This window comes from Rana temporaria, chromosome 1, assembly GCF_905171775.1.
Source record: "Rana temporaria chromosome 1, aRanTem1.1, whole genome shotgun sequence".
NCBI classification, from domain to species: domain Eukaryota; kingdom Metazoa; phylum Chordata; class Amphibia; order Anura; family Ranidae; genus Rana; species Rana temporaria.
This window is the reverse complement of record NC_053489.1, coordinates 60,591,340-60,735,518: the sequence shown is the minus strand read 5'-3', so window position 1 is coordinate 60,735,518 and position 144,179 is coordinate 60,591,340. Positions and strand designations below refer to the sequence as shown.

Sequence of the window (144,179 nt, the reverse complement as noted above, 5' to 3'; positions counted from 1 at the left end):
TTTGAAGGTTCTGTCTTCTTGCAGACAGTTTTTACTGTAATCAGTATTAGTAAGGCAGGCCAGGCCCAGGCGCAGCAGCAGGCTCCTCGTGACCGTGAGTCACAACTTGTTCTCTGACTGGCGCCGACAGTCACTCTCGCTCCCTCCTCCCTCTCTCACCTCCGGCCGCCGGCGTGACGTCACGCGGCGCACGGCGGTGGAACTGGAATGAACCAAATCAATCCTCCATGGGGGGGGGAGACGCACAGGAGGAAAGGGAGCCAGCCAGGAGCGCACGCGGCAGCCAGTGAGTCGGCGCCAGCGGGCACACAGTTTAGTGAGCGCAGTCACATCTGGGGGGGGATTTTACCATACATGTCCCCCCCGCATTATTTCCTGGGGGTGATGCTTCCCCCCCGTCCCCCCGGTTCCTACGCCCGTGGTGGCAGTCTCACCCCTTGAACACCCCTGGGTGTGTTGACATACTCAATCTTTTCTTCTTGCTCCCATTGCTACTCCAGCAAGATTCCTAGTCAAACAGTGATGCTAAAAGGATCTTCCTAAGCCAGCCCATGCCCAGCTTGGAGAAAAAGATTCCCCTAGACCTAGGGGACCCCTCCTAGGCCACCAACAGCCTCCTCAGCACTCCATATTCCACCCGACTCCCCTGCTAGCATGACTAATCTATATTTAAGGGCTGACCTAGCTACCCTGCCAGGACAGTACACCAGGGGATGGTCCAAATTCCCTCAAGTATGCAGAGGAACCCTCTTGGCCTCCACTCACTAACTTTCAGAAGTTTCTCCAAAGACTTGTCTCTGTGAGCCATGCAGCCTGACCTACAGTAAACCCTGACCCAGAATCAAACACACTTTACCAGGAGCTAATACATTTGCCTGCACTATTGTGGCACCACTAGATGGTGCGATAGATAGATAAATAGATAGATAGATAGATAGATAGATAGATAGATAGATAGATAGATAGATAGATAGATAGATAGATAGATAGATAGATAGATAGATAGAAAAAGGTGCTGATCTATGTGACTACTACCGACTCCAGTTTGGTATATCTCGCTTCTTTTTTGACACATGTATCAGATTGCAGTCTATATTCCATAAATATGTACGGTTTGATTTTTTATTAAAAATGTTGCAATACTTTCAGAAGATAGATAGATAGACAGATAGATAGATAGATAGATAGATAGATAGATAGATAGATAGATAGATAGATAGATAGATAGATAGATAGATAGATAGATAGTCATTGTGCCATATCTTGGTTTCCATGGACCTCAAAATTTGTTCATCTGTTCTTTATACTCTTCGGTGGCAAACGGAAATTTAATCAGTGTAGATTGCTGTGTTCCACCATTAGAATTTCATAAGATAGGTCTTGAATATTAGGAATGTTATCGGGATATATGATGTGCATTTCAGCGGTTGTGTCTTGTCTGCCTGGAGGGGCACAGCTGACAGGTGTACAGGCACATATTTACATATTGCATTAGACATGGTAATTTATTCTCTAATTGCTCCTGTTCTGCATGCAGTGTGTCTAACAAACTTATCTAAAACAATCTACCTTGCTTAGGCACAGCACCTGAATCATCCTCCAAGCTGGGGAAAATGCATTGCGCACTCCTGAACTGGCCTTTTTCTCATTATGGTTTGTCTACTTCTTTCTTAAAAGTATAGATACATCTCTGAAGATTTTCCTTTCAAATTAGATGAGAATGTTATTCAGGACAAACGTGGCCACCTACACCATAACCAATAATACCAAGTGTACAACTGACTCTTCATCCTTCTATGGTCCTGGGGTTCTCATCCCCTCTATGGGTCTGCTGGACCTCCTATGATTCTTCGGATCCACCAACGTAGATTGTATGCACCTGCTGTGCCTGGCATGGGTGTGGTGTTCGGAAAGGTAAAATAGTTATCACTTATGTCTTGCAGCACTGTCTTTGAATCGCAACCAGGGCACTACCTGCATGGAGATTGCATGTTATACCTGTGGAAAAAATAGGCTGCGCTGACTACAATACGTCAGCGCAGCCTATTTTTTCCACTTTTGTTCACTGTTTGTTTATCAGCAGGTTTGCAGCTTTCTCATCTTCATAGATACAGTTATTTATATTGGGATTTTATTTCTCAATTAGTATTTTCTTACAAGTGTTCAGCGCAGTTTCTTCCCTATTTTTTCCATGTTATACCTGTGCGTGCGTGGGTTTCCGTCTGGTGCGGCAAAATGCACCTTCGCCTGTGTGGACAAAAATCCCTGAACTGGCCCTGTACCAGCGTTGCTGGCTTCTGCCCTCCCCTCTCCCGTTGGCTTCTACAGGGGATGCTTTTAGGATAGGGAGCAGGGGAAAGAGACAGTACTGTAAATATGTAATTTACCGGCCCCTTCCTTTTCGCTACCGATCACTCACTGTGTCCATTCATAACTGACGCATAGTAAACTGTGTTTGTGAATGAATGGGAAGCTCTGTACAGAGCTATTCCTGTCCATTAATTCTGTGCAGCTGAGGGTACAGGGATGGAGATTGAGGGCTGTGTACTCAATCTCCTTTCTCTGTCTCAAACGTGAAACATTAGATGTTAAGTTCTATTCTATTCTGCTATTTTTTCTATAATATTCTGTAATTTTCTTTTCTATTCTAATCTTTTCAAATTTGAATTGATTCTATTTGAACTTTGGGAAATGGTTATATTCTTTCTATTCTCTTCTATTGTTTTTCTTAATTATATTCTTTTGTATTCTATTATTTTCTATTCAAATTTCAGAGTATGGTTATTTCTTTCTATTTTATTATTTTTTAAATTCTATTCTTTTAATTTCTGTTCTATTCTATTATTTTATTTTCTATTCTATTTTGTTCTGTTTTACTCTATTATATTATATTATTTAATTTTCTTATTATATTTTTTCTATTTTATTATTTTATCTTCTTTTCTATTTTATTCTCTTTGGAAATTGGAAAACAAATCGAAAACTTTTCTAATTCGAATTTGAAAACTTTTCTAATTCGAATTTGAAAACTATTCAAATTCAAAAACTATTCGAATTCAGAAAATTCTAATCGATTTGAATACGAATAAACCAAACAATTTCTGAAAACAAATTTGACAGATTAAACAAATTTAACTAAATTCATTTATGCAAATAACAAATCAAAATGATACAAAACAATTTTTTTAATTCTGCACACGTCTAATTAGAGGTCTGTTTAGACCCCTGATACCCCTCAATAATTTTAAAAGAATAACAAAAAATAAAATGACAAAAAAAATAGTAATTGTCTAGTGGTGACCCCATAGTCAGGGAATACTGACATTCCTCCTTGGGGGGAGGGTTACTAGGCATGGTGGGTGTAGTGCAAGGTGGAAAGATGGTCGCCTCTCACTTTTACACATGAACAAAGAGAGATTTATTTTTCTTAACAGGGACAGGGGGAGAGAGGGGTAGGGCACATGACACTCTTAGGCAAATACAATAGCAACTTGGCAGACTCCTTGGACAAAAATAGAACCAAGCAGACAGCAATACAGAAACAGGGCCTTTAGCTTGGGTTCACACTAGTGCGATCCCTGACAGGTGCTGATCACATGCGATGTCTGAGCAATGCGAGTTCAGCCATACAGTTGTTATCCCACTGTAGATCCTCAAGCTCAGCTTACAGCTACCTGCTGGACTCTTCAAGCTTAACTCACAGCTACCCACTGTATTCTTCAAGCTTCACCCACAGCTACCCACAGGGTTCCTCAGACTCACAGCTACCCACTGGATCCCTCAAGCTTTACTCACAGCTACCTGCTGTACTTTGTAGATGAGTTCTCTCCTGAAGCTTTCCCAGCTATTCACAGTCCCCGGCTGATGAACAGTCTCCTCTGGTACTCCTTCAGAACACCATCTCTTTACACCTGAATGGGGCAACAAGAGTGGTTGACCCTCTGGCAACTTCTTCCCCCTGCCTCGAGGCAGTGATCAGGCTTCCCTCAGGCAGAGCCCCTTTACACATGGTTAGTCCCCAGACTTAAGGCCTACACTTCGACTGCTGCTCAATACACACCACTCTGCGGCCCAAAGAATCTCCTGCTGATTGACTGAGAAAAGCATATTCACTCATAACCTTAAAGGAGTTGTAAAGGAAAATGTTTTTTCACCTTAATGCAATCTATGCATTAAGGTGAAAAAACTTCAGTGTATACTGCCCCCCCCCCCCCCGAGCCCCCGTTTTACTTACCTGACCCGTCGAAAGTCCTGCGCGTGGTCCCGATACCCTCTTCGCCACTCAGCCTGCCCGCTGATTGGCTAGAGCGGATGGATTGAGAGCCATTGGCTGGCGCTGCTCTCAATCACATCCAGTGACGTGGCGCGCCGAGAGGCGGGGTCGAGTGATACAGTGAGCGGCTACGGTCACTCGCTGTATCACGGGAGCGCGCCCGCATTTACTCACCACCATGCGAGCGCTCTCGCATGACTGTGGTCAGTACTTGTGGGGAGGACCAGAGACAGCCGCCGAGGGACCCCAGAAGACGTGGATCGGGGCCACACTGTGCAAAACGAACTGCACAGTGGAGGTAAATATAACATGTTTGTTATTTTAAATTAAAAATTTATTTTCCTTTACTAACACTTTAATTCATTGTAATCTATCATACTAATGCCAAAGATAACAGTGCCACCTATTGACAAAAGAGAGCAATCACATTTAAACCCAAACTTAGGAAAAACCCCATTTGATCAAACACTTCAAATTAGCAAGGCTAGTTACCACCTAGCACCACTAAATTTACTAGCAGCCCTGTTTAGGACAAGGGTGCTACATAATAATTTGTAAAAAAGCTAAGAAATAATAAAAAATAAAGTAACAAAAATTGAATACTACTGATACCGTCCACTGCCCTACTGACCATGCCCACTGCATTACTGACAAAGTCTACTGCTCTACTGACGGACACTATTCACAGTCCTACTGACACCAGTGGCGGATCTACTAGTTCCACTGCAGAACATGTAAAAGGGATTTACTGCATGACCATAATAAAGGGCCCTGCGATGAGAGTAAAGGGGGAAGGGCCCCCAGACACAGAGGGAAGGACCACAGGGACCCTTCATGGTTTCTTGCATCGGGGCCCTGAAGGTTCTAGTCACGCCTCTGATTAAAAGTATATATACATCTTAAATGAGCTGAGAATATTATTTAAGACAAATGTGACCACCTATACTATACACTGAATGTACAACTGACTCGGTACACATTTATGATCCCAGTTTACCCTAGTACTCCTCTCCTCTTTGAGTCTGCTGGACCTCTTCTGGGCCTACTATGGTCTTTCCATACCACCAATGTAGCTCATATATGCCTGCTGTGTTTTTGCTGCACCTGCTGTGGGTCTGCTGTAAATTGAGCTATTGAGGAAATTACTTAACCACTTAAGGACCCGCTCACGACTATATACGTCCTGTTTTTAAAGATGGATATCTCGGTAATGGCAGCAGCTGCTGCCACAACCGAGATATCCATCTTTTCCTTGAGCAGTCCTGTAAACGATAATGGTGGTCTCCGTGGTGGATTCGCCGCAAGATCACCGTTATCTGTGGCGGGAGAGGACCCCCCTCCCGCGCCCTCTGCCACTTACCGGAGCCGTCGGCAGCGGCGGAGGCGATCGGGTGCTGTCTCCTGCTTGCTGTGGATGCGAGTGAGGGCAAGATGGCCCCCACCCGTCCCCATAGCATAACAGAAGCGAACGCATATGTGAGTAGCGCCCGCATATGAAAACGGTGTTCAAACCACACAAGTGAGGTATTGTTAGAACAGGAGCAATAATTCTAGCCCTAGACCTCCTCTGTAGCTCAAAAGATGCAACCTATAGAATTTTTTAAACGTCGCCTATGGAGATTTTTAAGGGTAAAAGTTCGACGCCATTCCACGAGCAGGGGGCAATTTTGAAGAGTGAAATGTTGGGTATCATTTTACTCGGCGTAACATTATCTTTCACAATATATTAAAAAATTGGGCTAACTTTACTGTTGTCTTATTTTTTAATTCAAAAAAGTGTTTTTTTTTCAAGAAAAGTGCGCTTGTAAAACCGCTGCACAAATACGGTGTGACAAAAAGTATTGCAATGACCGCCATTTTATTCTCTATGGTGTTAGAAAAAAATTATATAATGTTTGGGGGGTTTTAAGTAATTTTCTAGCAAAAAAAAAAGTGTTATAGTCTTGTAAACGCCAACGTCCTTAAGTGGTTAAGTGACTTCCGAGATTATGCTTTGAACATTAAGAATGAATTGCTCCACAGTACTTTTAGCTAAAGAGAGATCAGTAGGAGCTTATTTTTAAACTCATTTACTGCTTGTCAATTATGTAAATACTTCCATAGTCTGGCAACGGGTTTATTTTAATTGTTTCTAATGGTCCTTTCACTGGACTATTTTCTCTGTTTCTGCTCTATGCCTCCTATAGCCCCGTTTTTTTTACTTTTGCTATAAATTCTATACTCCTGATTTTTTTTTCTTCTGAATCCCCTTAGTTCCACCTTCCGCTCCTGTCCATTCTTTAGCCATAATTCTCCTCCTCTTCACCTCCAAAGGCCAACCTCTTCCTCTCTGTATTTCTATTGGCCTGCTAAATAACTAAGCCAACTTGTCTGGAAACAATTGCTCTCCTAATATTTACCATACTACAAGTTTATTAATCATGTTTGCTCTAGTACAAGGTCACATTTGTTTTAGCTTTCCTTTGATTTTGAGTACCAGTAGCCATCTGTAATATCCAAGAAGGATGCTCGGGTAATAAGAACAGATAATTGATCATCTGTTGTTTGTTTTTTAATCTGTAAACACTTGGCTGATTACTTGGCTTGGGGAATAAAGCCCCAACACTTGCTGACAATGTTCTGGAAGATAGTCAGCAAACAAGTTAAAATATGAAACGGCTCTGGTTGTGAAACATTGACAAAAACACATGTTTTGGTAGAATCAGAAGTAAATCCGAAATAGAGACACTCTGGGGAATATATTCAATTACTGGTGCAAATCAGACGCCCCACCCAACGCGACTTGGCCTGCAATTTATTTATTTAATAATGAATTTGTCCTTTTTTGTTCTTATATTTGACTTTGAATGGTATATTTCTCCTTTTTCACCGACATTTTTATCAATGTTGTCTCTGTATGGTTTTATTTTTAAACAGGTGCACATCTTAGACCTGGTCCAAGGCGCATTTTAAACTGCATTTTAAACTGTTGCAGCACTACTTATCACCACTAGAGGGCGGTATTTACAAGAAAAACCTGTTAGCTAAAATTGTCCCAATGCACAGACTGCGCCTTTTCTGCGCTGGATATCCCCCCTTGGCCTTTATGTTGAATATAGCACTGCATTAATGTGCAGCAGCACAGGCATCCCTCCAGTTTTTAGCACCTTAGTTCATAGACATTAACACACTTACTGCGCAAGCATGAACGTCTACTGTACGTAAAGACAACCCTGACTTATCCCAAATCTAAAATAATTTATATGTAGTAAATGCACATGCATCGAAATATCGTTACACCATATTAGAATACCAGTATTCCGCAAATATTTGTATACCACAAAATATATATATATATATATATATATATATATATATGTATGTATATATATATATATATATATATATATATATATATATATATATATACAGTGAGGAAAATAAGTATTTGAACACCCTGCTATTTTGCAAGTTCTCCCACTTGGAAATCATGGAGGGGTCTGAAATTGTCATTGTAGGTGCATGTCCACTGTGAGAGACATAATCCAAAAAAAAAAATCCAGAAATCACAATTTATGATTTTTTAACTATTTATTTGTATGATACAGCTGCAAATAAGTATTTGAACACCTTTCTATCAGCTAGAATTCTGACCCTCAAAGACCTGTTAGTCTGCCTTTAAAATGTCCACCTCCACTCCATTTATTATCCTAAATTAGATGCACCTGTTTGAGGTCATTAGCTGCATAAAGACACCTGTCCACCCCATACAATCAGTAAGAATCCAACTACTAACATGGCCAAGACCAAAGAGCTGTCCAAAGACACTAGAGACAAAATTGTACACCTCCACAAGGCTGGAAAGGGCTACGGGGAAATTGCCAAGCAGCTTGGTGAAAAAAGGTCCACTGTTGGAGCAATCATTAGAAAATGGAAGAAGCTAAACATGACTGTCAATCTCCCTCGGACTGGGGCTCCATGCAAAATCTCACCTCGTGGGGTCTCAATGATCCTAAGAAAGGTGAGAAATCAGCCCAGGACTATACGGGAGGAGCTGGTCAATGACCTGAAAAGAGCTGGGACCACCGTTTCCAAGGTTACTGTTGGTAATACACTAAGACGTCATGGTTTGAAATCATGCATGGCACGGAAGGTTCCCCTGCTTAAACCAGCACATGTCAAGGCCCGTCTTAAGTTTGCCAATGACCATTTGGATGATCCAGAGGAGTCATGGGAGAAAGTCATGTGGTCAGATGAGACCAAAATAGAACTTTCTGATCATAATTCCACTAACCGTGTTTGGAGGAAGAAGAATGATGAGTACCATCCCAAGAACACCATCCCTACTGTGAAGCATGGGGGTGGTAGCATCATGCGTTGGGGGTGTTTTTCTGCACATGGGACAGGGCGACTGCACTGTATTAAGGAGAGGATGACCGGGGCCATGTATTGCGAGATTTTGGGCAACAACCTCCTTCCCTCAGTTACAGCTTTGAAGATGGGTCGAGGCTGGGTCTTCCAACATGACAATGACCCGAAGCACACAGCCAGGATAACCAAGGAGTGGCTCTGTAAGAAGCATATCAAGGTTCTGGCGTGGCCTAGCCAGTCTCCAGACCTAAACCCAATAGAGAATCTTTGGAGGGAGCTCAAACTCCGTGTTTCTCAGCGACAGCCCAGAAACCTGACTGATCTAGAGAAGATCTGTGTGGAGGAGTGGGCCAAAATCCCTCCTCCAGTGTGTGCAAACCTGGTGAAAAACTACAAGAAACGTTTGACCTCTGTAATTGCAAACAAAGGCTACTGTACCAAATATTAACATTGATTTTCTCAGGTGTTCAAATACTTATTTGCAGCTGTATCATACAAATAAATAGTTAAAAAAATCATAAATTGTTATTTCTGGAATTTTTTTTTTTTATTATGTCTCTCACAGTGGACATGCACCTACGATAACAATTTCAGACCCCTCCATGATTTCCAAGTGGGAGAACTTGCAAAATAGCAGGGTGTTCAAATACTTATTTTCCTCACTGTATATATATATATATATATATAGGACTTTCTAGGTATCAATGTCACAAGATCACAGATGCCATTCTTAAAACTGTTTTTTTTTTTTTTTTCATTAACAATCTATTCAGATTGTATTAAAGAAGAAGACTGCAATCACTATATATAAAAGTACCTCCCTATTAACCTGATCACTAACATATGATATAAAGATCAATAGGTTTCATATTGCAGGGGGATTGATTACCGATTGGAGTACAGTTCTCAATGTGTTTTGTGAACCAAAGGTTTACTTCTTCAGTGGAACATGAAGTATAGGGATCTACAATGTACAAATATATTATTAGAAATATGTATTAACTCAACACAACATTTCTATGTATTCCCATAGAAACATTGTCATGCAATATACTGTATATACAGTGGATATAAAAAGGCTACACACCCCTGTTAAAATGCCAGGTTTCTGTGATGTAAACAAATAAGACAAAGATAAATAATTTCAGAACTTTTTCCACCTTTAATGTGACCTATAAACTGTGACCTATAAACTGTGTTCCTCGCCACGCGCCGTCATATACAGCCCCTCCCCCTTGTCCGGGGAACTTTGATAGACAGATCACCTGTTCAATCCTGATCTGTCTATCAAAGTGTCCAGACAAGGGGGAATTGAAATTAAAGCTGTTATGTTCCCCGACGCTCTGATCAACCAGGCAGCGGCGGCTCTCCTCTTCTCTCTCTTCCCCTACGATCACACCCACACCCAAAAATCCAAAATCCACTCGCAAAATGTGAGCAGGCGAGTGGAATTTTTGAGGGCTGGTCTAGGCAGCGGGATTCGCATGTTTATCCTACACAAACTCACCAACTGAAATTACTACCACTTCACACCAATACCGCCTTTACGAGCGCAGGAGAAATATACTTTCTGTTCATACCTACGGTGGCAGCATAATGCTTTGGGGCTGTTAGAGTGGGGACTGCGAGCCAGGCCTTCTCTTCCAACATCAGTGCCTGACCTCATAAATGCGCTTCTGGAAGAATGATCAAACATTCCCATAAACACACTCCTAGACCTTTGAACAGCCTTCCCAGAAGAGTTGAAGCTGTCAGGCCTCGTACACACGACCGTGTTTCTCGTCAAAAACCAGCAAGAAACTTGCTGGGATTTTTTTTTTGCTGAGGAAACCGGTCGTGTGTACATTTTTCGACGAGGAAACTGTCGAGGATCCCGTCGAGCCAAAAAGAGAGCATGTCTTCTTTTTCCTCGACGGGAATGGAGAAAATTGGCTTGTCGAGTTCCTCGACAGCCTAACAAGGAACTCGATGAGGAAAACGATGTGTTTCGCCCGTCGAGTTCCTCGGTCGTGTGTACGAGGCTTTATAGCTGCAAAGGGTGGACCAACTCAATATTGACCCCTACGGACTAAGACTGGGATGCCATTCAAGTTCATGTGCGTGCAATGGCAGGTGTCACAATATTTTTGACAATATAGTGTATATACAGTACAGATAGATAAATAGATAGATAATAAATTGATAATTTGATAGATAGATGAATACAGGTAGATAGATAGATGAATCGATCTTATGCAGTGTTTATTTCCACGTAGATAGAAGATCTGTTTATATTGCTGTGATACATACAATGGTGTCACAGCCGGGCTTACCCTTTTCCGGCAACCCCTTCAAGCTTGATTTATGAAATAGCATTTGCTAATCAAACAAGTTACCATGAGTGCAGAGTATCACTTACTTAAACAAACAGTGGCCTCCCGGTAGAGAATTGGACATGGACATGAAGTGAATGAGCAATTTCTGAGCTTCTCATCCTCATTGTCCATTCAGGAAACACAAACCACACAATGTATATCACTAACTACCAGCCATTGTTCTCACATCAGCTCCATGAATGTCCTTTTTGTTTCCTGACAGTCAATAAATGAGATATCACTGGCTGCTTTGATAGTGCACAGATCTCTTTTAATACATCTGGTCTCTCATTTCATTATCATTTTGGATTAACAGAATGACATTAAAGACGCACTCCTCTGGAAGATTGAAACGTTGTATTGCCACAGAAACCCTATTGTATTTTTACAGCACACATTTCTGCTATAACATGCACCTGAAAGAGTTATTATTATTATATATTTTTTTCCGATTTTAATAACTTTCCTGCTGATATACAGATTTCCAATGTTGTCTTTATTGATCATGTGCAGTAAAGAGAAAAACTGAGTTTTAATATTCCCAAAATTGTGGCAAAAAAATTGTGAGTGTATGCTAGAAGTCTCCTCCGCTCTCAAGCTAGATTCCTCTCGCTTCGTCTTCTGCGCCAGGTGCAAGGGACTAATGCAGCCTTCCACACAGATTCCTCCCAGAGATGGGTACCAGCAGTGGAGGCCCGTCCGTTCATAGGGGGAGCCCGCTGATGGGGACACTGATGTAAGGAGGGACTATGCTAAAGGGGACACTGATGTAAGGAGGGACTCCGCTGAAGGGGACACAGATGTAAGGAGGGGCTACACTGATGGGGACACAGATGTAAGGAGGACTCCGCTGATGGGGACACAGATGTAAGGAGGACTCCGCTGATGGGGAAACAGATGTAAGGAGGACTCCGCTGATGGGGACACAGATGTAAGGAGGACTCCGCTGATGGGGACACAGATGTAAGGAGGACTCCGCTGATGGGGACACAGATGTAAGGAGGACTCCGCTGATGGGGACACAGATGTAAGGAGGACTCCGCTGATGGGGACACAGATGTAAGGAGGGGCTACACTGATGGAGACACAGATGTGAGGAGGACTCCGCTGCTGGTTGACAAAGATATGAATAGGGCTCTGCTGCTGGGGGCACCTTATGTAAGGAGGGACTCTATAGGGGGCACCTGATGTAAGGGGAGACTCTGCTGGGTGGACCTGATATAAGGACAGACTCAGCTTGGGGCACCTGATGTAAGGAGGAACTCCGCTGGGGGCACCTGATGTAAGGAGGAACTCCGCTGGGGGCACCTGATGTAAGGACAGACTCCGCTGGGGGCACCTGATGTAAGGAGGGACTCCGCTGGAGGCACCTGATGTAAGGACAGACTCCGCTGGGGGCACCTGATGGCAATCTGGTGGCAGGCGACGTGGCAGGTGACATGCTCAAGGCTCCCACTGATTCTGCATTACGGTGAGTTGAATGATTTCATTTTAAATTACAATGTAATAATAGAAATAATGCGCTTCAATCATCCTGACACCATAACAACCATGGTGCCGGGATAATTGAAGCGCTAACACCTGGTGTTTGGAGAATCTTTATCTGTTGATTGTTAAACTTTCTGGAATACACATATTTCTATTGTGGTGTAGGATCTGGGCCTGCTGTCCCCCCATCTCTCTCTCCCTCCATCCCTCGTTTATATCAGATGCTAACCACACCCCCTTAGAGCCACACCTCTTTAAGTGACACCCTCTATTTTGCCAAAAAAACATGCCCATGTGTGCCAAGTGGGAGGGGTCAAAAAGGAAGGGTGGGGTCTGGCCCCCCATCCTAAAACTGCACCAGCCGCCACTGGGTTCCAAACTTGGGTGCTGTACCCTCTTTGGCCAGGCAGGGTAGCTTGAGGGTTCTGAGATAAGTCCTTACCAGGCTCTGGTCTACTCAGCACAAACCACTGCAAACACCTCCTCAGGTTGCATCCCGGGGAGATGAGAGCTCACCAGGCCACTTCCCAAACATTTACAGGGGTGGCAAAATGCACCTTCACCTAAGTAGACATACATCCTTGCACCGACCCTGTCCAGCAAAACGAAATTTACTAGGCGCCTACAAATGTTTTTTTAATTTAGAATGTATGGGGAAAACTTTATTAACTAGAGATGTGGAGAACATATACGGTTGGGTGCCTCGAGGAGCCCAGCACCAGAAGTTCATGTAATGTGCCTCTGTTTTATAAATGTATAGAAAGAAAAGTAATTGAATCTATCACTGTATAGAATTTCTACAGCTTGGAGCGTGTTCTTTTGAAACCAACACAAACACTGTAGTAAACATTTGAATCTTCTCTTCAAATACAGTCCATTGAAATGAACCGCAATAGCTGGAATGTATATCGTGTATAAAAGTATTTATAAACTGGTACATTAACAGGAAAAACACAAGCATGCTGAGATTCACGGCTGTGTTTATTCTGTTCAGTATATACGGAGTCCTCATTACAGACCTTCTACATACAAAGTGCATGCAGAGAAATAAATATAGACATGTAACCTAATACTATTTACATACGCTGTCCTCCATTTAGTACAACAGGTCATGAAGACGAGATCATTTGTATAGAGGCAGCTTCCATTCATCCTGCCAATCAGTCATAGGAAGCTGACTATCCCACGGAACTCCCACAATGACACCAGACCTCTCTACAGATGAACCGCTGGCAATCACTGTCCTGTCCTACATGATGCAAAGTATTGTGACATATATCTACCTTCAGGTAGACACACAATGACAAATTTGTTAAGGCAGGGCAGGGTAATTATTGCAATGTCATAGCTGTCATTTGTCCATAACTTCCTAGCAGGGCCGATCCGCCCTATAGGCTCACTATGCAAGCCGCTTAGGGCCCCGAAAAGCTGCGGAGGGCCCCCCAAATTAATAGAGGCCCGCCTGGTGAGAAGTCATTTTCGGCCCCTCACCCTACTTCTCAACTCGCTGGCTGCATGGGAGAAGAGGTAAGCAGTCAGCACCCCCTGCTTCTCACTTTAATGTAAGATGTCATATCCGACAGCAGAACAACCCCTCCCCCGCTTTTCATCTTTAATGTGACATGTCATTTTTGGCAGCCCCTCCACCTCTCAACTTTAATGTGACATGTCAGTTTGCTTAGGGCCCCAGGGAGGTCAGGATCAGCACTGCTTCCTTGGTCAGTTCCAGGTTCCTGGTTTTTAGCATTGACAAAATGCAGACTGTACCCGTGAGAAAGGGAACCCTTGTGCCCCTGATAGATTGCTGGCTTTCAGTAATGCCTCGTACACACGGCCGGATTTTCCGAGAACAAAAGTCAGACAGGCTTTTTTTCTAGAAAAGTCCGGCCAAGTGTAGCCTCCATCTGACTTTTTTTTTCAGAAGTCCAACGGACCTAAGGTAGAGAACCTGTTCTCTTTCTTTCTGTCGGACTTCCGACAGACTCACAGCGGACATTTGCGCGGTCAAAAGTCCGACCGTGTGTACGAGGCATTAATTCTGTATTATCATCGCTGGCCGTTCTGGTCACCTTCTGTATTTTGGTATACTTGGTGTCACCATACGCCATGCAAATTTCTCTTAGGTAATTGAGGTATCAATGTGGGATGGGTTGATTATTATTATTGTAACGCTCACCCCCGAAGGAGCCGCTGGTTGATTTTGGGATCGGCCTACTGAGTTACCCTGGCGGTGTCTAGGGGTGCAGTTGTGAGAACAGCGGTAGTGAGCGAATGTCCAGACATCCAATAAAGAGTTTTCAATGCTTTATTGTCCAGGCCAAACACGGCCAACATCAACATAAATTGGGAAGGTCAAGGTTGATGAAGGAAAGAAAGAGAACCTTGCGGTATCAGGCCTGGATATTGGATGGAGCAGTCAGTATTGCTCTGTATAGTACCAATTTCTGTAACTCGTCGCCACTCTACTTGGAGTGGGTAAAGTGCCCCCGGACAGACCCCTATGATAGGCCTGGCAGCCAAAGTGTCACTCTGAACTAGCTGGGAGGAACAGGTCACTCTCACAGGCCTGGCTCTCTGCCACAGGCCAATTTCAATAAAGGACTTAGGTGAATAAAGAGAGCGAATCCTCCCAGTAGACTTTTCCTATATGGGCCCCCGGATGACAGCAATCATGCCTGTCAGTGGTCCGGACACCCGATCCCAGATTGGGATTTTCTCAACAGGTCCTGGAACCCAGTGAAACACTGGGGTCCCTTTTCTCCTCAGGATGAGGTTCGGTAAGGTCTGCATCTTTGGCCAGGTGGACCGCGCCGGGGGATTAATGGATGCGCGTACCCTGAAGGTGGGTACCGCACTTGGAACGGGGACCCCGCAAAGATTTCTTAACACATGACCCCTGTCACAGATATACTCTCCGCCAGCATGCCCCGCGAGGGAAAACTCCTCCAATTGGCTGCTGGGGTAAACCTGCTCTGCCAGAAACCCCTCTGGTGCCAACTGCCGGCCAGGGGTGGCATTGCACCCCTTGACCACAGACTGACCCAGTGGACATTCCTGGGATGACAGAAGTCCCAAATTTGGACAAACACCGAATGGGAGCAAAGTAACTCTCCCATTCCCACTAACTGTAGTGTAGTGCCCATGCTGAAAGCAAGGGGACGCTACATTATTATTATTATACAGGATTTATATAGCGCCAACAGTTTGCACAGCACTTTGAGGGTAGACAGTACAGTTACAATTCAATTCAATACAGTAGGAATCAGAGGCAGTGGCGGCTGGTGTTTTTTTATTTATTTTTTTGGGCAGGGGGTGGCAAACAACCACCCATCCTCCCCAAGTGGTTGTTGTAACACACCTGGCTGGGCTCGAAGCGCACTCTCTGCGACCCAAGCCCACCCTATATTGAAGCCTTTTAGAGCAGGCATGTCCAAAGTCTGGCCCGCGGGCCATTTGCAGCCCGCTTTCCGGTTTGATGTGGCCCCCATTTGGGATTTACATATACATTCTAATGTGGCCCCCCAAGTATATCCACGTGTTATTTTTTATTTATTTTTTGATACATCTTCAGCATGACAAATCCCGGGCGCTGCTTTTATTGTTAGAATGTGTAGCTGGGCGTGTTCACAAGTCTATTTGCCAGAGCCGCTATGAAGCTGACAGCGTGCAAAGCCAATCACAGGCACTGTGCAATAAACTTAGTATAAAATATTTAATTTGCATTTCATTTTAATGGTTCAAAGAAAGTTAGGTAAAATAGTCGGCCCTCACGCATGTTCACTTCATGAAATCTGGCCCTCTTTGAAAAAACTTTGGACACCCTGTATTAGAGCCTCTGGCTCTAATCGGTGTTTAAAAAAAAAAAAGCCTCTCCGCTTTGGAATTAATGCGCCAGTGTCCTGAAAGGGACTGGACACATGGATAGTGGAGGCGGCGATGGACGTGGGGGGGCCCTGCTCGTTTTGGCTTACAATCTAGGAGGGAGAGTCAAGCAGAGCAAACAGAGTAGAAGATAATCGGACAGATTGGGATAGGGAGCTCCATAGGATAGGTGAGGCTCATGAAAAGTCCTGGAGGTGAGAATGGGAGGAGGTGACAAGGGAGCTAGAGATCAGGAGCTCTTGGGAGAAACGAAGAGAACGATTACATTGGTATTTTGAGACCAGGTTAGTGATGTGGATGGCTTTGTAAGTTATTGTTAGTATTTTTTTTTTTTAACAAGAAATATCGTTAGTATTTTGAATTAAATTTGTTGGGTGAGTGGCAGTCAGTGAAGGGATTGGCAGAGAGGGGTAGCAGACACTGAGCGGTTAGTAAGGTGGATGAGCCTTGCAGCAGCAGGGGGGTAGCCTGTTTAAAGGTAAGGCAATGAGAAGGGAGTTGACATATTGTATTGTATATTGTATTGCTGTCTGGAGGTGTTTGGTGACCATTGTCTCTGAGACAAAAAGTTATGTGAATCCCCAAAATTTTTATTATCACTGAAATAGGAATGGAGGTGAAATCTTCCAATGTGAAGGCAATTCTCCCCAATGGGTCACAGACATCACAGGGGTTTTAACCATTACCTTATCGAGCCAAAACTAGAAAAAAATATGCTTTCAGACATACAGTAAAACCTTGGTTTGCAAGCATAATTCATTCCAGAAACATGCTTGTAATCCAAAGCACTTGTATATCAAAGCATTTTTTTACAGGGTATATAATAGAAGAGAGGCACCTCTAAGTGTAGCAATAAGTTGCTAAATGTTGTACCTTCATTAAATATAACCATATTGCTACACTTTTTTCTTTTTTATACTCAGTTGTGATATGATGCTACTCTTATATCAAGACATCGCTTGTATATCAAGGCAAAATTTAATAAAACATTTTGCTTGTCTTGCAAAACGCTCTCAAACCAAGTTACTCTCAAACCAAGGTTTTACTGTACTTTAACCTCCCTGGCGGTATGATTCTTTCAGATTTTTGGTGCTGAAAGCGGTACAATTATTTTGCATGGAAATTTGGCGTTTTATATTGTAGGCCTGTAGGGCCAGACTCACAAAAGAGATACGACGGCGTATCTCCTGATACGCCATCGTATCTCTGTTTTAGGGGCTTCCTAACTATGCGACTGATTCATAGAATCAGTTACGCATAGATAGCTCTAAGATCCGACAGGTGTAATTGTTTTACACTGTCGGATCTTAGGATGCAATACCTCGGCCGCTGCTGGGGGGAGTTTGTGTCGTAAACCAGCGTCGGGTATGCAAATTAGTAGTTACGGCGATCCACAACGGTTTTTCGCGTTCGCTACGTCGCTGCTAGTCTAGTTTCCCGTCGCAAAGTTAGTCGTTTTAGCTGACCTAACTTTACACAGCCCATGTTAAAGTATGGCCGTCGTTCCCGCGTCGAAATTCAAAAAAAAAATTCTTGCGTAAGACGTCCGGGAATACGAAAGTACGCTACGCACGTCGCCGTTCGAAAAAATGACGTCACTTCGCGCAAAGCACGGCGGGAAATTCAAAAGTGCGCATGCGCAGTAGGTCCGGCGCGGGAGCGCGCCTAATTTAAATTAGGCAGGCTTATCATTGCAAGTGCTCTGTGAATTAGGCACTTGCGATGAAAACTTGCGGCGGTGTAACGTATCTACGATACGTTACGCCGCCGTACTTCTACGTGAATCTGGCCCGTAATTCTTAGGAATAACTCACTTAAATCTGTCCAAACAAGAGTCTAGTAGACATCCCGGGTATGATAAAGTTTGAAACACAAAATGATAAATTATAATATAATAAATAACTATAAATAATTATAACAAATAATAATGTAATTATAATAAAAATTATTCAATAATGTAATCAAATCAAAAACACTGAAATTTGCTCAGTTGCAGAATTGTCGCTGTCATTACTTTCAGTGTTTGATGACGAATTTCCCCACAAATCGCTATCGCTGAATTCTGCAAGTGATTATAATTTATTATCGCTGTTCTAATACCACTTTTGACATAAAGGGACACTTTTGGTTGCTATGGACAATCTACAGTTTGCAGGCAGAAAGAACAGTTTTTATTATATAAAACTGCATGCAGGGCACTGGACAGACCCCTAGGGACAAGGGGGTGTGTAATTATTTGATACAGTACTGTAATCTATAAGATTATAGTGTACTGTATCTATACTGTGTTTTTACTTTTTTTAATTTGTCGCCAAACTCGGCCCCCGTGTTTTGCGCTGCTCGGGAACGGAGCTCGGCGGCACTCGGCCGTCAAAAGTGTGTGAATCGAGCGAGATGACACCTCGCACACACAGCGAGGACACATCGCAGGATCCAGGGACAAGGTAAGTAATTTCCCCTGTATCCTGCAATGCGATCCCGAATGGGGTTACCGCTTTTGGTATGTAAAATTCACCCCGAGCCAGACTCTGGGATTATCGCTAGGCAGGTTAACCACTTCAGCCCGGACCATATTGCTGGTCAAAGACCAGGCCACTATTTGCCATTCGGCACTGCGTCGCTTTAACTGACAATTGCGCGGTCGTGCGATGTGGCTCCCAAACAAAATTGGCGTCCTTTTTTTCCAACAAATAGAGATTACTTTTGGTGGTATTTAATCACCTCTGCGGTTTTTAGTTTTTGCGCTATAAACAAAAATAGAGCAACAATTTTGAAAACAAATAATATTTTTTACTTTTTGCTATAATAAATATCCCCCAAAAATATATAAAAAAACTTTTTTTCCCTCAGTTTAGGCCGATACGTATTCTTCTACATATTTTTCGTTAAAAAAAATCGCCATAAGCGTTTATTGATTGGTTATAGCGTTTACAAAAAATGGGATAGTTTTATGGCATTTTTATTAATATTTTTTTTTTACTAGTAATGGCGGCGATCAGCAATTTTTATCGGTACTGCGACATTATGGCGGACACTTCGGACACTTTTGACACATTTTTGGGACCATTGGCATTTTTATAGCGATCAGTGCTATAAAAATGCATTGGATTACTATAAAAATGCCACTGGCAGTGAAGGGGTTAACACTAGGGGGCGGGGAAGGGGTTAAGTATGTTCCCTGGGTGTGTTCTAACTGTAGGGGGGGTGGACTGACTTGGGGAAATGACTGATCGCTGTTCATACATTGTAGGAACAGACAATCAGGCATTTCACCCCCTGACAGGATCGGGAGCTGTGTGTTTACACACACAGCTCCTGGTTCTCGCTCTGTAACGAGCGATCGCGGGTGCCCGACGGTGATCGCGCCCGCCGGGCACGCGCGTTGGCGTCAGGGGCGAGCTGGGGGCGCCCCTATTGGCTGCTGGGCGAGATGACGTAGATCTACGTGATCTCGCCGAGCAGAGCCGACCTGCCGCCGTATAACTGCTGCAGTTGTCGGCAAGCAGTTAAGGTGGAGGTCCACACAGAAAGTGAACCTCCACTTTTCGGGACTCGCCCCCCCCCCCCCTCCGGTGTCTCATTTGGCACCTTTCAGGGGGAAGGGGGTGCAGATACCTGTATAATACAGGTATTTGCACCCACTTCCGGGCATAGACTCCCGCAGGAGTCACGCCCCTTCCCCCAGCTGTCTTCTGGGAAACGCACTGGTCCCAGAAGACAGCGGGACCAGTAAGGACGCGCTGCGCGACTCGCGCATGTGCAGTAGGGAACTGGGAAGTGAAGCCGCAACGCTTTACTTCCTGATTCCCTCACCGAGTATGGCGGCGGGGACAGCCGAGAGCCGAACGATTGCTCGGCTTCGGCTACCGACATCGCGGGCACCCTGGACAGGTAAGTGTTCATGTATTAATAGTCAGCAGCTGCTGTATTTGTAGCTGTTGGCTTTTAATATTTTATTTTTTAGGCAGACATCTGCTTTAAAGAGATAAGGGAAGACAATCTATCCATCTAACACTGATGCCATGTTCAGAAATCCTCAGAAAGAAGAAACATTTGCCCAAATTATATTTCTGCCTGGGTTCAGTTCAGTTGCGTTATATTCGGGTAGAAAATGAGCCTTCTTCTTGTCAGGCAGTCATAATAAAGCCAAGGAACTATCTGTAAAAGCCTGATTCAGTATGAAGGTCTGAGGCCTCGTACACACGACCGTTTTCCTCGACAGAATCCATCAAGAAACTTGGTGGCATAGCTTTTTTGCAGAGGAAAACGGTCGTGTGTATGCTTTTCATCAAGAAAACTATCGAGGAACTCGAGGAAAAAAGAGAACAAGTTCTCTTTTTCCTCAACGGGAGTCTCAATTTCCTTGTCGTGTTCCTCGTCGGGCTGGTTTTCGATGAGAAACACGTTCGTGTGTATGTTTAGAAACCCGCGCATGCTTAGAATAAAGTATGAGACGGGAGCGCACCTTCGGTAAAAGTAGCGTTCGTAATAAAGATAGCACATTTGTCACGCTGTAACAGACTGAAAAGCGTGAATCGTCTCTCACCAAACTTTTACTTAACACGCAGTAACATGAAATTAGTGTAGCATTACCCCCGAAGGAGCCGCTGGTTTGTTTTGGGATCTACTCTGTTTGACTTGGCTCACCCCTATTTAATTTACTCGAACCCTCCCTTGACACATCAGTATGCATAGCATTTTATTATCCACGCGGAGGTAAGAGTCCCGGGAGCCCGGGGAGGGATTACTACACCCGTCTGGCAACATTTTTATTGGACTGTTTTGAGAACACATTAGTGACATCTCTCTGGCAGCTTATATGAACATTAGCACTTGATTTTTATTATTCACACATATTTTTCATACCACTTTGGTCATCTATCACGGTTATATCTTGGTGACCCTTATTGGATTGTCATTTATTTTACCTTGAAGTTTGAACATTTTATGTATTTTAATTTTTTGTATTTGATATTTTGAGCCTATTTGTGCTCTCTTTCACGTCTTTACAGACTGGTACTTTTATATATTTATTTTTCATTTTCTTTCACCGCGTCTACGTGTTAGAGTGCGCAGAACTCCACTTTATTGCATTTACTTATTTTGTGTACTGTAAACACTTTAGGTTTTGCAGCACCTATTGTTACACAATTTTGTTTAGGGTTTTTTACATTGAAGATCTTTAGTAGCGCAAAAGCACTGTCACTTTATGCATAGCATACTAGCTCATTATGAATTACTTACCTTACATCGAAGCCCCCACAGCGGTCCTCATTCCCCCTCTGGCGGCTACGTCTCTCCCGGGGGTTACTTACGAGTATCGCGGCTCCGTCGCTGTGATTGGCTGGAGCCGCGATGACGTCACCGCCAGGTAATGGCACGGTCACTGAAGCCGTTGCTTCAGTTTTCCCCAGTGCGCATGTGCCGATGAAATCGGCACATGCAGGGGACAGAGGATATCTCCTAAACTGTACAGGTTTAGGAGATATCCTGGGTAGCTACAGGTAAGCCTTATTATAGGCTTACCTGTAGTATAAAGTGATCTGTAAGGGTTTACAACCACTTTAATGCACACTGCTAACTGCAGTAGAACGGCACTATTTACATGGAACATCAGTAAATAATCTGGTAAGTAGGTTCAGGAACCAAAAACAGTATGTGCATGTACATTCATGCATGCACATGTGTATACCATGACAATTAGGGGGAGATTTACTAAAACTGGTTCACACATAATTTGGTGCAGCTGTGCATAGTAATCTATCAGCTTCGATGTTTTATTGTCAAAGCATATTTAACATAGGTGTGTGCAGCTTATTGCATTAGGGTGTGCACCCCAAAGCTCAATCACACATGTATGTGTGTATATATATATATAGCGGTAGGGCAATGGACGATGGCAGTGTCAATAGAGCAGTAGACAATTCCAGTAGGGCAGAAGTTGGAGCCAGTAGAGCAGTGGACGGTGTCAGTAGGGTAGAGATCGGTGTCAGTAGTTTATTTTTATTATTTTTACATTTTTATTTTTTATTGTTTTTTACAATAATTTTCATTTTATTTTTTTACAGTATTTTTAGGAGCCCCATTGAGGGTCTTTGGTTAAATATCAGGGGTCTAAACAGACCCCTGATGTTTCACTTTTGAGACAGAAAAAGGAACTGAGGACTGAGATTCCATTTCTCTGCAGCCAAAAAGCAGGGGGAATCTGCACAGGGTAATTAGGGTGTGCCCAGGCACACCTGGCACACCCTGTGCGCACACCTATGAAATTTAAACAAGCTAAAGTTCGAAGCCAATTGGCTACAATGCACAGCTGCACCAGATTCTGTGTGCACCAGTTCTTAAGTCTCCCCCCTTATCTCTTCTCTTGGTCATTTGGTTTAGTAAATCCAAATTTCGGGTATTTCTCAGCGGATAGGCCCCTCTCACCTGGCCTAGCAGCCGGGATAATGCACGGACAAGAATAATCTCTGCCACAGACTGGTTGCAAGTTCAGATGAGGGATTCCGGAATCCTCTGCCACAGGATTTGGTACCCGGAGATCCAGCCTTACAGTTATAGAACCGTTAAGCCGACACGGGACACTGTAAGGTATTGTAGGCTACGGTGCATCCTTCAATAGGTTACCAGGCCTCTCCCAAAGTACCAGCTTTACGCTCGGTCCTTTCCGGGACAGGTCCTTCCCTGGCTTCCTCCATTGAGTGGCTTCCTCCCGCAGGACAGACAGCACAGGATCACCTCCATGGTGTAGGCCCTAGTCAGGGTAACTGGGCCTACCAGGCCGAAATGCAGCCTCGGGCCAGCATGGTCCCGAGGCTAAAAATCACACGACACGTACCTCGCGCCAGGAGGGCCACGAGGTGGAAGAGCCCCGAAAAAATGGTATCTGCCCCTTAAGTATGCATCCCCAGCATGCCCAGAGGGGAGACCACTCCCACTGGGCTGTTCCCGAGGAAAGACACCCAATACACCAAGGCTTGCCTTAGTTCCAACATTGGCCTGTGGTGGTACTGCCACCTACAGGCAAACAAAGGGAAATCCCTCCAGGCACAGCCATAGCCGGAACAGAGGCTGATTTAGCCCCAATTAACCACTTCAATACCGGGCTTTAATACCCACCTCCATACCGGGCCTATTCTAGCACTTCTCTCCTACATGTACAAACCATCATTCTTTTGCTAGAAAATTACTCAGAACCCCCAAAAATTATATATGTTTTTTTAGCAGACACCCTAGGGAATAAAATGGCGGTCATTGCAACTTTTTATCTTGCCCGGTATTTGCGCAATAATTTTTCAAACGCCTTTTTTTTGGAAAAAAAAATGGTTTCATGAACTAAAAAATAACAAAACAGTAAAGTTAGCCCAATTTTTTTGTAAAATATGAAAGATGATGTTACTCCGAGTAAATAGAAACCTAACATGTCACGCTTTAAAATTGCGCACACTCATGGAATGGCGCCAAACTTCGTTACTTAAAAATCTCCATAGGCGACGCTTTAAATTTTTTACAGGTTACCAGTTTAGAGTTACAGAGGAGGTCTAGTGCTAGAATTGTTGCACACACTCTAACGCACGCGGGGACATCTCACATGTGTGGTTTGAATGACGTTTACAAACGTGGGCGGGACTTACGTGTGCGTTCGCTTCTGAGCGTGAGCTACCGGGGACAGGGGCGTTTTAATTTTTTTATTATTATTTATTTATTTTTTATTTTACTTATTTATTTATTTTTCACACTTTTTTTTAAAAAAAAATTTCAATCGCTTTTATTCCTATTACAAGGAATATAAACATCCCTTGTAATAGGAATAGTGTGTGACAGGTCCTATTTAAGGAGAGATATGTGGTCAATAAGACCCCACATCTCACCTCCAGGCTGGAAAGAATAAGATTGTGAAAAAAAATTCACAGATCTCATTCTTACTAGCCGCAATTGCGGTTTGTTTACTCACAGGTACCCGGGTGTGACGTCATCACATCGCGCCCGGGCCTCCGACGGTCATAGAGATGACAGGATAAGAAAAAGTTTCTCGCGCATAATCTATACACGCATAAATGGTAGTGCAATGAAGTGAATCAAACAATAACAGTGATAAGTAATGAAACAAAATGTGTAAAACACCAAAAAAATAGTCCATATATATAAAAGGCAGTGTACTGCCAAAGAGGAGAACAGAAAAAATTGAAAAAATATAGGAAAAATAGAAAAAATATTTTACTAAATGTCCATCGATCTGTGTGCAAAAATGAATGAATAAGTGGTCTGATCACCAGCGTGTCTGGTCTCTCAGAACTCTCACCTCATATATGTATAAATTCAGCAACAAGGAAATCCATAAAGAGCTTCACCTCCATAAACCAAACGGTATTCCCACTTTATACACTTCCACTGGTATCTTTCTGACTTCCTGCCGACTGCTGACAAGGCGTATTGCTTGCTGGACCGCGGACGTGATCTGATGGCCGCAGGGAAGATGCTGCTGTGACCTGCTGCTTGCTGAACCGATCTGGTGGAGTTCTGAAGACAGCTTCTCTTCTTCCTCTCTGGAAGAGTATAAAGTGGGAATACCGTTTGGTTTATGGAGGTGAAGCTCTTTATGGATTTCCTTGTTGCTGAATTTATACATATATGAGGTGAGAGTTCTGAGAGACCAGACACGCTGGGGATCAGACCACTTATTCATTCATTTTTGTACACAGATCGATGGGCATTTAGTAAAATATTTTTTCAATTTTTTCTATATTTTTTCTATTTTTTCTGTTCTTCTCTTTGGCAGTACACTGCCTTTTATATATATGGACTATTTTTTTGGTGTTTTACACATTTTGTATCATTACTTATCACTGTTATTGTTTGATTCACTTCATTGCAGTACCATTTATGCGTGTATAGATTATGCACAAGAACCTTTTTCTTATATATTCTATTTTGGTGTATTGTAAACACTGCTAGTTTTTGCTGCATTTTCACTTTTTGTATTTGAGATATTCACTTATTACTCACAATAGCGCGAAGGACATTATCTATCATAGAGATGACTGGTGACCATCTGGTCACTAGTCATCTCTATGCCTCCCATCCGGCGCATGGCGATCATCTCCATAGGGGGAGGGGACTGACTGGGGGAGGTGACCGATCTGTGTCCCTATGTAGAAGGGACACAGCATCGGTCTCCTCTCTCCCTGACAGGACGTGGATCTCTGTGTTTACACACACAGATACATAGGGACACAGATGTGTGTTTACACACACAGATCCACGTCCTGTCAGGGAGAGAGGAGACTGATCTGTGTCTCTTGTACATAGGGACACAGATCGGTCACCTCCCCCAGTCACCCCCCTTCCCCCACAGTTAGAACACTCACTAGGCTACACATTTACCCCTTCCTCACCCCCTAGTGTTAACCCCTTCCCTGCCAGTCACATTTATACAGTAATTAGTGCATATTTATAGCACTGATCGCTGTATAAATGTGAATGGTGCCAAAAATGTGTCAAAAGTGTCCGATGTGTCCGCCATAATGTCGCAGTCCCAATAAAAATCGCAGATCGCCGCCATTACTAGTAAAACAAATAATTCTGTCCCCTGTTTTGTAGGCGCTATAACTTTTGCACAAACCAGTCGATTATTGCAATTTTTTTATTTTTTTTACCAAAAATATGTAGAAGAATACGTATCGGCCTAAACTGAGAAAAAAAATGAATTTTCTTTTTTAAAAAATGGGATATTTATTATAGCAACAAGTAAAAAATATTGAATCGCTCTTTTTTTGTTTATAGCGCAAAAACTAAAAACCGCAGAGGTGATCAAATACCACCAAAAGAAAGTTCTATTTGTGGGGGAAAAAGGACGTCAATTTTGTTTGGGAGCCACGTCGCACGACCGCGCAATTGTCATTTAAAGCGACGCAGTGCCGGAAACTGAAATTTTGCCTGGGCAGAAGGGGGGTATATGTGCCCAGTAAGCAAGTGGTTATACACATTGACATGGTTAGCCAAGCACAGGAAAGCGAGAGTTAAAAATCAGAAAGCAGACAGGTAATTGCGCAGTACACAGGGCGCCCCATCACTTGTACAGCCAAGGCATTTTCTGTGCAAACAGGCTGATTTGCATTGTGTCAGGGAAAATATTTATTTTATCATTGCTATTGCAGGAAGCATTAGTGCTTGTCAGAAATACAGCAGCACTCTATGAAAATGAGCCGCATCCACAAACTCACCCAACCATTAACCCTATAGCTCTGAGAAACTATTTCATAGCTGATGACAATTGGAAATATCCAAGCTTAACATTCACTGTAAAGAGAACCTGGGAACACTACAAACCCACATAAAAAGAATCCAATATAATCAATTTGTTAGTATTCTAAGGGCCAGATCCACGAAGCGTTTACGCTGGCGTATCTATTGATACGCAGCGTAACTTCTAGTTTGCTCGGGCGTATCTTTGTTTTGTATCCACAAAACAAGATACGCCTAAAGCTGGGCTAGATCCGACTGGCGTACGTCGATTTCCGCGTCGAGTATGCAAATTAGCTAGATACGGCGATCCACGAACGTACGTCCGGCCGGCGCATTTTTTTACGTAATTTCCGTAAGGCTTTTTTCGGCATAGTTACCCCTGCTATATGAGGCGTATCCTATGTTAAGTATGGACGTCGTTCCCGCGTCGAATTTTGAAAATTTTAAGTCGTTCGTGAATAGTGCTTTGCGTAGAATGACGTTCACGTCGTAAGCATTGGCTTGTTGTGGGTTAATTTTGAGCATGCGCACTGGGATACCCCCACGGACGGCGCATGCGCCGTTCAGAAAAACTTAATTTACGTCGGGTCAAGACGTATTACCATAAAACACGCCCCCATCTCATCCATTTGAATTGCGCGCCCTTACGCCGACACAGTTACACTACGCCGCCGTAACTTATGGCGCAAATTCTTTGAAAATACGGGAAATACGCTGTAAGTTACTGCGGCGTAGTGTAACTGAGATACACTACGCCGGCCGTAAAGAAGCGTCGCGCTTCGTGGATCTGGCCCTAAATGTTTAACTTCAGGCAGATAAGAAATACACAAACAAATGCCCCTCTATATTCATTACATAGCTAATCTAGAAAAAAAGACACATCCAGTTCAACCCACAGAGGGAAAAAAAACACACACAAATAGAAAACCTCCATACAGTATATACAATCCTATTCCCACAGATGATCCAGAGGAAGGCAAAAAAAAACTATAAAGCATGACCCAATTTGCTCCAGAGGGGAAAAATTCCTTCCTGATCCCCCGAGAAGCAATCGGATATTCCCTGGATCAACTTTAAGGTTGAATATATTTTTATTACCAAAATTAGAAAATGACAGACCGTCACTCATAATAAATGAGTGCAATTGCACATAAACAAGATAAAAATGAAACATTGTACAAAGTATAAAGCCGCGTACACACGGCCGTTTTTCATGACGTGAAAAATGTAATTTTTTAAATTGGTCATTAAAAACGATCGTGTGTGGGCTCCAGAGCATTTTTAGCGACGAGAAAAATGGGCGTTAAAAATTTAGAACCTGCTCTATTTTTTCTCTGCGTTTTTCCCGTCGTGAAAAACAGATGTGTGTACGCTTTAACGACGGGAAAAAAACGTGCATGCTCAGAAGCAAGTTATGAGACGGGAGCGCTCGTTCTGGTAAAACTACCGTTCGTAATGGAGATAGCACATTCGTCACGCTGTAACAGACTGAAAAACACGAAGAGTGAAAAGCGCGAATCGTCTCTCACCAAACTTTTACTAACACGCGGTAACACAAAATCAGCAAAAGCAGGTGGTGCCATTCGAATGGAACTTCCCCTTTATAGTGCCGTTGTACGTCACCGCGCTTTGCTCGAGCATTTTTTTTCACGATCGTGTGTAGGCAAGGCAGGCTTGAGAGGAATCACGTCGAGAAAAACGTTTTTTTTTTTCCATGACATGAAAAACGGTTGTGTGTAATAAGAATAGACATACAAAGAAATGGAGAAAGATATCGCCCTTATGCCCCGTACACACGGTGCGAATATCGTACGACTTATTCCGCTTAATAGTCGCAAATAGAAATTCAATAGGTTATTAAAGTCACGAAAATTCACGTACGACAGAAAAAAGTAATCGGAAGCGATGTCATGTGTTGTAATGTATTTGTATTGTATTTTCGGACGACAACGATCTGGCATCGCACAAGGAAAATTTTCGTGCTTGTCCGATCTAATAATATCAGATAAACTGTCGTGATCGACTCTCGAAAGTAGTGTACACACGATCCGAAAATCGCACGTTTCTTCATCAGACGATCGTTTTCGTCCGATATTCGGATCGTGTGTACGGGCCATTAGAGCAGTGTATACAGGCATACCCCATTTTTAAGTACACAATGGGGTTTATTTACTAAAGCTGGAAAATGCTAAATCAGGTGGTTCACTTCTGCATAGAAACCAATGAGCTTCCAGGTTTTATTACCAAAGCTTAATTGAACAAGCTGGGGTTCGAAGCGCATTGGTTTCTATGCAGAAGTGATTTTGCACTTTCCTTCTTTAGTAAATAAACCCCATTGCGTACTTAAAGTTACAGTTACATTTTGTGAAGAATCCAGTTATTTTTTAAAACAATCTACTGAGCTGAACAGAACCACCTCTGGAGGGAGTCTATTGCACATTTTCACAGCTCTTACTGTGAAGAAACCTTTCCGTATTTGGAGATTAAAGTGGAGTTCCACCCATTTTTTTATGTTTGTCTGTGCTGCATGCCCTAATCTCATAGGCCCCGTACACACGTCCGAGGAACTCGACGGGGCCATAGTGTTCAGAATGGACAATTTTTATTTATTTTGTTGCTTGTAAATACCTTTATTTTGTAGTCTTTCATTACTTCCTCCTCCTTATTAGCCTAGGCTATTAAGTCACAAGGCTATTCGCAAGGGTTTCTGGGATAGGCATCATGTATCCCAGTAGTCCTTGCAAATAGCCTATTTGCATAGAGAAGGGGCGGCAACTTCCTCTGACACTCCCGTTGCTATGGAAACCTGACTGAAACCCATTACATCGCTTGTGCAGCACTGAGCATGTGCGAGATCTGCAAGGCTGAAATCCAGGAAGTCATACAGTCTGGCTTCATGATGCCCACACTTAAGATGGCCACGATCTATTTCTAGATTATAAAACTAACTAAATGCTCTAACAACCGAACAAAACGGACCTTAGTTTACAGTCTAACTTTACTAGACTACATTAAGCTTGTGCATTACAGGGGTATTTATATTTAAAAAGTGAAATTGTGGGTGGAACTCCCCTTTAAATCTCTTTTTCTCCAGATGTAAAGAGTGCCCCCTAGTCCTCTGGGATGACTTTAAACTGAATAACTCAACACTAGAGTTGAGCGGACACCTGCATGTTCGGGTCCGAACCCGAACTTTAAAAAAAAAGTTTGGGTTCGGGAACCCGAACTCCGAACCCCATTGTAGTCAATGGGACACGGACTTTTAAAAAAAAAAAATGCGCGGAGGTATGGATATTAAGGGGAACCCCGCCGTCAATTTAAAAAAAAAATTATGTGCGGTTCCCCCTAAATATCCATAACCAGACCCTTCAGGTCTGGTGTGGATTTTAAGGGGAACTCCACCCCGAATTAAAAAAAAAAATGGCGTGGATTTCCCCCTAAAATCCACACCAGACCCCTTATCCGAGCACGTTAGCCTGGCCAGCCGTAGAAAAGAGGGGGGGACAGAGTACGCCCCCCCCCTCTCCTGAACCGCACCAGGCCACATGCCCTCAACATTGGGAGGATGCTTTGGGGTGCCCCCCAAAGCACCTTGTCCCCATGTTGATGGGGACAAGGGTCTCATCCCCACAACCCTTGCCCGGTGGTTTTGGGGGTATGCGGGCGGGAGGCTTATCAGAATCTGGAAGACCCCTTTAACAAAGGGGACCCCCAGATCCTGACCCCCCCCCTGTGTGAAATGGTAATGGGGTACACTGTACCCCTACCATTTCACGAAGGAAGTGAAAATAGTTGTCTGGAAAAAAAAACACACACACACCGTTGAACAAAATACTTTATTAATTAAACCAAATAAAAATCCAGCAGTGAAAATAGACGATCCATGCTGCTCCCTGATCCCTCGTTGTCTTGTATCCCGCGGCGGATGAGTTCTCCAACGACGGGTGTACGGGTGTTCTCGCCCACGATTGGTCCAGCGATGAGCAGATCCGTCCATTCAGAGCACAGCTCCGCGAATGACGCTCAGGAGCTTGACGTTTCTTTTATAGGGGAGGCGGGCCACGCGTCACGTGACCCCGTCCCCCTCTGACGCACACTGTGCTACGTCACTGGGAAAGCCTTATTCCTTACTAAGGCCGCACTCTGTCCCCCCCTCTTTTCTGCGGCCGGCCAGGTCAACGTGCTCGGATAAGGGGTCTGGTGTGGATTTTAGGGGGAACTCCACGCCATTTTTTTTTTACATTTGGGGTGGAGTTCCCCTTAAAATCCACACCAGACCTGAAGGGTCTGGTTATTGAATTTGCGGGGACCTCCGCGCATTTTTTTTTCCCGAACTCCGAACCCGGACCCGAACTTTTTCCAATTATTCGGGTTCGGGTCCGGGTTCGGGAAAAACCCAAAGTCCGTACCGAAACCGAACTTTACAGTTCGGTTTCGCTCAACTCTACTCAACACCAAGTTTACTATATGGACTCCTCATGCATTTGAACATGTTGATCATATCCCCCCCTAGAACCCTTTCACACTGCTAACCGCTGTTATAGCAACGCTTTTCAGCCGCTAGCAAGGCGCTTTAACCCCACTAGCGTCAGCGGGAAGGGTTAAATTTGACCACAAAGAACCGCTGCCGAAGCGCTTTGTAGGCTCTTCGGAAGCGCTGCCCAGTTTTTTCAATGGCAGGGGCGGATTAGGAGCAGTGTATACACCGCTCCCGCACCACCATAAAGACGATGCTTGCAGAACTTTTTTTTCCCGTCCTGCAGGTACACCTCCCCAGTGTAAAAAGCACTCAGGTTTTTACACTTGGGAGGCTCGAGATGAGCTTTTCAGGCACTTTACAAGTGCTGTGTTTACCGCTAAAACACCTGAAAAGCGCCTTCAGTGTGAAACTTGTGTTGCTTTTGGAGTATCTGCCTTCAAGCTACAGGCGCTCATACTGTATGTGAACGGCTCCCATTTCATTTTGTTTGTTGAGAATTTTTCAAATTGGAGTTACAAAATACTCTTTGTATCCCCAACTCATTAGTACCCCTGTTCAGCAGAACCCCAGCTCATTAGTACCCCCGTTCAGCAGATCCCCAGCATATTAGTATCCTAATTCAGCAGATTCCCTGCTCAGTAATTCTCCCAGCTCTCCTGATCCCCCCGCTCAGTTTTAACCCCAGCTCTGATGATCCTCCGCTCAGTAGTAACCCCAAGCTCTGCTGATCCTCCACTCAGTAATAACCCCCAGCTCTGCTGATCACCCGCTCAGCAGTAACCTCCAGCTCTGCTGTTCCCCCTCTCAGTAGTACCCCCAGCTCTGCTGATCCCCTGCTCAAAAAGAAACAAATGTTCCTGCGCTCAAAAGATTGTTGTAGGGTAAATTAGAGAAGAAGATGTTCACACATCACACCACTGCATCAGCTGTGTTGCCACTCTCAGGTCAGGGGAAACCCAGAGGAAACTCTCAAAGAAGACAGGGACAGAGGGCGCACCAGCCTTCTGAAGAAGAGGGGACACCCTTCGAAACGCGTTAGTTTTCTTTGGACATTCATCCCATCTAAGTTTACTGGCCAGCAGATCTTGCTGGATGATGCAAACAATGGACTTTTTATTATCTGTCTAATGTTATCACTCCTTTGTAAAAATGCAATTTTACTTTTAAAAAAATTTGCAAGGCTGGTGTGCCCCTCTGTCCCTGTTTTCTTTTAGAGTTATCCCCTGCTCACTAGTAACCCCCAGCTCTGCTGATCCCCTGCTCAGTAGTAACCCCTAGCTCTACTGATACACCGCTCAGTAGTACCCCCAGCTCTGCTTGTCTCCTGCTCTGTAGTAACCCCCAGCTCTGCTGATTCCCTGCTCAGTAGTAACCCCCAACTGATCCCCCTTTCTCTTTAGTCCTCACTCACCTCCCACTATGTTGCTCCTACACTGTGAACCCCATGTGACATTTGCTAATTTCTACTGCTCCAGTCCCCCAGCTTGCTGATCCAATCTGATGTGATTAACATCCACCAGCTCTGTGATGTCATGATGGAGGAGTGGAAGAGGATTCCAGTGGCAACCTGTGAAGCTCTGTTGAACTCCATTCCCAAGAGGGTTAAGGCAGTGCCGGAAAATAATGCTGGCCACACAAAATATAGACACTTTGGGCACAATTTGGACATTTTCACTTAGGGGTGTACTCACTTTTGTTGCCAGCGGTTTAGACATTCATGGCTGTGTGTTGAGTTATTTTGAAGGGACGGCAAATGTACACTGTTATACAAGCTGTACACTCACTACTTACATTGTAGCAAAGTGTCATTTGAGGGGTGTACTCACTTTTGTGAGATACTGCATATAAATGTATGTTTATGAATGCATTAAAATATGGATGTTGTCAGTAGGGCAGTGGACGGTGCCAATCGCTCACTATGTACATTCAGAAAAGGAAGGGGATTGTAAATGGAATATTTACCAGCCCTCTCGCCGCTCTCCATCCCAAAAGGACTTACCATAGCAGCCAGTGGGAAAGGAGAGGAGTGGAGGGAAAGACAGCAGAGCTGGGGGGGGGGGGGCAGGGGAGAAGAGGAGCGGAGTAAAGAGGGGTGGTGGGGGCAGCATATACTGGTACCAATCCCTTGTATTTTCCTCCTGTAATAGGTGAATGCTGGTGGGAGGGGGAGAAGGAGAAGCGTAATTCCAGCTGCTCCGGAGGAATATACATGATGCTTCCAGTAAATGCCACCCCCGCTGCCCCTCATGTCTAGGTTCTGGGGGTTGGCAAGAAAAGATCACGGTCCACCCATCACCTGTATACGATCGACAGGTAGGTCACGATTGACAGTTTGCTGACCCTGGATTAGGGTGTGCCCAGGCACATCCCGTACACCTTGTGCGTGCACCCATGAGAAGCAACTAACGTTATCCTATGTGTCCATGCACATTAGGTAGTCTAGAGGCGTTTTTAAAGCTCAGCATTTAGAGGCAGAAAAAAACCTTTGTCTCACATTTTTGAGAGCATTTTTTCTGGCAGAAAAAACAGTAAACGCTCCTATCCTGTCCCTAGTATATAAATAAATTGAGTGACCACCCAATCCAGGCCCCCTGAGGAAGTCACGTGACGTGGCGTAATGCGTAGTGATGTGAGAAGCGGAAAACGCCAATGTTTTTATCAATTTGAGCGATTTTTACTGTAATTTTCATGTAAGCAGATGTTATCTTTTAATAAATGGTCTGTGGTACGTTAATACACTATTGGAGGCTTGTTTGTCTACTTCACCCCCACACATGAGATGTGATCTTTAACTGAGAAATTGCAGAGGGGACCCCGGGAGGAAGGATCAGTTTACCCCTATTGGATTGGTCCCAAGGCTCATGTTTTGTGGTTATGAGGTGAGAGTTTTGTGAGCACTGAGGTGTTGGTGGCAGTGTATAGACTCTCTGGGAGCTATCTATCTAAGGACTATCACCGATTATATTGGAACACTTACCTTTCTACAATCATTGGACTTTTTATATATAATATATTTTTACTCAGCACTATTATTGTTTATTTATTATGGTCATTGTTATGAATGGCATCTATGTATAGGTTAAACGGGTTGTAAAGGTAAAAATTGTTTCCTAAATAGCTTCCTTTGCCTTAGTGCAGTCCTCCTTCACTTACCTCATCCTTCCATTTTGCTTTTAAATGTCCTTATTTCTTCTGAGAAATCCTCACTTCCTGTTCTTCTGTCTGTAACTCCACACAGTAATGCAAGGCTTTCTTCCTGGTGTGGAGTGTCGTGCTTGCCCCCTGCCTTGGACTGCAGGAAAGTCAGGACGCTCTCTACGTTGCCGATAGAGAAAGGAGCTGTGTGTAAGTGGGCGTCCTGACTCTCCTGTAGTCCAAGGGAGGGGGCGAGCATGACACTCCACACCAGGGAGGAAGTCTCACATTACTGTGTGGAGCTACAGACAGAAGAACAGGAAGTGAGGATTTCTCAGAAGAAATAAGGACATTTAAAAGCAAAATGGAAGGATGAGGTAAGTGAAGGAGGACTGCACTAAGGTAAAGGAAGATATTTAGGAGAACACATTGTTTACCTTTAAAACCCTTTAAAGTGGTTGTAAACCCTCCCTCCTGACTTATACCTATAGGTAAGCCCAGAATAAGGCTTATCTATAAGTAGTGAAATATCTCCTAAATGTGCGCCGTTTAGGAGATATTTCACTTGTGCGCCGATGATGTAATCGGCGCATGCGCTGTGAAGAAACTGACCTCTGTGCCGTTTCTTCCCTAGCGCATACCAATACTGACAGCTCCCGCGTGCATGCTCCGACAAGTCACAGAGCCGGAGTCTGCGTCCCCCGGGAGGAAGAGGGGCGAGAAGATGGACGCAGCCTGCACAGGGGACATCGCTGGATTTGTTTGCAGGTAAGTGTCACATAATGGGCTAGTATGCGATGCATACTAGCCCATTATGCTTTTAATTTGGAGGGAGCAAAAGAGGAAGTAAAACGATTAGGGTTTACTTCCTCTTTAACCACTTCCATACCAGGCACTTACGCACCTTCCTGCCCAAGCCAATTTTCAGCTTTCAGCGCTGTCGCAATTTGAATGACAATTGCGCGATCATGCTACACTGTACCCAAATGAAATTTTTAGCATTTTTTCCCCACAAATAGAGCGTTCTTTTGGTGGTATTTGATCACCTCTACGATTTTTATTTTTTGAGCAACAACTAAAAAAAGACCGACATTTTTGAAAAAAAAATGTTTTTTATTTTTTTCTGTTATTTTTTTTGTAAATAAGTAAGTTTTCTTCTTCAATTATGGGCACTGATATGGCAGCACTGATGGGCACCGATGAGGTGGCACTGATGGGCACTGATAGGCGGCACTGATGGCACTGATAGGCGGCGCTGGTATGCTGCACTGATGGGCACTCATAGGCGGCACTGATGGGCAATCATAGGTGGCACTGATGGGCACTCATGGGTGGCACTGATGGGTACTTATGGGTGGCACAGATGGAACCTGATATGTGGGCACTGGGCATAGATGGGCACTAAGAGGAGGTACTGATGGACACTGAGGGCGGGCACTCATGGCATTGCTGGGCATCATTCCAGCCAGTGCCCATGTTGCCAGTCAGTGCCCATTTGTGGGCACTGATTGGCATTGATTGTGTTTATTTATTTTTTTTGGTGTTTTTTTTTTTTTTGCTCTATTGAGCATCGGTGAGTACTCCCTGGTGGTCCAGTGTTGGCATCCGAGGGGGGGAGGCTGCGCTGATAAACAATCAGCGCAAACCCCCCCTGTCAGGAGAGCCACCGATCAACGGCTCTTCCTGTTTACATCCTGATCAGCCGTGGTTGGACACGGCTGATCACGTGGTAAAGAGCCTCCGCCTCTGAGATCGGAGTTGCAGGGTGTCAGACTGACACCCCGCATCACCGATTGCTGCGCTGTGCGCCCCCACGGGCGCGCGCCAGCATGAAATCCTGCAGGACGTCAATAGACGTCCAGTCAGGATTTCACAACCACTTCCCGGACGTCAATTGACTATTGACCGGGCGGGAAGTGGTTAAGGAATAGTTGCAAGATCACATACATTATTCAACTAAACGCTCCTAAATGCCAGTACAAAAAAAAAATCTCTAAATTTGTGCTTTTTTTTCTCCCAGGAGCACTGTATTTTTTTAAGCTAGTGAGCATGGAGCCATAAACCTAAAGGCAAACATTTATTATATTGCAGCTTACCAATTCTTAGTTGTGTTGGTTACATTTGTTCTCTTTCTTTTTTTGGCTTTCTTTCCTTTATTTTAACCTTCAGTTTATAGTCCATATAAAAAGATTATAGGAATGTGATTGGTTGTGTAACCATAAAATGTTCATCCACAAATGGAAAACTCCAAGGGGATTAGAAGCAAAATCCAGCAGGAGATAGTGGGCCAGATTCAGATAGGTCAGCGGAACTTTAGATCCGCGTAACCTATCAGATTTACGTTACGCCGCCGCAAGTTTTTGAGGCAAGTGCTTTATTCAGAAAGCACTTGCCTCTAAAGTTGCGGCGGCGTATCGTAAATTCCCTGGCGGATTTCACATTCCGCGGCTAGGGGGTGTGTAAAATTTAAATCAGCCGCCCCCCCCGCGCCGAACGGACGGCACATGCGCTGTCCGTAAACTTTCCCAGCGTGCATTGCTCCAAATGACGTCGCAAGGACGTCATTGGTTTCGACATGAGCGTAACTTACGTCCAGCTCTTTTCTGAATCGACTTTCGCAAACGACGTAAAATTTCAAAACTCGGCGCGGGAACGACGGCCATACTTAACATAGGATACCCCTCACAAAGCAGGGGTAACTATACGCCGAAAAAAGCCGAACGCAAACGACGTAAAAAAAATGCGCCGGGCAGTCGTTCGTTCGTTTCTGAATCGGCGGAAATCCTCATTTGCATATTCGTTGCGTAAAAAAAACGAAACGCCACCTAGCGGCCGGCCTGGAATTGCAGCCTAAGATCCGACGGTGTAAGTCACTTACACCTGTCGGATCTTAGGGATATCTATGCGTAACCTGATTCTATGAATCAGGCGCATAGATACGACCGACGGGAATCTGGCCCACAGAGTATAAAAGAGAAGAGAGGCGCCTCTAAGTGTAGCAATAATTTGCTAAATGTTGTACCTTCATTAAATGTAATCATATTGCTACACTAAGACCTGGTTCACACTGGGGCGACACGACAGGCGGCTCAGCCGCCTGACGTGTCGCGTCCCATTCAATGCAATGGAACCGTTCTAATAGGAGCGACGCAAGTCGCTCCGACTTAGAAATAGGTTCCTGTAGGACTTCGGGGGCGACTTGGGGCGACCTGCATTGACTTCTATACAGAAGTCGTTTTGCAAATCGCCTCTGAAGTCGTCCTCAGGACGACTTGCAGAGTCGCCCCCGAAGTCGTGCCGCTGCTGTGTGAACCGACTCTTAGAGGCTCCTCTCTTCTCTTTATATTCAGTTGTGACATGACGCTACTCTTATATCAAGACATCACTTGTATATCAAGGCAATTTTTTTTTTAGTTGTTGCTTGTCTTACAAAACGCTCTCAAACCAAGTTACTCTCAAACCAAGGTTTTACTGTATATCACATTTTTGGTTTGGGATTTATTAATAAATACTTGAATACACTTTTTTGTAAAGAGTGTGATGCCACCTTAAAGTCCCAATCCAACAGAGACATTTATAGCTGGATTCAGGTAGGGCGGCTCACTTTTGAGGCGGCGTAGCGTATCGCATATACGCTACGCCGCCGTAAGTCAGAAAGGCAAGTGCTGTATTCACAAAGCACTTGCCTCCTAAGTTAAGGCGGCGTAGCGTAAATGGTCCGGCGTAAGCACGCCTAATTCAAATGAGGATGAGGGGGGCGTGTTTTATGTAAATTACTCGTGACCCGACGTGATTGACGTTTTTTTTACGAACGGCGCATGCGCCGTCCGTGGACATATCCCAGTGTGCATTGCTCCAAAGTACGCCGTTCCGACGTGAACGTAAATTACGTCCAGCCCTATTCGCGTACGACTTACGCAAACAACGTAAAAAGATAGGCCTGTTCCGACGTCCATACCTTGCATGGGCTGCGCCACCTAGGGAACATCTTTATCTTTACGCCGGCGTATCTCTAACGTAAATGGCGTTACTAATTGTGACGGACGCACGTATATTCCTGAATCGGCGTATCTAGTCATTTGCATATTCTACGCCGAACTCAACGGAAGCGCCACCTAGCGGCCAGCGTAAATATGCACCCTAAGATACGACGGCGTAGGAGACTTACGCCGCTCGTATCTTAGCCTAATTTAAGCGTATCTGGTTTCCAGAATACGCTTAAATTTGCGACGGCGTAGATTTAGAGTTACGACGGCGTATCTACTGATACGCCGGCGTAACTCTCTGTGAATCTAGGTATTATAGTAGATCCTCCAGCCCATTCTATTAGTTCCTATAGGGTGACTTTAACCCTTTAGTACTTGATAAAGAATGTGAGTCCATAGAGTGGAGGAGGGTTGATGTGCCTCTTCCCTATGGAAATGCTGGGACTGTCCCTGGAAGCAGACTGAGGGGTCAGGGAGGGGAATCCTTTGCAGCATCCACAGCAAAGTGATATTAGATCTGACTTCACCTAAGAGATATTCCGAAGTGTGCTCAGCCAATCAGCGCAGGCGGGCCCCCCTTCTGGAGCACGTGACGTGCAGGGAGACTATAAATCCATCCCCACCGCTCTGTGCCTTGGCACTCAGTGTTCTTCATGTGGATCGGAGCACATCTGTCCTCCAGGCTGTGTGTGTACTGAGGAGGATTACATCGGAAGGAGTGCGCCCCTTGGATGTGTATGTGTGGACAGAGGTGACCCCAACAGCTCTCTGCACCCCCCCTCAGCTGTGTCCCCCCCACCCCCTGGACCAGCTGCTGTCACAGGAGCCCCCATGTCTTCATCTGACTCTCCGCAGTTGTTGATGGTGTGTGTTCCTTGGATTCCTCAGCCGGATCTTTATCCTCAACATTATTCCCACTGCTGATCGGGACACTCGGGGCTACTGCTACTGCTGGCGACATTCTTCAGTTGTATAGGAGGAGGACACCTGGACAGGTCACTTATTGTCGGGAGATCGGATTCATGTCCCTCAAGGAGAGGCCACACAAACGGTAAGACCCCCCTGAACTCTGCAACATTGGAACTACAAATTGCAACCATGTAACAAACTAGAAACTGCAATATTGTAATATAAACTGCAATATTGTAATAGAAACTGCAATATTGTAATAGAAACTTCAATATTGTAATAGAAACTGCAATATTGTAATAGAAACTGCAATAATGTAACTAGAAACTGCAATATTGTAATAGAAACTGCAATATTGTAATAGAAACTGCAATATTGTAACTACACATTATAATAATCTAAAACCCGCAATATTGTAACTAGAAACTTAAATATTTTAACAACAAACTTTAATATTGTAACTATAAACTGCAACATTGTAACTACAAACTGTAATGTTGTAATAAACTAGAAACTGCAATATTATGAAGAAAAAAAAAAAGAAACTGCAATATTATAACTACAAACGTCAACATTGTAACCAACTAGACCCCGCAACGTTCCATTCTTAAAGTGACACTCCACTTTTTTTGTGTTACTCTGATACAGGGCATCCAGATCATCAATTCCGTCAATAGAATGTATTAGCGCTGTTAAAGCGACCCTGTCCAATAATTCAAACCGATCTAAACCCAAACAGCAAATTTGATTTAATTGCAGCTCACTAATCCCTATGCCGCGTACACACGATCGTTTTTCGGCATGAAAAAAAACAACGTTTTTAAAAACTTCATTTAAAATGATCGTGTGTGGGCTTCGCATTGTTTTTCGGCTTCTGAAAAACGAAAAAAAAAAAATATTCGAGCGTGCTGCATTTTTTCACGTCGTTTTTTAAAATGTCGTTTTTCGGGTTGTAAAAAATGATCGTGTGTGGGCAAAAATGACGTTTTAAACCCGCACATGCCCAGAAGCGAGTTTTGAGACGGGAGCGCTCGTTCAGGTAAAACTACCGTTCATAATGGAGTAAGCACATTCATCACGCTGTAACAGGCAAAAAAGCGTGAATCGTCTTTTACTAACATGGAATCAGCTAAAAGCAGCCCAAAGGCGAATAGAACTTCCCCTTTAGAGTGCCGTCGTACATCACCGCGCTTTGTTCATCATTTTTCAAAAACGATGGTTTGTGGGCAACATCGTTTTTAATGATGAAGTTGGAAAAACGTTGTTTTTTTGGACATGCTGAAAAACTTCGTTTTTTTCCATGCCGAAAAACGATCGTGTGTACGCGGCATTAGGCTGCTTTCACACTAAGTAATTTTTGGAGCACTTTTGCGTTAAAAAAAAAAAAAAGCACCAGAAAAACTCAAGAAAAATGTTTCACTTCAAACCATGGGGGTTATTTACGAAAGGCAAATCCACTTTGCACTACAAGTGCATTTGAGATTGCACTGAAAGTGCACTTGGAAGTGCAGTCGCTGTAGATCTGAGGGGTAGATCTGAAATGAGGGGGAAGCTCTGCTGGTTTTATCATCCAATCATGTGCAAGCTAAAATGCTGTTTTTTATTTTCCTTGCATGTCCCCCTCGGATCTACAGCGACTGCACTTCCAAGTGAACTTTTAGTGCAAATTCAAGTGCACTTTGCACTTGTAGATTGCACTTGTAGTGCAAAGTGGATTTGCCTTTAGTAAACATTGCATATGTCCCCCTTAGATCTACAGCGACTGCACTTCCAAAGTGGATTTGCCTTTAGTAAATAGCCCCCTATGTATGTGTTCACACTGGGATGTTGTGCTTCCATTGCGGTGTAAAAAAAAAATCTTGCTTGCCACGTTTTTGGAGCATGTTTAAAAAAAATGTAACTCATTGAAATAAATGAAAAATGCGGCAAAAACATCTAAATAGCTTCAAAAATGTACCTGCGATGCATTTTTGGTGCAGTCTCCCTATTTATTATTGCAAGGTTTGCTAGAAAGGGTTTATAGTAGCGTGCAGAGTGTTCATCCATTATTTTCAGTGTAGTTTCAGTCACATATCCTAAAAAAAAATGCAATGCAAACGTGCCATTTTGAATAAAACAATCGAATCTGCAAAAAATCAAATAGACTTCTCTAGACTCAATTTAGAGTCAATTTATATTGGAGATGATCAGATAATATTGACCGTTTTGTATCAGTTAACAGCGCCGAGAATCTTCGTGAATATGATCGCATTTCGATTGATCAGATTACGAGATTACAACGGGGTCAAACAGAGATGCGATTGTTAACGTACGGTTTGCAAGTAACGATCGTATCTTCACTAGTGATCAAGATCCACTTGCCTATGTGTGGCGTATGGATCAAATGGGTTCATTTATTTATTTATGTACTTATATAGCGCCGTGGAAAAAAGAAATGTTCCTGGACTGCCGCACTCTGATAGGTGATTTATTGAAACAAAATAAACAAAGGATAAAATCCAAAGCTGTATAACATCCAAAAATTCATGCAACACTGCAATCAATGGTAGAAAGTGGACATAGGGGACAAAAAAGCTAACATGTTTCACATCATTGATAGATGCTTAGTCATACTTGTATAGCGCCGTCATTTTATGCAGCATTTTACATATATTTTATACAGTCACATCAGTCCCTGTCCTCAAGGAGCTTACAATCTAAGGGCCAGATTCACAAAGGGGATACGCCGTCGTATCTCTGTTTCTATCTATGCGACTGATTCATAGAATCAGTTACGCATAGATAGCCAGAAGATCCGACAGGTGTAATTGTTTTACACTGTCGGATCTTAGGATGCAGTACCGCGGCCGCCGCTGGGGGGAGTTGCGTCGCAAACCAGCGTCGGGTATGCAAATTAGGAGTTACGGCGATCCACGACGGATTTTCGCGTTCGCTACGTCGCCGCTAGTCTAGTTTCCCGTCGCAAATTTAGTCGTCGTTTTGGGTGCCCTAACTTTAGTCAGCAATCGTATTGCTGTTTAAAGTATGGCCGTCGATCCCGCGTCGAAATTTAAAATTTAACGTCGTTTGCGTAACACGTCCGGGAATACGGAAGTACGCTACGCGCGTCGCCGTTCGAAAAAATGACGTCTTGGCGCGCAAAGCATGACGGGAATTGCGAAACGGAGCATGCGCAGTAGGTCCGGCGCGGGAGCGCGCCTAATTTAAATGGCACACGCCCATTTGAATTGGTCCGCCTTGCGCCGGAGGCCGCCGGCGTAGTTTTCATCGCAAGTGCTTTGTGAATCAGGCACTTGCGATGAAAACTTGCGGCGGTGTAACGTATCTACGATACGTTACGCCGCCGCGATTCTACGTGAATCTGGCCCTTAGGTTCCTAACTCATATTCCTATATACACATACTGGGGTCAATGTATACAGGAGCCAATTACCCTACCAGCATGTCTTTGGAGTGTGGGAGGAAACCGGAGTACCCAGAGGAAACACACACAGGCACAGGGAGAACATGCAAACTCCAGGCAGGTAGTGCCGTGGTTGGGAGTCGAAGGTGGTTGTGGACTCTCAATAGATTATTCCTATCAGAAGAGATCGATCATAACTGAAACTGATTGTTTATGGAAACGTTTATGGCCACCATTAATTTTCACCAGCCAGTAACACATTTCCTGTCCATTCACACCTAAGAGGTGCGTTTTTTAGGCGTTTTTTAAGGGTTTTGAAAGCGCTTTTGCATGTGTATTCTGGCTCATGGGTGGAAGGAGAGGATGAGAGCAGAGGAGAACACTTGTTCAGACACAAATATGTGAGAAAACCCTTGTGTCGCTTGTTTTCAGGTGCATTTGCTGAGGCCCGTGAGGCTAAAAACACGCAATGCCACTTCGAAAAAAAAAAAAGTTCCAGTACCTTTCAGAGTTTCAGCCACTGAGCATAGACATGTGAGCAGCCATAATAAAAAAAATATTCGTCGCGTGTAGGGAAATGTGCAACAAAATGTTTATGTGTGAAAGGGGGCTACACTCACTCTTCCACTGCATCTATGGAGGAGCAATGGAGCCACCCTTGGACAGCAGCATTGTTATCCAGTGCAGGGGTTAGTGATAGGTGTAGTAGATTAGCATGGACTTTACATAAGTGACTAACATCACTTTTTATGCAGCTTATTTTCTTCCTTTTGGGATAAAGATTTGATTTTACATTATAAATGTTGACCCCTGTCAGTGGTAATTGGTTTGTCTCAACCCTCTAACTGCCACTTTTACTGGACAGCTTGATCTGTTAAAGAAGTTGAAAAATAAGACTCACATCTAAGGATATGTAAGATGCAATATATAATATTTCTGTTACTGGGTTTAGATATGTTTTAAAGGAGTTGTAAAGGTAAAAGTTTTTTTACCTTAATGCATCCTATGCATTAAGGTAAAAAAACATCTGACAGCACCGCCCCCCCCCCCCCCCCCGAGCCCCCGTTTTACTTACCTCACCGTTCGAAAGTCCCGGGCGCGTGCTTGTCATCCTGCTCGGTTCCCAGCCTGGCCGTTGATTGGCTAGGCTGGGCGGATTGATAGCAGCGCAGCCATTGGCTGGCGCTGCTGTCAATCACAGCGGATGACGCGGCGCGCCGGGGGGCGGGGCCGAGTGATACAGTCGGCGGCTATGGCCGCTGCTGTATCACGGGAGCGCGCTCGCAAAAGCTTTCCACCATGCGAGGGAGCTCGCATGAACGTGGAAAGCTTTTGCGAGGAGGAGCCGAGACAGCCGCCGAGGGACCCCAGAAGACACGGATCCGGGTCACTCTGTGCAAAACGATCTGCACAGTGGAGGTAAGTATAACATGTATGTTATTTAAAAAAAAAATAATTGTACCTTTAGTGTTCCTTTAAATATGATTAGTTATACTTACCTATCTGGTAGATGGCCACCTCTTCAATCGGTACCCTCTCAGAGCTATGACTACCCCTATCTGAGAAAAGAGTTGCCTGGTCCCCCAGGGCGCACTGTGGTTTCATCCATCATTATAAGACACAATAGAGACATAGTGGTCAATAGATGAAACCACAACATGCAGAGGGGGAGGGGGGCAGGTTATCACTTGGAAGTGTTGGATACTACCAGAACATGCAGAGGGGGGCAGGTTATCATTTGAAAGTGTTGGATACTACCACAATGTGCAGAGGGGAACAGGTTATCACTTGAAAGTGTTGGATACTACCACAATGTGCGGGGGGGGGGGGCAGGTTATCACTTGGAAGTGTTGGATACTACAACAATGTGCAGAGGGGGGCAGGTTATCACTTGGAAGTGTTGAATACTACCACAACGTGCAGAGGGGAACAGGTTATCACTTGGAAGTGTTGGATAATACCACAACGTGCAGAGGGGGGCAGGTTATCACCTGGAAGTGTTGGATACTAATGTGCGGGGGGGGCAGGTTATCACTTGGAAGTGTTGGATACTACCACAATGTGCGGGGGGGGGGGCAGGTTATCACTTGGAAGTGTTGGATACTACCACAACGTGCAGAGGGGGGCAGGTAATCACCTGGAAGTGTTGGATACTACCACAACGTGCAGAGGGGGGCAGGTTATCACCTGGAAGTGTTGGATACTACCACAACGTGCAGTGGGGGACAGGTTATCACTTGGAAGTGTTGGATACTACCACAATGTGCAGGGGGGGGGGCAGGTTATCACTTTGATGTGTTGGATACTACCACAGTGTGCAGGGGGGGCAGGTTATAACTTGGAAGTGTTGGATACTACCACAACGTGCAGAGGGGGGCATGTTATCACTTCGAAGCATTGGATACTACCACAATTTGCAGTGGGGGGAAGGTTATCACTTGGCAATGTTGGATACTACCACAATGTTCAGGGGGGGGCAGGTTATCACCTGGAAGTGTTGGATACTACCACAATGTGCAGAGGGGGGAAGCTTATCACTTGGAAGTGTTGGATACTACCACAATGTTCGGGGGGGGGGGGGCACGTTAAGAAGTGTTGGATACTGCCAGGGGCTGTAGCTGGGCTGGCTGCCTGCTAGATCAGTGAGTGTACCTAGTGTAAGGTAGCAACAAGGTCACTTTAGAGGAAACTTTTCCTGAGACATGGATATTGCCATTGATACTTCTCTTTCTGAAAATACTTGGCTTTCCTGGCTGTCATATTTACCCTCTTGGACCCCTTAACTTGCATTCAAATAAGAATGCCTGACTTTAACAGATATGCATACTAGTTTCAGGTAATTTACTCAGACCGTACTGAACCTTGATGGTCAATGGACTAGCATCTTCAGAAGGGGGTTTCTGAAGCCTCGTACACACGACCGAGGAACTCGATGGGCGAAACACATCGTTTTTCTCGTCAAGTTCCTTGTTAGGCTGTCGAGGAACTCGACAAGGCAAGTTTCTTCATTCCCATCGAGGAAAAAGAGGACATGCTCTCTTTTTGGCTCGACGGGATCCTCGACAGTTTCCTCGTCAAATTGTACAAACGACCGGTTTACTCGGCAAAAAAAAACAATCACAGCAAGTTTCTTGCTGGTTTTTGCCGAGAAAGTCTACTTAAGGTACTACTAGCGATAGAGAAATGTTCCAGTTTTGCACAGGGCCAGCAGCAATCTACAATTATCTATGGAAGGTTCAGGTTGATGGATAGTAGCATAAATGTGGCTGTTGTCTACAGAATGCACATTGATATTTGTGTACGGAATGCTTACATACACACAGGACTCCATGGTTATACAAGGGAGCTGTGGGAAGAGTGATTCTTCTTTTGGTGATTACAGTGGTAAGGTATCCATTTCCCTGCTGGCCTGGAACACTGCAAAACCTCACTCGCTAGCTAGGGAGCGACATCTCGCTGGTTCAGGCGGAGAGGGAGCAACTCCACAAGAAAAGGTCTTGTAGGCGACATTACACTGTAGCCTTCTGTGTTTGGTTTACTTAAATGCAGGAGAAAGTTTATACTTCGTATGCCTCCCAGATCATGTTCCCCTGCATTGAAATGTACTCGTGTTTACATGCATTTACACGCATTCAGAGTACGGCAATTGCCATGTACACACAGAATTCCATATGCTTTAAATGCACCTGAATGCATATACTGTATGGCCCAGATTCACAAAGCACTTACGCCAACATATAACAAGTTACGCAGACGTAAGTGCAAATGCGCGCCGTCATATCTGTGCGCCAGACCCACAAACAGATATGCGCCTAAAACCAGGCTACACCCCACCGACGTAGCTTGCTTACGCCGGCGTAGGGTGGGCACACATTTAGGCTGGGTGCATGGTGGCGCTCCCATTGATTAGCCATTCAAACATGCAAATGAGGGAAATACGGCGATTCCCGAACCTACGTGCGCCCGACGTGCGCGCAAGTTGTACGTCCGGCGTAAAGTTATTCCCCATAAAGGAGGTGCAACCCAGCAGCAGACATGCAAAGGTCTGCACCAGGGAACATAAGCTGGCGTATTTTACGCTGGACGTGTGTCTGGCTGGGCGTAGGTTACGTTCACGCCGTATGCAGTGATCCGGCGTAGTTTAGGCAGTTCTTCCGACATGGTTGTGAGCAGGCGCAGAGGGATGCGTCCACGTCACGGCGCACGTGCAGTTCGTGATACGTATCTGTCTGGCGCTCGGCCCATCATTTGCATGGGGTCACGCCTCATTTGCATGGGTCACGCCCACTTCCGACTACGCCGGCCTACGCCTTCAAATCCCACGCCACGCTGGCGCAGCGTTGGGAGCACTGGCCTGCTGAATGCATTGCTTGCCTCTCTGCGCTGCATTGGCGTAGCGTACATTGGTTACTCTACGGCGGCGTAATGTGCGCCTGCTCTCTGTGAATCTGGGCCTATGTGTTTAGAAATGTCCTATAGAAGAGTTACCAGAACTCACTTGTGGCCTTTAGGAAGGGATCCTGCAAGGTCCCGAAACGTTGGCTATATTTGATGTACGTTGTGATGTGACACAAATAAAACCATGAAAATCTTTGATCTTTGGAACAAGTGAGTGCTGGCGACTCTTCTGTTGCACAGCTCCATCCCCTGGTGTCATTGTGAGCTCCATCTAATCCTACTGATCACAGCATTGTATGGAGTGCAGCCTTGACCTATAATACTTTATAGAACTGTCGTATAAACGCTGGGATGTCATTCTTGGTGTAAATGAGGCTTTTGTGATTTAGTTGCAGGTTAATTGTTGCCAGCAAAAGGCTTGCTTATCAGGTGTAGCGCCAAAGGTCATGTATACATGTCTGTGGGTACATGTCCTCAAAGAAAGGCCATCAAAAACTGGATGTCTCCCACAAAGCACTATGGATATTACATACTGGCTAAAAAAGTGGTGATTTACCCTTCCTACCTAAAAGTTCAACTTCAGAAATGAGTCAAAATCTATCCTTACAGTGACCTCCCCCCCTCCCCCTCCAAGGGTAAATACTTGTTAGGTCTAGGTAGATCTGAAGAAGCTGTATTGCTTACCTTACACCCTACTCTAGCTGGTTTTGGCACTGTTCTCCCTTCCCTCCTGTGCTCTGAGTTGTGGGGGGAACCTCAAAAATCATCATCACAATGTAGGACTTTTAACCGTAGAGGCAGACATGCGACCCCCAACCAGGGGCACTTCATAGAGGAGGTGTAGTTGGAGTGGTCTCAAAGATGGAGGGAGTTTACAGGAGCGAGGAGTTTGGTAAATTTTTCTCCTTATTCCTGCAACACTGGACCTAACTTTAGAGCACTTTTTGTTGCAGCCATTCTCAAACAGGATTCCATAAAAACCTAGGGTTCCTCCAAAGTTTGCTGGCAGTTCCTTGAGCTATGGCTTATTGACCTCCCATCTGATGGTGCCTTCAGCTTGGGGACCAAAGCCACTTGAAAGAGACGGCAACGCTACACCAATTATCTTTTAAGATGCCCGTAAGTGTGACACTCTGGCCACCAATGTAAAGGAGCACTTTTCCCACTGACCACCGGTGTAAAGTGCATTCTTCCCATTGACTCAATGTGAAGCCTCGTACACGCGACCAAGGAACTCGACGGGCGAAACACATCGTTTTGCTCGTCGAGTTCCTTGTTAGGCTGTCGAGGAACTCAACAAGGCACGTTTCTCCATTGCCGTCGAGGAAAAAGAAAACATGCTCTCTTTTTGGCTCGACGGGATCCTTGACAGTTTCCTCGACGAAAAATGTACACACGACCGGTTTCCTCGGCAAAAAAAATCCCAGCAAGTTTCTTGTGTACGAGGCCTAAGGGGCATTCTTCCCAGTGATCACCAATGTAAGGGATATTCTTCCCTCTGACGACTAATGTAAGGGATATTCTTCCCACTGATGACTCATGTAAGGGATATGCTTCCCACTAATGACTCGTGTAAGGGACGTTCTTCCCACTGACGACTAATGTAAGGGACATGCTTCCCACTGACGAGTAATGTAAGGGACATGCTTCCCACTGACGAGTAATGTAAGGGACATTCTTCCCATTGACGACTCGTGTAAGGGACATTCTTCCCACTGATGACTCGTGTAAAGAACATGCTTCCCATTGACGACTCGTGTAAGGAACATTCTTTCCACTGGCAACTTGTGTAGGGGACATGCTACCCACTGGCAACTCGTGTAAGGGACATGCTTCCCACTGATGACTCATGTAAGGGACATGCTTCCCACTGGTGACTTGTGTAAGGGACATGCTTCCCACTGATGAGTAATGTAAGGGACATGCTTCCCACTGACGAGTAATGTAAGGGACATGCTTCCCACTGACGACTCGTGTAAGGAACATTCTTTCCACTGGCGATTTGTGTAGGGGACATGCTACCCACTGGCGACTCATGTAAGGGACATTCTTCCCACTGACGAATCATGTAAGGAACATGCTTCCCACTGGTGACTCGTGTAAGGGACATGCTTCCCACTGACGACTCGTGTAAGGAACATGCTTCCCACTGACGACTCGTGTAAGGCACATTCTTCCCACTGACTCGTGTAAGGCACATTCTTCCCACTGACGACTTGTGTAAGGCACATTCTTCCCACTGACGACTTGTGTAAGGCACATTCTTCCCACTGACGACTCGTGTAAGGCACATTTTTCCCACTGATGACTCATGTAAGGCACATTCTTCCCACTGGTGACTCGTGTAAGGCCCATTCTTCCCACTGACGAATCATGTAAGGTACATTCTTCCCACTGATTACTCGTGTAAGGGACATGCTTCCCACTGGCGACTTGTGTAAGGCACATGTTTCCCACTGATGACTCGTGTAAGAGACATGCTTCCCACTGGCGACTCGTGTAAGGGACATTCTTTCCACTGGCGACTAATGTATGGGACATGCTTCCCACTGACGACTCGTGTAAGGGACATTCTTTCCAGTGATCACCAATGTAAGGGGCATTCTTTCCAGTGATCACCAATGTAAGGGGCATTCTTTCCAGTGATCACCAATGTAAGGGGCTTTCTTTCCAGTGATCACCAATGTAAGGGGCTTTCTTTCCAGTGATCACCAATGTAATGGGCATTCTTTCCATGAACCTCCAATGTAAGGGGAATTTTTCCCACTCACCACCAATGTAAGAGGACATTCTTTCCACTTAGCACTGATGTAAGGGTCATTCTTCCCATGGAACCCCCAATGTAAGAGACATTTATCGCACTTACCACCAATGTAAGGAGCATTCTTCTCACTGTCCACCACTATAAAGGGCATTCTTCCAACTGACCTTTGATTAATTGGTATTAGCAGGGGTTCCCTTAGGCTTGAAAATCAAATCAAGGGTTCGTCTAGAGTAAAAGATTGAGAAAGACTGCTCTAAAGAATAAAATATAAACCTCAGCTGTAGCGCTAAGTTTCCTTTGCACAGACCACTCTTTTCGATATACGAAGCATTTTTAGTTCATATGCTCTACACCCACAACAGACAATTGCCACCCCAAACACAGACAAAAGTTGCAAACACGTCAAGAAGCTGCGTTATAATTACCCAGTGGGCAGAGAAATATTTTGCCTGAGGTTAAAGTGAAAGCAAGCCATGCATTGCTAATAGATTAACAAATCCTGCAGCTCGCAATGTCAGACAAAGCCCCCTGTTGGCTCTGCAGCTGCTTTAGAACTGCAACTCCCAGCATGGTTACAAGGACTTCTAGGTGGGAACAGGCGGGGATCCAAAGGTTGCCTATTATCTCCCCCATGAAGACTTAATGTATACATGAGGAGGGTTGTCACTCATAGCTACACCCCTGTCAAGATGTAATCAGGTATTGTGGATGCCTCGGGCTGCTCGCTGCATGATGTTCCCAGTGGAAGAATCAATGTGTGGTCTCCTCTCATTGGTATGAGTCCATCTCTGTATGCATTACTGGCCTCTGCAATGACAAACACATGCCTGATTAAACAAACGCACATTGCCTGTTTGAATCAACACATCACTATGCATTAATCTCTCATCCTCACTTGTTTGTAGCCCAGTGTTCATATTTTCACTAGCTGTGCCACATTCTGCCTATTGTATTTAATGGACTGGTTTCTAGGTTTTCCCTCTAGTGGTTATTAGTATCCGACAGTGCAGTCAACATTGTTGCTGAACACCTGCTGAGCTAAAAGGAGTAACAGGATAAGCCAGACAGTGTAGCAACCAGGACCCACACCAAAGATTCGCAATACGATAAGATACATAAAAAGAATAAGTACTTTGCTGGGCTACTAAGCAGGAAGATGAGCTTGTATTATGAAACAAGAGGCTTTCCCATGTAGATATATCATTGAAAACTATTCACAGAGCCAGAAGTAAGATAATGCACTTTAATATTTTGATATAATGCTGATATTACTCACCTGTTTCTAAACTCGATACATTTTATTTAGGGCTGTTACTGGTCAAAAAAATTTTTAATCGATTAATCGACTTATTTCGATTAATTACAACGCACATACAGATCCAACTACTTTTAGCTGATCTCCTTGCAGGCTGATTCCCAGTGCAGCTACCAACAACTGGGAAAATGGATAGCAGGATACAAAAAACACACAAAGGCAGCGCTCAATGGGAATAGCATTTAACTTTTATAGTCTTCAAGTAGGTAACAAAATAAATATTGCACTGGAGATAAAATCGATGTAGCTACATAAACTGTAAAAATGGTGCGAGTATTACCAAACGGTACCAAAAGCAGTCATAAAAACATGTAGCTAAGTATGATACTGGTATAAAAATGTGTACAACGATACCACTGCTGAATTCAGATGAGGAGAGGTTAACATCAGTCCATCGGCATGTAGATGTCCCATGAAGGGAACTATCACAACTCCCAGTGGATAGTTGTAGAATCCCAGGGTGATAGAGGGAAGTGTAACAGCCCTTGCGTGTGGGAGATAGTAAGGTCCCGCCGGCATGCAGATATGAAGGCACAGCAAAGGAGCCCTTCAGATGGACACGGCAAGCCCCGCCGGTGTCCGTGACATTACTGGATCTCCGACGGAACTCCCTGAAGGCCCAGAAGCCGGCGGAGAGGTGAGTACCAATCAAAAGAATTTTAATCGATCAAAAAAATAAAGATTTATCGATTAATTAAAAGCTAATTTGCACAGCCCTAATTTTATTATTTTAGAGCAGGCTTTCTTAATCAGGGTTCCATGGAAACTTAAAGTGGATGTAAACCCGATTCATGAAATTTGAGCTGAGCACATATATCTGCAGTATTTTGTTATCTCTCTTAAATGAGCGATAAAAAAGTCCCATAGCTCTCTCCTGACCCGTTCCTCTGTTATCAGCCTGATAACTCCTGACAAATTCTCGGACACTTTAGACAAAAGCAGCCTGAATCTTCAGTCCAGGGATTAGCAGGGAGCAGGTCCTATTACAAAACACCTCTGAGAGTCTCTGCCTATAATGAGAGGGGGTGTGTGCCTTTCCTCCAATCAGCAATGTTAGCTATCTTGGCTGTATGCCCAAACATCACACTCTGTGTTAACCAGGAAGAGAAAAATCTTCTAACACGCTCTCAACTTTCTAAACAGTATATAAAGGTGAAGACAGCAGATATACATGTCAAAATTATGTAGGGAGATTTGGTTCATCCCTGTGTATGATCTGAGGCTGTTCACTTCACTGGGTGTAGGGGGGGTTTACATTCACTTTAAGGTTTCTCCAGAGCAGCCTTTCTCAACATTTTCAACACAGAGGAACCTTTAAAATAACTATCTGGTCCCAGGGAACCCCTGCTAGAAATGACTACATCTACAACTCACGTTACATTATTGTGATGGTCAGTGGGAAGGATGCTCCTTATGCCGCGTACACACGATCATTTTTCGGTTTGTAAAAAAATAAGTTTTTCAGCCTCTAGAAAAAAACGATGTTTTTTCCAACTTCATCATTAAAACGACGTTGCCCACACACGATCGTTAATAAAAAATGCTCTAGCAAAGCGCGGTGACGTACAACACGTACGACGGCACCTTAAAGGGGAAGTTCCATGCGGATGACGCCACCCTTGGGGCTGATTTAGCTGATTCCTCGTTGGTAAAAGACGATTCGCGCTTTTCTGTCTGTTACAGCGTGATGAATGTGCTTACTCCATTATGAATGGTAGTTTTACCAGAACGAGCGCTCCCGTCTCATAACTTGCTTCTAAGCATGCACAGGTTTTTAACGTCGTTTAAGCCCAAACACGATAATTTTTTACAACCCGAAAAACTACATCGTTTAAAACTTCGTTAAAAAATGCAGCATGTTTGAATTTTTTTTTTGTCGTTTTTTAGAACCTGAAAAATGATGTGAAGCCCACACACGATCATTTTAAATGACATTTTTTTAAAACGTCGTTTTTTACATGCCGAAAAATGATCGTGTGTACGCGGCATTACATTTGTGGTCATTGAGAAAAATGACCTCTTTACAGATAGCTAAATGGATCAGTGGTGTTGGTGGGAACTTATCTGAAAGGCAGAAAATGATCCTTGCTCGAGGAACCCCTAGCAACCTCCTGAGGAACTCTAAAGTTCCATGGAATCCTGGTTGAGAAACCCTGCTCCAGACATCCCTGAACAAGGAGCAGTTTCTGTCTCTTAGATAAGTTCCCAGTGACATTGATTATTTTAGTCATCTGGAAGAGGAGCATTCTTGCCATTGACCACCAATGTAAGGAACATTCTTGCCATTGACCACCAATGTAAGGAACATTCTTGCCATTGACCACCAATGTAAGGAACATTCTTGCCATTGACCACCAATGTAGGGAACATTCTTGCCATTGACCACCAATGTAGGGAACATTCTTGCCATTGACCACCAATGTAGGGAACATTCTTGCCATTGACCACCAATGTAAGGAACATTCTTGCCGCTGACCACCAATGTAAGGAACATTCTTGCCATTGACCACCAATGTAGGGAACATTCTTGCCATTGACCACCAATGTAGGGAACATTCTTGCCATTGACCACCAATGTAAGGAACATTCTTGCCATTGACATCACACCTTGTGCTTTTACAACCACTTTAATTATCTTTTGTACTCAGAAGCTACTGAAACCTGAAGGGGCGCAATGACACCAGCAGGCACGCATTAAGGTTTGAATAATACCCACATGCTGGTTTGCCTTGTGCTGTAATTTGTTGTTAAAATACATAGCAGTGCTTGGTTTTTCTTTCGTTTTTTTCTTAAAGTAGTAAAAACTTTAGTCAGAATATTAAGTCCTGCTAGATAACTTGGAGCTGGCTCCTTTTGCAGGTAATGTACAACATTAAAAATAAGTGTCTATACTGTATAAAATTCAGTAATACAATGTCTAACCCTGCTCTGCACATGCTCAGTTGCTCTCCATCTTTAGTTGCTCTCAGTTGCTGCACATGCTCAGTTGCTCTCATTGCCGAGTTTGTAGAGGTCGATCTGTTGACAGCCTTAAACCCTCCTATCCTTTACAGCCAAGGAAGTTGCTTCTGTTTGATCTGCAACTGACATGTTGCTGCACATGTGATCAGTTATGACATCAGCCATTTAATGGTTTCACAGTTTGGCTGAGGAAGCAAATGTGACAGTTAGCAATCCCAGCATTCCAGGAATGTAATTGTTTTTTGAAACAGTAAAATTTTTTGGGCAATTTACAGAACATTTTGGTAGCATAATTATTAATGTGGAATGTATGTTCCTTTCTAAAGAACATTAAGTTGTTATGGGTAAAGTACTGCTTTAATTCAATGCATTGGAATGTGTTGTAACCAGTTACAGCACTCGCAAAAGTGCAACATCCTTTCTTTTTCAGCATACACCAACACAGTTGATATCTGGGTATATGTATTGGGACTGCACTGGGCAACGCAGTCCAGCGGGCTGATGTGAACAAGCATGAAAATCCATAACATTTATAACAAAATGACATCAGCCAACTAAACATGTTTAGTGAACAACCACAATAGTAAAATTAGGGGACGCACACCACATGGATCAGCCACATCCGCTGGTAAACTAGTAGAGGCTTCAGCTACAGTCTCTGCAGCTTGGCCAAGATGCGGGAACGGTTGCCTAATTTTGCCAGCGAATGTGGTTGACCTATGTGGTGTGCCTTCCTAATTTTACTATTGTGGTTGTTCCATGGAGTAGGAGGAGAATATTTTTTACTGATGTTTAGTGACCCGACCACTGAAAAATATTAAAGTATTTCTTCTTTGCTGTCTGAAATGCCCTTTTTTTTGCAGCAATGGCAGGAAAAAACAGTCTCTGGCTGTCTCTTTTCAGACTTAGGTTGCAAAGAATATAAAAGAATATAAACCTTCCCATAACTTCTACAGAAATTCAAAGTAACAATCCCCTGAAAGTAACAAAACTCTGAGGCCCCCGTACACACGACCGAGTTTCTCGGCAGAATTCAGCCAGAAACTCGATGGGAGACGTATTCTGCCGAGAAACTCGGTCGTGTGTACACTTTTCGCAGAGAAACCCGTTGAGCCAAAAAGAGAGCAGGTTCTCTATTTTCTCGACAGGAGTCTGATTTGGCTCGTCGAGTTTCTGGTCGGGCTGGTTTTCAACGAGAAACTCGGACGTCTGTATGCTAAGAAACCCGCGCTTGCTCAGATTAAAGTATTAGACGGGAGTAAAAGTAGCATTTGTAATGGAGATAACACATTTTTCAAGCTGTAACAGACTGAAAAGTGCAAATGTCTCTTACCAAACTTTTATTTAACACACAAACACATGAAGTTAGCAAAAGCAGCCCCAAGAGTTTAGCCAGTGGAATCGAACTTCCCCTGCCGTTGTATGTGTTGTATGTCACCGCGCTTGAGAACGAGGAGTTTTTGGCTTGACTGTGTGTACGCAAAGCAAGCTTGTCGAGTTCCTCGACAAGCCTAACAAGGAACTCGACGAGGAACTCGATGTGTTTGGCCCGTCGAGTTACTCAGTCGTGTGTACGGGGCCTCAAAGTAACAATCCCCTGAAAGTAACAAAACACTAAAAGTAACAATCCCCTGAAAGTAACAATCCCCTGAAAATAACAATCCCCTGAAAGTAATAAAACTCTGAAAGTAACAAAACTCTGTTCTCTGCAGAATTTCACAGTTCAATAAACTACAAACTTTATTATCTTGGTTGGAAGAAACTGCTTGAATTTCATTACAAGCCCCTTTCAAGTTGGTTAGGGCTGCTGCCTGTCAGACCCCGTACACACGACCGAGTTTCTCGGCAGAATTCAGCCAGAAACTCGATCGGAGCCGTATTCTGCCGAGAAACCCGGTCATGTGTACACTTTTGGCCGAGGAAACCGACGAGGATCTCGTCGGGCCAAATAGAGAACATGTTCTCTATTTCCTCGTTAGTCAATGAGGAAACTTGGCTCGCCGAGATGCTCGGCGGGTTCACAAGGAACTCGACGAGCAAAACTATGTGTTTTGCTCGTCGAGTTTCTCGGACGTGTGTACGGGGCCTTAGTCTGTGGATAAATTCTTAGCCACGGACAGACCACTAATTTAAGCACCACATCCCTTAATTTCGAATAGATACAAGAGGATTTGTGGGATTTTTTATATGATACAGTGATACAGAAATAATATGAAATTATTTTATTGAACAGAGATAAATTGTCTAAACAATTATAACAAGTACACAAAACATGGTTCCATCTAAAGTGCTGTATCCATAAGAACCACGTTTTGTATGCTTGCTATAATTGTTTTTAGACAATTTTTTTTTATCTCTGTTCGATAAAATAATTTTATATTATTCCTCTGGATCACTGTATCATATTTGCACCGTAAAAATACCACAACTCCTCTTGTATCATGTCAGTCTTTGATTGAAAAGGGGTCACAACATCTCCATGTTTCTGCTGATCACATATTCCTGTGATCCGGGGGGAGACTGATAAAAAGATATTTAGTGTATGATCATTGATGATACAGGATGACATTGTTCTCTCCTGACCTCTAGTGTTCAGATTGTAACAGTGCAATATTCTGCCAGAGTAAGGAAATCATACTATGCTGTGATGCCTGCTGCACCATCAAGTGTCAGATTCTACATTGATCATTGAAATAAGTACTATGACAATGCTGCTGGAGTCGTCTGAAATATAGAAACTCCCGGGGTATAGACTGACTACATACACCCACCTTCCATTTCCGTAACATCTGGCCACAGCACTGTTAGTAGGGGAATTAATGTAACCGTGTAATGGTCAATGCACTATGGGGGCTGGCAGGTTGAATAATTATTTGCAGTTCCTAACTACATAGGCTTCAAAAAAGGTGGTCTGCAAGCACAGAGCATTGCGCTCCCAGTCCACCCAAGTGTGTTATAAAAGTAAATTAATATTTGCTTTTCTAAAACTGAACAGCCTCTCCGCCAATCAGGAGGTGCGGGTCTAATACCCGTCACCTGATTGGCGGAAGGCAGAGGTGATCTGATTGGCCAGCTACGAGAAGGCAAGAGAGACGTACGGAGGACACAGGAGCCGTCGCCTGACCTGCGCTACCCGTCCTACAGCTCGCCGCTGTCACCCGCTGCCTGACCCACCACCACGATGGGGTAAGTGCCGGTTAGACAGCGGGAAAGTGGGCGGGCGTTGTAACAGTGGCTGCATTTGCTGGGCACAGTTGGCTGCATTTGCTGGGCACAGTTGGCTGCATTTGCTGGGCACAGTTGGCTGCATTTGCTGGGCACAGTTGGCTGCATTTGCTGGCCATAGTTGGCTGCATTTGTTGGCACAGTGAGGCTGCATTTGACGGACACAGTGAGGCTACATTTGACGGGCACAGTGAGGCTGCATTTGATGGGCACAGAGAGGCTGCATTTGATGGGCACAGAGAGGCTGCATTTGATGGGCACAGAGAGGCTGCATTTGATGGGCACAGAGAGGCTGCATTTGATGGGCACAGAGAGGCTGCATTTGATGGGCACAGAGAGGCTGCATTTGATGGGCACAGAGAGGCTGCATTTGATGGGCACAGAGAGGCTGCATTTGATGGGCACAGTGAGGCTGCATTTGATGGCACAGTGAGGCTGCATTTAATGTTTATTGTTTCAACATTTTGTATTTGTTTTTTTGTCTGCTTTTGGTAATGACGGTCACCAGGACAGATATAGAAGGCAAATCTCTGTGGTCACATGCACCAATAAAAACCTCACAGGTTTTCTAATCATTCTTCATCCTATCATTTATAGAAAACTACCTGCAGTTGCACTTTAATAAACTTTAGCATTAATTACTACTAATTAATTACTACAATAGTTGAGCTGATAACACCCCTGCCAATGTAATATAGTGTGGCCCAACTTTGTTACTGTCAAGTTTGTTGTAGTGTTTTGCCTGTTGCAATCGGTAATAAAATGGAGTGTAAGTAACGATGCTAAAATTGATGATGCAAATTGTTCATCTTACGTGAAGTAGCATTGCGTGATGTCTCAGCCCTCTGCACAAGGTTGTGATCTCACCTTACAAATGACAGATTAGCTTTAACGATTTCATGGCAAAAAGATGAATTGACTTCTGAGCAATGTCGTTCCAGTTGAGTAGTCGTTGGGTCATTGTATTAGTGACTGGTAGGTGTTCCTCTTGTTTATATTCAGGCAACATGTGGCTCTGCTGTAAGTGTGGAATTTAAGCCTGGCAGCAATTTTGGCATTTGTAACTAAACAAGACTGGCGTGCTTCATCCTGAAAGTGCAGCACAGAGCTGCTGGATGAACATACACTGGAGATGGATATTAAAAGGCAAAATAACGTTTCTGCTAAAGCGGTAAAAAGAGGGCCAACCCCTGGAAGCTGATTGGATACACATTTACATCTTGTATGTCAAGTGATTTTTTTTTTTTTTTTTTCATTTTGAATAGGCTAGGGCAGGGGGTCGTACACGGTCCAAGCTATGAATGTGGCCGGATTTGCTCTCCCTGCGGCCCCAAGGCCAGGTTCCAAAATGCACCCCCCCCCCTCCAACCAAACCCCCCCAAAATCAACAGAGAATGTGCGGCACGGTTCGTTCAAATATGTTTTGTTTGTTTTTTTACTTTTTTATCACTTTTTTTTTTTTTATTGCTTGCCGCTTACTTTTTTTATTTTTGTATCATTTTCTTATTATTTATTTATTTTTCATACATTTTTTTTCACTTAAAGCGGATCTCCTCTCTAAAGTGAAGTCGCGCTGATCGGCACCCTCCCCCCTCACATTTGACACCTTTCAGGGGGAGGGGGGTGCAGATACCTGTCTACAGACAGGTATCTGCACCCACTTCCGGCCCTACGATACGGGCAAAAGACGGGTTTTTTCCTTGCTTCCCGTCCGTCCCCCGTTGTATGCTGGGAACACTCGGCTCCCAGCACACAGCGGGAGCCAATCGGCGGGCGCAGCGCGACTCGCGCATGCGCCGTAGGGAACCGGGCAGTGAAGCCGGAGCGCTTCACTTCCTGGTTCCCTCAGCGTGGATGGAGGGGGGAGCAGCAGGGTGACGAGCGATCGCTCGTCATCTGCTGCGGACGGCGCTGGACTCCAGGACAGGTAAGTGTCCTTATATTAAAAGTCAGCAGCTGCAGTATTTGTAGCTGCTGGCTTTTAATATATTTTTTTAGTGGCACATCCGCTTTAACTTTTTTGCTATCACACAGGAGAAAACAATTTCCTGTGTGATAGCAATTGGAGGTGACGTGTTCTCTTTATTGACCCTGTCATCACCAAAACAGGAGTCCTAGCACTGTGCTAGAACTCCTGTCACAGCTTAGATGGAAAGAGCACAGCTCTCCCCTCTCACTGTGTACATCGGCAGCAGGGACAGGGGACAGACTCGGTGGCCGGGGGAGGACGGAGTCCCGAAGACAGAGCCAGCAGAGAGAGGTATGTGGGGTGGGGGGGAGAGGAGAGGACAGACGGGAGCACATATTTTACAAGTGATTTCGGCGACATCGTCGCAATCACTTGTTAACGAGCGAGCGGATTCCCCCATAACTTATCGCCCTTAACTATATGTTCCGGGCGCCGGGGGAATCCATGCCACTGCCGCCCCTTGGAGCCCTGCTGCCCCAAGGCCTGGCCTCAGTGGCCTTGTGGGAAATCCGGGCCTGGGCCCACCACAAAATCGTAAACTTACTTTGAAATGTGTTTTTTTGGCGTAGGGGGAGATTTTTTGTAAAAGGGCTTTTACACTTCTGCCTGGTACACACCGTGGGCCGGATTCAGATATAATAGTGTATTTATCGGCGGGCGTAACGTATCTCAGATACGTTACGCCGCCGTAAATTAGGGCGCAAGTTCCGTATTCAGAAAGAACTTGCGCCCTAAGTTAAGGCGGCATAACGTATGTGGTCCGGCGTAAGCCCGCGGAATTCAAATTCTCCATACAGTGGGCGTGCTGTATGGTAATGATGGCTGGCCCCACGTAAATGAAGTTTTTGGCTAACGGCGCATGCACCGTCCGTGAACGTATCCCAGTGTGCATGCTTCAAATTAACCCGCAAAAAGCCAATGCTTTCGACGTGAACATAAATTACGCCCAGCCCTATTCGCGAACGACTTACGCAAACAACTTAATCGGCGCTGGCCCAACGTCCATACTTAACATAGGATATGCCTCATATAGCAGGGGTAACTTTACGCCGGAAAAAGCCTAACGTAAACGACATAAAAAATGCGCCGGGCGGACGTACGTTTCTGAATCGGCGTATCTACCTAATTTGCATATTCCTCACGTAAATCAATGGAAGCGCCACCTAGCGGCCAGCGTAAATATGCAGCCTAAAAAACGACGGTGTAAGACTTACGCCGGTCGGATCTTAGGGAAATCTATGCGTAACTGATTCTATGAATCAGGCGCATAGATACGACCCCGCAACTCAGAGTTACGACGGCGTATCCGGAGATACGCCGTCGTAACTGCTATCTGAATCCGGGCCCATCTGTTTTTTTTTTTTTTTTTTTGTATGCTAGTCTCTTATTAAATATGGAGAGTTTACAAAGCTACGAAAATTTGTGTATGACCGAATAGAACATCGGAAGTGATATGTGTTGTAGTGTATTTGTATTTTTGAATGACCACTGTGTGGATTAAAGGGAAATCTTACGATCTGGTATCGTACAGGACAAGTTTTCATGCTTGTCCCATTGGAAAATTTTGCATGAATTGCTGTGATCGGCCCTCAAAAGCTGTGGACTAACGATCGATTCTAAAACAATATTTTTTATACGATTTTCTTATCGTGTGTACGGGCCATTCGTGAACACGTGACAATGGGGGTTATTTACTTAACAATAATCGGGTTGAAAAAAACATCGTTTTTTCTAGACCATTAAAAATGGTCGTGTATTTTAATCGTAGTTTTTCACGTTGTTAAAAACGGTTGTGTGTAGGCTTTAACAATGGGAAAAAAAACATGCATGCTCTGAAGCAAGTTATGAGACGTGAGCTCTCGTTCTGGTAAAACTAGCATTTGTGGAGTTTGTAACAGACTGAAAAGCACAAAGACTAAAAAGCGCGATTCGTCTCTCACCAAACTTTTACTAACACAAAATCAGCAAAAGCAGCCCAAAGGGTGGCGCCATCTGAATGGAACTTCCCCTTTATAGTGCCGTCGTACGTGTTGTACGTCATCGCGCTTTGCTCGAGCATTTTTTTTTTCACGATCGTGTGTATGCAAGGCGGGCTTGACAAGAATCGCGTTGAAAAAACTGTTTTTTTTCCATGACAATAAAAATGGTCGTGTGTACGCGGCATTACTCTACCATGACCTGGATAAATTAGAACCTTTAGATTGATAATAGGCTGTCATAGAACATTACAGTTTAGAAATCAAAGTAAATACAGAATATTTGTCGCACCTAGTGCACAGGTGTGAAACACAAGGCCCGCGGGCCGAATCCGGCCCTCCAGGCCATTTCATGTGACCCTCGCACCTCTCCTGCAGCTGCAGGAGTGCTCCAGCCTTCCTCCAGACCCTTACTTTCTGCTTTCGAGCAATGCATCCAGCTTCTTCCCAGCAGAAGCGTAAGGAAAGGGGGGTGCACTGTGATGTAAGGGAGAGTGGGGGACTCAACTTCTGATGGTGGGGTGGCTCTTGACATCTAATGAAAGGGGAGGGGATGCGCTGGACATCTAATCTAAGGCCTAGTACACACGAGAGGATCGATCCGCGGGGGACCGTTTCCGCGGATAAATCCTCTGGCGGATTTTGATCTGCGGTGACGTGTCGCGCCGTCGCCGCAATGATGACGTGGCGACGTGCGCGACGCTGTCATATAAGGAATTCCACGCATGCGTCGAATCATTACGACGCATGCGAGAGATGGAATCGGACGGATTGATCCGCTGAGTCTGTACAGACCAGCGGATCAATCCGCTGGACTGGATTCCAGCGGATAGATTTCTTAGGCCCCGTACACACGACCAGTTTCCTCGGCAGAATTCAGCTTCCGACCGAGTTTCTGGCTGAATTCTGCCGAGAAACCCGGCCGTGTGTACACTTTCGGCCGAGGAAGCCGACGAGGAGCTCGGCGAGGAAATAGAGAACATGTTCTCTATTTCCTCGTTGTTCTATGGGAGCTCTCGTCCCGCCGAGCTCCTCGGCGGCTTCAGGGCTGAACTGGTCGAGGAACTCGATGTGTTTGGCACGTCGAGTTCCTCGGCCGTGTGTACGAGGCTTTAGCATGCTAAGAAATCTTGATCCGCTGGAAATCCATCCCCGGGGGAAAAAATCCGCGGAAAAATATCCACTGGATTGTACACACCAGGGGATCTATCCGCTGAAACCGGTCCTCTTTCAGCGGATCGATCCTCTCGTGTGTACGGGGCCTTACAGATACAACCGGCCCCTTTGAGGGCAATCATAATACTGATGCGGCCCACAATGATATTGAGTTTGACACCCCTGACCTAGTAGCTTCTGGATTAAAAGGATGGAAAATCTGTAGCATTTATAGAGCGTGAAAGAGCTCATTATGTGGCCACTGGCCAGTTGGATTGTCCTATCCAGACCACAAGCAGCTGAAGCTCAGGCCTGTGAGGTAAGAGGAGTGTGCGCTTCATTTCACATTAGCGGAGGTTATACACAACGAGTCTTGCCACACAGCTAGTACAGCAGCCAAAGAAAATGTGTAACAAGTGCCGAATCCTAATCTGGAGCCCTGACTGGAGGATTGCTTTGTCAATGAAGCAGTGTGAGTGGTTTTCATTAACATATTCTGTTTCAAAACAGAAAACATACACACCCGAGTCCCGCCCTGACCCCTTTTTCAACCTGCCCGCTTTTTTTTTTCTTTTCGTAATAAACAGGAATAAATAACATAAGCTGAAAGCGAAGCAAGCTACAATGGATCCTTCTTTCTATCACCTTTCTGTGTAACTTTTCATGCATTTTCTATCACCATCAATCTTTTATGCCGCGTACACACGAGAGGAATTTCCGTCGGAAAAAAGTTGGATGTTTTTTCCGACGAAATTCCACTCATGCTTGGCTTGCATACACACGGCCACACAAAAGTCCTCTGAACTTTCGAGCGTTAGGAACGCGGTGACGTACAACACTACGACGAGGCAAGAAAAAGAAGAAAAAGAAGTTCAATGCTTCCAATTGTTTCTGAGCATGCGTGTTTTTTTCCCGTCGGAATTCCATACAGACGAACGGATTTTGCGATAGGAATTTTTGCCGTCAGAAAAATTGAGATCCGGCTCTCAAACTTTTGCTGGCGGAAATTCCGACAGCAAAAGTCTGAGGCCTCGAACACATGACCGAGGAACTCGTCGTAAATAAAACAGTTTTCCTCGACGAGTTCCTTGGCAAGCCTCGTACACACGTCCGAGGAACTCGACGGGCGAAACACATCGTTTTGCTCGTCGAGTTCCTTGTGAAGCCGCCCAGGATCTCGGCGAGCCAAATTTTCCCATTCCCGTAGAGGGAAAAAAAGACATGCTTTCTTTTTGGCCCGACAAGATCCTCGACGGTTTCCTCATCGAAAAGTGTACACACAACCAGTTTCCTCGGGAAAAAAAACAACCCAGCAAGCTTCTTGCTGGTTTTTGCCGAGAAACTCGGTCGTGTGTACGAGGCCTCAGGCTTGTCGAGAATCTTGTCAAGCTTTCTTTGCGTACACACTGTCAAGACAAAATCTCGTCGTTCTCAAACGCGGTGACGTACAACACGTACGACGGCACTAAAAAGGGGAAGTTCGATTCCACTGGCACAACCCTTGTGGCTTCTTTTGCTAATATCATGTTACTGCGTGTTAAAGCGAGGGTTCTGCGGTCCAGACGTTTTTTTTTTTTTCTTAATTTAACTCTTGCTATGTAATTAAAATTCTACTCACATATTTCAAGTTTCTACTGCCCCTCATTAACCCTCGGCATGAAACCTGTATTTATGAAAAGTTCTTCTTGCCGTTTGCATTTTGCTTGTGGGCAGTGTAAAGCCCATAAGCAAATGCTTCCGGGAATTCGATCCGCAATCATCACGTGAACTGCTTCATGGGTCACGTGATGAGTAAAATCCTGCGATATTTAGTGAATCTGCCTTATGACTTGTCTCCTGGGAAGCGTGACGCTGTGCTCCCAGGAGACACTGGGTGCTTGGAAATTAAATGACACGCCCACTCCTGCAGGAGGGATACCCAGAAGTGCCTATATTGTCTTCTAAATGAAGGTATTTTAATCATTTAAAAAATTTACGATAGCGGACTTTACATTTACTTATTATGCCGGTCTCAATAAGCTGCAGTTTCTATTGAGGGTGAACCTCCGCTTTAAGTAAAAGTTTGGTAAGAGATGATTCACGCTTTTCAGTCTGTTACAGAGTGACGATTGTGCTATCTCCATTACGAACGCTACTTTTACCAAAGGTGCGCTCCCATCTCATACTTTATTCTGAGCATGCGCGGGTTTCTAAGCATACACACAAACGTTTTGATGCACTAAGGTGGGTTGTGGAGCTGCACGATTCTGGCTAAAAGGAGAATCACGTTTTTTTTGCTTAGAAGATAGATCCCGATTCTCTCACAATTCTTGCGGCGTAACATCATCTTTCACATTAAAACAAAAAGAATTGGGCTAACTTTACTGTATCTTTTTTTTTTATTCATTGAAGTGTATTTTTCCCCCAAAAATTGCATTTGAAAGACCGCTGGGCAAATACAGCATGACATAAAATATTGCAGCAATTGCCATTTTATTCCCTAGGGTCTCTGCTAAAATATATATAATGTTTGGGGGCTCCAAGTAATTCTTTTTTTTTTCTTTTTTTTTTTACTGTTAAACGCCACTGCCCAAAACTGATGATAACAGCCTATGTGTGCATGATGGACACATAGGATAACATAATGGGGAGTTTAATGACTGTAGAAAAAAAATGTCTACTGCCAAAAACAGCTGCTGTAAAAACTTCAAAAAACTTCAAGTGTGCATGAGGCCTTACTCTTACAAGACACTATACTTCACACTGACACCAACAATGGGGCACTATTCCTCCCACAGACACCAACGATGGGGCACTATTCCTCCCACTGACACCAACAATGAGGCACTATTCCTCCCTCTGACACCAATGATGGGGCACTATTCCCCCCCATTGATTCCAACAATGGGGCACTATTCCTCCCACAGACACCAACGATGGGGCACTATTCCTCCCACTGACACCAACAATGAGGCACTATTCCTCCCACTGACACCAATGATGGGGCACTATTTCTCCCACTGAATCCAACGATGGGGTACTACTACTCCTCCCACTCACACCAAGCCAGGCCCCCTAAAGTCTGAAGGACAGTAAACTGGCCCTTTGTTTAGAAAGTTTGGAGACTCCTGATCTAAATCAATATCCTGGAACAGTGGTCTCCAAACTGTGGCCCAGGGGTTTGAAGTGGCCCATTGCTTGGTTTTATCTGTTCCTTTGGGGCACTTTTCCTCCCACTGACACCAAGAATGTGGCACGATTTTTTCCACCAACAAACGGTCACTTTTCCTCCCACTGGCACCAGCTATGGGGCACTATTCCTGCCACTGGCACCAACAATCGGAGACATCGGAGAACTGGAGAAAGTGCAGAGAAGGGCAACCAAACTGATAAGAGGCATGGAGGAGCTCAGCTATGAGGAAAGATTAGAGGAACTGAATTTATTCACTCTTGAGAAGAGGAGAATAAGGGGGGATATGATCAACATGTATAAATACATAAGCGGTCCATATAGTGAACTTGGTGTTGAGTTATTCACTTTACGGTCAACACTGAGGACAAGGGGGCACTCTTTACGTCTAGAGGAAAAGAGATTTCACCTCCAAATACGGAAAGGTTTCTTCACAGTAAGAGCTGTGAAAATGTGGAACAGACTCCCTCCAGAGGTGGTTCTGGCCAGCTCAGTAGATTGCTTTAAGAAGGGCCTGGATTCTTTCCTAAATGTACAGAATATAACTTGAGTATTAAGATTTGTAGGTAAAGTTGATCCAGGGAAAATCCGATTGCCTCTCGGGGGATCAGGAAGGAATTTTTTCCCCTGCTGTAGCAAATTCGATCATGCTCTGCTGGGGTTTTTTGCCTTCCTCTGGATCAACTGTGGGAATGGAGTTGGGTGTATAGGATTTTACTGTGTTTTTTATTTTTGTTTTTTTATTTTTTGTGGTTGAACTGGATGGACTTGTGTCTTTTTTCAACCTGACTAACTATGTAACTATGTAACAATGGGGTACCATTCCTCTTTCTGACACCAACGATGGGGCAATATCCCCACAATACCAAACATTGGGCATTGTTTACTCACACTGATGTCAGGACATTTTCTAACTTTTGCTAACCATCCCCCTAAAGTCTGAAGGACAGTAAGCTTGGCCCTCTGTTTAAAACGTTTGGAGACCCCTGTTCTATATGCACTCTCTGATCTCTACTCCTATCAGCACACTTGGATTCAGCACACCTGATTGGCTCAGAGTCCTTCCTTCTAGTCCAGATGCTCCTGTATAGGGCATTGTAGAGGGCTGATACCAGTTCAGCTACTTACTCTAGCGACAGTAAAAGAAAATAAAGATAATTGTTTAACCACTTAACCCCCGGACCATATTGCTGGTCAAAGACCAGAGCACTTTTTGCAAAAAGGCACTGCGTCGCTTTAACTGACAATTGTGCGGTCGTGCGACGTGGCTCCCAAACAAAATTGGCGTCCTTTTTTTCCCACAAATAGAGCTTTCTTTTGGTGGTAATTTGATCACCTCTGCGGTTTTTAGTTTTTGCGCTATAAACAAAAATAAAGCGACAATTTTGAAAAAAGAAAATTTTTTTACTTTTTGCTATAATAAATATCCCCCAAAAATATATATATATATATATATATATATATATAAAAAAAAAAATCCTCAGTTTAGGCCGATACGTATTCTTCTACATATTTTTCGTAAAAAAAAAATTGCAATAAATGTTTATTGATTGGTTTGCGCAAAAGTTATAGCGTTTACAAAATAGGGGTAGTTTTATGGCATTTTTATTACTATTTTTTTTTTTTACTAGTAACGGTGGCGATCAGCGATTTTTTTTCGGTACTGTGACATTATAGCGGACACTTCGGACACTTTTGACACATTTTTGGGACCATTGGCACGCGCCCCTAGTGGCCGCTTCGAGAGCCGACGTAGAGCTATGGGCTCTCATGCAGGGGAGCCGACCTGCCGCAGTAGAACTGCGGCAGCTGGTCGGCAAGTAGTTAATAATTAACCACTTGCCCCCCGCCAATGACATATTGACATTGACAAAGTGGTTGTAGAATCCTGACTGGACGTCATATGACGTCCTCAGGATTCTGAGCCGCTGCGCGCCCCCGGGGGCGCGCATCGCTGCGATCGTTGTTGCAGGGTGTCAGTCTGACACCCCGCAACACCGATCAAGGTAAAGAGTCTCTCACGGAGACTCTTTACCACGTGATCAGCCGTGTCCAATCACGGCTGATCACGATGTAAACAGGAAAAGCCGGTAATCGGCTTTTCCTCACTCGCGTCTGTCAGACGCGAGTAGAGGAGAGCCGATCGGCTGCTCCTGTGACAGGGGGGGTTTGTGCTGATCGATTATCAGCACAGCCCCCCCCGAGGATGCCCACTGGACCACCAGGGATGCCCACTAGACACCAGGGATTAAAAAAATAAAGGTATGCCACCCTAGACCACCAGGGATGAGGACACAAAAAATGGATGCCAATCAGTGCCGCAATGGATGCCAATCAGTGCCCACAATGGGCATCACTGATTGGCAGACATTGTTTGGCACTGATTGGCATCCATTAGTACAAGACATACAATAGTGCCCATCTATGCCCATCCGTGCCACCTATCAGTGCCCATCCATGCCGCCTATCAGTGCCCATCCATGCCGCCTATCTGTGCCGCCTATCCGTGCCCATCTGTGCCACCTACCTGTGCCCATCTGTGCCACCTATCCAAGCCCATCCATGCCGCCTATCAGTGCCCATCCATTCCGCCCATCAGTACCGCATATTAGTGCCCATCAATGCCACTACATCAGTGCCACCTCATCGGTGCCCATCAGTGCCGCCTTATCAGTGCCGGTCAGTGCAGTACCATCAGTGCCCATCAGTGAAGGAGAAAACATACTTATTTACAATGTTTTATAACAGAAACCAACCATTTTTTCGAAATTTTCGGTATTTTTTTTATTTTTTTTGCAGAAAATAAATATCCCAGAGGTGATCAAATACCACCAAAAGAAAGCTCTATTTGTGGGTACAAAATGAAAAAAATTTAGTTTGGGTACAGTTTAGCATAACCGCGCAATTGTCATTCAAAGTGCAACAGCGCTGAAAGCTAAAAATTGGTCTGGGCGGGAAGGTGTATAAGTGCCCAGTATGGAAGTGGTTAAAGTTTCATTCATTTGTCTTTTATATCTGCCTGGAGTTGAGCTTTAATAGTCTCTGTTGTGGGAGGACAGACTTTCTCACTTACATCCAGGTATATTAACAAGCAGCCACTTAATGTGCAATTGATGGGGAAGCCAAGCCAAGGGCCACACATCTGGATCTCCCCCAGTCTAGGTATGTGTGGTCAGCCCATCAGTGACCGCCATACCACACGCAGTCCATTATACAAACTGACAGCCATGTCACAGGGGCCAAGAAAAGAGCAACGGGTATTTTTTCATCATGACGGGTAATGAATGCTATCGAATTCAGATAAATTGCCTCAATAATGCTTTTCAACATATATTACTTGGAAAGGAATTTGCGGCCTCAGGGAGGCCATTTCTTATGTCTGAATTAGGTGCTGGCCGGGCTTATGGAATTCTATTTGGTGTTTATACAATTCTTTTGACATTAACAAAGAAATTTCCAACAATTTCCTATTCTTCTATCACTGTGAGCACCAGTAACACAAGTATATTGCTTCCAATTAAAAACAAAAAATAATAGTTTTCGTTAATGGGTACATTCCATTCCGTGGATAAGATGATGAAGAAATTCCATGGAAATAGTTGTGGCACCAGAAATGATCCATTTCAAAAACAGGAATTTGGCCTGAATTTGTGTGTCGTTGCAAAACGACTTGCGCGGCTAAATCTACCCTGTCCACAGGGTGACAACCTGGCTGCGCGATTTTTTTTTACTGCAAAACCAACAGTGTTTCCATCCTGTTAAGGAAGTAGAAAAAAAAAAAGTAAAACGGTAACAGAGGGGGCAAAAAAAACCCCTGTTCACAAATTACATTATACACCGTATTTATCGGCGTATAACGCGCGCCGGTGTATAACGCGCACCCCAATTTTAAGAAAAAAATTCTGCAAAAAACGATTTTTTTAAATAAACAGCTTTGAAGCAATCTAAGGGTCTCACACACATACCTCAGAGGGGAAGGAGGGGGACGAGCGCCCGCCGGAATCACGTCATCATCGCCTGTCTACTCACACACATACCTCGGATGGGAAGGAGGGGGACGAGCGCCCGCCGGAATCACGCCGTCAGCGCCTTTCTCCTCGGCTCTCACACACATACCTCAGAGGGGAAGGAGGGGGACGAGCGCCCGCCGGAAAAATCACAGAGCCGTCATCTCCTCTCCACTCGGCTGTCACGTCACACATGCACAGTCCCGCCTCCGCCATCGGCATTGGACCATCTCCTGTGATAGACAGAACACTGGTCCAATGCTGGTGGCGGAGGCGGGACTGTGAGTGTGTGACGTGAGAGCCGAGAGGAGATGACGGCTCGTGATTTCCGGCGGGCGTTCTTCCCCCTTCTTCCCCTCCAGAGGTATGCTATCGGCATATAACGCGCACCCACGATTTCCCCCTGATTTTATGGGGAAAAAAGTGCGCGGTAAACGCCGATAAATACGTCATGTTGTTCAAGAGTTTTTAAAGTGTTTATGGACCTCGGCTTTAAATCTGCCTATGAGTATACAGCGTGTTCGGAATACTATAGGTTAAGCCTACATGGCCGGCAGCGTGATTAAAATAGTAGCAGGGAATTGAAGCGTGTGCTCGTTCGTCATGTGTTGGAAAGGTATATAACTTGTTTAAACACTCTTGTGTTTAATTTTTCTGTCGGCGACATGCTCAGCTGAGATTAACTCAACATCTCCTCTTACAAACCACAAGCCGGGCCATCCTGTACAAGCCTCTCGAATGCCAGCAGGATGCAAGACTGGTGAAACTGAGACCTTGAGCATTAAAGATGAACTCCAGGCAAACAGCTAAATGCACACATGAAATACATATGACGGGTAGTGTTGAGCAGAATACGCCATATTCGATTTCGCGATATATCACGAATATATAGCCGAATATTTGAGAAATATTCGCTAAATTCGAATATTCGTGATATTTTATCGAAATGAAATGATTGCGAAATTTCGCTATTGCGAATGCGAACATAATTGCGAAATTTCGGTAGGAGCACTCTGATTGGCTCAGAATATTCTTGATATTTTATCAAAATTTCGCAGAATGCGATATTTATTGCGGAATTTCGACAAATGCTGTAGGAGCACTCTGATTGGCTCAGAATATTCGTGATATTTTATCGAAATTTCGCAAAATGCGAATGCGATATTTATTGCGGAATTTCGACAAATGCTGTAGGAGCACTCTGATTGGCTCTGATGCAGAAGAAGGGCGAAGAAAATAATTGCGCGATATTCCTATTGCCGAATAATCGCATTGCGATTTTTCGGCAATATAAAATGATCGCTTCAGCTACTCGGCCCAAGGTCTCTAATCATACCAGCAATGCTTTTAGACGTCGATGGAGATCTCTAGGATGTGATCTGTTCTAAAAATAAAATTGAAAAAATCCGAATATTCGGAATAGCGAATATTGACCGCGAAATTCGAAATATTCGCGAATACTCGAATATGCCATATTCGAGCCGAATATTCGCAATACGAATATTCGTGAGCAACACTAATGACGGGGCTGCTATCTGCTACAGGATTTTTACTTTGGTCCATCCAGTCCTGAGATGTACACAGTTCTGTCTGAAAGGCAGGAGACTTGATTCTTCTTTAAAGCGGAGTTCCGCCAATTTTTTTTTTTAAGTCAGCAGCTACAAATACTGCAGCTGCTGACTTTTAAAATAAGGACACTTACTTTTCCAGGGCGCCCGCGATGTCGGCACCCAAAGCCGATCTATCGTTCGGCTCTCAGTTGCTGCTGCCGCCATCTTCGGTAAGGGAATCGGTAAGTAAAGCCTTGCGGCTTCACTTCCTGGTTCCCTACTGAGCATGCGCGACTCATGCTGCATGATCCCACTGGTCCCTGCTGTCTTCTGGGACCTGTGTGGTAATACCCTAATTCAGGTTAGCTGTTGCTGACTTCGGTTTCTTAGTCGCTGACCAGTCTGTTAAACTGCAAAAATTCAAGGCTGAAGTCAGACCTTGCGATTGTCACTAGTCACAGATTATCATATTTTTATTGCACAAAAATCGCATTAGTTTTAGCTAGTTTGTTTTTGCCATTTGTCTAAATAAATATGATAAATTCCAAATTGTCATTCTTTCTAGCTATTTATAAAACCAAGTATTCTGCATATATTAGTAGCACTATCCCCCGAAGGTGCCGCTTGGTAATTTGGGTTTTCGGGTCTGCGCCTTGAAGCCAAGAACAACCTCAGCCCCTCTCACACACCTGGTTTAGTAAAAGTTACTGCAAGGACTTATGAGAACACAAGCATATATCCTTTACCTTGCTGGTGAATTGGCACCAGGAAATGGTGGTTTGAGCATAAATGAACACACAGAAGGTAGGTTCAGACAGTCTGCTAGACAGCGCAATCACTATGCCAAAGTAACTTGGCATAAGGTTTTGTACCACTAGACTAGGATTAACTCATGAATCAGCAAAGTCAGCAATAAACAGTGCATATAAGCATTAAGTGCAATGTGAATAATAATACTATACCTAGTGTAGACTGCACTCTGGGAGGCTGGCTGGCTAAGATATGGTCCAAGAGGTACCTCTTAGCATAAGTAATAGATGAATGTCTGTGTGTGGCAGCTGTAAAGGTAAAGCTGTAAAGCTGTCTTTAGTCATAACTCTTTAGCCGGCTAGCATTGGGGCACAGTTGTACCATTGGCACACATGAGTACAGTCAAGTCACACCTGCTGGCAGTAACCAAGGCTACTAGATGGCTTTATGGTCAGTTCCTAAAAGGGCTCAGTCTCTCTAGCAGCAGATAGTAAATTCCTACAGCAGCAGCTCACCAGCTCCATTGATATTGCAGCTCACCATCTGGTCACACACACAGCAAATTATCAACTCTCTGCTCTGGACTACAACTTCCACTGTGCAATGCTACCTGACTCAGTCTATTGAATTCTTTCTGCTTAGCAGCTCCCTTCTTTTGCTGATATAGCTGTTACTAGTTCAGCACTGCAGGACAGCAACTACAGAGAGCAGCTGTGGCCAGTGTTTCTTTCACACTTTATTCTTAGCCAAGTACCTGGCTACAAAAGTTATGATGGTAACAAAAAGGATTGTATATGGTGAGTTTGACGTTCTGGTGAAGAGAGTATGGGGACATTTTGGGCTCATTACAATAGCATATGAAAATCTGTGGGATATATTAGGCAGCAAGTGAACATGTTGTCCCTTAAATTGTTTTGTTGAAAGCAGAAAAAATGGGCAAGTATAAGGATTTCAGCAGCTTTGCAAGGGCCTAATTGGAATGGTTAGATGACTGGGTCAGAGCAACTCCAAAACTACAACTCTTGTTGGATGTTTCCAGTCTGCAGCGGTCGTAGTCAGGACCTATCAAAAATTGTCTAAGGAAGGAAAACCAGTGACCTGGCAATGGGGTCATGGGGCAACCAAGACTCACCAATGCACATGGGTAGTGAAGGCTGGCCCATGTAGTCTGATCCAGTAGATGAACTATTGTAGCTCAAACTGCTGAAAAAGTTAATGTTGGTTCTGATAGAAAGGTGTTATAACACACAGGGGTTGATTTACTAAAACTGGATTGTGCAAAATCTGGTGCAGCTGTGCACGGCAGCCAATCAGCTTCTAACTTCAGCTTGTTCAATTAAGCTTTGACAAAATGAAAACTGGAAGCTGATTGGTTTCTATGCAAAGATGCACCAGATTTTTCAGTCTCCAGTTTTAGTAAACCAACCCCACGTGTATCACAGCTTGTCGTGAATGGGGCTGCGTAGCTGCAATCCAGCCAGGGTGCCCATGCTGACCTGTGTCCACAGCTAAAAGCACCTACAATAGGTATGTGAGCATTAGAACTGGGCCACGGAGTAATGGAAAATGGTGGCTTGGTCTGATAAATCCAAGAATGGTTTGAGGAACCCAAGTTTGAAGTGCTGACTTGGCCTCCAAGTTATCCAGATCTGAGTCCAATTGAGCATCTGTGGGATGTGCTAGAAAAACAAGTCTGATCCATGTAGGCCCCACCTTGCAACTTAGGCCTCGCACATACGACCGCTTGCCGAGAAAAACGGTCGTGTGTATGTTTTTCGTCGAGAAAACTGTCGTGGATCTCGACGATAAAAAAAGAGAACATGTTCTCTTTTTTTCTCGTCGGGAGTCTCAATTTCCTCATCATGTTTCTCGTCGGGCTGGTTTACGACGAGAAACACATTCGTGTGTATGCTTAGAAACCTGCGCATGCAGTAAAAGTAGCGTTCGTAATGGAGATAGCACATTCGTCACACTGTAAAAATTATTGCATCGTTTAAATGCTGCGCATTTAAATCATCTTTAGAATGGTACAAAAATTAACAATAATGAACTTCTTTTGCTGCTGAGTTCTGACTAACTTTTTGTAACATTTTTCATGCTGATCTCATGAATATTTTTGATTAATTTATATAGCAAGATAATATATATATTTTTTTTTAAATACAGATCTGCATTTTAAATTATTATTTAATTTCTAGTCATCTCCATGATTTATTTTTTAATTTTGTTGTGTCAAGTTACCACAATTTTGACATTATTGTTTGGTCTTATCTGATCTGTCCCTTTATAATTAGACCTTTTGTATTTTTTTTAAATTAACCTGCCTACTCACAAGCTAAATGTTTGGGTTGATTAAAAACACATAGGCAAGTATGAACTGTAATCAAATACGACCTGACCACACGCCCTGAAAGACAAGATACGAACCCACAAGCACAAACTGAACCGCAGAAAACGATCTGAAAGCACAAAGACTAAAAAGCGTGAATCGTCACTTACCAAACTTTTACTAACACGCGGTAACACGAGATTAGCAAAAGCAGCCCCAAGGGTGGCGCCAATGGAATGGAACTTCCCCTTTAAAGTGCCGTTGTACGTCACCGCGTTTGAGAACGACGAGATTTTGTCTTGACAGTGTGTACGCAAAGAAAGCTTGACAAGATTCTCGACAAGCCTGTCAAGAAACTCGTCGAGGAAAACGTTTCTTTTACGACGAGATTCTTGGTCGTGTGTATGAGGCCTTACAGGATGTAAAGTATCTGCTACTGACAGCTTGGTGCCAGATACCAAAGAAAACCTTTAGAAGTCCAGTGGCTTCCATGCCTCGACGAGTTATAGTGGGTGGTCATTATGTTAGTACTGATCGGTGTATAAACTAATAATATAGAGTCATTTACTCCAAACTGCATAAAGATATTCCAGGCTTTTTCGATCACCATTGCAGTGTACATCGGAAACCTTGGTTTTCATGGAGTAGGGTTTCGTTTTTTTTTTAATCTTGACCATATTAAAGAGAAAATTCATTTAAAAAAAGTTTTCATTACCTTCAAGCACTGCAGCGCTGTACAGAGGCGGAAAGGGTTAACCAAGCGAGAGAGATGACAGACTATTTTAGCTTTGCATATACTTGGCTCTTGCGTTTCCCACACAGAGTATTTTTGCAGTGTAAACTTTGCTTTTACTGCATTCTTCCAGACATGCAATCACTCCGCGGACCGTCCTATGTACAAATCTTAGCTGATTTTCCAAACCTGAAACACCCAGGCAAGTTCACACACATGTAGAGAGTGGGGCCCATTGTCAGGTGATTGTTTTATTTTAAGACGGAGACAACAGCAGTTGAAATGCAAAGATCTTGGTGAAGGTAAAGCCTTTGTTCAAGTGAATAAGGCAACATTACAAATATCGTGGAGGTCTTTTCAAATAAAATATGAAAAAAAAACTGCTAATAATCCATTAATCTGTGTAAACATGACTATCTTCAAAGGGTTGATGATGTTGTATGTAAGTTTAAAGTACATTTCCTGCCGCCAACTGTACGGGTGTTAAAGGATAAGTTCACCTTTAAAGAAAAAAAAATGCACATTTTTTGCAGGTAAACTAATGTGCATTTTGTTTTCTTAGGAGCCTGCAGAGCATTGCACCTGCAATCAGCAGATGGTGAGTAAATGTCAGGGTCCTGCAGAATCTCAGTATAGATGTCTGCCCATACCTCTCACACGGGCGGACAGTTACTGAAGACCAGGAAGAATGACTATAAATGTTGAAGGTGCTCACCTGTACCCTCTGGGTTCACTGAGAACTACAAGCCATCCACTGCAGTGGAAGACAGGACTTGTAGTTCATTCACAGAACTCTGAATGATGGATGCAGCTGTGTGGGTGGGTGCCCCACACTGGAGAATCAGGGCGGGGGAGGCTGCATTAGTAACATGTTACACCCTAAATAGGGTGTACCATGTAAGATTTCAACAAAATTGTGGTCCTCTGCACACACACTGGCTCCCTATTGCATAAATGTGAATTAGATGGTTATAAGATGACTTCAGCCCCTGTTCTTGCCCTTTTTGGGGCTTAATCGTAGAGATCCCGAAAAGGACGAAACGCATCTGAGGTATTCTCTACATATGGAGAACAGGAGCCAAAGGTATCTTATACCCATCCAATCCACATTCATGCAACACAGAGTTGGTGTGTGCAGACGACCACCATTTTGTTGAAGTCTTCTAGAGCCTGACAAGCCAATCTTGTCTACCTTGCACCAGTCTATTCACGTGCTGATCTGACTGCCTGGTTTTGGGGGCATTTAAGCGGTAGTATTTTTGTTTTGTTAACATGTGAGATGTTATTAAAGGTGAACTTATCCTTTAACACAGTTTTTAAGACCATCGTTTTGTATGCTGTATGCCAGGGCAAAGGAAACAAAACATACTCAGTACATTTATGCAATATATGCACATTTCCTTATGTTTTGTCTCTTGAAAAAATTGCAGTAACATTTTTGCTGATCCTGCCAGGAACTCTGTGCACTCCTAACTTCCTGTCTGAGCTGAAAACACAGTGCAACTTCTACACTAAAATACCAGGCAGTGTTGTCAACCCTGTATGAGCTCTCCACTGCAGAACACCTGCCCCTCTCCTTATCTGCACAACGGAAGGCAGAGGTGATCTGTAGTCCAGCCGATGAACGCTTGGACAGGGCTGATAACACTGCTTGGCATTTCAGTGAAGCAGAGGCAGTGTGTGCAGGAAGGTGAGAGCTCACTGAAATTTTGGCAGGATACACAGGTGTTTTCTTATACCTTCAGCATTTTTAATGGGAACATGGGGAACATCTTTGTGAACTGCAGAGATGGATTGCATTGTATTTTTCAATTTTGGCCAAACATACACATTAAAACCTAATTCCAAATGGAATGGGGAAGAGTGTTTTTTAGAATATAGGTGTTTGTCTCCTCTGTGCAATCCTAATTTACAAATGTACCTTAATAAATTCATAGCACTATAGTAGACATCTGTGTGCGCTCCAGTTTTCCAGCAATCGGCTTTGGAAACTGCCAGCCATTTACCATTGACACTATGCAACTAATTGGGGTTTATTTACCAAAGGCAAATCCACTTTGCACTTAGAAGTTGCAGTTGCTGTAGATAGGGGGGGGGGGGGGCGGGACACGCAAGGAAAATATAAAACAGCAATTTAGCTTGCACATGATTGGATGATAAAATCATCAGAGCTTTCCCTCCTTTCAGATTTACCCCTCAGATTTACAGCGACTGCACTTCCAAGTGCACTTTCAGTGCAATTACGAAAGGCAATGTGGATTTGCCTTTCGTAAATAACCCCCATGGTGTCACTCAGCTCCCGCTTTCCCCAGTGCCATCTACGGCTTGTAATGGCAAAGCCCGACTAAGAAATGCTAAGAAATGCTTCAAATGGGCCCTGATGGTGTCAAAGCTGTAGATAGCACAAGGGGGCTGAGCAACAACATGAATTGCATGGTGTCACTGTTAAATGGCTGCCAGTTTCTAATGCTGATTACTAGACAACCGAAGCATGGACAGAAGCAAACATGGTGCTATGCATTAATCAAGGTGCATGTGTTACATGGCTGTTTAGAGTTCATAGAGTAAAGCGCCATACACACTGGCTGAATGCTGGTGCCAAAAAAAAAAAAACAGTCCAAAAGAAGCTGGGGATTTGTCCGGCTTTTGTCGGATATGCATGCTGGAAAACCAGCAGACTTGCGACTCCCGATCAGCGCTTTCAGCCAATGGCTGAGAGCACTGATAGGAGTGTTCTGGTGGGGGCGGGGGGGCCTGTCCCCCTGTCAGAACACAACAGCTCAGTGGGTCGAGCTTGCTGTAGTAACATCGGATTGTCTGTATAGCGGCTCTGACCGGCACTGGGTTGAACGGAATAAAATTCCAGGCCTGCCAGGCTTAATTCTAGGATCAATATCCAAGAAACCAAGGCCAATGTCAACCTCTTATAAATGAATGGGGGTCATATCATCCCAGAGTGGTACTGGGGATATAATAGATTATATAAAGTGCCACGTCCCCGAAAAATTGATTGATTGGAATAGTTGGTTAGGCAGATGGACTTTATGGGCACAACACAACTAGATAAAAATTCTTAAGTTTTATAAAAAAATTGACAATACAGTAAAAAATTACACAATTGAAATGAATAGCATGAAACAACTATTCATAACAGAAACAATGAATAACAAAATAACACACCACCTAACAACCCATAAAAAGAATAATGTACTGGATTGAATGACACAAGGTCACCTCCTACAGTATAGTAGTAGATGGTAATAGGGCAGTGTGACGGTATCGGTATGATATCCCCGTCAAGCATTCCCTCCTCTCCATACAAGGACATCACAGGATTGCCCCACACATGAGTCAAGACTGGATGCTGGAACCAAGACACTTTATTGACACAAAAACTCAGCTTATATGTGGTTACAGCCTGTTAGGAACGCCCCCCTCACACAGTGGGGTTTCCCATACAGATTATAGGAGACAAGTCGGAGCCGACCCTGCAGACACGTTTCTTTAGATAAAGACATCAGGGGAGTTAATTAATACACTGAAGCAATCAGAATAATTAACATACTACTTCTCTAATCATTTAGCCTGATGATACAATACACATCTTTTAAGGGTAAACACAGATCTTCTTTACACAACACAATAGATCAATTAACGTTTAGAATAGTGAGGGGACATTAGCACGTCAATAACCTGTCAGAGGAATGAATCACACATGAAATTCCTTTCTACCTCTAACACACAGGGCAAGCAGGGAGCAGTACACTGAGACATATAGGCAAATGTATCACAATGGCCCCCCTTTTGCTCCCTGCTCCGGCAAATCCGGTTGGACCTTCCCTGGTCCAGTAGGGTTGACGGGTTCAGAGCTTTTAGTCCGAGGTTAACTCCGTTTGGCGTGACTGACCTCCCTTGACAACTGCTTCAGACTCAGGTATGTCACCGGGTCGTCAGATCACACACCGGTCAGTCCCCAAGTCTTTGTGCGATCTGCAAAGTCACCAGAAGTCAGTGTGAAGACAGCGAATGGGTCTGTGCGCCGCCGTCTAGGTGTCCCGCTATGGGAGGGGGCAGGTTATGGCTCTGAAGTGACAATCACAGGAGATTCATAAAAAGGAAAAGTTTATATTTGTTGTAGCACTGGTGCTCAGAGTCCGGGGGGGGGGAGAGAGAGGGGACTCAGAGCCCCATAAGGTCAGCCACCCCCTGCTCCCTCCGCAGCCGCCGGTTCTCCTCTTGGAGCTTCTCCAGCTCCATCTCCAGTTCATGGAGCCTGGGGGGGTCAGCCTGCTGTGACCTCAGGTGGTTGTTCTCCTCCTCCATGCGGCTTATGCACTCCTCCAGCTCTATGTACTCACGGATCAGATCCTGCTTGCTCATGTCCTGCAGGCTCTCCACGTGGTCCTTCATCATCAGGAACTGGGTGGTGGTGTAAGGGGCCACCGGTGGGCCCTTGGCGAACATCTCGGCCCGCATCTGGGACGCCCGCTGCGACTCCCTCTCCTCCAGTCGCTTCTTCTCCTCCCAGGTCCGCTGGTTATATGACTTCCAGGACCTCTTCTTCTTGAAGGATGGCCGGCGGTGCCTCTTTCTGCCCAGCTCCCTCCAGGGCCCCTCCGGCTCAAGGCTGGAGCCCATGACCAGCTGACAATGGTGTTCCCTGTTGTCCGTAATAGTAGATTGTACCATGAGGGCTTCGTAAGGGGTGCCCAATGGTTCTTCCCGACCCCGCTCCTGGGGATCCCAAGCCGAGTCTACACAATGGGCTGCTGCTGGTGGGCGGTACCCAGGTTGAGACCAATTTGACCTGGTGTTGTCATTCATGGGGCAATTCTGCTTGAAGTGACCCAACTGTTTGCACCGGAAGCAGCGTTGTTCGTTGTCCTCCTGGCGTGGATAGCGAGGGCTAGATGTCACCGGTCTGTTAGGAGGTTGGTATCTAGCGGCTGGTGGGTGTGAGGGCGCCGTTGGTCGTGGAGGTTGTACCCGTGGTGTGACCTGGTTTGTCTTGCGAGTATCCGCATATTCATCCGCCAACTTCGCGGCCTCTGGTAGAGTCATGGGCCTGCGATCTCTCACCCAATCTTTGACATCCGTCTGGATGTGATTGTAAAATTGCTCCAGGAGCATTAGTTGCAAAATGTCCTCTGCGGTGGTGGCCTGGCTGCTGTTAACCCAGTTAGAGGCCGACAGGGACAGCTGGCATGCCCATTCTGCGTAAGAGTCTTTCGTGGTTTTGCGTGAGTCCCTGAACTTCTGTCGGTGGGACTCTGGGGTTACTGCATAACGAGCCAGGAGCACTTCTTTAACCCGGGCGTAGCTATGGATATCCTGATCTGGCACGGTCCGGAAAGCATCAGAAGCTTTGCCTGACAGTTTGCCTGACAATATTGCAACCCACTCTCTTCTAGCTATTCGGTGCAGGTTACATTGTCGCTCAAAATCCGCCAGGAAGTTATCAATCTCACAGTCCTTTTCATCAAAAGCTTTAAAAGCGCTAAACGGAATCTTCCTTGCGTCTGCTGTGCTGTACTCACTGTTCGGAGAAGGTGCGGCTGCTTGTTGGACTGCTGCCAGTTTTAACTGTAGTTCTGCGTCCCTTATTTGTTTATCCTTCTGTAGTTCTGCGTCCCTTATTTCTTTAGCCTTCTGTAGCTCTGCGTCTCTTATTTCTTTAGCCTCCTGTAGTTCTGCGTCTCTTATTTCTTTAGCCTCCTGTAGCTCTGCGTCTCTTATTTCTTTAGCCTCCTGTAGTTCTGCGTCCCTTATTTGTTTAGCCTTCTGTAGTTCTGTGTCTCTTATTTGTTTAGCCTTCTGTAGTTCTGCGTCCCTTATTTGTTTAGCCTCCTCCGCTAACAGGTCCATCACTTTCAGCACCACATCCGGCGTTGGGTTCGGGCCGAACCACGCTAGCTTCTCTCTCATTAGCTTGTTGGCTGGCGATTCCTCCTCCTGAATCACTGGTGTATCCATCTCTTGTATTGCTGGCGTTGCTGCAATCCCGTCCTCCTGGTCTATCTCCATTGATTCCGCTATGATGACCCGCTTGGTTTTGTTGCTAGCAATCCTTCCAGTAGTTCTTCCAGTGTCGGCTTGGAATCCGGGTGTGAAGGAGAGTAGAAGGGAAGATCCCGCTGCTGCCAACCAATTTGTGACGGTATCGGTATGATATCCCCGTCAAGCATTCCCTCCTCTCCATACAAGGACATCACAGGATTGCCCCACACATGAGTCAAGACTGGATGCTGGAACCAAGACACTTTATTGACACAAAAACTCAGCTTATATGTGGTTACAGCCTGTTAGGAACGCCCCCCTCACACAGTGGGGTTTCCCATACAGATTATAGGAGACAAGTCGGAGCCGACCCTGCAGACACGTTTCTTTAGATAAAGACATCAGGGGAGTTAATTAATACACTGAAGCAATCAGAATAATTAACATACTACTTCTCTAATCATTTAGCCTGATGATACAATACACATCTTTTAAGGGTAAACACAGATCTTCTTTACACAACACAATAGATCAATTAACGTTTAGAATAGTGAGGGGACATTAGCACGTCAATAACCTGTCAGAGGAATGAATCACACATGAAATTCCTTTCTACCTCTAACACACAGGGCAAGCAGGGAGCAGTACACTGAGACATATAGGCAAATGTATCACAGGCAGTTATTGATAAGGCGGTGTGTCGTAAGTTGCTCAAATCTTAACTCGACATGTTGCGCAAATTAGATCGCTTCCTCAGGAGTTTTGAAACATATTAAATCGATAAAAATTAGAACACAACGGAGGATGCGGTCAGTACAGAAGCTGAAATTAGCATGAATTATTCCTCAGACTGATTTGGAGAGCCAAAGGGACAAGATGAAAAAAAAACAGAATACAGGAACAGATACTCTGAACTCCAGGGTTGAGGGGACTAGTGTAATACCCAATATCCTGACGCTAGCAATTTCTAGTCGGCTATCCCAATGTGCAATTTGTCAAGACTTCCAAGAAGAAAGTATGCCACAGACAAATCTTAACATTGACACTCGCCAGAGGGCTGTTACCCACAACAGAGGCACATAATCGAGTGTCAATCTTAAGCTTTGTTTGTGGCATACTTTCTTCTTGGAAGTTCCTGGGGTTCAGAATATCTGTTTCTGTTATCTGTTTTTTTCATCTTGTCCCACTGGCTTTCCAAATCAGTCTGAGGAATAATTCATGCTAATTTCGGCTTCTGTACTGACCGCATCCTCTGTTGTGTTCTAATTTTTATCGATTTATTATGTTTCAAAACTCCTGAGGAAGCGATCTAATTCGCACAACATGCCGAGTTAAGATTTGAGCAACTTACGACACACCGCCTTATCAATAACTGCCCTATTACTATCTACTACTGTACTGTAGGAGGTGACCTTGTGTCATTCAATCCAGTACAATATTCCTTTTTATGGGTTGTTAGGTGGTGTGTTATTTGTTGTTCAGTGTTTCTGTTATGAATAGTTGTGTCATGTTATTCCTTTCAATTGTGTAATTTTTTTTACTGTATTGTCAATTTTTTATAAAACGTAAATTTTTATCTAGTTGTGTTGTGCCCATAAAGTCCATCTGCCTAACCAACCATTCCAATCCATCAATGTCAACCTCTTATTATACATGAAGAGTAACAAACCTAATATAAATAAGAAACTCATTTGAATTCCTTTGAAATATTGTTTACTGTTTTTTGTTCCCTGTAAGGTCCCTTTCTTGGAAGTCTTTCTAAGATGAAGTTATGGGCTGTTCTGGCTGTCTGCATTTTGCTGTCGAGCTCCGTGTCCAACACTCCATTGCCCTCACACTGGTTAGCTGGTAAAAAGAGATTTAGTCAAGAGTCCCAGCTGGAGGACGAGGACACGGCTTTGGGAATGTACGAAGTAGTTCCTGAGCTTCCAACTGCCGTAAACGGCCAGCAAGATGTGCAAAACCTTTGTAAGTATGGATTTTCATTCTGTTATCATATCACATAACCAAAACTGTACTGCAAGACTCCACATTATGAGTTCTTATAGAACGGGTTTTAATAGATTTAAGCTTTTGGTTTGTTTCTTGTTTTTTTCTTTAAATTATTTGACTCTGGATGCCGAGTTGGTGATTCTGGAACTTCTTGACCCTATTATGACTTCTCCCACAGCCCTCCATATCTAGTGTTTCCTTGCAGCCTGGGGCACAAGCAAGACCTGGGTAAACTAATTTGATAAATCTAATTGCTGCTTATTTTACTTTTCTGCAAAGGGTGGTGTGGAAAATTAGATTAATACTTTTTTCTAAAAATATATTTTCTCAAATTGTACTCAAAAATTCTTTCAGATGTGATCTAATTTTCTTACGACAGAATTTACATTAATTTAATGATTATATTTAAATATACTTCTTGGTACAATACGGTTAAAGTAGAAGGCTTTCTAGGTAAATTAGATTTATTCTAATTCCCATCCGTTTGTTGGCCTGTTGAGAATGGTGGATTCTGAATCAGCCTTACATACTAAAGGACAGATCCCTAGGATATTGCTATGCCTCACACTACTTTGATATTCACAACAGATAACGCTGGTATTAGTTCATAAAGTATAAGGCAGTTATTTTGTTTGTAATGAGAATTTTGAAAAGAAAATAGAAATGTTTGCAGTTATTGATAATTTTCTATGTAACTGTAATATTCCATGATTCATATATATTGTGACTGTACTACAAATGTACGTACCTATGGTCTATACCAGGGGTCTCCAAACTTTTTAAACAAAGGGTCAGTTTACCGTCCTTCAGACTTTAGGGGGCCAAACTGTAGTCAGTGGGAGTAAAAAAAAATACATAGGGCCTGTAGTTAGTAGAAGGAAGGATAGTGCCCAATAATGGGTAATAGTGATAGGAATAATGACTTATTGTTGGTTTTAGTGGAATAAATAGTGTCCCATTGTTAGTATCTGTGGGAGGAATAGTGCATCATTGTTGGTGTCAGTGGAAGGAATAGTGCCCCATCATCGGCATCTGTGGGAGAAATAGTGCCCCATTGTCGGCATCTGTGGGAAAAATAGTGCCCCATCATTGGTGTTAGTGAGAGGAATAGTGCCCCATGTCAGTATCTGTGGGGGGAATAGTGCCCCATCATTGGTGTCAATGGGAGGAATAGTGCCCCATCATTGGTGTCACTGGAAAGAATAGTTTGTCTGTATCAGTGGGAGGAATAATGCTTCATATTTTTGAGAGGAATTTCCAAGATCCGGATAAAGGCATGCAGTGGACTGCAGTTTGGAGACCACTGGTCTATACCTTGTACTACTACTGCTTGACAAGGCTGATAAGACTATGGAGTGTACTGAGCAATGTGGTGAAACTCTAGTGCCTGTTAGGCAGTGCAGTAACCTAGAGGTCCATTTATAAATCCACAATATGGCCTATCACAATCACACCGCTGCTATAAAAAAGTACTGAACATTTTTAGGGCACATTGATCTTTTTTATATGTATTTCACTTCACTTGCTTCTGAACAGAAATAACTCTGCAAGATAACACAGGCTAAGATACTCTACAGTCTACATTTTATGAATGGACTATAAATTCATGTCGCACTGTGGAGTTACTGTGATGTAGAGTAAATAGTAGTCCCATAGTGTTACTAATAGAAAAGGGACGTGGAGGTGAATCTTTTGAAATGGAAGTTATTGGTACAGTACGTTTGTCTGACTGTATCTTATTCTGGCTACCAAAAAAAAATGGAAGTTATTGGTACAAAGTTTGTCTGACTGTCTGTCTTATTGCGGCTACCAAAAACATCCTTTAGCATGGCTGAAAACTGAATCTGATTGGTTCATACAGCAGAGATGTGTCTCCTCTTTATAGGCTTCAGGTTTCTGCTCTTGCTTGGTATTGACCCCTTCCTATTGTGTTAGATTAAGTGGGTCTAAATGAGGGTGGACAGGACAGAGACCTGGTTATCTAATCTCTTTTTTTTGGTTGGGAGGCCAGGTGATACTGTTAGCAGTGTCGGTTTCCTTCTGTCTTTGCAGCCATGGGAAGGGGAACCCTGTGTCTTTTTTCACACTAAGAATCTGTGAAAAGAGTCGAAGAAAGAAGTCTTTATCAATCTCAAAGAAGAAGGCTTTGACCTCGGCACTTTCATGTCATATTCCTTACTCTGCACAAATGGAGTAGCTCTGGATTAGCCTCTGGCATCTCTACTATGATATAATAAGTAGTATAACAGAGCCAATGCAAAGGCCTTTGATGCCCTTTTTGTTCAATTACAATGAGGAATTTGGTGTACAAGGCTAGAACTACACATACAACATTTAGAACAGCACAGAGTGAAGTAAACATTAAATTGACTTTCCTGTTTAAAAGCAAGGCCAATTATGCTGGAAAGATGTCTGTAGTTCATTTTTTTTAATAAAAAAAACCTCAATATTTAATTTCCTTCTATGACTGAGTGTTGCGCCACGTCAATGGTGTTTTCTTAATCAGACATGCAATGTCTAACTAAAGTAAGCTACCTCCCCTCTATCCTATGACTATTACATAAAGAGTTTCCTATCCTATGAGTGGAGGCCCACTCATTGCACTTACAGTGCCCCCATCTGGTTAGCGTCTGATACAATGTCTATACATTTGTGTGACCCCCACAGGCCTTACTGTTGAAAGAAGTTTAGATAGCTCCCCAAGGGGAGATAATATTGGTGGGCCTTTGCACGGAATTCAAAAAGACTAGAAATATGTTTTAGGCTTTATAAAATACATAATGTTAGGGTAGCTTTTGGTAACTATACCAGTCTTCAACCTTGTCATTAACGAAAGATTGACGGCGATCCTTAAGGACAAGTTCGACAAATTCAACAGACTTGGCAATCCTTGATAGACCACTTCCTGCCTTCTCAAATGACCTTCTGTCTCCTAGAAATTTGAAGTTTCAATGTGGTACAGCCTAAAACCCCTGGGGTGCCCTATTACCTCCTTTCTCCTTCCCTTCTCCTCTTGCTGCTTCTCTTTACTTGCTTCCTTCCCTGTTTGTTGAGCTCCTGTAGTCTGTGCCTGTAGTCTCTGGATGAACAGCATAGGCCATGGCCGTTTATTTCATCCGCTGAGCAGACGGATGACAGATCTGTCTCCCCTCACTGTGCAGAGACGGACCTGTCAGAGCCCCACTCTCCTCTATGGAGAGATCGGATTAAAACGGACTGCCTGTCCGTATTCATCCGATCTGATACACCAGACAGATGGAAAATATGGTTTGCATCCATCTGTATTTCACGGATCGGATAGCGGTGGATGTCAGCAGACATGTCACTGACAACATACACTGCACCATAGGGATCAATGGAGTGTCCCATAAGGTCCGCCTTAAAAACTGACTGGTAGACCTGATCGGAAAGCCCATATGAAAGGGGCCTAAGGCTATTGCCACTCTTATTTTTCATTTGGGGAGAAATATTTGTACAAAGTGTATTGATACTTTGTTTACACTTCGTTGTACCAGTTTTACCTATCTTGTTTTGTTGAAAATTTTCAATAAATGGCAGTAAAAGAATTGAGAAAAGATTAATGCCAGTCCACACTACCACGACTTGGGATCTGACTTGTGTCGCCCCAAGTAGCGCGACATGAGAAATTCAATTGAAGTGAATAAGAGCCATCTTAATGTACACTACTGAAGTCGCTCTGACTTCAGAAAAGGTTCCTGTACTACTTCAAGGCGACTTCTAGGCAACTTGTACCCGTAGATTTCAATGGAAGTTGCCTCCAAAGTCGGATCACTGTCTTAACTGAAGCAACTTTACAGGAAGAGAAAATAGTTTACTCAGGCAAACCCCTCCCTCCCACAGAGCTGATTATTCTGTGATTGGCCACAGCCAAAGTCGTCTGTCCTGGAGGCAACTTTAAGTCACGTTGTAAGTTGCTCCAAGTCGCGCTGAAGTTGCCTTGCAAAGTCGCGCTGTAAGTCGGGTTGCCCCTGTGTGAACCGGCTCTCATTGAATTAATGTATTCCTCCACAAAAAATATATAAATAGTCTGTAGAGACAAAATAACACACCATTTGCAACAGGAAGAAAAAGGGTATCAAAATGAACAATGTTTTTTCACAGGAACCTATTCTGGCTTACGTTGATGGTTTTAATAAGGTGCTGGTTGTGTCTCTAAATGCATACAATACAAATAGCTACTGGTACTGTATTTATAGGTAAAAACATTGTAGAATATTGGATTGGATTGCCTTTGGATACCAGAAAGATTATTATTTTTCCCCTGTTGGAGTAAAATAACATAATACAGTATAAGGGTATTTGCCTTCCTTTGGATCAACTGTGGCTTTAGGGGTCTGTGGATGCTTTTTGAGTATGTTTTTTGTTGAACTTAATGGATGGGGGAGTATTTTCAACCTGACATACTATGTGGGACAAGCTTCCAACTATTTGGAGTTTACCATGAATGTTGGGCGGAATGTATTTTCACAGGTATTGATTGTTTTATTTAGCTGTAGGTACTGACCAATGTATAGGGAGGACACAAATTCCTTCGGTGAGGGTTTTTGGAAAGTAAATGTGGGTATTTCCTGTGGTTTGTTCCACTATTTAACTTCAGAATTTAGTGGTGACATAGGGGTTTGGAGGAAGGGACAAGTGCCCAGGTGGGAGATGCAGGCATCTGATACTCCTGAAAGTGTCTGAGACTGCCACTGCCAAGTTGGAGAAATGAGCCACTGGAGAGGTGAGTGTATAGTGTTTTACTGCACATAAAAGTAATGTTTTTAAAACTTTAGAGGAGCTATTCTCAATCAGGGTACCAAAGGTTCCTCCTGAGGTTGCTAGGAGTTACTTGAGCTGTGGCTGATTGACCTACCATCTGCTGGTGCCTGCATAGTTCCAGAGCAAATGCCACTTGGCAGTGCCAGCAGGATGACACGGTTTATCATTGTAGTGGTCTGTAAGGCAGATCCACCTGCTGAGCGGTTAATCTGTTTGCTGATCCCTGCTGGCGGATTACAGGTCCATGTCTGCTCCGCTTATACAGAAAGGAGATGGACAAAGCTTGTTTTCCTCTATGGGTGATCGAATGGAAACAGACCACCAGTCCATTTCTATTCAACTGTCATCCGTTCCACCCGATGGATGGGTAATGGATCCCCCATCTATCTGTTTTTTACTGGACAGGATCAGCACGGATGTCGGCGGGTGTAAACGGACACGTCTGATATCCTCTGCTCCATAATCGATTGTCTGATTGGGTCCACCTAAAAAACTGACAGGCGGAGCCTATCGCTCTGCCCATGTGAAACAGGATTGTATTCTTTCTACCGACCACCAATGTAAAGAGCATTTTTTGCTATTTGACCCTCCCAACAAATTGGTTTTAGTGAGGGTTTCCAGAGACCTGAAAATTATTTTAGGGTTTCCTCTGGAAAAAAAAAGTTTAACCACTTCCCGACCTCCTCATGTACATTTACATCGGCAGAATGGCACGGACAGGCACAATCACGTACCTGTACGTGCCTGCCTAGACATGGGTGGGGGGTCCGATCGGGACCCCCCCCCCCCGGTACATGCGGAGGTCGGGTCCGCTCGGGGAGCGATCCGGGACAACGGCGCGGCTATTTGTTTATAGCCGCTCCGTCGCGATCGCTCCCCGGAGCTGAAGAACGGGGAGAGCCGTGTGTAAACACGGCTTCCCCGTGCTTCACTGTGGTGGCGCATCGATCGGGTGATCCCCTTTATAGGGGAGACTCGATCGATGACGTCATTCCTACAGCCACACACCCCTACACTAGTAAACACATACACAGTGATCCCTAAATGTTACAGCGCCCCCTGTGTTTAACTCCCAAACTGCAACTGTCATTTTCACAATAAACAATGCAATTTAAATGCATTTTTTGCTGTGAAAATGACAATGGTCCCAAAAATGTGTCAAAATTGTCCGAAGTGTCCGCCATAATGTCGCAGTCACGAAAAAAATCGCTGATCGACGCCATTAGTAGTAAAAAAAATAAAAAAAATAAAAATGCAAAAAAACTATCCCCTATTTTGTAAACGCTATAAATGTTGCGCAAACCAACCGATAAACGATTATTGCGATTTTTTTTACCAAAAATAGGTAGAAGAATACGTATCGGCCTAAACTGAGAAAAAAAAATTTTATATATGTTTTTGGGGGATATTTATTACAGCAAAAAGTAAAAAATATTGCATTTTTTTTCAAAATTGTCGCTCTATTTTTGTTTATAGCGCAAAAAATAAAAACTGCAGAGGTGATCAAATACCACCAAAAGAAAGCTCTATTTGTGGGGAAAAAAGGACGCCAATTTTGTTTGGGAGCCACGTCGCACGACCGCGCAATTGTCTGTTAAAGCGACGCAGTCCCGAACTGTAAAAACCCCTTGGGTCTTTAGGCAGCATATTGGTCCGGGGCTTAAGTGATTAAATGCTACTTTGGAAACCTACACCTGACAGGGTCTTAGAAAAACTTTTACAAAGTCTGATAGGGGGATGATTTGTTAAACATCTTAAAATGCTTGTTACCTTACTGCCTGTGCTCTCACTATACTGAGTAGCTGACCTCAAACAATCATGTAGCAAATTACTTTAGTAAAGTGAGAACTCTTGATCTACTTCCAGGTCATTGACACAAAGGGGGTTATTTACGAAAGGCAAATTACTTTGTACTACAAAGTGCGAAGTGCAGTCGCTGTAAATCTAAGGGGCAGATCTGAAATGAGGGGAAGCTCTGCTGATTTTATCATCCAATCATGTGCAAGCTAAAATGTTTTTTTTTTTTTTCCTTGTATGTCCCCCCCCCCCCCCCCCCCAGATCTACAGCAACTGCCATTCCAAGTGCACTTGTAGTGCAAAGTGGATTTCCCTTTAGTAAATAACCCCCTTAGTCTAGAAGCCTTTTGATCAGCCTAAATGCCAGCACATTGTCTTAGTATTGGTTTTCTATAATATGCTTGTTTTGACGGACATGTCTGATGAGTAGATGCCATGCACAGGTTAGAAGCAGAATGGGAGCAGCAGTAGGTGTGACTGCTGTATGGCAAAGGTGAAGCTCCATGAGCTGCACACATCCCTGTATGAACATCTGGAGATCTGTACAGCTGTTGCCCAGATGTTTTATTCCCTGCAGTTACAGTGCTCCCACTGCGTTTTCCAGTGTTTGATAGATATTGCTGGATGAACTTCCCAACCTGTTAATGAAGGTCAAAAGAACAAACCATACGAGGGAAACATTGACATGGGGGCAACAAATGAGCACTCAACTTCAGATCTTGTCTCTGAAGATAGATAAAGGCTAGATTTTATCTGACTATAGCCCGCTTCGGCCGCTCTACCCCTATAATGTAGGATCACACACTGATGTCTGAGCTCGTAGTAATGACAGATAATAGGTGGCTATTATAGGCCTAGAAGTGCTCCTGGTCAGAATTGATATCTGGTCTTCTTAACTTGTAGTGGCAGCTTACCAGTGGCATTGCTCTAGTTGTAGATGGCATGAACTAATGGTCCTAATACACCCTGACCTATGGCTATATATAGAACCAGATCTAAATGGTGTTCCTGTATGGTGTCTTTTAATGTGGATCACAGTTGACATCCTGTACATAAATAAAATTGTGACATTACGAACCGGAGCAAATCATACCTTGCCACTCATTTTTATTTTATTTATTATTTCTTTTATTTTTTACTTTCACTGAACGTGGAAACTGGAATCGGATTGGATGCTATGGGCAGTACTCTTTGCCCCTCACTGTACCTTACAGGTTAATTTGTACTGTATCACAAAAGTCAGATTTCTAATGAAGGTTTAAATTTGGTTAGTTGCTGTGTGATAACAATGGGGTAGATTCAGGTAGCAATTACGCCTGCGTATCCATAGATACGCAGCGTAATTGCTAAGTAGCGCCGGCGTATCGACTTTCTGTATTCAGAAAGCTCGATACGCCGACTATAGCCTAAGATATGACTGGCATAAGGCTCTTATGCCGTCGTATCTTAGGCTGCATTCTTACGATGGCCGCTAGGTGGCGTTCCCGTAGTGGTCAGCGTAGAGTATGCAAATTGCATACTCACGCCGATTCACAAACGTACGCGCGCCCGGCGTTCAAGTTTTACGCTGTTTGCGTTTGTCGATTTCTGCGTAAGGCTGCTCCTGCTATTAGGAGGCGCAGCCAATGGTAAGTATACACGTCGTTCCCGCGTCGCGATTTTCAAAATTTACGTCGTTTGCATAAGTGAATCGTGAATGGCGCTGGACGCCGTTTATGTTCACGTCGAAGCAAATGACGTCCTTGCGACGTCATTTACCGCAATGCACGTCGGGAAATTTTCCCGACGGAGCATGCGCAGTACGTTCGGCGCGGGAACGCGCCTAATTTGAATGATCAACGCCCCCTACGGTATCATTTAAATTACGCGCGCTTACGCCGGCCACTTTTGCGAAACGTCCCCGCAAATTAGGGAGCAAATGCTTCGTGAATGAAGCGTAGCTCAAGTAATTTACGGAGGCGTAGCGTAAAAACGGTACGCTGCGCATCCGTAGTAGTGCGCGCCCCTACCTGAATCTACCCCAATGAGTGCTGATTTTAAAAAAAAACCTTGTTAAGGAAGGTGTGCTGTTATAATAAAATTCAATGGTCCAGTCCTTCTCTGTTCACAGAGGTTTCTTAAAGCGGAACTTCACTCGGAACTTTACTCTCTCAATCAACACTGGCTATTTTATTCCTTATGAGGCTAGCCTTAGTAAATAGGAAAGTACCGGTATATCTTGTGTTAAACTTTTTCTTTCTCTGGTTACTTTCTGGTTTTCAGGCCCAGGCAAATTATATTATACATCCCAGGAGTCTTAGGAGGGGAATCAGGTATTCTTCACTAAGCACACACTCTTGCCTGCATGCTTGTGATAAGGACAGATTTCTAGGATTGATCTATGTTTATGCACCCCCCAAACGTTCCACTTATTACAGGACATGCAACATTTGGTTAGGGGCATATCTGATCCTTCTCCCTTATTGGTCTATTTGAACTCTAAACCTGCCATGACTTTGCCAAGGGCCCCGTGGAAACTAAACGCCTTCTAACTAAACCTATTTACCTCTCACAAAAGGATAGCTGCTGAAATTTCTGAGTTCTGGCTGCGCCATGCAGCCCACCCCAATTTAAACACTGCTTGGGATGCTTTTAAAGCATTCTTAAGAGGTATCCTTATTACCGAGGTTACAGGCATTAAGACTAAAACGATTGTACAGAAAGAACAGGCTGCGCAGCTGGTGTGCCGATTGCAGGCAAAGTTCATTGCTAGCCCATCTGATCCCAATAGGGAGACCTGAATGACAGCTCAAGAGGCAGTTGATCGTATCAATTGCTCTGCAGCTGAAAGGAAACATTACGCCGACTTACGCCTACGAAACCCAGCGCAGTTTTGACAGCACTGGCTTTGTGAATTCCATGCTTGCCTCGCTGTGCTGCATCTGCGTAGCGTATATTATTTGCGCTACGGCGGCGTAATGTGCGCCCGCTCTCTGTGAATCTGGGCCATAGTAGTTTTGTGTATCTTTTTTTTTTTTTTTTAGTTTTCACATTCTTCTAAATCTTTTATCTGCAACACTAAAGGTAGCTGGTGTGGTTATTGTATTGTAATTGTATTGTAATGGCCTATTGATAAACACAAATAACAAGAAGAGCCATGTTAGGATAGGTTGTCACTAAGGGGTTGATTTACTAAAACTGAAGAGTGCAAAATCTGGTGCAGCTCTGCATAGAAACCAATCAGCTCCTTTTTTTTTTTTTGTCAAAGCTTACCGTATTTATCGCGGTATAACGCGCTCCCGCGTATACCGTGCACCCCTGAAGTGGCCCCCAATCCTGTGGAAAAAAAGTTTTTTCGTTTTTTTGTACTTACAGTTTTGGTGTCTTGCGCGGCATCCATCGGCGGCCTCGTCGGGTCCGGCGTCCTTCTGCGGCTTTGGGTGTCCTCTTCGGCGGGTCCGGCGTCCTTCTGCGGCTTCGGGTGTCCTCTTCGGCGGGTCCGGCGTCCGTCTTCGGCGGGTCGGGTGTAATCTTCGGCGGGTCGGGTGTCCTCTTCAGCGGGTCCGGCGTCCTTCTGCGGCGTCCTCGCGGCATCCTCGCGTCCTCCCCGCTCGTTTCCCGCCACGAGTTTGAATACTGCGCCGGCATATACCGCGCGCAGTACACTCGTGAATCTTCGGGCAGGCTCGGCAACTGTCGCGCTGATGTCCTGTACGCTCAGGACGTCAGTGCGAGAGGCGCCGAGACTGCCCGAAGATTCACGAGTGTACTGCGCTCGGTATATGCCGGCGCAGTATTCAAACTCGTGGCGGGAAAGCGGGTATCGGCGTATAACTCGCACCCACGATTTTGCCCTGATTTTCAGGGCAAAATAGTGCGCGGTATACGCCGATAAATACGGTAATTGAAAAAGCTGAAGTTAAAAGCTGATTGGCTACCATGCACCAGATTTCTCTAATTTTCAGTTTTATAAGATCCAACCCCTAAGTCTTGTAAGCTATAGCATCAAATCAGAACCTTTCTGAGTTTCTGAACTCCTTTCTAAACTGTGCTTGAATTGGTTGCTGTGGTAAAGTACAGTGTACATCATCCTGCCATTAGTGAACAACCCCTAAATACTTTTCTACATTGCTTTATCGCGTACGCCCTAAGGTTGATCATCCCCCACTCAATCCGATCCTTATGTGCATTTACTGGTTAGAGCTTTTCTCATGACTTAAAACAATAGGACTTCCAGGGGGTATCCTTCTTGACCATTACCTTCAGGGTAAAATGATCTGGATACAGAAGGATAGGTGTGTGCGTGGACAGTGTAATGTAATCACGTTAGAGGAATTCCATTGCATGGTGAAAGAATTATGATACATGGCAGATAAAAAAACAGAGAGGAACTGGTCGTGTTGTTTTCAGAAGGCATCTTGCGCACACAGGAACATGAACCTAAAATTACAGCAAATAAAAAACACTTGTTGGCTGCTTTCATGTATAAGTGAAAAGCAGATGTAGAAGAACAGAAGAGTCAATGTGTTCTACCTTGTGTGCCACCAATATGATGTGGTGGAACTCCAGCCATTAATATACTGTTGTTGTTGTTTTTTTACTTGTTTGAGACACCTACCTATTCTCCAAACTGGCTTACTAGTCAACTTAGCTCAAGGAGGGCCATATGGAACCCAAAGGCCTTTCCTCTAAAGCACTGCAAGTCACACCATGCTTTCTTAAAGGGGTTGTAAACCCTTGTGTTTTTTCACTTTGCATCCTATGCTTTAAGGTGAAAAAACTTCTGGCAGTCACCAGCCCCCCCAGCAAACCCCCCCCCCCTTTTTACTTACCCAAGCCCTGGAATTCACCCGGCGGTGATGTGCTGTCCCTCGCTCCATGGGGTCCCGACTTTTGATTGGATATAGACGCCAAATTAATGACTCAGGAGCGTGCCCGCACGGTAACCCCCCCGAGAGAGCGCTTCTATTAGGGCACAGGTGTCAAACACAAGGCCCGCGGGCCAAATCTGGCCTTCCAGGCCATTTCATGTGGCCCTCGCACCTCTCCTGCAGCTGCAGGAGAGCCCCAGCCCTCCTCTGGTCCTCCTTCAGACCCTTACTTTCTGCTTTCAAGCAATGCATCCAGCTTCTTGCCAGCAGCATAAGGTGCACTGTGATGTAAGGGAGAGTGGGCGACTCAACTTTTGATGGTGGGGTGGCTCTTGACATCTAATGTAAGGGGAGGGGATGCGCTGGACATCTAATCTTACAGATACAACCGGCCCCTTTGAGGACAATCATAATGCTGATGCGGCCCACGATGAAATTTAGTTTGACACCCCTGACCTAGGGGGTTATCTGCGAGGAGTGGAGATAAGTATGACATGTTTGTTATTAAAAAAAAAAAAAAAAAGCTTTATAATCACTTTAAGAGAAATTATTTTAACGTTACACTTCCAACAAAAATCAAATAGTTTAGTCCTCATTTTAGGATAGCGGGAGGATCCCTGCAAATCCTTGCTATATGGCTCTGTAACTACATAACCAATTGTGTATAGTATGGACAGATGGCTGGTGTGGACCTACCTTTTTATCCTATAATAAACTTGAAATCTGAGGCACCCTTGTATAACCGTATTCTATTCATATTGGAGATGTTTTCAGCTTGTTTCCCTATGCTCAACATGCAGAATCCCATTCTTTCTAATTGTCCTGGAGTCGCCCTACACTCCAAAAAGTACATGAGCTTTTTTAGAGTGTACTTGGGTGTTTTTTGCCTCAACTTCAATGTGAAAACACTTCAATATTGCCAAGAATGCATTCTCTAAAAGCAAAATAGATTGATTTCAGTACAACCAGTTTCCAATAGATGGATCAAAATTTGTCCAGTTCCTGCTGAACTGGCCAAAATGCGATCTGTTTATGGCCAGATTTAAGGTAGGTTCCATTAGATGACTGGTGGTCACCGATGTGGAGGAAGCCCATGCTAGTCCTTCACATCGGCTTCCATTATTGGGGGGGGGGACCTGATGTATATTCTGCCTATAGTGAGTGGTTAAGTGAATGTTTGAAGATTCAGCTTGTGAAAGCCAAATGCACTCATCTCGATTGTGTGCCTTGATGTATAAAATCAATTAGCCATGGGCTGGTATGTCTTCAGACGGGTTGTCTACTTTTTTTATTTTATTGTTTGACATATGCAAATTCGAAGATACCTTTGTAACTGCTGTGCAGTCTTGCATGGCATCAAGACATACCACTGCAATTCTGCAGTCAGTATATCGCCACATGTTAAACTGCAGATTATATCAGCTTTAGGATAAAAAAAAAAAACAGAAGGGGATCCGTATCGTTCCCTTCCATCTGAGTGGATTGGAGGACCCATAGAGTAGCGTGGGCTGTGTCCTTGTCCCCTCTGTCCTTGTCCCCTCTGCATAAGCAGAGTTTGCTCATTGTGGCCCGCGACCGGATATCAAGTCACGTAAGTGGCCCTCTTTCTTCAAAAGGTTGGGCACCCCTGTCTCAAGTAAACTGCTAATACTGTATTTAGAATGGCAGTTAAAGTGGTTCTAAAAGCAAAAGATTTCTTGCCTTAATGCATTCTCTAGAGGGGAGAATAGCTGCTGCAGATGGGCACAGCGCTGGATCAAGAGGGCCTAGGTAAGTGTTTAGGGGGGGGGGGGGCAGATATTGAAAGTTTTTTTACCCTAAAGCCCCGTACACACGGCCGAAGAACTCGACGTGCCAAACACATCGAGTTCCTCGGCGTGTTCAGTCCTGGAGCCGCCGAGGAGCTCGGCGGGCCGAGTTCTCCCATAGAACAACGAGGAAATAGAGAACATGTTCTCTATTTCCTCGCCGAGGTCCTCGTCGGCTTCCTCGGCCGAAAGTGTACACACGGCCGGGTTTCTCGGCAGAATTCAGCTCTGAACCGAGTTTCTGGCTGAATTCTGCCGAGAAACTCGGTCGTGTGTACGGGGCCTAATACAGATAATGCATTAAGGTATAAAAAACCTTGTGCATTGTAAACCACTTAGGGTAAGGGTGGAAAAACCTTTCAATAGCACCTCCCCCAGCCCCCTCCTTAAACAGTTTCCTGAGTCTTCTCTCGGTTCAGCGCTGTCCCATCTATAGCCACTTTTCCCTCTTGTATTCACAGGAAGCTCTGACATGAGCGGGAGCCATTGGCTTCTGCCGCTATCAATCAAACCCTTTGAGGAGGGAGCAGGGGGTCAGGCTAAACCACGTTCTGTGTGTATGGAAGCACATAGTCCAGCTCGGGAGCATGCTCGCACGAGTGCCCCCATAGCAAGAGGCCATGTGTCTATGGAAGCACACGGCCAGCTCGGGAGCGTGCTTGTATGCTATGGGGGCACTCGGAGAAGAGGAGGAGCGGTGAGCACCGGCTGTGTATCCCAGAAGAGGGGGTAAGAGGTCGTTTTTTTTCTTTTGTCTCTTTTCATATAATCTGTTGCAGCCAGTGATTTTCTGTGCAGGACTGCAGCCTCCTATTACACGTTCAGTGCTGAGCTTCATTTTATGTGGGCAAGGCTGCAGTTGGCCCTGAATCAGTCAACACTTTATTTAGGATAGGATTAGGATTTAGGATAATGATTAGTCACGCAGTCAGGTGCAGTTTGCTTATGTTTGACTTGTACTTGTATTTGTAACGTAGACGTGGCTTTCCTAATAGAAGAATAGACCTTAATGGGTGCCAAGATCCAACCACAAAAATTAAAAAAGACTGACTTTTTTTTTTCAGACAGAAAAAGAGGACGGTATCATGGAATCCAATGAGGCATACGTAATCCCCACACGAAAAATCCCAGATTGAACTTTTGTGTTATGATTACTGTTTCCAGTCCATTGTTACAAATTGGCTTTTCTAATGTTGGCTGTAAACTGTGTCCTAGATCAGTTGTTTTGTAGAAATAAAACAAACATTCCAGAAGGAGAATTATATGGCATAAAATTGAAAGCATTATCTCATGACACCAGCAATTTTTTTTCTCAGTGCACATGGCTTCACTACAGCGAGCACTCCATAGCACCAGAGGGTGAGAAGAGCAGTGTGGTCTATCATCAGAACCCACAAGAGCTACACAGTGTGCCACCTCTGCTTCACATTATACAAAGTGGTATCAAAAAGTTTTGAGACTAGCTCTGTTTACAAGAAAGTACTTAATCTACATTTAGACACCTTCAAAATAGTCCCCTTGCACAGCAATACAGCACTCCCAGCGTTCCTGCCACTTCTGGAGAGTGTTCTGGAAGTCTTTTCGAAGCGAGTAAAGCACCTTCTGCTATTGGCGCTGGATCTCTGCAATGGTGTCGAAATGACGATATTTTGACCTGGATCTTCGAATCATTGTTAAAAGTCTGTGGCAGATTTGCCCACTTTCACACAGAATTTCACATTTGCTCTTTGTTCTAACTTGCTGTCCATGATGAAATAGCAGAAGTGGTACCACACATGGTCAGAATAGCGCCAGTTGCACAGCTCCCAATGTACACAGTACGTTGTCTTTTGGCACACTGGCTTATGAAGGCCAGTGCTCCCTGTGACTGTGTGTGCAGCCTTGTGCTGCTGCCATCTGTTTGCGTGTTACAAAACTAGTCTCGAAACATTTTGATACCACTTCGTATTAACTGGGATGCATTGATCATTAGGCCCCTTTCACATGATAAGCCCGCTTAGATCCGTCTGTCCGTTTTTCAGGCGGATCCGAACGGGCCATCCATTGACTCCTATGGGCAGGCGGGTGTCAAAGGAGATGTGGACGCTGACACCCGCCTGTCACCCAATCAAGACAGACGGATGGCGATATGTCTGTCATCCGTCTTGGCTTATCAGATCGGATGAGATCTAATGAAAACAGACATGCTGTCCGTTTTCGTCCAATCTTCCCATAGAGCTCAGTGGGGCTCTGACAGGTCCCTCCCCGCTCAGTGAGCAGAGACAGACCTGTCATCCGCCGGCTCAGCAGAGATCAACGGAGCGATCTCCCGCTGAGCTGGCGGACTCCACTGAGCACAGTTACCCCATGTGAAAGGGGCCTAACTTGCCCTGACTTGATCACTTCCATTCTCTTACAAGGTACTCTGACGTTGGGCCTGCGTGCACTGCAGCCGATCCAACAGAAGCCGGCTGTTCAGCCAGCATCTGTTGAAGGGGAATGACGAAAAAGGCCTGCCGATTGGCTCCCAATCAGCCTGCTAAGCCAATGGCTGAGAGTGCTGATGGAGTGTCCCTTCTGAGCTGGCAGTTTTTTGGATGGAAAAAAAGCTAGTCGTGTGTACTAGACTTAAGGTTCAGTTCAGACTATAAACCACATATGAATCTCACAGGGACCCTACCGCATTCCTGTTCAATTCACATGCAATTCAATGTGGTGCGATTTGAGCCCATTCATCTTGAATGAGTTTAAATCACACCGCATTGCACCAAAGACGTGCATGCAGCAATTTTGGAACCACACTGTAACCGGATCCCATGGTCATTTTGTGCATTTGGGTGTCGTTAAGATTTAACTGACACCCGCTGCGGATCGCAAGGGCAGTGCGATTTAAATATGATGCAGTAAACGTACACGGATCATGGTGTTTTCTGCACCGCATTAGTGTGAACCTAAATCGCAACCTCTATTTTGCCAGAAGGCCTGATATTTCTCACGTGGAGTAGCAATATAGTTTGAGTATAATAATTGGGTATTTTAGTAGACTCCCACATGCTCTTATATTGGTCTAGCTTCTATTTTCTATTTACTCTTATCTAGCCGATTTTCTATTTATTTTTTTCCGCAGAAAACTATTGAGAGGCAAAAGGGTTTACAAAAGAGCGCCTGTGCATGAACAAATTTTGGGCCCTACATTCAACTACGAGTCAATTACAAATACTTATTTGCTCAGGATAAATAGACACAACCAGGTTCGGTTTTTAGAGACTCCTTGAGCCGTAGCTAATTGACCTCCTCCTTGATGGTGCCCCAATAGTTGCTGAGCCAACGCTACTAGGCACAGCAAGCAGTATGGCACCAGTTATCTTTTAAAGGGTGAAACTCTGACCATCGCTGTAATGCCTCGTATACACGATCGGAATTTCTGATGGAAAAAGTCAGATTAAATTATTTCACCGGATAATCCAACCGTGTGTATGCCCCATCTGACTTTTTCCGTCGCAAATTCCGATGGAGTTAGAAAGAGAACATGTTCTCTTTTTTCCCAACGAAAAAAATTTCTATCGGAAATTCCGTTCGCCTGTATGGAATTCCGACGGAGAAAAAACATGCATGCTCGGAAACAATTTGACGCATGTTTGAAGCATTGAACTTAATTTTTCTAGGCTCGTCGTAGTGCTGTACGTCACAGCATTTTTGATGGTCGGAATTTGGTGTGTCCTTGTGTATGCAAGACAGCTTGAGTGGAATTCTGTCGGAAAAACCATCAGAGTTTATTCCGACGGAAAAAACGATTGTGTGTACAGGGCATTAGGGTTTCGTTCTTCCTCCTGGCCACCAATATAAGGGGCATTTTTCCATTCCATCTAAGATTATTTGGGTTTAGTAGGTATTTTATGGGTCCTAGAAATTATTTTGTGAGTTCCTCTATAATAAAATGGTTGAGAAAGGTTGGCCCAAACCATATCACTGTCTATAGTATGCTATGGGGATCTGCCAGTGAACACTACCCAGATCTCAGCACCCACCTGGACCATCTATAGCAGGGGTCGCCAAACTGTGACCCAAGGGACGAATGCGCCCCTCTGCGTGCCTTTATCTGGCCCTTGGGGCACTACCCCTTCAACTGACACAAATGAAAGTGTATAATTTTCTTCCACTACTGCCAAGGCATTTTCTTCTCCCACTGGCCACAGTCCGGCCCCCCTAAAGCCGCAAGGACAGTAAACGGGCCCTTTGCTCAAAATGTTGGGAGACCCCTGATCTATAGCATAAATCTTCCCCTAAATCTGTCCTTGTACTGTTGAACTTTCTGCACAAATGGTGTGTCTTCCCCTGATCCAGAAGAAGCAGTACTTCTCATCCTTATTCTAAAAAGGTACTCCTGGCTAAACAACTGATCCGCTAGTTTTTTCATCCCTGTTCTAAAAAAAAGGTTCTTCTGGCTCACTGAATGATCTGCTTATTTTCTCATTTCTTATGAGACAACATGCCAGTAAAAATGTCACTGTGATCTGACCCTGATACTATATTTTCTATGGTGAGTCACATTAGTAAATGAGTTGTCCAATTCTGCAGATTTGCTTTGAGTCAAATAGTTGTACTGGCTGAGTCACCAAGAAGAGCAGTAGTAAGGTGTCACCTGATACACTTACTGTTATTACCATTATAATCAATGGCAGGTTTATGTTACACTCTGTAGAGACTTGTGTCATCTATCAATATGTATACACCTGTGAGGTCAGCAAATAATTCACAAATACATAGACATGTGTCATGGCATTTGGGAATTACATATACATAACAAATTCCAAACACTTCCGTCCTTGGCATAGCTGCCACGTTTAATAACTTAATATTTTGCAGAAACCTCATTTATTTTTTACCATACAGTTCCATATGGCTCTAGGGCTAAAGCTTGGAATATAAAACTGCTGTAGATTGAAGGCATAAGGCTTAGGCTGTCTCTTCAGCTCTATTAGTAGAGGAGAGATTGAGAAATTAAGGAAAAATTAAGGAAAAAATGCCTGAGAATATGAATAATATCCGGTTTGGTGTAGTTGCTGAGTTGTGCAAGTTTACCAATTAGCCAAAATGTTTTCCTCCCAATAGCTGGAAATACGTTTGTACCTCCTTTGGAGTATCTACCAGCTAATCATTTTGGGGGACAGTTTAATTATATAACAAAGAAATTCACAACACAGACTATGGCCCAGATTCTCAAAGGACTTACGATGGCGCATGTACGCCGTCGTAAGTCCTAATCTGGGCCGTCGTATCTATGCGACTGATTCTTAGAATCAGTTACGCATAGATATCCATTAGATCCGACAGGCGTAAGGCTCTTACACCGTCGGATCGTAACTGCAATTTATTTTTTCCCCGCTAGGTGGCGCTTCCGTCGATTTCCGCGTTGAGTATGCAAATTAGCTAGATACGCAAATTCCCGAACGTACGCGCGGCCGATGCAGTAAAGTTACAACGTTTACGTTAGGCTTTTCCCGGCGTAAAGTTGCCCCTGCTATATGAGGCGCAGCCATTGTTAAGTATGGCCGTCGTTCCCGCGTCGAAAATTTAAAAACTTACGTCGTTTGCGCAAGTCATCCGTGAATGGGGCTGGACGTCATTTACGTTCAGGTCGAAACCAATGACGTCCTTGCGACGTCATTTGGAGCAATGCACACTGGGAAATTTTAGGGACGGCGCATGCGCAGTTCGTTTGGCGCGGGGACGCGCTTCATTTAAATGGAACACGCCCCTTACCCGGCGGATTTGAATTCCGCCGGGTGTTTTACGCTACGCCGCCGCAACTTTATAGGCAAGTGCTTTGTGAATAAAGCACTTGCCTGAAAAACTTGCGGCGGCGTAACGTAAATGACATACGTTACGCCGCTGCAGAGATACGCACGATGTACCAGAATCTGGCCCTATATTTCTTACATTAACCACCTCAATACAGGGCACTTAAACCCCCCTCCTGCCCAGGCTATTTTTCAGCTTTCAGCGCTGTTACGCTTTGAAAGACAATTGCGTGGTCATGCAACACTGTACCCGAATAAATAAAAATCCCCACAAATAGAGCTTTCTTTTGGTGGTATTTGATCACCTCTGCGGTTTTTATTTTTTGCGCTATAAACAAAAGAAGAGTGACAAGTTTGAAAAAAACTCAAGATTTTTTACTTTTTGCAATAATAAATATCCAATTAAAAAATATATATATATATATCCCCCAAAAATATATAAAAAAAAATTTTTTCCTGAGTTTAGGCTGATATGTATTCTTCTACACATTTTTGGTAAAAAAAAAAACACAATAAACGTATATTGATTGGTTTGCCCAAAAGTTATACCATCTACAAAATAGGGGATAGATTTATGGTATTTTTTTTTAATAGTAATGGTGGCAATCTGCGATTTTTATCATGACTGCAAGATTACGGTGGACACATTGGACACTTTTTACACTATTTTGGGACCATTCACATTTAAACAGCGATCAGTGCTATAAAAATGCACTGATTACTGTATAAATGGGACTGGCAGGAAAGGGGTAAACACTAGGGGGCGATCAAGGGGTTAAATATGTTACCTAGGGAGTAATTCTAACTGTAGGGGGAGGGGACTCACAAGGGGAGGAGACGATCAGTGTTCCTCTGTACTGGGAACAGAGCATCGGTCTCCTCTCACCTGAGAGGACGTGGATGTGTGTGTTTAAACACACACATCCACGCTCCTGCTCTGTTACCGGGAAATCGCAGGTGCCCGGCGGACATCGCGGCCCGCCAGGCACGCGCATCAGCTACCGAGTGATGGTGCAGGTGCGCGCGCGCCCCCTAGAGGGCTGGGAAGCTGAGGACGTCATATAACGCCCGGCCAGAACGAGAGCCACACCGCCCAGCCGTCATTTGATGGCCGGTGGGTGGCAAGTGGTTTAAGAAGATTTCCAGGTGTAGGTATTTTTTCACAGTTACATTGTTCCAACTTGGACCACTTTATTTCAATTTTAGGTACTTATATAATGCTATCCATGTACAGTACACAGCGCTTTACAAATATATTGTACATTCACATCAATCCCTGCCTTCAACAAGCTTACAATTGATATATGGGAGGAAACTGGAGTACCTGGAGGAAACCCACACAAGCACAGGGGGGAAAGCCTTCCCCGAAGAGTTGAAGCTGTTATAAGAATAGCCACCCTCTAACACAGGGGTGGGCAATTATTTTTTCGATGGGGCCACATGAGAAACTAAAAATATTTTGGAGGGCCGGGCCAAAAGGCTAAACTCAATACTGCATAAAATCAATTGTATTTCTTTATAAAAAGCAGTAAATATCATTGTTGGACAACTGGTACGAGTACTTGTTATAGTTAAACAATGAAAAAGTGAGGTTGCCTTACAAGAAAAAAAAATGTATTAAACAAAATTTCCCAAAACAATGAACATTTTTCACTATTTGTGACTCATATTAGTGAAAATTATGGTTTATGTATGTCTTATTGTCTTAGTGATTGATTCACATCACAACTTCATTGATAGCTTTTTTTTGTATGATTTTTTGTATGATTTGTAGTTTTGCTCATTACTGCCTGTGTGTGGCAGTGATGAGCAAGTGATGAGCAAAAGCAAAAATCATACAAAAAATAAGGGTATCAATTTCAAATCAATGAAGTTGTGATGTTAATCAATCACTAAGACATACATAAACCAGTGTGCCATCAATTGCTGCCAGTGTGCCATCAATTGCTGCCAGTGTGCCATTAATTGCTGTCAGTGTGCCACCAGTGTGCCATCAATTGCTGCCAGTGTGCCATCAATTGCTGCCAGTGTGCCATCAATTGCTGCCAGTGTGCCACCAGTGTGCCATCAATTGCTGGCAGTGTGCCATCAATTGCTGGCAGTGTGCCATCAATTGCTGCCAGTGTGCCATCAATTGCTGCCAGTGTGCCACCAGTGTGCCATCAATTGCTGTTAGTGTGCCATCAATTGCTGCCATTGTGCCATCAATTGCTGCCAGTGTGCCATCAATTGCTGCCAGTGTGCCACCAGTGTGCCATCAATTGCTGCCAGTGTGCCATCAATTGCTGCCAGTGTGCCATCAATTGCTGCCAGTGTGCCATCAATTGCTGCCAGTGTGCCACCAGTTTTTTTTTTTTTAAGTTTATTTTCATACATTTTTCTCAGTTGTACCTTATCCTCTTAATTTGTCTCCTTTTCCCACTCATTTCTTCCTTTTTTCCTATTCTCATTTCTCTATCATCTTTTTATTTTTCACTCGTATTTTTTCTCTTATTTTCCTCTGCTTTTCTGTTTTCCTTATTTTTCTCTTTATATAGTCCCCTTTTTTTCTATCTGTTCTTCCCTCTTCTTCCCCCTTTCTTATCTCCTTTTTGCCAGTGCCACCATTCATCTTTATCGATTTACACTTTCCTGTCTCCTCCTCCATTACCCCCTTTCTCGTTTACCTGTTTTGCTTCTTCTGTGTCTCCTTTACTTGTCTCCTGATCTGATGGCTTCACTTCACACGTGTCTTCCTCCCTCCTGTTGTTTTTTGAATGGATGTAATCTGTCTGGGTGGGCGGGGTCTCCAGACATCATACGTCATCAGCGGCCCCAGCCCTGGCAGCGTCGGCGTTGCCTAGCTACTGCAGGCAGCAGAGCGTGTGCGGGGACAGCAATAGCTGTTTTGATTGGATCCGGCCTGCTTCCTAGCAACCACGGATCCCTGCACAGCACTCATGCTGTTCAGTGTCTCCGGCTTCTCCCAGCCCTGCTCTGATGATAGATGACATTGGGCAGGAGAGCCTGGAGACTAGAGGAGACACAGGCACAGCCGCATAGAGGGAGGTAAGCGGTGACCGCGGCCTGTGTTAACCCTCTCCAGGCCGCGGTCCCCGCTTACCTCCCGCTGTGCGGCCCGGTCATAAACAAATATCGGACTGCGGGCCCCCCCGAACCTCACTCAGCTGTGGGCCCCATAGCGCCCGCGTGGGTCGCTATGGCGGTAGTTCCGCCACGGCCATCCACTACAATGCTATTTCTAGCGATCCGCCCGGGGGCCGGATTAAAAGGTCCGCCGGGCCGTATACGGCCCGCGGGCCGTAGTTTGCCCACCTCTGCTCTAACACATGGGTCTTCAAACTACAGCCCTCCAGTTGTTCAGGAACTACAATTCCCACCATGCCTACTCATGTCTGAATGTCAGTGTGTTACAATGCCTCATGGGATGTGTAGTTCTACAACAGCTGGAGGGCCGTAGTTTGAGGATCCCAAAGTCGGAGCAGCAGCAAAAAAAGAAAAAAAAAACATTTTACAACTGTAGGATCAGAGAATAAAATATGGCTGCCCCCACGTTCACAATTCATTCCCAACAAACACATTTTTAATACATTAACAAACTAATAGGATTGTTTATACTAAGCTGATCTTTTTCAGATGTGTATTTAAGAAACATTCAATGGCGATGGTTCGCTTTAATGTTGCAGATTCCTTATTCCAGCAATTACAGACACAACATTCCCTTCCATGCATTCTTAACATACTGTATTTTATATCTCCATCACATATGGTACTGGGGAACCGAGGCGTGTGTTTCTGATTTAGAAAGTGTTTACGGTTTATAAAATAGCAGATTTGTTTGGGCTCAAAATGAGTTTTTGCTTTTTTTCTGACTTTATTTTTCTATTGATTCGGCTCTAATATTTGTGCACATCAAACGTAGTGCTTCAATCACCAGCCTGGGCCATGCTGTGAAATATTTCCTCTGGTAATTGTTAGGTCGTTGAAAGCGGCAAGGGCAGAGTTTTCAGTCTATGCAGCAAGGAGATGTAACATGGGGATTTGTTTACTAAAGGGAAATCCACTTTGCACTACAAGTGCAATCTACAAGTGCAAAGTGCACTTGAAATTGCACTAAAAGTTAACTTGGAAGTGCAGTCGCTGTACATCCGAGGGGGACATTCAAGGAAAATAAAAAACAGCATTTTAGCTTGCACATGATTGGATAATAAAACCTGCAGAGATTCCCCTCATTTTAGATCTACCCCTCAGATCTACAGCGACTGCACTTCCAAGTGCACTTTCAGTGCAATTTCGAGTGCACTTTGCACTTATATAGCTGGATTCAGATAGCATTACGCCGGCGTATCAGTAGATACGCCGACGTAACTCTGAATCTACGCCGTCCTAAATTTAAGCGTATTCTGGAAACCATATACGCTTAAATTAGGCTAAGATACGAGCGGCGTAAGTCTCCTACCCCGTCGTATCTTAGGGTGCAATATTTAAAAAAATTCCTTTAGTGACCCTTTAACCTGCCTGGCGGTATTCCCAAGTCTGACTCGGGGTTAGATTTTCCTGCTGCGAGCGGTAACCCTGAGTCAGACTCTGGCTCGCCTCGCTAGATCCACAGGCTTGGTTTACTTACCTTGTCCCTGGATCCAGCGATGCCACCGCGCTGTGTGAGCGAGCGGGACCTCGCTCGATTCACACAGCATCCTCCTGTGCCGCCGATCTCCGTTCCCTGCGACGTTACGACGCACGGGGACGGAGAACGGCGCCAAATTCAAAAAAGTAAACAAACACTTTACATACAGTATACTGTAATCTTATAGATTACAGTACTGTATGTAAAAAAAACACACCCCCCTTGTCCCTAGTGGTCTGCCCAGTGTCATGCATGTCATTTTATATAATAAAAACGTTTCTTTCTCCCTGCAAACTGTAGATTGTCCATAGCAACCAAAAGTGTCCCTTTATGTCAAAAATTGTTTTAGATCAGCTAAAAAACAGCGATAATAAATTATAATCACTTGCAGAATTGAGCGATAGCGATTTGTGGGGAAATTCGTCATAAAAAAATAATAATAATGACCGCGACAATTCTGCAACTGAGCAAATTTCAGTTATTTTGAGTTGATTACATTATTGAATAATTTTTATTATAATTATATTATTATTTGTCATAATTATTTATAATTATTTATTATATTATAATTTATAATTTTGTTTTTAAAAAAATGTCATACCCGGGATGCCTATTAGACTCTTGTTTGGTCAGATTTAAGTGAGTTATTTCTAAAAATTACAGACCTACAATATAAAACGCCAAATTTCCTTGCAAATAATGGTACCGCTTTCAGCATCTTTTTTCTGAAAGAATTATACCGCCAGGGAGGTTAAGACTAGAACCCGTAACTGGTCTCATGGTAGTTATGCACTGCACAAGAACAAGTATCAGTAAAAGTAAAGTAAACCAAACAAAGAATAAAACATCTTTGATCCAATTGTACCAACTGCATGTAGGTTCTAAAAACATGGTCAGTTTGAAATCACAGATGAAGACTAATGGATACGTAGGAGGGTGGTGGGGGGGGGAGAGAAGTAAGAAAGGGAGGAAAGAAGAAACAATGAAAAGAAAATCAGAGGATCACTCTCCATGGGCCACACACCCCTCAAGGCCCACCAACTGAGATGTGCCAATCAGGTGGCATGTCCGGTGGCCAACTCAGATTGGGATAGAGCTTGTAAATAACCATCAGTGAAAGTGAAATATTGCCAGGGCCTCCACCTCTACCCAAACGTTTCCTCTGTGTTTACGGTAGAAGTCAATTCCTCCCTACGGAGGATGTTGCTGGTTTTGTAATACCACAGGATCCTAATCGGCGGCTGTGTTGGCCTCCAGAACGATGGGATGCAGGCCTTGGCTGCGTTTACAAGATGGATCGTGAGCGATTGTTTGTATATCCAGATGGGTCTGTCCTTCAGGTGAAGGAGACATGTTCCCACTGAGGTTTAAGCTTACACTTAAGCTAGCTATACCAGGGTAGATTTTTGAACAAACATTTGTTAAAAAAAAATCGATGAATATAATTCAAAAGTACTCCAATATTTATTTTTTTGCTTTTAACTTTCAACTGTAGAATGAATAGATTTTCCTGAATACAAACTACATAGACTGTTACTAATGTATTCAAGAACGTTTCCATTCTGCTCCTGTGGTTGAAAACAGTCAATTGGACCCCTCTAACAATTAGAAAATTGTATGAATGTTCCAAATGAAAGGAACAATGACAAAGAAGATTTTCTTTGTTCGTGGCCAGCTTAAGATCCCTGTCGCTAACTAGTAAAAGATATCACTTATGCTCCAAAATTTCTGCAAATCATATTTTCAATAAAGAAAATGTTGATTGGCTAGTACTCAATTTTGGTCATCATTTACACATCTAGTGAGCACAATTTTACTTCTGTGGGTAGCCAATTGAAGTCTTTCCCTATTTATGGTGCACCAATACATAAGAATATAGATAAGGGATAGTTTTCACCAAACTGACCAAATACTACAGGAATGTCCTTACTGTAAACTGACCAAGCCCCTTCAAGAATGCATGTTCTCTTCCTTAAAAGGTAATACTACTTTTCAGGTATATAAGGGGGAAATTGAATAAGTTAGTCTTTCTCCAGGGCTGCTATACGCATGTGTCTGGTTTTATCATCTGCCAAGCCGTTGGAAACGGATGGGACTCCTTGGCGAAAATTAATCTATATCTAAGTTTCTTATTACATTTTTCCAATATTGCATTTGTTATCTCTAGCTGTCATTACTTAATTGTTATATGCAGTCTGATTTTACCGGCAAGTGTGTATATGATTTCTCTTTGCACATCACGAAAATAAACCCCAAAAACCTCAACTAACACATAGCAATGATAGAACATTTGGCATCAGAAGCAGCATTTTCAATTTATGCAAACCAGAAAAATGTTGATGTCACCAGCACACCAAGATCTCCAAAATAGGTCCAAAGCTTTAATCAATGATCTCAATGTTACAGCAGAAACATTTTGGAACCACACAGGACCCCTTCATCAGGCATATGACAAATTGTGATACAGAACAGGCAATACATTTAAAGAACCATCCACCAATCAGTGAGAAAGAAAACAACACCAGACCCACCCCCTGATGTCATGGCATAACTCATTTGGATCGGATTGATCTCAGTGACAAATGGTAATCAGAAGCTGATAGCCATTACTATGGAAAAAAATTGTTTTGAGTTTGACCTATTGTTTCATCAGAAGTGAGACAATCAAGTATTCGGAATCATTTGGATGCTTTTAAATGCATTGAAGGAAATTAAAATAGCAGTAAAAACATTTGAGATTTTCTAAATTTCATGAGAATATTAAAACAATTGTTTCATGAAGCGACCAAGGCAATACATACATCATACATGATGCTCTTCCTGGTTCCCCGAAGTGCGGAATCTAGTATACGTCCCTCAGCAACACACGGAATGAACTTGTATCACTGTGCACAAGATGACATCTGATATTGAGGTATTCAGAGATGTTCTCAGCTTTAGGCTTTCAATTTTTAATATGTGTGATTCTCTGACAGTTGATGGAATTCCATGAAATAGCAGCTAAATTCCAGCTGAGATACCAAAAGGAGCTCCATTGCACTGGTTAACACTTCTGATTAATAACCTGTGAGAATTATAATAGGCTTTCACACTTGTTATCCCCTTCGTCTGACGTACTCAGTAAAACCTGAGAAAGATCACAAACTGTGACCAATCAGAATTTTTGGACAACTTTACCTTTCGTAATTTTTGTCTAAATGACAATCATACCTTTTGTATGGTCATCCAATAATTCCCCAAGTTTCAGCAATCATCACTGTGTGGCCCTACCTGGCACTTTCCATGGAAAACACCCTGCCAGGTCCTCTTTTTATTGCACATGTTTTTAATGGCCCCGTTCATTTTGGGTGAGCCGTACTTCATTGGCAGGCCGCAATGAGGCCTCGTACACATGACCATTTTCCTCAACAGAATCCATCAAGAAACTTAATGGCAGAGCTTTTTTGCAGAGGAAAACAGTCGTGTGTATGTTTTTCATCTAGAAAACTGTCAAGGAACTCGACGAGAAAAAAAGAGAACAAGTTCTCTTTTTCCTCGACGGGAGTCTCAATTTCCTTGTCGTGTTCCTCGTCGGGCTGGTTTTCGACGAGAAACACGTTCGTGTGTATGCTTAGAAACCCGCGCATGCTCAGAATAAAGTATTAGCATTTGTAATGGAGATAACACATTTGTCACGCTGTAACAAAAGTGCAAATTGTCTCTTACCAAACTTTTACTTAACACGCAGTAACATGAGATTAGCAAAAGCAGCCCCAAGGGTTGTGCCAGTGGAATCGAGCTTCCCCTGCCATTGTATGTGTTGTACGTCACCGTGTTTGAGAACGAGGAGATTTGGTCTTGACAGTGTGTACGCAAAGAAAGCTTGTCAAGTTTCTCCACAAGCCTGACAAGGAACTCGTCGAGGAAAACAATGTTTCATTTACAACGAGTTCCTCGGTCGTGTGTACGAGGCCTGAGTACAGCTCATCCATTGGAATGGGAACGTAGTGCGCGTACAAAGTGTGAAGAGGGGGCACTTTCACTGCAAAGTTAAGATGGCTGGAAGCTCAATTCCAGACAAAACTTTATTAGTTTAGAAAGGGTTAGAACCTCTCATGTTCTTGTTGCTGTCTGTGTCTCTTTTGTTGGAGTGTTCCAGTGGCAAAAGGGACAAGAAGTGATGGGAAAATTCTTCAACTGAAGCAGCAAGCCCACAGTCAGTCTCATCAATTTCCTGGATCATAATATTTTCATACTGTAGTTAAAGCGGGGTTCCGGGCATTATTTTTTTACAGTTTACGTAGTTTGGGTCTTTACATATAATTAGGCTTTGAGTGGGAGCCTTCTTAGTAGTATTATATATTATATATATAAAACACTTGTCACTAGAAATTAGTTGGCTATGGAACTATTTACACGAGCACTAGTCCTACTTCCTCCTCCCTCTCCCCCCTTTTTTTTTTTTATTACAGACACGAGCCACTATGCACTTGCACTTTAGAGAGTATCAATTCTAGAATTCTAGATCTTAAACACATAACACATAACTTTCCCCCATTTCTTCCTCTTCTCTCTCTCCCTCCTGTCTCTCTCCTCTCGCTCTTGACTAACTTCATATCTCTCTTTCTTACTTTCTTCCCTATTTCGCTGACTCCCCTAGCTAGAGATATAGATTATGGGGGGCATATGTTTTGGGTATATTGTATATAGGATGAGTAGGCTATCCAGTACATCTTCTATCAATATTATTAGACCATTTTAATGTAGGGAGTATTTTGAGACCTCTTATGTATTTTGTGTATGTGCGTTTTAAAGTATCTTTGTATTGAAATGTATTTAATGTAATGTTGGAAAAGACTAATAAAGAAAATTTAAGATAAAAAAGGCAGGCTGTTATTAGAAAGTTCATTTTTAGGGTGGAACTCTGCTTTAATATACATTTCATAATATAATCTATATTATATTATATCATAGATTATATACAGTATCTCAGAAAAGTGAGTACACCCCTCACATTTTTGAAAAATATTTTATTATATCTTTTCATGTGACAACACTGAAGAAATGACACTTTGCTACAATGTAAAGTAGTGAGTGTACAGCTTGTAAAACAAGTGAGTACACCCCTAAGTGAAAATGTCCAAATTGGGCCCAAAGTGTCAATATTTTGTGTGGCCACCATTATTTTCCAGCACTGTATGTATGTATGTATATATGTATGTGTGTGTGTGTGTGTGTGTGTGTGTGTGTGTGTGTGTGTGTGTGTGTGTATAGATAGATAGATCTATATAGATAGATCTATATAGATAGATCTATAGATAGATATATATCTATTTTCAGAAGGTACACACCAAGCAGAAATACAGGTTTAAAAAAAGCTTTTTAATTTATACATTTCTTTATTAACAAACAAAGAACTGAGACACAGAGGTAGGTGTTTGGGAGTACAAACCATGCAGCGTGAATAACAATAGATAGGAAAAAAAGTACAACGATAAAAGAGCCAGAGAATATATTGCGTGCTAAAAAGAAAATTATTTTTACATCAGGGCATTTAGGCCTGGTTCACACAAGCTGTGGCCGTGGCTCCCAGCAAGGGGTCCGGTCCGTCCCTGTGCACCTTTTCAGGTGCAAATCTGTCTGAATTTGCACCTAAAACCGAGCCAAAGACACACAGGACCCTTTTCCAGTGCACTCCGCGGCCGCCCCGGAGCTGTGTGAAACGGTTCCATTGAGAGCCAGTCAGTCTCCTGTCATGCGAATCAGATGTGGGGAAACCACATCCAATTCTCATCAGTGTGAACCCAGCCTAAACCATCAATTTAAATTGGAACAAAAGTATTATTCAATGAAGTTTAAAACATTGGCATGTGGCCTCATGTGATAGAAGGGACATGTTTCGAGTTAAGGCTTATGAACATGGACCTATATTTGTGTCTTAGTTGATTTTTGTCCTCATACAAGTCAACATTTGGAGTTAAAGTGATACCCATTTTTGCCTAACTTATGTTATTAAAGGTGACTAAGACAAGTCCTTGTAAAAGCAAAAGCAGCTTAATCAGAAGCAGATCAAAGGATCTCTGTAAGCAACTCTGAAGCACCTGGAAGCATATGTATTTAACTTGCTTCGAGTTTGATGCCTGAATGCAATGAGCCTTATTTGTGGATGTACCTTAAGTCATTTTTTAAACAACTTGCACATTTTTACGATCGAGTTCTTTCATATTTCTGTAATTGTATACAGAAGAGAGATCTGCATATCTAGATGTACTAGATCTGTATATACTAGAGGAAGCTGTTGGGGATTCAGTTACATTTTGTCTATTTTAACAGCTTTTTAGATAAAATCAGCCACACAAGAAACACCTTGTTATTAAAGTAGAATTCCATGTTTATTGCCACTTTAAAAGTTTTTTTGGGTCAAGTTTGCCCAAACAATATCCATTACAGTCAAACATACAACATTCAATAGGAGTAAAGCACTGTGAAGGGTGCATGAACATGCCTGCCGATAGTGGGGAAAGAACTATAGAAAGCCAACTCCATGTGCATTAAAGTAAGAAATAAAAATACTTTTTAAAGTGGAAGTTCAGCCAAAACTAACCCTAAATCTACTTGCAGCCACATTCTAAGGCCTCGTACACACGACCGAGTTTCTCGGCAAAAACCAGCAAGAAACTTGCTGGGAGATATTTTTTTGCAGAGGAAACCGGTCGTGTGTACATTTTCGTCGAGGAAACTGTCGAGAAACTCGGCGAGCCAAAAAGAGAGCAAGTTCTCTATTTCCTTGACGGGAATGGAGAAAATTGGCTTGTCGAGTTTCTCGACGGCTTCACAAGTTACTCGACGAGGAAAACGATGTGTTTCGCCCGTCGAGTTTCTCGGTTGTGTGTACGAGGCCTAAGTCTAATCTATCTAAGCCTGTAATGCAAATATCGCTATACATACCTTTTCTGCAGCCAATCCAGTCTGGTCTCTAGCGATGCTATGTAAAATACAGTCGACAACAGCTGGGAAATGCCTGGAAAGTGACTTCAACCGTAGAGTTACTATGGGTCTTCCGTTGTCGGCTGCCTCTTCTGCAGACGCCTACACAGAGAAGCTGTCGCTAACAGCTCAGCGTAAGAGCGGACCGGTCTTTCACTTTGTAAAATGAACATTCTCTTCTCCTGTATGAAAACCAACCCCTCTGTCTGTATAGCATTTGTATGTTCTCCACATAGTCATTTGTGCAGATGTGATCCTAATGTTCGGTTTCTCTGTTTATCTATTATCAAACATACCGATAATGGGCCAGATTCATAAACGATCTGTGCCGGCGCATCTCCAGATACGCCGCCGTAATTTCAAATGTGCGCTGTTGCATCTTTACGCCAATTCACAAAGCGAGATACGTCCAAAAACATGGCTTCAGCCGTCCGACGTAACTTGCCTACGCCGGTGTATCGTGGGAGCATAGTTACACTGGACGCATTCGGCGTTCCCATTATAAATATGCAAATTAGCTAGATATTAATATACGCTGTTTACGTAAGGCGTACGACCGGCGTAACTTTACCCCTCATAAAGCAGGGGTAAGTCATGTTAAGGTATGGACGTCAGAACAGCGTCATATTTTACGTTGTTTGCGTAAGTCGTACGTGAATGGGGATGGGCGTAGGTTATGTTCACGTCGATTAAGCATTGAGCCGGCGTAACTTAGGGAGAAAATTTGACGTGATACTGAGCATACGCGCGCATGCGCCGTTCGTTAGGCGCGTCATTTACGTGGGGTCACGATTCATTTCCATACAACACGCCCCCTACCAGGCTACTTTGAATTAGGCGGGCTTACGCTGGCCAATTTACGCTACGCCGCCACAACTTACGGAGCAAGTGCTTTGTGATGACTGCACTTGCCTGTCTAAGTTGCGGCGGCGTAGCGTAAATAGGATACGCTATGCCTGCACAAAGATGCGGGTACGTGAAATGTATTTGGCTTCCGATCACATTCCAATATGTAATCCTTTGAGAACTATTCTTTCTTTTATGTACTTTGCGAATTCTGTGAAATGAATACTAAATATATTGGTTCTTACATCAATGCAAAAAGCAAGTGTTTACCTGTACTGCATGTGTGTAATAAATCAGCAGTCTTAGATGCAAAGTTGGTCATGTGAACATAGAGATGATTTTCATGGATTGGCCACTGTCCTAAATCATAGACTGAACCCCTTGATTTTTTTTTTTTTTTAATTGTAATTCATGATATGTAAATATCTTCCTTTTAGAAGGCTTTGTGTTTCTGTACATTGTATAGCTGGACAAGGTATTGAACAGGAGGCTTATCAATTTTTGTTGGAATGCAGGCCTTTGCTTCCACCTATGCATGTCGGCACAGAACTTCAGCACATCAAGATGTAGTCCCAGCCAGACGTGTGTGCAGTGTCCCTCTTGACTGGGGGGGGGGACCCCAGGCAAAAGCAGGCTTACATTACCCTAAGGTGGATCCATGGCCACAGTGGAGATAGCCACAACAATGATGGGTGCCAGTAATTTTTGTTTTGTTCTACTGTAGTTTTTTATTGCTCTGATTCACAGGGAGAGAGGGTTAGGGTCTCAGTTTCCTACAGTATTATGGGTTTAATACTCTATCACATTTCTCTTCCATCCAAAGGAGTACCTGGGTCCTCTGAGGGAGGACCACTTCCCCCTCCAGCAGAATTTACATTCTCTGGCCCTCCAACCTGGGTGCTGTACTCTCCTTACCCAGGTAGGGTAGCTTGAGGAATCTGAGCTAGGCTCCAAACAGGTCCTGGCCTATTTGGCACAAACTCACCAGGCCACTTTCCAAACATTTATATTCTCCACCAGCATGCACCTCTGGCAATGAAACTACTAGTGGTTGCCAGAGAGGACATAAATATTCATAAATCCAAGATTACCACCTTCATGACTATTGTCTAAGTGCCAGTGTCACTCAATGGCGGCAGCAGGGAATGGTAATCACACTAAACTCAGAGAAGAGCCAAATAGAAAAGACTACAAATCGGCCCGGGCAAACCATTACCCAGCAAACTAAATTTACTAGACACCTCTGACAACAAGGTGGCTATACATGCATGTTAGGGTGGCAATGCTGGAGTCTTTTAGTAAGACTCTCCAAGGCCGTGTAGCCATCCTATAGGTGGAAATCCAATGCACAGAAATTGGAATGGCTCTGTTTGCTGGAATGACACACAAAGGGGACAGCAAGGAACAAACTATATAAAGTATCCTGCAACATTTATGTTTCAGAGTTGATTTGTAAAGAAAGTAGAATGTTCCAATAGCCCAGTGACTTTTGAGTTTACTTCATTCATCCAAACATGTGCAAGAGAAAACCACCACCATTTTTTTGCCCTTTTCCTCCCTCTTTTTGTTTTGTTCCTCTACATGAAGTAAAGTATTTGAAGTGAGCACAGGTTCACAGGTGAAGAAAAATAACTTTCTATTCTATTACTAAACCCCATTGAGTAAGAAAAGGATACGGAAATAACTTGATCCGCATTTGTATGCTGCCTATGTACAGGAAAGCTCCTGGTGATACGTGAGCTGACTATTATTTGAACTATCATCATCCATTTGACTTGCAAAGTTGTCTGGTGATGACAGGACTGGACTGTGATTACGGACTGAGACAAAAGCCATAGAGTGGCCCCTACAGATCTACAACTACACTTAAATTTCCTATGAAACAGAGGACCTTGTGCATAGCTGCAACAGGCTAAAATCTCTTCCAGGTATGCTTTATACGTAGATCCACTTCAAATGGAGTAACCACAGTACACCATGTCCCCCATTATACTGGATCTCATACATTGCATAGCTACAACAGTCTGTTATCACTTCCAGGTGTACTTTATAGATTCACTTTTATTGGGGTGGCCACAGTACACCATGTTCTCCATTATATTGGCTATCCTACATTGTATATAAATACTTCTTACATTTGTCACAGTCACTGTAAAATCCCAGAGAAAATGAAAGTATCATAAGACATGAATTTAACACATCAAAAAATGAATTTGTGTAATTGCTTAAGCCCTGGACCATTTGGCTGGCCAAAGACAGAGGACTTTTTGCTATTCGGCACTGCGTCGCTTTAACTGACAATTGTGCGGTCGTGCGACGTGGCTCCTATACAAAATTGAATACCTTTTTTTCACACAAATAGAGCTTTCTTTTGGTAGTATTTGATCACCTCTGTTTTTTTTTATTTTTTGTGCTATAAACAAAAATAGAGCGGCAATTTTGAAAAAAATTCTATATTTTTTACTTTTTGCTATAATAAATAACCCCAAAAAATCAATAAAAAAAACTAAATTTTTCCACAGTTTAGGCCGATACGTATTCTTCTACATATTTTTGGTATAAAAAAAATCGCAATAAGCATATATTGATTGGTTTGCGCAAAAGTTATAGCATCTACAAAATAGGGGTAGTTTTATGGCATTTTTCAATTTTTTTTCTACTTGTTATGGTGGCAAACTGCGATTTTTATCGTGACTGCGACATTATGGTGGACACATCGGACACTTTTGGTGCTATTTTGGGACCATTCACAGCGATCAGTGCTATAAATATGCACTTATTACTGTATAAATTTGACTGGCAGTGAAGGGGTTAACAACTAGGGGGCTAGCAAAGGGTTAAGTGTGTCCTAGGGAGTGATTCTAACTGATAGGGGGCATGGCTACGAGTGACACGTCACTGATCACTGCTCTCGATGAGAGGGAGCAGACGATCAGTGACAGTGTCACTAGGCAGAACGGGGAGAGGCTTGTATATATACACGTATACAGGCCCGGATTTACTCCCTTTGCCGCCCCAAGGCAGGGTCCTTCAATAGTGCCCCCCCCCCTGAAAAAAACCCTGAAAGTCCCCCCAACCTGTGCCCATCATTGCCGCCCCACCATGCCCATCATTGCCACCTCACCATCATTGCAGCATTACCGTGCCCTCATTGCAGCCTCACCATCACTGCCGCCTTACTGTGCCCTCATTGCAGCCTCCCTCACCATCATTGCTGCCTTACTGTGCCCTCATTGCAGCCCCCCTCAGCATCATTACAGCCCCCCTCACCATCATTGCAGCCTTACTGTGCCAAACAATGTAGCCTCACCAGTCAATGTGTGCATTACGCACATCGAGTTCACTGTGAAAAGTTTGGGCGCGCTGTGATAAAAGTCCCGCCCTCCTCCTAGACCAGCTCGTGTGATAGACAGAACACTGCCTCTATCACATGAGCTGGTCTAGGAGGAGGGTGGGACTTTTATCACAGCGTGCCCGAACTTTACACAGTGAGCTCCGTGACACCGTAGTCTCCCTCTGTGTGTTACAACCGGTGCCGCCCCTGCACCCACTGCCGCCCCAAGGCCTGGCCTCGGTAGCCTTGTCGGGAATCTGGCGCTGCACGTATACAATTGGAAATTAGGATTAAAAACCTCTATTTAGGCAGGACGTTTTGTTCCCTGCCTAATGATCAGTAAAACTTTTACAAATATGTTATGGCCATGTGAATGTAGGCTTATTTAGGATCAACAAGATCCTGAGTATAAACATCAGTCATTTTTTTACATTCATATGCAAAAGGCCTAATACTGCCTGTTCCTCTACCCTAGCAATAAATAATGAAATAATACACACGTAAGCCTTGCAATGCAGGGGACCCCACTGCAGTATTAAATTTCTGTTTTCTGTTTTGGCCTGATACCCTTTATTGGCGATTTTTTTTTTTTATAGATGCACTTTAATTTAGTAAAACAATAAAGGGCATGCATTAAATGATTAACACAGCACAATACTCTACTACTTCTTAAAGCCCTGTAAATGAACAGACATGCTCATAGTAAAACTGTACAATGTTGTAGTAACCAGAAATTATCTTTATTTAGCATAACGCATGCAACTTGTTCTCTGGTTGTTGTTGTTGTGTGACCCTGTACATTACTATTGCCTTTTACACGGCCTTGTCAAATAATCAGACTGCAGTGCACCTGTTCTGCCATTGCTGTCATTCAGAGACTTGGTCGGCTGCATTTGCTGAGTCGTTCCCGAGAGCTAATGAAATCTGAATAACCTAAGCATAGAAATATGCAAAGTAATACCAAGGCACCAGGAAGATAGCAGACAGCATTCTATTTTACTGGATGAATCTTTTATTTCTCATATTTTTATAGTGACAATGCAATATGCAGATTTTGGGGAATATACAGCAGCATTTAAATCATTCTCTGCCCCAGAGGACAATTTAATGTACCCACAACCCCACACACATTTAAAACCAATATGATGGGTGGCCCAAATACACAGATGAAATGCCTATATGGGACCAGTTCTACCCATCAAAAGCATTTGTACTTCTGTCCGAGTCCTGAGATGTAAATTGTAACTTGGGCAGACAGCACTACCAAGCTACTTCTATGGCAATTAGGAAATATAGTGTGTTCACTTTCCAGCCCCCAGCCTGTAAATTAACAGCAGCAGACTGATGTACTCATCCCTCTGCCCTCTCTTCCTGTCATCATCATTTTGGTATATTGCATTCAGCACATCTGATCCTAGTGTTGTCCCTCTCTCCCCGGCAGAGTGCTTATACTCATGGGCGTCCGCTCCATAGGGCAAGGGGGGGGGCAATTGACCCCCCCTGGAAAATGGAGAAGGTGTTGAAGAGTCTCGCGGCTGTGGGCTGTCTGAGCAGTCCCGGGCCGGATGTCACACAGACACAGTGAGCAGAGTGAAGCCACCTCCCCCTCCAGTGTTTATGTGTACACAGGGAACCTGCTGTTCCCATGCCGTGCTGATGGCTGATCTGAGGTACTGAATGGGATGGGGGGGGTCATCTGTGCTGAAGGGGGGGTCTGTGCTGAATGGGGGGGCTGTGCTGAAGGGGGGGTCCATGTGTGCTGAATGGAGGTGTCTGTGCAGAATGGGGGGTCTGTGCTGAAGGGGGGGTCCATCTGTGCTGAAGGGGGGTCTGTACATTCTCTAGGCTATATTTATATGGGCATGGAGTGAAGCTGAATTATCTCAAGAGCTATTTCACACTACCAGCTGGCCGCGTTATCGGTAAAGCACCGCTTTACCATTGTTTTAGCTGCGCTTTTTGGCCGCTAGCAGGGTGCTTTTAACCCCTGCTAGCGTTTGAAGAAAGGGTTAAATGCGACTGTGTATTGTCACTGCGGAAGCGCCCCCCCCCCCCCATGCTTATACTGTTGGCTTTAAATAAAATGTTTTGTTTATTAATGTACAGAAACAATTAAGGCTTAAAGGGGTTGTAAAAGTAAAAGTTTTAGCAATTGTTTGTTTGGCCACGGTAAAGACATGAACCAGCAGTATACAGTAGGTGAACCCGATTTTGTGTCAATCTCGCTCTCTTTCTCGGCGAGATTGAGCACCTACGAGCCCCATCGTGGGAGCCAGCGCCGAGCTGGCTTGCCGCGATGGAGACAGAGCCGTCATAGAAGCGACGGGAGATCCGACTTGGATTCCCGCCAATTCTACACGTGTGCGGCGTTTGTTATGAATCCTGAGGGGGAAGTCCCCGCCGGATTTTAAATAAAAATCCGGCATGGGTCCCCCCTCAGGAGCATACCGGGCCCTTAGGTCTGTTATGGGTTGTAAGGAGAGCCCCCCTACGCCGAAAAAACGGCGTAGGGGGTCCCCCTACAATCCATACCAGACCCGTATCCAAAGCACGCTACCCGGCCAGCCAGGAAGGGAGTGGGGACGAGCGAGCGCCCCCCCCCTCCTGAGCCGTACCAGGCTGCATGCCCTCAACATGGGGGGTTGGGTGCTCTGGGGCAGGGGGGCGCACTGCGGCCCCCCCACCTCAGAGCACCCTGTCCCCATGTTGATGAGGACAGGGCCCCTTCCCGACAACCCTGGCCGTTGGTTGTCGGGGTATGCGGGCGGGAGGCTTATCGGAATCTGGGAGCCCCCTTTAATAAGGGGGCCCCCAGATACCGGCCCCCCACCCTAAGTGAATGAGTATGGGGTACATCGTACCCCTACCCATTCACCTGCAAGAAAAGTGGTAAAAACACAAATAAACCACACAGTGTATTAAAATATTTTATTTTTCTGCTCCGGAGGCCGCCCCCTGTCTTCTTTATTAGCTCTTTTACCAGGGGGAGCTTCTTCTTTGACGTCTTCGGGTGGGTGGGGGCCGCCGTCTGGTTCTCTTCCACCGCCGTCTTCGGCGGGGCTCTTTTTCTTCCGCTATCCCGACGGGTCTTCTCCGCTATCCGGGGGGTCTCGCCGCTCTCCGCTGTTGACTCGTCGCACCCCGGTTCTTCGTCTCGCAGTCCGGTCCCTTCTTCCGTGCTGTACGTCTTCTTCCGTGCTGTGAGTTCTTCTTCCGCGCTGTGACGTCATGTTCTTCACTTCTCTTCTTCTCCCGATGTTGACTCGCCGGTCCTCCTCGCTGAAATGACGGATGCGCGCCTTGCATCGGACCTATATAGGCCTCACAGTCCCATCATGCTCTGTACCTACCCATGTGATACCTACCCACGTGGGTAGGTATCACATGGGTAGGTACAGAGGATGATGGGACTGTGAGGCCTATATAGGTCCGATGCAAGGCGCGCATCCGTCATTTCAGCGAGGAGGACCGGCGAGTCAACATCGGGAGAAGAAGAGAAGTGAAGAACATGACGTCACAGCGCGGAAGAAGACGTACAGCACGGAAGAAGGGACCGGACTGCGAGACGAAGAACCGGGGTGTGACAAGTCAACAGCGGAGAGCGGCGAGACCCCCCGGATAGCGGAGAAGACCCGTCGGGATAGCGGAAGAAGAAGAGCCCCGCCGAAGACGCCGGAGGAAACCCGCCGGGGGGGTGGGGGCTTTTTTAAAAGCCACCCCCCCCCGGCGGTGGAAGAGAACCAGACGGCGGCCCCCACCCACCCGAAGACATCAAAGAAGAAGCTCCCCCTGGTAAAAGAGCTAATAAAGAAGACAGGGGGCGGCCTCCGGAGCAGAAAAATAAAATATTTTAATACACTGTGTGGTTTATTTGTGTTTTTACCACTTTTCTTGCAGGTGAATGGGTAGGGGTACGATGTACCCCATACTCATTCACTTAGGGTGGGGGGCCGGTATCTGGGGGCCCCCTTATTAAAGGGGGCTCCCAGATTCCGATAAGCCTCCCGCCCGCATACCCCGACAACCAACGGCCAGGGTTGTCGGGAAGGGGCCCTGTCCTCATCAACATGGGGACAGGGTGCTCTGAGGTGGGGGGGCCGCAGTGCGCCCCCCTGCCCCAGAGCACCCAACCCCCCCATGTTGAGGGCATGCAGCCTGGTACGGCTCAGGAGGGGGGGGGGGGCGCTCGCTCGTCCCCACTCCCTTCCTGGCTGGCCGGGTAGCGTGCTTTGGATACAGGTCTGGTATGGGTTGTAAGGAGAGCCCCCCTACGCCGTTTTTTCGGCGTAGGGGGGCTCTCCTTACAACCCATAACAGACCTAAGGGCCCGGTATGCTCCTGAGGGGGGACCCATGCCGGATTTTTATTTAAAATCCGGCGGGGACTTCCCCTTCAGGATTCATAACAAACGCCGCACACGTGTAGAATTGGCGGGAATCCAAGTCGGATCTCCCGTCGCTTCTATGACGCGCTTGCTGGGATGTGCTGTCACTATTCCAGTGAGTGCAAGATGTCGGCGAGATCTCGGCACCATGTCGCCGAGTATCAGCGCGACGCTGTCGTGCTAAAAGCACAATATCACAAACACCTACTGTAAAGCCACGTTTGGAAATGCTTGGGGGTTTTAGATTTAGAAGGGTGTACTGAGCTAAAAAAAAAAAAGGACCCAGGAGACTACTAATTCCAAAATCATTTGGGAAACACTGAGCGATCACTGAAAGCACAGAATGAAGTAGCTTGGAAAATAGTGGGTGATTCTACTTGGGACTAGATACTATCATTTCATAAACTTAAACTTCGTCTTGACCACTAATGCATTAGTTGAGCAAGATTTAGTTGTCTCCCATAGGGATGAGCCGAAAACCTGCAAACAGACCAAAAGTTTGTGTGAACTTTAGAACCCCATTAAAGTCTATAGGACTCGAACTTTGAAACCTAAATTGCTAATTTTAAAGGCTAATATGCAATTTATCCTGCCCCTGGGGACATGTATCAATGCAAAAAAAAACGCAATTTTTTTCGGGAGCAGTGATTTTAAATGACTTTTTATCCTTCAGAAATGACACTTTGTGCAGGGATAGTTCTAAGCACGGGAAACAAGCGCTGCTTTACAGGCATACTATACACCCCCTAAATTTAAAGGAATATTTCACTTTTATTGTTTCACTTTAAGCATTATTAAAATCACTGCTCCCGGAAAAACTGACTTTTTTAAAACTTTTTTTGCATTGATACATGTCCCCTGGGGCAGGACCCAGGTCCCCAAACACTTTTTATGACATTAACTTGCAAATAAGCCTTTCAAATTAGCACTTTAGATTTCTCTCATAGACTATTCCAGGGTGTTCTGCAGCTTTTCAAATTTGACACGAACACCCTAAATTGTTCGCTGTTCGGTGAACAGGCAATGTTAGAGTCGAACATGAGTTTGACTCGAACTCTAAACTCATCCCTAGTCTCCCATATATGACTCCAATCATATGTGTCCAAGTCTAGTCTAAGATCTGAGGACCATTTTTGCATGTAATAGGGGAGTTGTTGGCAAGAGGATGTCTTTCAGGCCTTGGGCATATGGATTGGTTTTGCTTTGTATCTGCCTGGAGTTCACCTTTAACCTATCAGTATATACTGTATTTGGATTGTGGAAGGAAACCCATGAAAAAATCTCCATTCAGAGGGATTAGAAGAGGTTTGTTAATTTCTCTTCTGCACAGTTTAGGTACTATGGCACCAGCATAGTTACATGATGTAAGCCACAGGTTTGATGCTCAATGTATAGTAGTAGAAACCAATCCAGCCCAGAGCAACATTTGCCATATTTATAATACAGCTTATATTACTGTTGCCATCCCTGATCACTCATACAAAATTTGCTTTTTCTAGTGGTGAATCATTGGTTTTACCAGTGATCAGCGATTGATTCCTGTGGATACATTCCTCTTTTTGTCCTGCATACCCACCACTGTGCCAAATCAGGCACACTTTTGAAACTCTACAAATCAGGTTTACTGAAAAATCTCCATTTGCATGTGCTGAATTGCACACCACCAAGCTTTCTGCGTCTGACTTTGTGTTATACATATGCCATTTGGAGTAAAGATTAGTGCCCCCAGGCTCATACATAGTTACTTCTAAGCAAATTTTAAAGGCAACATTTTTTGTCAGGCATGTGCAAAAATAGATGGCTGCCAGTGAAGGGTGGGGGAGTAACTTTCCACTATAGATTTGTGACAGGTACATTTTAATGACCCATCACTTTGTCACAGAACACAAGTAACACTTGATATAGTTGTTCTAATGGAATGTATTGATAGATTTTAAACACAGCTATAAGTCACAATGTGTATCAGTCATCAAACATATGGTACTCATGTGGTCTTCATTACATCGCTTTTGTCAAGTGCAGAACATTTTCCAGTAATGTCATATATTGCATTAAAACAAATACAATATTTCAGGGCTGCATGCTGAGTGATTTGACCTCAACTCTAAACTTGTTGCATATGGTTGGTGTATACGATTTAAATTGTCTGCTCTGTTGCACTTAAGTTTTGTTCTCTGACAACCCAACATTACAATGCAACACTTTTGGGTAGTAAGGCGGTTAAGTTAGCCCTTTTAACTTGCAGCCCACGTGTCATGGGTTCACGTAATTATGTTCTGCCTATGCTTGTCTGGTTTTCCTCTGGGTGCTCTAGTTTCCTCTTTGAAGCATCATGTAGGTCTAATTTTTCCATTTTCATCATATACTTTTTGTACCAATCATTGTGCAGCATGGCAAAGGAAAGGGGATAAACACAATTGTTGTCCATGCACATTTGTGAAATGTCAAGACATTTTTTGCATGTTGAGGAGTCTGCATGATTCTGTGATGCAGGTGTACACTGGTACTTCCATGAAGGTCATAAGATACAACATTCACATGCCTGTGGAGTAGTGTTTACTTATGAAAAAAAGTCTAATCACTTATGACAGATGCCTTTTAACTAACTCCCAGTAAGTAGCTTTTGACGGACTGAAAGCACAAATCTGCCAAAGATTTTTTTTCAATGTTGGCTGGAATATAGGCTTTGATGAATAATCAGTTGTGGATGAGACTACCTGGCTTATTGACTTGGGCTTCTACTTATCATTTTTTAGGCATGATCAAATCAGTTCTGTTCATATTCTACACAAAGCTGAGCTGAAACAATGGCACAAGCACCTAGAACACATGGGGGTTCATTTACTAAAACTGGAGAGTGCAAAATTTGATGCATCTGTGCATGGTAGCCAATCTGTTTCTAACTCCAGCTTCAATTTAGCTTTACCAATAAATCCTTGATGCTGATTGGTTTCTATGCTGAGCTGCACCAGTTTTAGCACTCTCCAGTTTTAGTAAATCAACTGCAATGTGCCTTAAACTGACAAACCTTTATCAAGTTTCATTTTAATCAGAATATATTCTGCAGGAAATCAAAGTGGACAGTTTGCCATGTTGGACTATTGGCAACATGATTAAAGGTGTTGTAAAGGTTTGTTTTTTATTTTCTAATTAGGTTCCTTTAAGCTAGTGCATTGTTGGTTCACTTACCTTTTCCTTCGATTTTTTTTTCTTTGTCTGAATTTCTCACTTCCTGTTTCTCCTCAGTAAGCTTGCCCCCATCATACGAGCCGTTCTGGCTGGGGGTTAGTCAGCCAGAACAGCTTACTGAGGAGGAACAGGAGGTGAGAAATTCAGACAAAGAAAAAAAAACATTTCGAAGGGAAATCGAAGGAAAAGGTTAGTGAACCGCCAAAGCATTAGCTTAAAGGAACCTATTTAGAAAATAAAAAACAAACCTTTACAACCTCCTTGATGAAGGAATCTGGTATCCCAGAACACTGTAGTCTTTTTCACTCATAGTAATTCAGTGCTTATTCCGTGCAGAGCAAAATAACTATTTCTATGTACTTTCCTTCCCTTCACCCCTCTAAGGCCCCGTACACACGACCAAGTTTCTCGGTAGAATTCAGCCAGAAACTCAATCGGAGCTGTATTCTGCCGAGAAACCCGGTCGTGTGTACACTTTTGGCCGAGGATGCCTACGAGGAACTCGTCGAGCCAAATAGAGAACATGTTCTCTATTTCCTCGTTAGTCAACGGGGAAACTTGGCTCGCCGAGATCCTCGGCGGCTTCACAAGGAACTCGACGAGCAAAACTATGTGTTTTGCCCGTCGAGTTCCTCGGACGTGTGTACGGGGCCTTACACTCCGGTTTTGGCAAAGGGAGCATAGAATAAACCCTGTATAACTAACAAGTTGTAACCTGAGGTTACAAAGAGCTGGGCAACTGTAATATGGTAGGGAGGGGAGTAAGTCAGTCACCATCACCATCTCACCTATAACCCAAAAGCATTTTTCTTGCTCTTTGCGGTTGAACAGAGTAGCAGGAGAAGGAAGGTAAGAATGTGTCGCTAATGGGGCTGCTATTGAATTGAACCTGTTGCTTTGCTCTGTAGCTTCAGTTTAAGGCATTAGTTGTCAGCATTTTATTTTGCTTTTCTGGCATGATATTCTAATCTGCTGTTTTTGGATTTTTTTTGCAGCTGAAATACCTGATGACTATCCAGATCAGGTTGACGATGTGTTGGAGTTCATTCAAGACACCATAAAAAGACTTCGAAGGTCATCCAACAAGCAAACACTCTCCCGGCGAGACAGAGGGAGACACGTTGCAGCAGAGACTCAAAGTTCCAGTAAAAATAAAGGCAAAGATAAAAAGCGTAAAAACAAAGGCTGCGTCCTGCGGGAAATACACCTGAACGTGACAGACTTGGGTTTGGGCTATGAAGCCAGGGAAGAACTAAAATTTCGATACTGCAGCGGCTCCTGCAGTAACCCAGAGACAACTTATGACCAAATTCTTAAAAATTTGACTATCAAGAAAAAATTGGTTAATGATAAGGTAAAGCAAGCATGTTGCAGGCCAATTGCATTCGATGATGATGTCTCCTTCTTGGATGACAATTTAGTTTACCACACCTTGAGACAACATTCCGCCAAGAAATGTGGATGTGTTTGATTTTCATTTTGTGGAGGGCCACTTGGCAGTGTGTGTCGCATTCCTGATGTAACACAAAGGAAGGGATCAGGGATCAAGATTCCCTTCACAGTATCCTGAGGTTAAGGATGGAGAAGAGGACCAAGGAAAGCTGGGCATGGTGCCATCCTGGCGACCCGCTGAGAGATTTGTTCTGCAAGTGTGAGAGTTAGAAATGGCTCTGGGGAAATAAATGGCAATCGTGGCGCCCAGTCATGCGCTCCAGTAGGAGGATTGTGTTTTCACCATTATATATATGACTCACCAGCAGTGTTGACTGAAAAGGTCAATAACCAGCTTTTAAACACAGGCATTTATACATCGTGCATGTCAGGTTTTTTCCTGTATGTTTTTTTGTACAACAAAACAAGTGTATTACATAATCCATTAGCTCTGTATTTTGGGGTTGAATTAAAATATTTGCTTTTATAGTACATGTTAATTCAGTTCACTTTAAATTCATTGACATCCTTAAAACAGAACTTTAGGTAATACAGTTCTTCAAATACTGTAACTTTAAACCATACAAAACCTCCGGTTTATAGCCATGTGAGTTAATTTGTCTTTAACCCCAGACCAGCTTTTTAATAATTCATTTAGAGTTTAGGGGTATTCTGTATCCCAAGGAGCCAATGAAATTTATTAGATTTGGTTAGGCTAGTGTGTAACTTTCCACAGCCCCCAAGCGCTAATCAAGGGCAAATCCAAAGTAATTTTACCTAGAGAAAATCATTCAAGTAGTGAGGTGTTTAGCTCATAAATTGACACTGGTCTCTCCGACCCACAATGGTTCAGCTTGCACCTTGATTTTCCTTTCTATAATAGATTTCCCCATAATGTTTTATGATACTGGCACAAATGAAACAAACATAAAAGGCAGACGCTGCAGGTCTTGGACGCCACTTGGGCCAGGACGTTCATTTAAAGGATGATGGACCCAATCTTTTATTGCTGGATCTGTTTATATTTGCCCTAGAAAGCAAAACTTTAAGGATTTTTCCCCTATCAGCTATAGGTTTCTTCTTCCAACCAAGTTATCTCTTAAAGTAGGTTCATGTTGACTCTTGATGACAATCCCTATGGTGCTGTTAACAGAAATACTGTTTTGTCACTGGCTGTTTTAACGGCTAAGTCATCAATATACTTTGAAGGTGGCCATAGATCACCAGCGGGCTGATTGAGAAAAAAAAAGATTCCTCTTTTCACACAAGCTAAGGTGGATAGAGAAATCCTCCCCACTGAGATATATTCTGACAGTGGGAGCCCTTAAACCAAGAATTTCCCTAACATTCCCATTCGATGGGTATGGCCATAACTGGATTGAAATTCATCTGGTCCCTGCTGAACCATCTAAATTTCGATCCATTTATGTCCAGCTTGAGACTTAATACCAAAATTATAAAAGGCATTTTGAGTTTGCTACACCATGCCAGAGTTGTCATGGGAATAACTTGGATCTGTTTTAGGAGACAAAGCATTAGGGTGAATATTTATGCCCAAGGCAAAGGTCTATTTAAAAAGGAAATATCTACTTTTAACTGTACACATTTCATAGATTTTTAGAAAAACCTAGTAGATACCCACCTTATTCTCTTCTGTAAATGTGGAGATTAAGCATTCCAATGCTTGCTTTAAAATGAGAGCCAAGTGGTTGGTTCTGACTTTACTATATTGAAATAAACATCCCATAAAAGAATGACACCCCCAGCATACTAGACATTCAAACAAAAAATTGTCACATAGAGTTTCGGAACATCCTGAGTAGCTCAAAACTCTTCCACAACTTAAAGTATAACTAAAAGCAAAACGTTTAGTTTTGGATAGAGTGGAGAGGTATTAGAACACCTCATGTTCCTAATGCTTTCTTTGCCCCCTTAGGGAGATTCACCCTCGTCATCTGTCCTGTTTATTGTTATAATCAAAAGTGAAAGTAAAAGAAAAGCCCACATTTTGGGTTGTCTAGAACAATAATGGAGGGAAAATCTGTTATTGCTGACCTCCTTAATTTTTGTTTGCTGATTATTCACTACAATATTTTTTAATCACTGATCTGGCTATTTGTTTTGGGCTAGCAACTGTATTAATTTAATTGGGGTTGATTAACTAATCAAGAAGAGAATTTTCACTTTGCAAAGTGAATGTTCACTTAGCTTAGCTAATAGGGTGAACTTTCATCCTGTCGTTTCACAGCAAAAAATCATTTTTTTCTTTTTTTTTTCTTTCCCCTTGCATATAATTGGCTATTTAAAGGGAACATAGTTCCACCGCATTCATTTTGCTAAAAGAACAATTCTACACCTTTAGTTAACCTCGCTGGATAATCATGACAGCCAGGCAATTAGCCAAGAGAGGCCAATAAAGGCAGCCTTAAAGCGGGTCCTCCTTTCAGAACATGTTTCATGTTGCACCCATTTTAAGGGCATAACACATAAAATAGTCAGTTTGCAGTGACCCACCTCCAAACCCCTACCTCTTACAGAATCCTGGGGTTCTTCTTCCCACAGTTTCCTGTCAATATTGGAATTCAGAGTGAGGCTCTGTCTGCAAGGCCACGTCATTTATTTACAGGAATCTATCAATAAAAAAACTACAAGTCCCATCTGCAAGGGACATGTATTTCTGATTGAGCACAAGTGCAGTGACGTCACCACTCTTGTAGTCCATTGATACTTCTTCCAGCCCCTTAACTGAGGGTCTGTACCTCATTAAGGATCTGCAGCTGGTAAAATAGTCTGCAGAAGCCTGAGCATTTCACCCACAATCTACTAATTGAAGATGAAATGCTTTGCAGGCTCCAATGAAAAATCATTATGGGTGGAATTAGCCTTTAGATTTGCCTTGTAGCTGAGTAGGTAAATTAATAAAAAGTAGATCTAATGAACTCTTGTGGCCTAGAAGGGCTGTCCATATTTATGGTCTGTCTGTTCTTTGAGGGCTGTTTTCAAACATTTATGTATCAACCACTCAACACAGGTTATATAGATTTTAATTTTGGGTTTACAGAAGATTTGTCTTTTTTGTTTTTCTTTGACAGTACATTAGTAATTGGTCCATGAGGCCAAACGGACTACTTGATGCCATGCATCCTCACAAATACATGAATATATAAGAGATATTTATTGAGAATTAAGTTATTGCTATTTATTACAGTCCAGTTATGAATGTTTCCTGTTTTTTTCCTATTTATTGCATTTTCTCTTCTTTGATGGTGCCAAAGTGAAGCATGCTCTCAAGGGCCACATGAGACAGATGCAAAAAAAATTTCGAATCACATTCTTTACCCTTTTTTACAGGTGACGCATAAAGGTGGTTGGTGGCAAACTAGATTACATGGTTTATTTCTTGAAAAAGCTGCTTCATACTAAATCATTTTACTAGTTAATTGTAAGAGGTATAAACCAGGTAGAGTTATAAAGTCAACAAAAGGACTGGCACCAGCCAATTTGTTATCCAACTCAGCTATAACTGTTTTCTCTGTTCAATATTTGGAATTGTATTTACAATTACCAGTTTAGGAATGGTAACATGGAAGGAGGCATTAGAGAAATGTATAGAGTGCCCTTGCTGATTTTTTTATTCTGTGAATTAAAACTGCTTGGCTGTCATGCAGGTCCTCTTTCTTCACTATTTTGAGTCACTAACCTAAGACAAGCATGCATTGAACTCTGACTGTATTCTAGCTTATGTGATATGCATGCTTGTTCCAGATCAGTGAATTAAAATGATGGCTAATGCCTCATACACACAGTCAGACTTTTGACTATGCAAAAGTCTGCCGTGAGTCTGTCGGAAGTTCGACGGAAAGATAGAGAACAGGTTCTGTATCTAAGGTCTGTTGGACTTTCGACCAAAAAAGTCAGATGGAGGCTACATACAGCCGGACTTTCCGAGAAAAAAAGCCAGTCTGACTTTTTTTCTTGGAAAGTCTGACCATGTGTATGAGGCAAAAGGGTCCACAAAAGGCAACAAGGAACTCGGCAATGGAATCTTTCATATTTGTTAAAGATGCAATAGTCAAAACATCAGTAATGGTCATCAATAAAGAATGCATGTTGAGTGCACTGGGTAGCGCTTTTAAACACTATCATATTAACAAACAAATATGTACCACATGGCAGTTCCTTGACTTGTGGGGTTATTCTTATTCTGTCAGTTCAAACAGGAGTTTGGTATGGTCTGTTTAATCATAGCGAAGCTGGGGCTGAGGGTGATCAGGGAAAAGCTGTTTAAGCATTAACAAATGTGAAGCATTTTCATTATTTGATTTAAATTAAGCTTTTCTGTCCATTAAAAATACATGTTCTATCATTGATAGTTCTCTCTGTTCCAGTTGAGTTAATGGAAAGGGCTTGAAGGTCCTAGATTATCTGAAGAACCATCAACTGTTCATTTCAGTGAGAAAAGTTTACCCAATGAAATTAAACATTGTTTTCCACTTGCATGATGCTACTACCACTTTGGATTACAGCCTTTTATGGACTTGCATCAAACATCTGTTTTGGTACTGAGAAGTATGAAATGTTACAAAACATTTTCCCTAGCATTTCCTAGCTATATAGATGTTTTGCAGCAACATTATTTTATTTTTCTGTTTTTAAAATTTGACTCTCAATTTTTCCGATTTTGTTTGAAAGCATTCGCTAATCTCCCATCTGGCTGGTTTGCTTTAAACAGTTTTGTTTCGATTCTACCATCAGTAGTCATTAAATAACCTAGTCGTCTGCTCTGCTCCCATCCATAAGAGGTGAAAGTTCCAAAGAGTTCCATCTTGCTTTTTATTATAGGATTTTTAATCATTGAGCCAAGGGAGAGCTTAGAAGTAAAAAAAAAATTGGCATTTGGTACGGAATATTTGTATAAGTTAAATACGTAGATATGACCCAGATCCTGTTTTTTTACCAGTTCCCTTTACAAAAATATGTGTAATAATGTAGTTCTAAAAAAGGGTTGTCCTTTGTATTTGGACATGTATGCACTGCCTAAAAAAATGTGGGTTTTAATGCAAGTTTTAAATCTACACAAGGGTTACATTCTTCAAACTGTAAAAGTTACCTTGACTTAAACTAGACAGTTCAACTTTGATCCTTTGGCTGATAGCTGCCATTGGGGCAACAAAGTGACTGATAGTAGCTATTCTCTAGAATTACTGTCCGGGATGTCACTTGTGTTGGAAAATATCAGTTCCAAAATTTAAAAGGGAAAGCTTGCTTTTTGGCCTTTTTTTTTGTTAGCCAGTCAAAGAATTGTGCGCTTTCTATAATTTATTTTAATTCCGTATATAATCTTTACACATAAACCCCTAGATAGAAAGTCTAGCACTGCCTGCACACTTGTAGGTAGCTTGTTTGTAGCTGGCTTAGCCAGAAGGTCCTGTCTCTGCTGTAAGAGAGGGTAGGTGTGATCATTGAGTCATTTAGCTGTTTTTGTAGCCTGACCTTTGTTGTTTCCTAGTTTAATTTAACAGCTGAGATGTAAAATACGTTCGAGAAAGCTATTGATCTGGATGTTTGCCACCAGCTTACCATTTCATATTTTCCTGATTTAAAAACATCTGTTTTTAAAGTGAGCATGAAAAACACTATACATTCCCTTTACATATACTAAATGATCTATTCTAAAACTTTACATATTAATTTATGGTTGTAATTGAACCCGTATTTATGATTAGTGAGTGGTCTTTAAACAGGGTCTGTCCAGGCATGTCATGGAACTTCTCACCTTGAGCAGCAGCAGAAGACAATACAAAACTTTAAATGACCTCCCATGCAGTGGTTCGCCCTACACTGTCTAGATTTCAGTGTAGACAGGGAAGAATGTCACTCTATCCAGTGAGTGGTATACACCTCTAGCTGACAAACAGTACATGAACTGCTCCACTGAACCCTTTACAGAACTCTCATTGGTCACACAAAGATACCAATACAACTTTTTGTAGTTTAAAGATGGAATTGCATAATTCTGGTTTTACCTCATATGTTATGTTAATTGTTTTTAACAGTGCAATTTAGAAATAACCTAAACATACAGAAGGTGTAAAGTTTCTTAGGAGTCACAAATTACAAAACTGTTAAAAATAAATATAAAAAATTGACAAAACTGACACAGAAACTGCAACATTTTCAGTATTTTTATGAACATTTTAGTACACAACTTAAACAGTCTTTATTCCAATAGTTTTTTTTTTTTTTTATGCCCGACACATGGTTGTGCATTTCTGATTCTAGCTTTTATTGGAAAAAAAAAAGGGTAAAGTTTGTGATGGTTTTCTTCCAAAAATGGTATAAAGCTGTAACCATTTGCTTATCTGAATGTTAAAATTTCACATACCTTTGTTGTCTTGGTTCTTTTGTGTTATGCAACCAAAGTTCTCTACAAACTTTATTTTTGTACTATATTCATTTTTTAACTTTTTACGAAATAAAACTCATTTCTATCATTCTTTTGGTGTTCTTTTTTCAATATTGTCAATAATATAAGTAAGAGGTAATACAACTGATATTCTGATATTGTAATCAGAAAGTAGTGTGGTTTGGCAAAACAGACTTTTCTTTTTCCAAATATCTTTTTTGGGGAAAAGATTGGATTTCCCACTTAATAGAGGGATATTTGGGAAAAATAGGCACTGATCGCATCAAAGAAAAGGCTAAAGGTTTATCTTTTGCAGTCTTATTGAGTGAATTATCTTCACTTTGTATGCCAGAGGTACAACAGGAAGTGGAATGAAATCTTTATAAAGTAAGGGGAATTACCATTTAAAACCCTTACTTCTAGTTCTGATGACATATGTACAAACGCTTGTGATATTGATAACACTTAACTGTGGCAAAATTAGATGAGAACTAGACAAGTGTGTGCTTCCCTACACACCAAAAGGCCATTTAACTAAAACGTAACCTTTATTTTAAATCATAAAAAGTACCGTATGTAAATGACCATATCAGGAATACCTACATGATGGGGTCAATGCCATTTATATATAAGAATCAACGTTCCATCTTTATGCGGTAATTTTAACATCTAACAAGTTTAAATGGTAAATCTTCTCTTGAATATATACGGATAGACAATATGTGGTTTATAATTTCCTCCCTAATTATATATATAAATGGCTCTAGGCTGTATTAGAGGATATGTAAATAAAAGGTCTACTCACCAACACCACCTGGTATCAAGAGATGGGGTATATCTGTCTCTCCTCCCATCTATTGGCCACATATAAAATCAAGATGAACAGAAAAAGAGAAGGTATGCTAGTAAATACTGTCTTACTGAAGATATGGGCTATCTATCTTCTGCCCTATGAAATGATCTATCTCTCAGATATGCGATACGGTACACTCATCCATGTGGACACAAATAACCAGTAATGGACAAGCACCATGTATCACCATATCCACAAATAAGCTTTTCTTTTAATACGGACTGCACTGACACAAGGTATATTTCACTCCACAAAAAAGAAAAATGGAGGGGAGGGGGGAAAGAATGTTTCAGGACAAAAATTAAATCATGTGAACCTAAATGAAAATAAACCTAATATACCTGATAAGGTAATTTACATACTCTTTATGATTTAAAATAAAGGTTACGTTTTAGTTACCGTAAGTGGCAAGTGCACCCTCACCTAGTTCTGATGACAAGTTAACCTCTGGGTTTCTCATCAATTTCTTTCCCAGTGATGATAATCAGGATATATAGAGAAGGAAATTCTCCCTAGCCAGGACACATAAGCAGTAATGACCTGACGGGATGAAACCCTTTCTTACTCTTTTTTTCAAAACAGATTTGGCTTTATTACTATAATCATACAGGTTTTATATAGCACCAACAGTTCGCACTTTGCCTTACAAAATAAAAGGAGGTAAAACTGCTCATGAGCAATTACAATCAAAAAGGGATGGGCAAATGATACAAAAGGGAGTAGCTGTGAGGCATTGAGTGGATTAAGATAGTAAAAGTTTAGTGGTTGGATTGACCCAAGATAGATTTCCCAGAAGAAATGGGTCTTCAGGGGTTGCTTACAGGCAGAGAGAGTAATTCATAGTTGGTGAGATTTGGGTAGGGAGTTCTGAAGAAAGGGAAAGTATCCGGAAAAATCCTAGAATTGACCATAGGAGGCGGCGACGGGGAAGCAGGCGGGCTTGGGTGTAGCAAAGAGGATGGTTTGGGTAATTTTTGAGACAAGGTTGGCAATGTAGCTCAGGGCAGAGTTGTGGATGTCTTGGTATTTTAGTATTTTGAACTTTATTAGTTGGGCGAACAGAAGCCAGTGGAGGGATTGGCAGAGAAGGGCAGCAGATACTAAAGAATTTGTGAGGTGGGTTAGTTTGGCAGCAGCATTTATGATGGACTGAAGGGGAGGAACAGCGTGTGTAGAGTTTGACCAACACGATGGGAGTTACAGTAGTCAAGGCGAGTGACTGGTTAACCTTCCTGGCGGTGTTCCCGAGACTGACTCGGGGTTAGATTTTCCTGCTACGATCGGTAACCCCGAGTCAGTCTCGGGCTTGCCTCGCTAGATCCACAGGCACTTTTTACTTACCTTGTCCCTGGATCCAGCGATGCCACCGCGCTGTGTGAGCGAGCGGGACCTCGCTCGATTCACATAGTGCCTCCGTGTGACGCCGATCTCCGTTCCCTGCGACGTTACGACGCACGGGGACGGAGAACGGCGCCAAATTCAAAAACGTAAACAAACACATTACATACAGTATACTGTAATCTTATAGATTACAGTACTGTATGTAAAAAAAACACACCCCCCCTGTCCCTAGTGGTCTGTCCTGTGTCATGCATGTCATTTTATATAATAAAAACCTTTTTTTCTCCCTGCAAACTGTAGATTGTCCATAGCAACCAAAAGTGTCCCTTTATGTCAAAAATAGTTTTAGATCAGCTAAAAAACAGCGATAATAAATTATAATCACTTGCAGAATTGTGCGATAGCGATTTGTGGGGAAATTCGTCATAAAAAAAAAAAAAATAATGACAGCAACAATTCTGCAACTGAGCAAATTTCAGTGATTTTAATTTGATTACATTATTGAATAATTTTTATTATAATTATATTATTATTTGTTATAATTATTTATAATTATTTATTATATTATAATTTATAATTTTGTTTTTAAAAAAATGTCATACCCGGGATGCCTATTAGAATCTTGTTTGGTCAGATTTAAGTGAGTTATTTCTAAAAATTACAGGCCTACAGTATAAAACGCCAAATTTCCTTGCAAATAATGGTACCGCTTTCAGCATGTTTTTTCGGAAAGAATCATACCGCCAGGGAGGTTAAGAAGGGGCATCATTTGGAGGTGTTACATAGGTAAAGGTGGCAATATTTAAATTAAAATTGGAGGTGGGAGCAAAAAGAGAGGTCAGAGTCCAGGATTACACCTGGCACCTTGGCATGAGTGGAGGTACTGATCATTGTGCTATTGATGTTGATGAAAGTCTCACATCAAAGTATATTTGATGTGAAACTAAAAGTGCAGACTTTATGACAAGATGTTGGATGTTACATACCACTACTGTGACTTTAAAGGGTTGTTATCATGTGGGAAGACATCGCTAAGGCGTAATGTAAAGTAGAGAGTTATATTTGCTTTTAAAGTGAACCGTGACTAAGGCCTGGTTCACACTGGTACGATTTGAGCTGCGATTTGAGATGTAATTTGCCGGCAATTGTCGGCAATGGCACCGTCCTAATCGGTGCAACGCTGCATCTGCGGCACTGCACCGATTTCAAAAAGAAGTTCCTGTACTACTTTTTGCGATTTCGGGCCACGATTTACATTGACATCTGTGCAGAAACCTGCACAGATGTCTCTGAAATCGCGACCGAAATCGGGACTGCCAGCAGGAGTGAAATAGTGTGAGTTCAGCTGAACACGCACGGCTTCACTCCCGCAGCCCAGTGTGAACCTGGGCTAAAGCCCCATACACACTATCAGTTTTCCTGCTGGTTTTTCTCTTCAGGTTTACTAAAACCATCTAATATGAAGTCAAACCTTAATGCCCCGTACACACCATCACTTTATGTGATGAAAAAAAACGACACTTTCTGTGAAGTAAAAAATGACGTTTTTGAAACTTCAATTTTCAAAGACGAAGTTGCCTACACACCATCGTTTTCTCACAATGATCTTGCAAAGTGAGGTTACGTTCCACCACGTTTTACCATTGAAGCTTGCTTCATAAGTAGCTTCTGGGCATGCGTGGATGAAAAACGTCTTAGAAAACTACGTTTTTTGCTACACACGGTCAATTTCTGTGAAGTAAAAAGTGCACTTTTGAAAAACGACACATAAAATTGAAGCATGCTTCAATTTTTTTTGGTCGTTTTTTACAAGACATAAAGCGACGTTTTCCCCCACACACAGTCAATTAAAGTGACGTTTTTAAAAACGTAATTTTTTTTCATCACATAAAGTGATGGTGTGTATGCGGCATTAGAGTTTCAATTTGTATGCAATCAGGCAGGCCCTTGCACTGCATGGTTTTGGTAAACCTGAAGAGAAAACCCTGCAGGAAAACTGATAGTGTGTATGGGGCTTAAGGCAGCTTTACCTTTTGAACAGTGTAAGACAAGTTAGCTGTGGGTGATGTAGCACTGACAGTAAGCATTTTGCAGTGGCTGTTTTGCCCAAGCCCACTTATTATTCACGTCTCAGTTCTGTATGAATGCAAGGTATTCACCAAATCGGTGGAGATACAAACCGTTATTGAGCAATGCTAGAAATTTCTAGGCCCTGCCCCCTGATAACATCATATTATACAAATTCTATACACTGAAGGCAGGAATAGGCAGGCATTGATTCTGAAGTCAAAGTCTTCGTAGGTTCCTGTGAGGATCAAAGAATAAAGATTGTTCAGGCCCAGCCACGTAAGCAAATGCTGTGCTTTTTCTGGTTAGGAGATATATATTGTTTTATCTTAATAACTCCCTGCTAATTAATTAATTTACACTTGAGTTTTGGGGTGAGTGGTCAGATTATTTTGTTGTCTGTTTCCCGTTGGTGGAGAATCACTCTCTATTTGTCCTGGTGACTACACACAGATTAATAAATGAGGAAAAGTTATAATTTTAGAACGGGAATACAGGGAAAATCTTCAATTCGGTACACATGTGACAACTGTCTGGAATTTACCCCACTTCAGTTTTTTCTTCTCACTTCCTGTTTGATCTACAGGACAGGAAGTATAGAGAAATATTTCAAATGGGATGCCAGATGGAAAAAATGGTTTTAAAGTGGTTGTAAAGCTCTAAAAAGAAATCTGAACAAAGCATATTACTCTATAATGTATACTAGCCTCAATCTAAACCACTTACTGTAGTGTGGTTTATTTCTTCTCTCTTCTTCTGCTATCTGCATGAGTCTCTTCTGACAGGTTATACCAACACCAGACAATCCTGGGAGATGCCCCCCCAAGCAGACAGCAGGTGATTGACAGCCTCAGCAGTGCAGTTTTTCCTATGTGCCTTCGTAGAGGGGGGGTGTTCATTCCCTCCACTCATGTCTCTGATTACAGTCAGCTCTCTGCTGTATACTACAAAGTGTGTGACAGCAAATCCCCGCCCTCTGCCTTCTCTGTGTATCACCGGAGGCTAGTCACTTTAGTGGGTATATGTAAGGGTTTACGACCACTTCAACGATTCACTACGCTAACCAAAATGAAACACATTTTGGCTTTAGATAAAATTTTAAGCTTTGGTCTGCTTTAAATCTAGAATAAAAGTCATTTTTAATGTCACAACAAATGAGAATGTTCTGTCCCGGCCCTGTCTGTTTCAGAATCGTGTCAGGTGCAAGAGGTATTAAATATATATCTGGTGCCAAACACAATATGCCAAATTATATTTATTGTAAAATATACTGAACCTTCAGTAAAACTTTTGGCACATCATTATATAGAGACACTTTTATATCTGGTACAAAACCTAATGATGACCATACCTGGTGCTAAGTCTAGTAGGTAGATCCATGCCAATACAAGAATACAAATTTAAATATGATACGTATATATATGCTCCATAAACTGTATATGTGCTGCTGATTAATTTCCCTTCCATCCAAAATTCCAGACTCGGAAATGAATCAGCACCACGAGCTGCCAAATTATTTAATTAGAAAAGTGAGCAGGTTAAGGATCCTGGAGAATTGTGTTTTTTTTTATTACAAATCCCAGCCCTACATATTTGTTAGGAAGTGAGTATTAGATTAATCACAAAAACTTGTTGAGTGTTTTCTTTCCTTGGCTGGTACACTTTGGTTTCCGTAGCCCCACTCTTGGCTCCTGCTTAAACATTAAAGTTTAAAATAATATATTTCTCCATAATAAGTTGAACATGGCAAGATGACATATCTCTCATGCTGGTGACAGGACAAACTTGTCACCAGCATGAGAGAATTTTTCAAAAATTCCGGTGGAGAACCCATGGACTCTTGAAGGCCACAAATACTGTGTCATGCGCTATTTTTTCCATTGGAATATATAGAGAATTCACAGACCTGGCAGCTTACATAGTTGAGCTTTCAGCCAAACACAAAGGCTATTGCGTCCATGCAGGGGGTCTTTGACAGCAAACAGGATCCAGGGCAGGACTGAACCTTCCCAATCAGTGACGTAATAAGCTGTAAAGGAAAGATGAGCATAACAGACCTGAAGCATTCATCTTTAAAAACAAACCAGCAATAGAAGCTTCAATATTTTTGCTTTCACAAAGTACCTAGGTTAAAGGGGTTGTAAACTCTGTGTTTTTTCACCTTAATGCATCCTATGCATTGAGGTGAAAAAACTTCTGACACTGACCAGCCCCCCAGCCCCCCCCGTTTTACACACCTGAGTCCTTTGTTCCCTCAGTGGAGATGCGCTCTTCCTCTCTGCCCAGGGTTCTCGGCTCTTGATTGGATAGATTGATAACAGCGCAGCCATTGGCTCCTGCTGTTGTCAATCAAATCCAATGACGCGGGCGCCGGGGTGTTTGTTATTTAAAAAAAAAACATATTCTGGTCCAGGTTGTCATGTACATACCCCCTGGGGGGTGTCATCATGCAACCTAAACTCAGAGTATTATTGCACCGAATAGAGCTCAAAATATATGACATGCACGCTGTTTAGTGCAGAATTTGGAACTGCCCTCTGCTGCATCCAGAGAAAAGGAAGGACTAAAAAAACGTGTACATTTTTTTCTTTTATGTTTTCTTTTTTTTACTGATAGGGTGCCCTGTAGGTGCAATAGGTTACATTGACTTGAGCTTTAAAGGGGTTGTAAAGGTACATTTTATTTTCCCTAAATAGCTCCCTTTACCTTAGTGCAGTCCTCCTTCACTTACCTCATCCTTCGATTTTGCTTTTAAATGTCCTTATTTCTTATGAGAAATTCTCACTTCCCGTTCTTCTGTCTGCAACTACACACCGTAATGTGAGGCTTTCTCCCTGGTGTGGAGAAAGCCTCTTGAGGGGGGAGGGGGCGAGCAGGAGTGTCAGGACACCCACTAACACACAGCTCCTTTCTCTATCTGCAAAGTAGAGAGTGTCCTGCCACTCCTGCTCACCCCCTCCCCCCTCAAGAGGCTTTTTCCACACCAGGGAGAAAGCCTCGCATTACTGTGTGGAGTTACAGACAGAAGAACAGTAAGTGAGAATTTCTCAAAAGAAATAAGGACATTTAAAAGCAAAATCGAAGGATGAGGTAAGTGAAGGAGGACTGCACTAAGGTAAAGGAAGCTATTTAGGAAAAACATGTTTTACCTTAACAACCCCTTTAATACCTAGTGAGCCACTTATAAGTAAGGCTTAGTACCCCTTTTATAAAGACTCTTTCCCCATTGGAAGGAGCCTAGGGCAGAGGGTGATGGGAGAAGGCTACCTTTGGTATACTGCACTGTATTGATGGAGCCTTAGGAAGTGAACCCTTCCTTTGGGGTAGGCCCAGAACAGGCTCACTCGGAGAACTCACTCATGGGACCTACAGTGAGGAGAATAGAAGAATTGGGCACCTTTCCTATGTTAATGTTGGACTTCCACTGTGCAGAATAATTATTGATGTGACAGAAAAGCAGAGGTGAAGGGTAAGTTGAAGAACTGTTAAATATGCTTCTGCTACAGTAAAATCAAAATTAAAGGCTGAACGTGTAGACAGTCCTTGATTTCTAGAAGTGGGCCTCAGGCATGGAGAATGTTAGTGACCAAATGAGATTTTGCACCTTACACATGTGTGTACCCTATCTTGTTCCTGAGCAGGAGGACAATGGGAGGGGCCCTAATTTAGCATGGCGATGCTGATGGTGAACTGGTGCCCTGCTAATACATTGCCCTAAAACAAGCAACAAGCATGCAAAATGCATTTTCAGACTTTACTGGCTTCGTATTTGTTCCAGATCATTTGTTGAGCAATAAAGTGAAGAACTAGATGGCAGGTCCTGCATAGGAAATGTTAAATACAATCAGCAATGGCAGGTCCAATATTTTGATTATTACAAGCTCCCTGTAACACACTTTGAAAGACGTTCTCTGCTTTCAGTGCATCTCATATAAAGAAAGGTCACACTTGCTCTTCTCCCTCATCGCTGCTCTCCAGAGATCAACAGAGTGTTTGTAAATTGTGAAAATATGTGCCACTTGAGAGATCACTGAATACAGCAAGTTATATTCTAAAGGAATCTCCAGGTCTTCTGCCAGCTATTGACGTCCATATAAACACACATGAGATAGGACAGAGGCGTTTGTATTTCATGCCTTGTGTCTAAGTCACTGCCGGCAGAGCCTGGCCGAGGAATATTTATGTAGTCTCTGCACTCATAGCTCACCAGGCCTGCATGAGGGATTTATTTTTAGTCTCTATTTGACTTTGCTACATTGATAGACGGAGGCCCATTTCAGAAGATGCCTCTTGATTCTAAATTTCTTAGATAAAACATCTGCTTACAACATGGAGACACAGCTGTAAGCAAGATCATCAGAAGAGGACAAAAAAAAAAACAACCTAGGAGCAAACAGGAAGCTGCCAAGCAGCCATCTTGGAACAATGAGATTACTTGAGCTTGTTCCCTAATTTCAGCACAAGGGTGAAATATTTAAAGTGGAACTTTCGCTACTTTTACAAACCTGCATGAATAAATTCCTGATGTGAAAGCATACAGCAACAGTATACTCTTTTCAAAAAAGGTCCACTTTTTTCATTACAAAGCTGTTCTTGAGCTTCATACAAGTTACTTTGTCTAAGCTGAGAACTAAACAGTCCCCAGGATTTACATGATTGTATTGTCTTTCAGGAAGATGATGCTGACCAAGGATGGCTCAATCCTAGATAGGAAAGCAGATGTGTTGTCAGGGGGGGGGGGGTACTCTGTAAGATTGTTACATTTATGGATTACATAGCATGCATGCTTTTAACATTTATATATTCATAGGCTCTGTCCCTATGAAATTGGATATAACAGGGACACAGTTTGAATATCTGCGGATTGCAAGACTACAGAAGGTAGATTTGCAATTGAGAAAACTGCTCTGGCAGTTTTCTCCGGGTTTTGCTAGCTACGGATGGGACTCTAGTTTGGAAATCCCTAAGAGTTTTGGGTGGGACAGGATCTTCAACCCTGTGTCCGGGTTTTGTGGATAGCCAGCAGGGTGTGTGCCCAGGTGCACACAGCCCATATAATGAGGAGCTGGTGAGAACAGAAGGATGGAGTTGGAGCAGTGGCTGCTAGTGAGAGAATCTCTGTGTGAAGATCGACGCTGTGTGTGGTAAGCTCAAAGCTGTGTGTGTTGAAGGGCCTGAAGCTATGTGCATCCAATGAGCAAGAAGCTGTGTGCATCCAAGGAGCAGGAAGCTGTGTACATCCAAGAAGCAGGAAGCTGTGTGCGTCCAAGGAGCCCAAGAATGTAGGCATCCAAACTAGGCCTGGAAGAGCTGATGGTTTGTAGGACCAGTACCTATAGCAGAAGTGCTGTTGAAGAGTAGCCAGGTGGGCTTGTATTTTAAGTTATGTCTGAATGATGCCCCTGCGTGGGATTACCGAGTGGAATCCCCCCATGTCACAATATATATATATATATATATATATATATATATATATATATATATATATATATATATATACTGTATTTATCTGCGTATAACGCACACTTTTTTTCCCCTTAAAATCAGGGGAAAATCGTGGGTGCGCGTTATACGCCGATCCGCGCTGTCTGAGCGCCGCGACATATACCGAGTGCAGTACAGCCTTTATGCGAGAGGAGCCGAGTGTGGCCGAGCCTAGCCAAGTGTACCCGAGTGTACTGTGCTCGGTATATGTCGGTGGCGGCGCTCAGAGTCAGCGCGGGAGAAGCAGGGAGGACACCACCAAGGCCGCAGACGGACGCCGGAACAGACAAGGCCGCCGATGGACGCCGGGCAAGACACCAACGAGGGGCATTCAAACTGTAAGTATTTCTTTTTTTCCTTAAAATTCCCTTCTAGGTTTGGGGTGCACGCTATACGCCGGTGCACGCTTTACCCCAATAAATACGGTATATTCTTTTTTTTTATTTGATTCTAAATCTACTTAGAGATGTGTGATATTTATTAGAAATTACAAGATAAGCATAAAATTACCAGGCCATGGCTAAATGTGTCAGAGTTTTCTTGGAAAAATACCAACTTTTTACTATTTTTCAATACACAGGGTTTTGTTTGCACCATTACTGCTTTTCTCTCCATACAAGTCAATGGGATTGCAATAGCAGTTATGTGAAGCTTAGAAAGTGGTCTAAAGCAACGGGAAAAGGAACTCAGAAGCATCTAAAACTGATCTCAAATGCAAGCTGAATGTACTTGGAAGCATACTGCATTTGTCTATGTACACTTCTCCAAAATTGGTTACACGATTTATCATCTAGCCAGCAAAAATATCGGACTGGTTGCATCAATCACTGTGCCAGGGATGGCAACTATGCTTAGGAGTATTGGATGCTTCTGCACCTGGTCCTGCTATTAGGGAGGCTCCCTGAAATCCCTGTCTTCTGAACTCTGTCCAAAGCATGCTGATTCAGACTGAATCATTTCACAGTGCTCTGCACATGGGAAAAGAAAGTTTGGAAAACTCAATAAAGTACAGGACACCTCCAGGTTGCCATATTGTATTACATTTTTTTTACATTTTTTTTTTTTAATTACAACGCCTGCTGTTTGAAATGGAACGATAATTCTAAATAACATTAAATTACAAAATGGTTAGGAGTGGAGAGTAAGGCATTGAACAATTTACTAAATACCAATGTATCCCAGATGATGTTTATCAAACTTTGTTTATCCAACTAAAAACGTTACACAGGGTGTACTATGCCTCTCTTAAGCTATCACACAGCTGATCCCTTCTGTCATAAAAGCTGGACAGAACCTGAATCATTCCTACATACAGTGGGGTAAATAATTATTTGATCCCCTGCTGATTTTGTAAGTTTGTCCACTTCCAAAGAAATGAAGGGTCTATAATTGTTATCACAGGTGTATTTTAAATGATAGAGACAGAATATCAACCAAAAA

At 43.4% G+C, this 144,179-nt stretch overlaps 1 protein-coding gene across 1 annotated transcript; it reads left to right on the top strand.

The window, feature by feature from the left end:
- The first annotated feature begins 38,992 nt into the window (after window positions 1-38,992).
- GDNF (glial cell derived neurotrophic factor) lies at window positions 38,993-133,085 on the top strand. The gene is made up of 3 exons (XM_040338537.1): window positions 38,993-39,244; window positions 82,540-82,770; window positions 126,153-133,085. The coding sequence occupies exons 2-3, from the start codon at window positions 82,566-82,568 to the stop codon at window positions 126,626-126,628; spliced, it is 681 nt and encodes a 226-aa protein (XP_040194471.1). The 5' UTR covers window positions 38,993-39,244; window positions 82,540-82,565; the 3' UTR covers window positions 126,629-133,085.
- The last annotated feature ends 11,094 nt before the right edge of the window (window positions 133,086-144,179 follow it).

What these genes read in the sequence shown, in the direction of transcription:
- GDNF (XM_040338537.1), top strand. Translation starts at nt 82,566, where the DNA reads ATGAAGTTATGGGCTGTTCTGGCTGTCTGCATTTTGCTGTCGAGCTCC. An exon ending in GCAAGATGTGCAAAACCTTT is followed by an intron (nt 82,771 to 126,152) that starts GTAAGTATGGAT and finishes TTTTTTTTGCAG; the next exon opens with CTGAAATACCTGATGACTAT.